Raw genomic sequence first — 144,179 nt, 5'->3', positions numbered from 1 at the left:
ATAATACACTCTGGTTAAGCTTTTTTGTGAAATTTGTCTGTCTGTCCTCCCATTAGCATTGAGGTAAATGTGACTGTTATACACTCTGGTTAAGATTTTTTTTGTGGAATTTCATGTTTTACTGACCATTTAAGTCATTCCTTTGGTACTGAAAGGGTCTTAAAAGTGAACCATAGTAACTGTGTAATGTAGACTATGGTTCTTTGAAAATTTGCTTAAACTTGAATGATTTTTGATATGAATGTATTCATAGTTGTTGGAACTTCACTTTAGGTATTTTGTTAATTTTGTTTTTTCCCCAAAATTAAATTTGGTTTTGTTTAATTTTGTTTAAGTTTAATTAAAGTTTAACTTTAACCCCTTGTAACTGATACAGAGTAATTTTTGCAAGGTGCATAATAGCACTAGACCAGCCTTCACAGCTACACAGTTGAATCAAGCTCTCTTTACTGTTGGTGATTCTATTTTTAGCTCAACTGTTTTGAAGAAAAGGCAGATATATGATTGTAAAGACCCACTCGATAGTTGTGCTGGGTAATACAACTGTATAACAGAATTCTCTTGTCTCTACACAATACTGAGAAAGGTGGAGCTTGATGCTCCTACTAACAGCTCTTGTTGTATTTTGATGTTGAATGAAATTCCTTGAATTTTTAAGGTGTTTCAAATTTAAAACATGGCAAAAAGAAGAGAAAAGGTTTTCCCAATCAACCCAGGGTCATAGGTCATGGTTGTCAGTGTGATTTAAAATCCAGCACAAACAAGACTGGAAATGCATCAATAAGACTTGTGTTGTTGGGAATTTATATATCTATACTATATTTCAGATTCTAACCTCAGTTTTACTGAGAGGGAAGAGTTTACAGCCAAACTAGATGGTACTGAAGACATTGATCCTGAAGATTTAACAGTATGTATTTGATTATTATTTTTTTTTATCTTTATTTAAACCATTATACAGTATATAAGTCTTAGAATTGGGTAAATTTTGTATGATAATCATAAGAACAATTGTAAAATATAATATAAGCCTATTTAAAACATTATACACATTTAAATATATGGTGTTTTTGATAGAACATCATATATAGATCTAAAATTTGAGCTTTTGGGGGGGAAATCCTCACAATTTAAGCGATATTTCATTTGAAAATTTTTTCCTCCAATTTTTTTTTCGCAATACCTCTACTGGAAATAACATCAGAAAGTGAAAAAAGGATCTGCAAAGGCTCTGACATAAGCGGTATAGGGCTACCAAAACCCATCATATCTAGATAACGTCATTTACCAGTAGTAGAAGACTTACCTACAATAACAGTTACAGAAACTTGCACAAGTAACAATGAGGGAAGAAAAATTCCAGAATAATTTTGGAATACTTAAAAACTTTGGATATTTTAGAGCTGACATCTTATTAGTTTTGTCGTATATTTTCTTTGGTCTTGATAAATTTACAGTGGCCTGTGTGTATTTCAATTACTGTCATCATTTGTGTTGTTTTAAATTAAATCTAATAGACTTACTTAGGAATTACGAATATTTTGGGTTTTCCCCAGACAATCTAGGGGTACCAGTTACAGCTGCGAAAATTAGGGTAAGATATTGACTGATCTTTTGTGACCAGTAGTGCATCGTGAAGTTATATATCAGTAAAAGTTTGTTTGTACAGGGTGATGAGCTTGGGAAAACCCACATTTGCCGAAATTCCAAAAAAATCATGTTCTATTTTTAGATCATGTTTTATTTATAGACCATGTTCTATTTTTAGATCATGTTTGATGAGGAAGTGAACAGTACAGATGATGATGGTAGTGAATCAAACACAGACAATGTTAAGGTTGGTAGAACAACTGAACCAACTGTGAAAGTTTTATCTGCCACTCGAGTAAATGTGAAAAGAAAGAAAAAAGCAAAACTAGATAGGAATACAAATCCTTTACAGTATCAATGTGGTATCTGTAAAGAGAAATACCTTGATAAAAGAGATTTAAATAAACATCTGACAGACAAGGAATGTGTTGGAGATAATGATGAAATAGGGAAAATTGTTTCTGAAGCAGGGGAAAATGAAGTTGATTTGAATGCTGACGATGAGTCAATGTTTGATAGCGCGCTACTCACAGATACTGACAAAATCAGTAGTGACCCAGATTTAATGAACCCTGATGATCAATTTGATGACCTGGAAAGCAGCAAGAATGATAGCTTATCTATTGAAGGGAACAATAAAATGGAAAATAAAGGCGAAAAGAATTTTTATAAGTGCAACAAGTGTGATTTGGCATACAAGATGGCACATAGTCTGAAGACCCATCAAATAACAAAGCATGGCATGAAGTTTGATGAGACATTCGAATGTAGTGTATGTCATATTTTGTACGGAAGTGAATATATTCTGTCGTTGCATAAATTAGATAAACATGGGCTGTCTGGAGATCCAGCCAATAGCATGCAGTGTGAAGAGTGTGAAATGATTTGCGATGACTTTGAGGTCTACAGGTTGCATAAGAAACGAGAGCACAATATTATGGTTTTTACGGAAGTGAATCGTAAATATGTATGTAAAACTTGCGGAAAAGCGTATACACGTCCTGACTCTTTGAAATATCACTGTGAGGTCATCCATTTAGGAACGAAGCTCAGAAAACAAAAGCCGCGGCCAACTGAGAGGAAGCATATTTGTGATTTCTGCGGAAAAGCGTTTTTGCGACGCACAAATTTAAGCGAGCATATAAGTGTTAAGCATACAAAAACGGCTAAAAGGCATACATGCGACCAATGTGGAGAGACTTTTCTTAGACCCTATGCATTAGAATACCATAAAAATAAAGTTCATTTAAATAATAAGCCTTACAAATGTGATAAATGCCACAAAACATACTTCACGCCGATTAATTTACGTCAGCATAAAGAAATCTGCTTGAAAGAAGAGGAGGAAAAAGAGGCGTGTCCTTATTGTGACAAGAGATTCATTCATAAAAGAAATCTAAGCATGCATGTGGAAGCTATCCATTCTCAGTCACCATTGACCTGCGAATGTGGTTACGTTATAAAATGGAGGTCATCAATTGCCAAGCATAGAAGAAAATGCCGTCTTCTGTTGGGTAAAAAGGGAGAGCAAAATGTATCCAAAGTGGGAAATAAAGTTCAGAATGTGCATATAAAGGTAGAAAAGGAGGAAGCAGGTGATTCAGATTCTATTAAAGATGTATCAGGGTTAGACATTGTTAATGCTGACAGCGCTGTTGATACAGGTTTTATGACGATTTCCACAGATTCAGGGGAGCAAGTGATAAGTAACGATGTAGCCCAGGCCTTGCGAGATCAGGGTTTACTCATAGATAGAACTGTTGCAGGCACATTGAAGATGGAAGAGGGAAAAACTGTTTTTGAAGAAGATCCATCAGTACAGAGTGTATACTATGTTATCATGAAAGAATGAATATAAAAGGTGATGAAAATAAAGGTCATCGTTTTCAAAATATTCAAATTGTATGTGTCTGTAATATTGTCATCATCAAAACATCTTATTCTTCCACACTTTTTCACTTCCTGTGGATATTTCACTTTTCCTTTTATGCTTTTATGACTGGTTGTTTTTATGCGCATGAAGCCATAAAGCTTTTTCAATTGTTTGCTTTTTGCCTGGTTCATTATAATTAAAATTCACATATGGGTAACATGTATAAAAAATTTGAATAAATTTAAGTTGCATTGCATATATATTAAATGGAAAAGTTTCAAGAAATTGCATTGATGATTGGTACAGTTAATAATCAAGTCTCAAGGTCAAAGTCATATGATTTAGAATAATAAGATGGTCATGTCTAGTCTATAACTTTGTATTCATGGATGAATTTTGAAATAATTATGCCTAGTGTAAGGCTTGTAGCTCTAAGGTCAAAGTCACACCTAACTTAGAAATTTACCAGCACATGAACCAGCTTTGGAGGCATTTGCATGTTTCCAGCAACAAGTTTTTGCTTTGCTTATAAAAACATTTTGCTATGAAAAAGAAGAAAAAGCATGGAATACTTTTTCACCTGTTTTGAAAATTGATTGCCAATGTCTTACTTTACTCTTTTAATTTTGTATTGATTTCCTTGGAAATACAAGATATGGTCTCGAATATACTTGGCTCGGCAACAATTTTATTTAATTTTGCATAAGATGTTATTGTAAAGTTGATATTGTAACTTTAGTGCTGTAACAGGTTAACTCCTATTGAATAATATAAGGAGTTGACCTGTTGCTATATTATTAAGGTAACAATATGGCAACATATCAGCTTTACAGCTATCTGGACAGTCTCTCTCATATAGAAGAATTCAAAGTTCTTGAGATGAGGTGCATTGAAGTGGTTTAAAATAAGCAACCCGAAACATTTCGCCATTGAGGCCTCCTAATTCACATATTTCACACATGTGCATAAATGTACAATATTGATAAATGATAATGTTTAATCTACTATTTGGAACATCTTTTCTTTATTTTACAGCCTGCAGAAAAATGTGTCAAAAAAAGAGGAACAGACAAAATACAAGATTACTCAAAAGCCAGAAGCAAATTTGTTAAAGCTGAGGTACCAGGTCTCGTAACTAATTCTTCAACAACAAAACTTCCTTCTGTAACTGAAAGGAAGTTGTGCTCAGCAACCAATATAAAGGGTAAAACTGTTGTACCGAGTAAAAATGATGGTCAACAGAAAAGAAACAAGCAGAAATCAGAAGATTCAATACATGTGATTAATAAAAATAAGTTACTCTCTGATGCTTTGTGTATGGGGAAAGGTCACGGATCTTTGGTAAGTTTACAGCCAAATAAACGGTATCGCATGAAAACGGCAAGCGAAATGGAAAAGAAACTTCAGAATTATACTTGTGATGAATGTGGAAAAGTGTATTCAGTGCGGTCGTGTTTGAAGAGACATATGAAGTCACATAAACCAGGGGTTGAACATTGCAGTCAGTGTCACATGTATTTTGACAATGCTGAGCAGTTAGAGGCTCACAAGATGAAGATACATTCCGCAAGTTATTCGTGCAAGCTGTGTAGATCTCAGTTTTCGCGTAAAGCCAGTCTACGTAAACATGTGATTAGTGCTCATCCAGAGCACAGTAATGCGAAATTTTCATGCCCTAAAAGTAATTGTAAAGCAGCCTTCGATGATGAGGAACTTTATCGTGATCATCTTAACGTTCATGAGGGGCTAACACCTCATAAGTGTTCTCAGTGCGATAAAGCTTTCCCAACGAGATCGTTACTAAAATTGCATGAGAATAAACATAATGGTGATAATGTGATAAAGTGCAAAGAATGTGGAAGGCAGTTCAAAAGTTACGGTTCTTTGCATAATCACAGAGTTTCTGTGCATGAAAAGAAAAGATTTAAATGTAATCAGTGTGACAAAGTATTTATATATAGGTCAGGATTCTGTAAACATCTGTTAACTCACAAAAAAGAGGATTTAGAAACAACTAGTTCTATATCGTGCTCCGTTATAAGTGAACAGACGGCAGATATCAAAGAAAAAATGAAAGGTCAGGAAGTTGTAGATTGTCCTAGAGCAAATGATAAAACTGTTGTTGGAATTAATGCAGAAAGTGCTGATCAAATTGTTATGAATATTTCTAATCAAGCGTGCCAAATGGAAATAGTTGGGAACCAGACTGTTGAAAGCATGAATCAAGTTGAGGCAGTGGTGAGCGCAGGACTGTCCAGCATGGGTGTGTCCCAGATGCAGACACCTGTGCTGGCTGGACAGGAAGTGGCAGTTTTACCACTTAGTACAGTTCAGTTGGATCCTAGCGCTAGAATTATGTGGATATGTAGAACTTAAGAATTAAAAATAATGTTGCACGTTACAAAAATCTGTTTTTATGCTCCCCGAAAAATTTCGGGGGAGCATATAGTCGGCGCCTTGTCCGTCCGTCCGTCCGCACTACCGAATAGGGTTAAGGGGCCATCTAACTGTAAACAGAACAAAAGAGAACAATAGAGTTCATTCCATAACAATAGAGTAAGGGGCCTTTGGCCCTCTCTTAAACAATAGAAAATAACAAAAGAAATGGCCCCTTATTCCATTTCGGCCAGACGTCCGTCCATCTGTCCGTCCGTTGTCTTGTCCGGAGCATAACTTGAAAACCCTTGGAGATAATTTGTTGAAACTTCATACAGTGGTAGAGGGCATCGAGGGGGAGTGCAGTGTCAAAGAACCATAACTCTATTTTGCCCGGTTTTTGAATTATCTCCCCTTATAGAAAAATCTTGTCCGGGCATAACTCTAAAACTATAAGAGATATCAACATGAAACTTTGTAGGTGAATAGATCTCAATGGGTAGATGTGCAGTGCACATACATGCCATATCCCCCGCTGGGGGACAAACACCCCCGATTTTCGACCATGTCTCCCGATCTCCCGCCGTGGGATTGAAATCCCCCGATTTTCAAAAATTCAACCAAAAAAAAAAATTAAAGCATCATTTTTACCAATAAACATAATTAAACAATAGACTTAAACAACTTTTACAACTATATATGTCTGAAGTAATATTTCCCCATTAAACAGCAGGGGTCTAACGGATAATTGTATTATTAGTTACTCCGACACACTTCAGATGTCAAGGAATAACAAATTCTCCTTTGATAAACCTGTCAATCAGTGTCAGTATTGCAGGTGCTTAACCAATGACAGCGTGCGATACTGAATGTGTGACGTATCAATTTTTGTTGGGCTATGTAACCCCGCCTTGAGTTTGTTGTCGGCATTGGGTCTTTGAAGTTGATAAGTGCAGATAAAAAAATAATGATCTGGCAATAGAATCTCAAAGAATCACAGATTAGCAATGTTTGAAACTATTATTTTTTATGTAAATGTGATCTATGTTGTTGCAAAAATAATATAAACTAGCTTTGTCTCACAGTAAGCAACAAACACTGAGGAGGGATTGAAAGAGGTAAAAATCCGTTTCAATCAGATAAATAATAAATAATACCCGTTTTAACACCCAAAGGGCCAAAATAATTAGGTCCAATTATTATCCAGTAGTCAGTACACTCCAAAAAACCTTTACACAACCCTGCATCAATTACACAGTTTACATGTACATACAGGTATCAAGTGACGTAGTGTCTAGACTCCCTACTGCCATATAAGGCAATCAATGTGTGTTAACAAATTGAGGTGTGAAGTACATAATGGATTAAGATTTGTGTCAGATTTTTTTTTTTTTTTTTACTGTTTATGAAGTGTCAACAGAAAATTTTTAAGACAGCATTTTTTTATTACACCTTTCTATGCCTACAAAAATTCTCTGAAACCTTTCATTTAAAAAGAAAAATATTTACCATTCATTTAAAGAGAAAAAACTTTGGCTGTTAAAGTATATTTATTTTAATGATTTTGAATGCATCAAATTCAAGTTATTTGTACTAAAATGATTCAATATATATCTGATATAAAAATGTATTTTATATGATATACATGCAATTAATTATACATGTATTTGTTTTACAGGGATTCTTATTTTATTTACATCAAATATTTAAAGTACCTTTGTTTATTTGCATTTGTTTACATATTATTCTTTTACAGTCATGTATGTTAAAACTTGAAAATATCAAATGATCTTGTAGAAATGTTCATTTTCATAATAAAATGGGGGAAATTTAATTAAATGTTTGCGTCGTTTTAAGATTACGACTGGTTTGCGCTTGCTTAAAAATCCCCCTACTTTTGGTCCAAATCCCCTGCTTTTTAAAGCCAAATCCCCCTATCTGGGTGGCTGGAAATATGGCATGTATGGCAGTGCATAAGAACAATAACTCTTTTCATCCTAATTTTGGAGTTATTGCCCTTTGTTAATTTTAATACTTTGAACTTTGTCCGGAACATAACTTGAAAACCCTTGGAGATAATTTGTTGAAACTTCATACAGTGGTACAGTGCATCGAGGGGGAGTGCAGTGTCAAAGAACCATAACTTTATTTTGCCCGGTTTTTGAATTATCTCCCCTTATAGAAAAATCTTGTCCGGGGCATAACTCTAAAACTATAAGAGATATCAACATGAAACATTGTAGGTAGATAGATCTCATTGAGTAGAGGTGCAGTGCAAAAGAACCATAACTCTGTTAAGCCTTATTTTTGAATAATCTCCCCTTATAGAAAAATCTTGTCCAGGACATAGCTGTAAAACTATAAGAGATATCAACATGAAACTTTGTAAGTAGATAAATCTTAATGGGTAGATGTGCAGTGCACAAGAATCATAACTCTACCTTGCCTTATTCTGGAGTTATTGCCCTTTGTTTATTTTTACTTTTTGAATTGTCCAGGACATAACTCGGAAATCATAAGAGATATCATCAAGAAACTTTGTAGGTTGATAGATCACATTGATTAGAAGTGCAGTGCAAAGAACTGTAACTCTGCCTTGCCTAATTTTGGAATTATTGCACTTTGAACTTTTTCCACGGACATAACTCTGAAACTACAAGAGGTGTACTTTCCTGTGTCCAAAACCTATTCGGGGAGCATCACCCGGCTCAAACCGGGCTCTTGTTCTTGACTAATTTATTGAAGATCTACATTATTGAAATTTCAGGATCTTTAGTGATAGTAACTTGGCCTTTTCACTGCCATGTTTGCATGAAAGTGACAGTACAGACTGACATGTCCATAAAAATGTGACCTATAAAGACTAGAATTTTAATTTTGATAACTTTTTAACTTTAACATAACAATAATTTTGTATGGAATAAGTTTTTTTGTGTCTAAATTTGAAGTTATTCATGATAATGAACTATATTTCAAGTTTAAGAATACTTATTTTCAAATTTAAGAATACTTATTTTCAAATTTAAGAATACTTATTTTCAAATTTAAGAATACTTAAAATAAAATACATGTATATAATGCAAGGTGTCATTTAGGCACTTGATTTACAGGAAAACTTGGAAGCTCATAAGGCAATATAATTAGCAGTTACATTAAACATTTACATATATGAAATGTGGCAATGAAAGAGCTTAATGCTAGAAGGTCACTTATTTTTGGGAAATACACATGGCAAACATTGTGCATTTAGTGAACAAAATCTTGTTAATTTGAATTATGACACATAAAAAGTGTGACATTGAATCCATCCTATGGATACACTGTGGAAGACATATTTTTCATTTTTAAGCATATTTGAAAGGGGACAAAATAAATTTGCCATACAACATTATGGTAACTTTAAGAGAATTGGAATACTTTTAGGTATTTACTTTACAATTTTAATTGAGGGATATTTTCATAGGTGATCATTTAGAGATTTGCATGAAATTATTGTCAAGTCAGAATGTATAAAGATATTCCATACATCTGTCTAGAATGATAAACTGGGCATATTATTATAAAAAAAAATATATGTTTGTATGTAAAGAGAGTTTAAAAAATTTACATTGATACATAATATTTATGTCAATGATCTAATTTATGTGAATTTAATTAGTTATTGTTAATAAATTGCTTTTTAGTGTACACTTTGATTTATTTTGCATTTTCGTTTCCAAATTTGCATGTAGTTTCACCCTTTACCTATCCAATTGGTAATTACTTGTCACTAGAATAAAGCCATGGTAGCCGGAGTCCGGCTGAAGGATTTAACTTTAAATTTTCATTTTGATATCCCAAAAATTAGATTAGGTGATGGAAAAATTCCAAAAAAAATGAAGCCAGACAAGTCCATTTCAGAAATTCAACAGGCAAAGGGTTGAGTTGAATGACTACATTGTTTACGTCATATAATTTCTACCTAATACGTGGAGTGGACTTTAAATCTCTGTTATAGAGGTACACCGCCGTTGCATGATAACAGACTCGTGGTGATGGGCTAGATACATACGTATGAACCCTTCATAAAGTTTTCTAGGGCTGTAACGGTTTACCGGTACACCGATATATTTTAGTTTACTGATAAATATTTGAAGAGATTTAATAAGAAAATTATTATAACAATAATGAATATACAATGTCCATACATGTACATGAATGTATACAGATTACCAAGTACAAGCAAGAAGACGCTTGTTAAATAAGGTTTACACAAATCACAATACAAATTAATCGTGTATAGCATGCATTAATTTAAGTTGTTGATTTGTCATTCATTCAATGACTCATTGTGACTGGTCAGACTTTTCCTTGCAAGATAACAATGTCGAGAATACATGATTTTTATGTCCTTTTCATTTATAGAACTTTAACAACAATATCTTGGATCAACTCATTTTCGACAATAATTTCCTTGCAAGATATCTAAAAAAGACTGTTAGTGCGGAAAATAAAGATTTAAGCGTCAGTATTGGTACTTTGATCTCACTTTTACCCAAGTAATTGATTTAATGACGTACATCTACACGAATATTTGTTCAATCTGGGCAGATCTCCATCCAGCATGTAGCAGTTCACTCAACTGTTTCCTTATAGCAGTATATTGGCTATCGTCTGCATGATTCACGTTTTCTTCGGGATCCGTTAGATGGTCGTACAACTCGACGCCCGCGAGTTTGTTCCATTTCGGTTTATAGTCGGGTGCGTATTTAAACTTCGGCCACTCAGTGTATCTGTAACGGTCAGTTCTTACAGTATATCCCATTGTGTCCATACCATCAACGTCTTTCTTCACTGTTCTTGGATACTGAGAAAATGAGGCCATTTTGATGGGTTTATCGGGTTGCGCAATTAAAGGCATTAAGGATGTGCCTTCTCGACACAGTGCTGTTTCCCGGGAGTTATTTGGGCATATCGGAAGCGGTTTCAGTCCGGCTGCTTCTACTAATGTAGGAAAGAGGTCCACGAATTCTGTTAGTTGATCAGTTTTGATACCTTTATCAGTAAGCCCCGGCACATGTAACATCATTGGCGCATGTACAGACAGTTCAAAATTGGTATGCTTCGTCCATTCCCCGTGTTCACCTAGCTGATAACCATGATCACCCCAGAAAGATACAATCGTGTTGTTTGCTAAGCCGAGATTCTCGAGTTCTGCCAACACGCTTCCAACCAACGAGTCTGTGAAGGAAATGGCGCTGTAATATGCGCGCCTTAATTCTACGACGACATCATCCGGAAGTGTTGTATTGATTGCCCCACTTTTATGTAATTTTTTAATATCCTCGTAGCCTCTGAGGGTCCAGTAGTTAAACCACGCAGCCTCCGGCATATTCACTGGTGCGTAAGGATTGTCTGGTAATTTTACTGTGGGGTAATATTTCAAGAAAGACTTCGGAAAAACAAACGGTAAATGGGGCTTATGGAACCCAGCAGCAATGAAGAAAGGTTGTTTTCCGGACTTTGCAGCCGGTGCTAGTCTTTTCAAAGTTTTTATCGCCTGGTCTGCTATTTGCTGGTCTCGAAGCGGTTGGTTTACTAACAATTCGTCGGGGACGGCGAACCAACTGTTATTTTTGCCTTCGAAGTTGTTTATACCATGAAAATATGGCTCCGACCAGGAAATAGGATCGTCGCCACCTGATGCTTTTCCTGGATGGAAGATTTTACCCATTCCAACTGCCCTGTAACCGTTCATTTTGAAGTATTCTGGCAATGTCGTAAAATTGCCGCCAACATCTCTAAAGTACGGCCCAATTTCCCAGACGCGGGTTGTATCCGGGCGCCTTCCTGTGAGCAATGACGTCCGACTTGGCGAGCAAAGCGCCTCTTGAACGTAAGCTCGCTCAAGCAGCAAACTACGTGAAGCTAGTCCGTCCAAATTTGGAGTGTGCATCTCGGGGGAAACCGGCGCTGGAAAGTTTTTCCCGGCGTACGCGCCTAGCTGCGGGCGCATGTCGTCTGCTGCTAAGAATAGCACGTTCTTTCGCGCGTAACATACTGTAAACAACAATAGAACCGTGCTTATGAAAATATACATTCTTTCCATTGTTTTCTACGATGAATACATCTCCAACAATATAATAAATAAATATGTGTGACCCGTGAATTAACACCACCCACTTGATCTTTGCACTCCTTTTATCTCGATTTTGTATTGTCCACTTCAATGAACAGACAGAAAAATATACATGTATGTGTAAGTAATAGTAGTGCACACTAATTATACCCCTTATGGTCAAATCTACATTACGATAGTCAACCGCATGTGTAGAGATATATAGTACATGTACATGTATTGGTGACTAACCTTTTCTATTTATTTACATAAGAAATAAAGTCAAACTGTAAATATTTTTCTTTTTTTAAATGCTTAAGATATCATTAAAATCGCTGTACAAAATGAATTATATATATATTTGTTACATAATATATTATTTATATATTGTACCAACACTTTTCGAGAATTTTAAGAAGTTTTAAGGTATATACTTTTAATTTTAAACATAAATAAGAAAGTTTAAAACACTTATATTTCATGGTTGGTTACATCTGAAATATTGCCAACACACCCGTATTACTAGTTTATAAGTAAGTATGCAAATAATGGACTTTTCTATGTCAAACACACGGATGTAGCGTTTTATTATCATAAAAACGAGAACTGTAATTAATGTCTTATTTATTTTGATCAGTATGAACTTTTTTCCGATTTATTAATAGATAATTTGTTTATTTACATTGATCACTTTGGACTGTTCAGGTCTACCCCATTATTAAATCATATACATTCCTTTTGTTCATAGTCGCCAGAGGAACTTTTGCAAGATATTCAATTAAACTCCACGTAATTGAAAAGATAACATCTTTAATTAAATCACCAACTTTGGAAAGTAAACTAAAGGTGAATGATAAGTGAATAAAACAGGAAATTATATATGATGAACACAGAATAATGAAGACAAAACTTTAAAGTTTATGATTAAATTCATACTTTATACATGTACGTTCAATCCTTCTTTGAGAGAAGTTTGCATTACAAAGAAATAAACATTCAATATTTAAATTCATTTTAATAAAAAAGAATGTTTAATTCTAAACATAATTTAAAAAACAGACAAATAAAAGTAATTTATCACATAAACCACGGCGCAGGAGTGTAATAAAGCCATTTAATAAAAACAATATTACACTAGACGATATTACACTAGTGTAATAACACTTTGACGTCACGTCATTTGCACTATAAACATAGCGTTATTTAAGCGCGCTAATGTTAGCGTTACACTATAAGCGCGTCAAAGAAAAATGACTCTTGTTAACAGTTTACCGTTCTTATTTTATATATGTGATAAATAGAATATTATATTCGTGTAGATTCAATACTAAATTTATTGAACTCGTTGAATAAAACAATATTATGCTTTTTTTTTCAAATCAAATCAAATCAAAATTTATTTATTGTCGGTATATATATAACATTTTACAAAACATAAGCTATGTATAGCTTTTGACTCGCCAGAGGCTCGCATAATATGATTTTATTCAACTCGTTCAATAAATTTAGTATTAAACCTACACTCATTCAATATCCTCTATTTACACATAAAATGAGTCTTTATAGTCACCTTGAACTTACTAAAAGACTTAATATTTCTTTTACTTTGTGGAAGCTCATTCAACAAAGTGTAACCTATGTTAACGAATGGTCTTGACCTTTGGAATTGGTCTTGACCTTCGGAAGTGGGCTTGACCTTCGGAATACAAAAATAGCGACTTTTGTCAGAGCAATACAGTATACACACTTTACTTGATCACTAAACCTTGCATGAATCTAATTCATCATTCAACAATAATTAGTAGATCAATAGTACATATTAAAAAAAAGTATGAAAACAACTCGACAGTAGACTATACTGCAGTATGACTTTAAAAACTTTAAAGCTGAAAATTTGATTGTTCATATGAATGAATGATCTTTAAAATTTATTTTAATGAAAATATTTTAACAATTATAAGCACTGTTTTCGTAACGATTAAAAGGTAGTAATGATTGGTTTTTAGTTAAAAGAAATTTAGAAAAAATAGAAATGAAGGATAAAATGTACGAATTAACATGTATATTATATATAATATATACGCCCTTGACGAGCAGACGAACTTTTTTACGTTGAAGCAGCCGAGAGGATTTAGACGAAAATCAATGCGCGTGATGAGGACAGCTTAAACTAAGTTTTATCCAGCTTATTTCCGGAATATTTAACTTTTGTTTCCTATAATAATATCATATGATACAAGCATGACGAATTATTCATGCATAGTGCAAAGGTGGAATTATTATATTCATTTCTTGACATAAATATTGGGCTATTCATAATTAAATGTTGTATTGCTATCTTCAGGATGTACATGTATGTTTTCGTTGTTAACACTATCTTATTGCTGATTACATTATGTTACGCGCGAAAGAACGTTCTATTCTTGGTAGCAGACGACATGCGCCCGCAGCTTGGGGCGTATGCGGGAAAAGACTACCCGGCACCAGTGTCCCCCAAGATGCATACACCAAATTTAGACTTACTAGCATCACGTAGTTTGCTGTTAGAGCGAGCATACGTCCAGGAGGCGCTTTGCTCGCCAAGTCGGACGTCATTGCTCACAGGAAGACGCCCGGATACAACCCATGTCTGGAAAATTGGACCGTACTTCAGAAAAGTTGGTGGCAATTTTACGACATTGCCAGAATATTTCAAGATGAATGGTTACCGAGCAGTTGGAATGGGTAAAATATTCCATCCCGGTCCGGCTTCGGGCGGAGACGATCCTATTTCCTGGTCGGAGCCATATTTCCACGGCATTGCTAACTTTGAAGGCAAAAATAAAAGTTGGAACGCAGTTCCAGACGACTTAATAGTGAACCAGCCGCTTCGAGACCAGCAGATTGCCGACCAGGCGATTAAAACATTGAAAAGACTAGCACCGGCTGCAATATCCGGCAAACAACCCTTTTTCATCGCCGCTGGTTTCCATAAGCCTCATTTACCGTTTGTGTTTCCAAAGTCTTTCTTAAAATACTATCCAACTGTTAAGTTACCAGACAACCCTTACGCGCCTGTTGATATGCCGGAAGCTGCGTGGTATAGTTACGGTGGTCTTAGAGGATACAAAGACATCCATGATTTGCATAAAAGTGGTGGAATCAACACGACACTTCCGGATGATGTCGTGTTAAACTTAAGGCGCGCCTACTATAGTGCACTGACCTATACAGACTCGTTGGTTGGAAGCGTGTTGGCAGAACTCGAGAATCTCGGTTTGGCAAACAACACGATTGTTTCGTTCTGGGGTGATCATGGTTACCAGTTGGGAGAACACGGGGAATGGTGCAAGCAAACCAATTTCGAACTGGCGACCCATGCGCCTATGATGATACATGTACCCGGGCTTACTGATAAAGGTATCAAAACTGATCAACTAACAGAATTTGTGGACCTTTTTCCTACATTAGTGGACGCAGCCGGTTTGAATCCGCTCCCGATATGTCCAAACAACTCCCGGGAAACAGCACTGTGCCGAGAGGGCTCAAGTCTAATGCCGCTAATTGCGCAGCCCGATAAACCCATCAAGGTTGCCTCTTTTTCTCAGTATCCAAGAACAGTGAAGAAAGGAAATGGTGAAATAAAAACCATGGGCTATAGTTTAAGAACGGACCGATTCAGGTACACCGAGTGGCCAAAGTTTGAATACTCACCAGAGTTTAAACCAAAATGGAACGAACTTGAGGGAATCGAATTGTATGACCATAAAATTGACCCCGAGGAAAACGTGAACCATGCGTATGATGAGGAGTATGCGGTGGTACGGAAATTGCTGAGTAAAATTCTTCGTACCGGTTGGAGGCATGTCTCTCTTGTGTAAATTGATAAATGATATCCGTGTGGACTGTTGCTAGTAATGACCTCGTTTTTAGGCAGCCAAAGTGTTTTTTTAAACATTTTTATGCAAGTTAGAAATATATTAACATGAACATGTATTTTACTTTTCACATTTTTTTTTTACATCGATTCTTAGAATGATAATTTGGCTACGTTGTTTCGTGTTTAAAAGTGCAAGTGATCGATGAAGGAGACGTCGGTATTTGCTAAAAAATAGATCTGTAATGTATATTTATCCAATTAATGGAGGGTTATTACAATGGTGGGACATTTTGATGAATATTTATTCGTATAAAATTTTGAAAGATCCGTATTCTTGATTTTTTTCTCAGCTACGGAAACGTTAAATGGCCTCCAATAAGTGAGATTATGATTTGCAAGACGACTTATTTTCATTCGATTTAATATGACGTTTTAACACAAATCCGTTTATTTTATTCACAATAAATAAAAAGACCGTTTTTTCTCGATATGCTTGAAGTTTTTGTCTAGGCAAAAAGGTATCCTTTCGACTTTTGAAACACATTTGTCTTTTTGACAAAGATATCGATTTGCCCAAGGAGAAAAAGTGACTAAGAATGACAAAAAATGGTCTAGTCTTTGTGAATAAATAGAATTGTTCCAAGTTAAAACATCTGATCAAATCGAACAAAAATCAGTCGCCTTACACCTCATGATCTACACCTCATGATCGCACTAAATGGAGGCCCTTAAACGTTTCCGTACTCGGTGCATTACATGTATCTATAATTCACATGTATTTGACATCATTAACTAATTTCAATTAAGATAACAAACCAGTAAAAAAATGTTTTTCTTCTCGCAATATTCATTGCTTAGCCTTTAACTACTAATATTTTGAAAAAATTATAATCAGAAGTTATATATAATATATATATATATATATATATATATATATATATATATATATATATATATATATATATATATATATATAATAATATATATATATTAATATATATATAATAAATATATATATATTGCTTTGCAATTATTAAAAATGCTGTTTGTTTAACAGATAAAGTGATCAATAGAATTTCAAGAGATTAAGCGAATTTTAGTTATAGAATATGATTTATCTATATACTACATGTCAGTAAGCTTACATTTAACAGAACGTTTGTGGACACAGATGTATATTTGAATTGGAAGTCTGATACGAAGCATTAAAGCTAGCGAATTTTAACCCGCAGATAAAAATTAGCATCACTAATCTTATACATGTTCAGTGTAGTCGAAAACGTACATTATAGGCAAAAATGACTTTAAACCAAAATAAAAAACGAATATTATTGGCATAATAAGCGGTAATTGATGGCGAAATTGCAGACCTATTCATGACGCAACGGACACTAAGGAATAGCAAAATTTAAATGGGTGGGGTCCTAACGCCAGTACGAATTATGGAGGGAGAGACGTGAACTTTATACGCAGCGCTTACGCGCGAGATTCCGGCTTGGAGCTGGCACTGGCAGGCGAATTTGAATTTTGAGGGCACAGGCTAATGTTATAGATAGAAACCAAATACCGGTATTTAGTGGACACAAAGCGTTATCTGATTATTTTATACAAATTAGTTTATACAAATTTATTTTGGTTCGATTGTGTTGGAAGCTATAAGCTTATTGAAAAACTCTCGAATCCGTTCCTTGAACAAACTGGTACTAAGCAATGCATGTAGTTTCTTGCTGCTAACCCTAGGGTTTGTACATACGCGGTCAGCTATTCTGAGATTACTAGTCCGACGCGTTAACCACTTGGCCACGCCGCCACTTATCTGATTATTCAATCCATATAAAAAAACTCGGCAAAAAAAAACCGGCCATATTACATGCACCATCTGTTCATGCACATTCACTGAATGACAAGTTTTGATGACAATGCACATTTACCTGTCAGTCTTTTATAACAATATTCACAATGCAGCTGTTTTCTAGTGGGTTTATTATCGCACGGACAAAGTGATGAGGTCACTTGGTGTCCTTCTAGCTAAAGACCTGCGTTATTGCGTACAAGCATTCACAAAATGTAAACATTTAATGTTTGTCAGCTAGAAACAATCACATAGTGGTCTTTTTAATTTATTGCACTTTATTTTACAACTGTTTAAAATTACATTCAATTATTATAAATAACCTATACATAACAAAACATTTTAAGACACTCAATACAAGTTATCATGGCCGTTATAACATGGACACAGACATGAAATTATAGCTGTTTTATAAAATCCTCACTCTCTTATTCTTCTCAGCAAAAAGCAAGATAGGCTGTAAGTAAAAAAGTCAATTCTTACTTAATAACTTTGTCAGTGGACAGGCATTTCCAACATTGGCCCTCACCATTTGTAAAAGATAGACACTTGTAAATATTATTTCCAATTACAATTTTCAAGCCAGCAAGAAAACATGTTCAAATCAATGTAAACAGTTTGCTTTCAACCTTGGACAAAAGATTGTTACATGTAAGCCAAAGCAGATTTCAATCATAGCTGATAGCTAGTTCCATGATTGCCAATAGCAAGGCAAATCTGTAACATTTCCACACATTTAGAAGGGTCCAGCCCTTTGTCATTTATGTCTTATCAGTTATAGCAGTTTGGTAGTCTAGCACTTTCCATCACCTTACAACACCAATTTGACTGGTTTAATGTATTTCTTTGAATAATCACAATCCTGGTAAATTAACCGCTATACCAGTCCAAGAAAAGGAGGGAAAATGTGAGAACTAGCAAGAAAAATAAAATCCACACCCGGAAACCAGCATTCTTCTTCATTGCCTGCAATGTATTTCATAAAAATCAGTTATGATAATAATGATTCCAAAAATATAAAAATTCTAAGCATGTTTGTTTAAAATCTGACAATTCAGATTTGGAAAAGGATTCATGGTGTCAGGGTCTTAAACTTTGAATGACCCTCATGAGGTAGATTTTCTTTCCAAATTTACTATTCTAAGGGCAAAAACTAAATAAAGGATAAAATTTTTATCTTTGTTTATTCTTATGCCTTTATTTTATCTTTTTCATTAAACTTAAAAATAAATCAGTGTCCAAAAAAATGAATATTCTGCCTAATCATTATTAGTAAATATGTTTGCCAGAGAGAAATAACAACTAATTTTTACCACACACAAATTATATCAATAAATTAATTACCTCTCTTATTTCTTCATTACCTCCCTTGATATTTTCTGTTGTAAAAACAGCTTGGTCAGCAATCTTAACAATATCTTCTTCCTGAAAAATAAAAAACACCATCAAACAGTTATAACAAAAATACAATATATTCTTATAATATAAAAGATTGTGGTCATTTCACATTTTTTTATATATAAACTCTCCTAATCAGAAACAAACCCAGGAAACTATTTATAAAGCAACTGAATTAAGCAAGCTAAAATCTTGATAATGTTTTATGGATGAAATCCATGTTAATATGACATTAAGTAATCATTTAGGCATTTAAAAAGGATTTTTGGAAGGAATGTCATAAAACGACTGTCAACAACCCAATGACACTGAGGTACCGTTAGGGCGGGTTATACTGCACATATGTGCTGCCTTGCACAACCCTATACATGTATGTGCAGCCTTGCTGGACTACTGCACATACTTGCAGCCCTTTTCAATTCAATAATGCACATATATGTGCAGCCTTGCTCGAGTATACTGCAAATATGTGCAGACTTGCCCGAGTATATTGCACATATGTGCTGCCTTGCACAACCATACATGTATGTGCAGCCTTGCCAATTCAATATTGCACATATGTGCAGCCTTGCCAATTCAATATTGCACATATGTGCAGCCTTGTCCAAATATATTGCACATATGTGCTGCATTCCCCAACAATACTGCACCATGGTTCATACCAAATTCTCAAATCAAAATTCAAGGACTTTTCAAGGTAAAATTGTCATTTTCAAGGCATTTTTTTCCCGATTGATCTTATTTAAAATTATACTTTTACAACCATATCTGTGATATACATTTTTATTGCAATTGATCTTATTTAAAATTATACTTTTACAACCATATCTGTGATATAAAACATGTAAATAAAACATGTGTATTTCAATTTAAGGTTCAAATGACTAGAATTGCAAAACAGTGACTATATTTAGAAAATCAGCACAGTCAGTAGAATATATGAACACCAAAACTGTAACATATAGGTGATTGAGTAAATTCACACAACTCTATCTAGTTTTTCCTTTCTTTTTTGGATTTCTCTTCCAATTTCCTCAACTTCCAGTTTCTTTTTCTTTGAAGCCCTTTCTTAGAATGTTTGATTCAGTCACAAATGTTATTTTTCCAGTTTTCTCAGCCTTTCCAACAGTTTTTCAGATTTTCTTCTAGAATGGTGATATCAGTTTGAAGTCTTGCCTTCTTTTTCTTGAGATCTTCAATAGCATCAAGGTCAGACTTCCTCTTCAATTGCCTCTCAGCTGCCATCTTCTCTTCTCTTTGTTTATCTAAATACAGCTTGTATTTAGATGATGCAGCAGGGACTGATGCCATTAGCTGCTGAGTTAATGGCACTTCCAGGACACCACCAACATGTGTTACATGGTCACAGATTATCCTCTGAGCTACAAGAGACTGTTGCTTTAAGTTCTCTACTGTCATCTCCTTGTTAATCGAGAACCCTCTCTCGACATCTGCTTGACCATGGCAGATCACCAAGACAATTTTCACCAAAGCCCTTAATTTAGGGTAGCTATCATTCACAAGAATGTCCATTAGGAATGCATCCAGTCTGTCCTTTTCTGAGAAATTTGACGACTTGATGTCTAGATTTTTTAGGTGCTTTGCACCCCTCGCATGCGATGTTAATGCACTCTCTCCCATTTGCGACAAATCGATGGTTTTCATACACATGGTACATTGTGCTTTTCGTGGGTCTTGTATAACTTGTTTTACCCAACTGTATTGTTGAAGCCATTTGAGCTGAAACGTACATTTCTTAGTGTATTTTCCCATTTTTTACTTCGCAATGGAAGCTGACATTTTGTACACAATTTGCGATGACGTCATACACAAGTGCTTGTTAAAATCCGTGCCAAAACCGTAACGCTGGCTAAACACTACTAAAACAGATCGAAATGGGCGCACTCGATCGGGCTGCCTTCGTTCACATGTCCGATTTGTAGTGGAAAATTTGCCTGACCTTTACAGCGACAGGTTTTATACCCTTTTGGATTTTCAAGGCATTTTACCGAAATTCAAGGGGGTTTACTGAAATTCAAGGACAATTTTAGTGTTTTTTCAAGGCAACCCTGAATTCAAGGACTTTTCAAGGTTGAAACCAAATGCAAGGACTTTTCAAGGCCCGTGCGAACCATGTGCACATATGTCCAGTCTTGCGCGAGTATACGGCACATATGTGCATCCTTAGGCAACTTTATACTGGTAAAGCAAATCTAACATTGTAAATGTTTACTTACCTGCTGTAGAACCTTTTCTGTAAAAATTTCTTGTAAACTAGCAATTTCAACAACTTTTCCTTGAATTTTACTGAAAAATAGAAAAGGTTCAATCAACATATATTTAAAATAGTTTCACTGTCTAAAGAAAAACATATAATTTAACACTTTTATAATTATGTATTTATATGACATTTCTCCGATAATCATTAATAAACCTTTATATAATTATACATGTTTATTATAGACACATTAAAACTGAAAATTTCTGCTGAATTTTTCCAAAGAATAATAAAATTTTACAAGGAATTTTCCCACTACCTTTATTTTGGTTAGACACTGTAAAATTCATAGCTATTGCAATCTATTTGGTGGATTAAAGGCAGCAAATGCCTCTCTTAAGATTATGAATTATTTCAAGCACAAACAGGCACCTGAGTAGAACCAGAGATCTTCTTTTGAGCTTATAATTTAGGTAACAAGAGCTGTCGGTAGGACAGCAACGCTTGACTATTCTTAGTGCTTGATAGTAAAAAAAAAAATGCTTGATACAGTTACCTCCTCCTGTTTACAGGTTGGGGTAATGATGGTGAACAAGTGTGCAATGTTTCAAAGCCATATGTCAATGAACTTTGAAAATATTTGAGGTATTACAAAAACTTTAACATAAATTCTAAGTCGAAAAAGGGGCATAATTCTGTCAAAATGCTTGATAGAGTTACCTCCTCCTGTCTACAAGTTGGGTTATGATGGTGAACAAGTGTGCAAAGTTTCAAAGCCATATGTCAATGGACTTGGAAAATATTTAAGGTATTACAAAAACTTTAACATAAATTCTAAGTCAAAAAAGGGGCATAATTCTGTCAAAATGCTAGATAGAGTTACCTCCTCCTGTCTACAGGTTGGGGTCATGATGGTGAATAAGTGTGCAAAGTTTCAAAGCCATATGTCAATGGACTTTGAAAATATTTGAACTATTACAAAAACTTTAACATAAGTGGTTACGCCGACGCAGACGCTCGGGTGACTGCAATAGCTCTACTTATTCTTATAGAATAGTCGAGCTAAAATGGTAACAAAGCTGTAGATGATACATGTTTATTTGTTTGATTTGGTTTCACATCACACCGACACAGTATAGGTCATATGGTGACATTCCAGCTTTACTGCAGGAGGAAGACCTCAGGTGCCCTTCCGTGCATTATTTCAGGCACGAACAGGCACCATAGTAGAACCACCGACATTCCATAAGTTAGTTGGATAGTTTCCTCACATGAAAGAATCCAAAGTCTCTGTTTGGATTTGAACCCACAGTTGTGTGGGGAAAGTGGTTTGAAGTCCCTCACCACTCTGCCACAAATGCCCCAGTCTGGTCACAATGGCCTTATAAAAGATCTCTTATCCTGAAGGTACAACTTCGCTGAAGAAGGGAGAGTTCCCTCCCTGGGCTAGCCAAGGCAAACTTTTTCTGTAAATCTCGAACATCTAGTGTAATGGTCATTTGTCCCTCACCACTGATTTAGAAATCATATGGGGTTAGTAGTCAGTCACTTGCTAAGAAGTTGGTATTTAATGGTTAGTTATCCAGGGAAGTTAGTTATCCAGGAAAGCTGGTAAACTGGACAGACCACTGAGATATGATCAAAGTATGTTAAAATCGGCATAAAAAACCAAGCAAACATGTCCAACTTACCTAATTTCTTCAGACAAGCTATTCATCTCTTCAAAAATACTCTTATTTTCTTCTTCAAACTGAAAAAAAAAAAACCAAATAAAAAAGCATTTTTTTCAACCAAAAAATAATCATTTATTAGTAAGTTAATTATAACATACTGCTTAATCTTCACTTCTTTCCATTCTTAATGACATTATCTGAAAGGCATTATAAAAGAAATCCTGTTTGCCTGCCAATGTTAAAAACATTTGATTACCAATACCTAACTATACCCAATCTGGCTAATGAGAGCAAAAATGAGACCAAAAGTGGGTTTAATTTCATATATGTAGCACCATCTCTCATATGCCTGTTTTTGAAAACTGGTTGTATTATAGGAACTCCCCTCGGCAGTTTTGCGCGTAAAATTCAGGTTCCTGCAGCCAAGGTCAAGGTCACACATACAGGTCAAAGTTCAGGTAAAATTATTAAGATAAGTATAATAACTTTTTAGTCATCATTTATTTAGGGATTGAAACACAAATGGTCATTATCATTACTACAGCTGTGACACTTAAGGCCAATATATGCAATGCCAAGGTCAATAGAAATGATAGAATATCTAGGTATTGTCCGGATATTGCCCAAGGCATATCTTCTATATGCATATCTATAATGCCCACAACTATGTCAAAAAGATTTGTGATGGGCGTATATTACGGCCATGTTGCCCTTGTTTGTATTATTTCATTTTAGGAAGCTTTCTAGCTAGCTTCAAACAATCACCCTTGAAAGTCATCATCAAACAATAAAAGTGCATTAATTTTTCAACTTAAAACCCAATTACGTAAAAACAACAAAAAATATAAAGAGTAAACTCATTTTAAATGCTACTAGAATCAAAGAATGCACTAATGTTTCATGTCACTAATTATAAAATGACAGATATTGAGTTACAGAGTTTAAACACTGTAAGAAATAAGTGTGCCCTTTTTACCAACTAAAATTGAGAAAAGAGAACATATTGTCAGAATATAGATTATGTCAACAAAACAATTTACCATCTGAGCTTCTTCAGGGGATATCTCCTCATCACTGTCATTAAAACTAGGTCGTTCTTCACTCGGCACTCTCCTTGCTGGTTCTGTTAAAATAGTTATATACAATATACATCTTGACCAATAATTATTCAACAAATAATACAACATTCAGATAAACAACTTGCCCTTTTAAGAGTACACATATCTTGCTTGCATATATTTAATTGTGATTTCTTCCTAAACAACTTACCTTTTTAAGAGTACATAGATCTTGCATGCATAACTTTTGACTAAGATTTCTTTCTTAGCTTCAAGAAGTCATTAAAAATTCTCTTAAACTGTCCATTTTGAATTTGAGACTGACATTTTTTGGTTTTATCACATACAATTACTACAAAGATTGTTTTCTAAGTTTAGAGACAGCCTAAAAAGCCCACAACAGTCTTACTGGTCTTCAGCCACCTCTTAATGACAACCCTGTAAGTTTATATATAAGGGGTATGATTCAGTCAATATCAACATAAAATTAGGGTACATGGACAATGACCTACAATTAGGACTTCAAAAAGTCATATTTTACAGTTAAGTTGCAAGTGAATAAGTGGTAATCTTCAGTTTAAACCAAATACTACACCAACTCTGATGACACTGTGACTTAGATGGTCTATTTTTCAAACAATCAAGTTAAAAAAACCCAAAAATCTCTTGAAGATTAAAAGAGCCTCTAACTTAATGGTATGTGAAGACTATGAAAATCTTACACCGGCTGCCGGTACAAACCAGAATATTTAGCTTGAGAATTACTGTTAACAGCGGTTTTGAGGCTCTGCAAAGTTTTCACCAAACATTTACCCGAGAGCTAGACATTTCTGTCTGTGAGGACAGCCAGTGTTTGATTCTTTGTCTTGCATATTAAGTATTAATAATATTTTGGAAAGAAATTAAGAAAATTCATATTTTCATACAGCACTTTTTTCTTACAGTAGCGTATGAACTTAGAACTTCATTCATAACTGCAAAATGACATCATTCTAAGATTGCAATTCATTCATAAAAAGAAGTGCAGGAATGATGTCATTTAAAGCATGCAAATTGTCTTACATGGGGGGTGAGAGTTTTTCTAGCACCAATGTTAACAGTAGATAATCCTGTCTGGTATGAAAGAAAGTTTTGAGAGGAGTTGAGTTCACAAAATTTCTACATAGTATTTAGTGAAAAAATCAACCAAGGGCCATAATTCTGTTAAATTTGGTCGCAGCAAAAATTTCTTCCTTTACTACCATCTACATATTAAGGTTGTTAATCCCTTGAAGTTTAAGCAAAATCTGCCATCCGGTTAAAGAGGAGTTGCGTTCACAAAATTTCTACCTAGTATATAGTGAAAAAATCAACAAAGGGCCATAATTCTGTTAAATTTGGTCGCAGCAAAAATTCCTTCCTTTACTACCATCTACACATTAAGGTTATTAATGCCTGTGAGTTTAAGCAAAATCTGCCATCCGGTTTAAGAGGAGTTGCGTTCACAAGATTTTGGGACGTACGGACGGACAGACGTACGTACGGACGGATGGACAAGTGCAACGCTATATGCTCCCACATTGTGGGGGCATAAAAAATTCAATATTGAAGTCAGTTCAAAAGCTAAGAGTAATTATGACTGTGTGAAACTATATGTACATTTGTATATACATGTAATATGTAAAATAAATGTTTCATAACATTAAAATACTTGGTCAAGGAAGAGGCGTTGCTGTCGCAATAAACTTACTTTTAGAATTTTTAGTCTCCGACTCCAAAGTTGATGTTGATTGGGCATTTGCTGACAAGTTGTCCGAATCGGACATCTGCCGGGACGATCTACGTGTAAGTCGTCTTTCAGGTTCTATACGAGAACTGAAAAACAAAGCAAGCTTATTATTGACAAATATTATATTTGCCAGAAAAATATAATTCTTCTAAAAATATCTTAAGGAGTTATCAAAGTAAAAATCAAGATGATAAAACTTAAATACTATGGGCAATAACTCTTGAACAGATATTTTATTTTCTAACAAAAAAATACTTTTAAAGCTACTCTCCCACACAAAATGGGTCTAAAAACATCATCATATTTGTTAACTGTTATTAAACATGCACAGAAGTAAAATTTGATATGTCACAAGATAACTGTGAGTAATTACTTTCTAACAAAGCAACAAATGTTTTTGTATTTTATATTTTGTCTGAGTGTATAAAAAAAAAATTCATGTTTATAGTTAATTTTAGCCAAAATCTATAATCAAACGTTCAAACAATGATAACTAAACAATGTGATCACTTCATAAGATACTTTCTTACATTTAGAGCTGTCATTGATTCAGTGCAAAGCATATCAACAATTCATCAATATCCGATGACAAATATCTATGACACACCGATATATTGATAATTACTTATAATTACTTGTCTGTCATTCACTTTCATACCTGTTTACATGATTTCAGAGTTAAAAACATGTTCTTTACAGTGTGTTGATTATGAATTACTTCAGCCCATTGCATGACTGTTTTCCAGACCATTCTATTTTTGAAATATTTCCACTATACAGCAACATTATAAGGTTAAATATGAACCCAGGTTCTGTATATATTTTGGGTGAGATTTTCATAATTTCTAGACATTTAAATAATTAGTCAAAATGATCGATTTTTTGAAATGTATATGGATAATTGATCGACAGAAAAATATCAATGATATATCAATACTGTTTCTATGGATGACATCTCTACTCACATTCTTTTTTTATCCACAACTCGTTTCACTCTGACTGCCCGCTGTTCACTATATATCTTACACACAACTGAAATGCAATGAAAAATTATTAATTTACTAATCATTCCATTCGTTTTTCTTGTTTTGTGCATGTTTGTGTTCTGGTTAGCATGGGAAGTTGGGGGAGGGATTTTTGAATTATAAAACTAGGTTCCTTGGGGAGTAAAATGAATTGTGACAACAGCAAAATCATAAATATTTATATCACCCAGTGATATTTGAACATCTAGCACTAGAAATACAGGCATAGAAATTAAGGGGAAAAAACATATTAAGTTTAAAAAAAAACGTACCATCATTTAAACAAATTTTTTTAATTATACTTCTTTCTTTTTGTCTCCCTCTTTTGATCAATTATTTTTTTCTCAATATATCTTTATAGTAAAAAGGTTTTATTCAAGAATCATATTACATGTCAACATTGAAAACTAGGCACCCTAAGCACCTGATAACCTATCTATTGATAACTAACTTACTTTCATACGTAAACATAATTCTGAAATCATATTGATAAAAACAATGAAATGAATTAAACCAAAGGGCAATAAAGACATAGTTAGCAAGAAATAGTTTATACCTTTAAGATAGTTGTTTATTAAAGTTAAAACTGTCTCCCTGTGTTCCTTCACTTGAGGATGTACCCTCTCACCTTCAGCTAAAATCATAAATCATAAAAATACAACAATTTTAGTTATAAATAATAAGTTTATATTAACATAACAAAAATAATTCTTCATTATATGTAGAGAATATTGAATGAGTAAAGGTTCAATACTGAATTTATTGAATGAGATGAACAAAATGATATTATGCAAGCAAGCATTTTATTTCATTTAGTAAGTAGAAATTTTTTATTCTTCTCTATACATTTGTATATTTTTTATTATTTTATATCATTTTATATTTTTTGTATACATTGTATTAATAACGAAAGGATTTAGAAAATGCCGGAAAAAAATATTTCTATGGCCAGTAGTATAAAAAGCAGAAAGGTAGGGAGGCTCTTCCTTTTATGACCTCACCATTTTTCTTCACAGTATTTAGACTGTCTTGACATTTTTTAATGATATTTTGAGCTTCAGTATCAATATGTTCCCTCTCCCTATCTGTCATACGAGATGCTTCTCCCGTCAAGTGACTGCAATTTATAAATATATACAAGATAAAGTCTTACATCATGTACAAAGATTTAAGGTATGAGCCCCTTAATGGGCACTATAATGAACTATAAAATTGACAACATCAGTTATATACCTTAAAGGACACCTGTATGCAAAATTTAAATAAAGTTTACTGTATGGTTTACAAGTAATTGAGATTTTCTTAACAAAAAATTGGCTATTAGAAGGGCTCTTTTTCAGAAATGAGAAACTCTAAATAATCTATTATATAATCATTATGAAAAAAAAAGTTTTCCTATTGAACATTGTTAAGAATAAGGCTCCCACGTTTACAATTTTTTTGTAAACGTTTACACGACTGCTAAGAACCGAGACGATACCGTTTAAACGGTGGTACCTCTATGTACTATACACACCATGTACTTGAGTCGCCAAATGATGTCTTTCTTTCTATTTTTAATACATGTACAAATAAAGAATGTGCAAGGCTCATCACGATTGAGTCAGCACACATTTTTTGCATTGTAACCCCATTTTTTACCAAAAATGTATTATGTCACGAGCAATTTTGCACGGTAATACTGTGTGGAGGGTTGTAAACACCCATTTTCCGTTTGTTTACTTTGGAATAAACCACTAGAATTGATAAAATCCATGATTACAGGCAATGATTAAGAAATTTTGTAAGACAATATGGTCATTTCGATTAAACGGTAAACAAAATCGTAAACGTTTATGAATGAAAATCGAAACGAATCCGTTTAAACGTGTAATCATGGGGGCCTTAGTTAAGAAACAAGTTTGAGATAATATAATGCCATGTAATACATTACAGGGAATGGTGGCCTATTGCATCTCAATTAAGTGATCCTGGGTTCAAGCTCTACAGGGGTCTCAATCATGTTCCCTGATATACAACCTGAACTTGTTAGTTCAAGTAAGCAGACCAAGAGAGTACTTCAAATAGTCTACAAGATTTCTTCATAAGTTTAAATGATCTAAATAATGTTTAAACTAATTCAATACCTGCCAGCATTCACATAATCTTTTCTATGCTCTAGCAGAAAATCTTTCAACTTTGTAATGGTAGAAACCTAAAATGAAAAAATAAATAAATAAAAAAATGAGTGTTAAGAACTGATACCATTTATCCTTTTTTTGAAAAAATACCTCATTGCTCAATGTAAAGTCTCATCCAATTGTTTGTTTGTTTCATTTTACGCCTTTTTCCAACAGTATTTCAGTCATATAGGCGGGTAGTTTCCTAACCATCTTTCCTGGAGAGTTACACCAGTACTAGACTACCTTCCCCGGCGCTAAACTACCAAAGCATCTCCCGGGGATCGAACCCAAGCCAGAGAGGTAACTGGATTAGAAGTCATCGACTCTAACCCCTCGACCACGGAGGCGAAAGACAGTCTGACTGACTAGTAACTTTAGTTGCCCAGGCTTGGAATGGAACCCACAATGCCGAGATTACACATTCGTGACATTCCCCTGATTTCTAGGACCATTATATGATAGCACTCAAATTTGAGAGGTTGACAGTATACAAGACTGTTCGTGCCATCTGGTCTAAAACAGGCAAAAGGTCTATTTACAATGGTTCTAATATCTTTAACGTCCATTCGTTTTCAATGCATAAATTTTACTACACTTTCGTTTAAGTATAAGTACTAATTCTATTAAAAATATCAGATTTTGATTTCAGTTCAACAGGCTGGTGAAAATGCCCAATCGGGCTTATGATATATAAATATAAAATATTTCTAGAAAGGTAATAAAGATATTTCTCTTAAACTTTGTTTGTTTATTGAGAATAATATGTCACATAAACTGATAGAAAAATATTTGGCTGTCACTTTTGTGAGAGTTATTTCCCCTTTTTCATGTTTTTATAACACAATTTTTAAAGTCCTTAAAAAATATGCTACATACGCAAAGTGTTAAACAAAATAACTTAAATTACTTCTTTATGCTCTAATTCAATGCGCCAACACCTGTCAGCATACATTTCATTCAGTTTTCAGAAAAAACTTCAAAGTATAATGTTCAATGTCTAAGAAAATAAAAGTTAACCAAAATAGTTTTATTTTGATTTGTATTATATAAAAATGTTTAATAAACAAAACAAGTTAGAAAGAAATATGTTAATTATTTTTCTAGAAATATGATTTTTTATTTCTGTTCAATGCAAATACTATCGCGAAAACTAGTGACAAACCACTTCTTTTGATGTTGTTTCAAATTGTCCACGATTTTTGGCTGTCGGAAATATTGGATGCTTTTCATCCTTCTTTGGTACTTTTCCTTGAGCTTTATGTCTTGTTTTAAGGCTCTTAATAGTCGCATTAAATAGATTTGTAATATCTGCCATGGTGTCAACTTTTTAAAAACGTCTACGTGACTCAGAAGACTGTTTCCGACGTTTTCGATTAGTACTTCTCTGAAACCGGGAACCAAAATGGTAACACGTCAAAAAATGTAAATAATGATTTTCTTTAATATTTTTATGCAGACGCCGGGAACAGTTCTTCAAAAATAGCACTGGAGGGTCATATGGCCAGGTAACTTCTTTAATTAACAATATTTATTTATTTTCACCAAGATTAATATACTATAAATGAGGAATCTGCAAGATGAGTAGTAACCGGCTACATTAGTTTTTGGATATGACATACCATTCACATGTATACCTACCTTATTTCTTAAAACACTCTAAAATTGTTCTAGACTCTTCTGCTCTTTTGCCTATATCCTTGCTAGGGGTTTTACCAAAAAGGAAGATAAATAGCAATGTGAAAATTTACATAGTCTATGTACATTTTCACATTGCTATTTATCTTCCTTTTTGGACATAGTGTCAATATTTGGCCTGCATGACTGACTGATTTTACAAAGTGAAATTAAATTCGAAAAACAGGGGGGATTTTTATCAAAAAGTGAGAAGTTTTTACATTTGTTGATCTTTTCCCTTCTTTGTCTATGTAAAATTTCCCCCATCCCTCTAAAAAAAATTGGGGTAAATTCTGAAAAATATGGGTGAATCCCCCCATCGTCCCTCCTAGAATAGACACTGGTCTCATAGTGATCACTGCTTTTCCTATGGAGCTGGGGTGTATTAATGATTTCAAACAGTCAGTCAATGCTTGAAAGGCATATGTGTTAACACAAGCGAGGCATGGTTAATGTTTTCTGCTGTCAGGGGAAGGGGCCTCAGCATTTTTCTTTGGGAAAATATGCATGATTTTGGCATACTTTTGGAAAAGGGATCTCAAATTTAACCAAACTGGGGAAAAAAGAGGCTAGTTTGGTTGGGGAGGCAGCCTATATTCGGCCTCTACAAAGAAAGGTTTTTGGGCCCTGGCTGTTAAACTAAACTTTGCTTGGAATACTGTGCAAGTCATACTATAGAGCTGTCCACTAATTTGAAAGATTTGTTAGCAGCCAGGCATATTGTAACTCTCTAGCTAGTCTGCCGAACTGTTGATTTGCAACAATAAATGTGTAAGTATAAAGGACTGAATAATTATTCACATCTAGTAGAGTTTAGATAAAAAACAACTCCAAACTGTTGGAGACATTTCAAATCCTAACAACAGAATAGCACCTGTAGATAAGCAATAAAACCGTGTCAACAACAGCACAGATCATTAGTAAAATCATCATTGATCAGTTTAATTCTTTTGGCAGGTACATGTAATGGTTAATCGTCAAACATACCAATTCAACCAAAATACCAAATCAATACTATGATTGACGCTATGACGTGAAATAAATTATAATCTACATTTACTCAGATGATAAGAAAATATCATGCTTGGAGACTGATCACAATTTCAAATGTATTATGGTTACTATGGTTACTATAGAGAGAGATGCTCCTCCGTGCATTATTGCAGGCTCAAGCAGGTATCAGTGTAGAAAAAACTAGGTAGAGGCACTGTCACATGTATTCATCTCAATATGACAATCATATGAGTGATTTATATTTAAGCTTTAAAGGGACTCCACTGAGGTTTTTTGACATGATGGAACTAGAAATATTTTTTCCAGATAAATGTGTACCAGTTGATGTATGTTTAGACCACTAATCTTTGTGCAAAATTTCTAATCATTCGCGTACTTCATTTGTCCAGAATAATTATTCATATTGTAAAAAAATGACCAAACGCTTTTCACTCAAATCGGGGCTAAGAAAAGCATAAAAATATGATCAAAGTATATTTAACTATCTGTTAATATTTTGTTTTTAGGCTTTTAAACCTCAGTGGAGTCCCTTTAAGATTGTTAAGCATCGCCAGATATGTTGTCAGTGGTTTTCAATTGTTATTTATTCTAAAAATAATGTGGGCATTAAGCAAATTTAAATGAAAATTGAAAAAAATATGACATTCTATCAAAAAGTGTAAACTTTGTCAAACACTGTGATAATGATTGTATGTGGAATCTATAAATATCAGTTTACGGTTTTTATCAATAATTTCAATTATGTCTAATTCTTTTTTTGGTTTAATTTCTATTACAGAATCTACCTTCGCCTGCCACAATGCAGCAATCTGAAGGATATGATGACTTTGAAGCAGTGGATGGTTCTCTCGTGCAGTGTGTTCTTCATTATAATTCTAGTCATTCTATTTATACATTCCTTCTACCTAGATGACAGTGATGTCTCGTCTTCTACTCAACATTTTCTACCCACCGGAAACTATAAAGCTGGCAAAACATTTTTTAATTACGGTCCAGATGTACATTATGGGATTGTTCTAGATTGTGGTAGCAGTGGTACAAGGGTTTATGTCTATGTCTGGCCGCCACATTCAGGAAATCCGAAAGATTTACTCAATATACAACAGCTCAAGGATAGTCATAATCAACCAGTGGTTAAAAAAATCTCACCAGGTAAATCAAGCATGAAATGATATGAAATAACGAATAACGAAAATACTATACTTTGTTCTGCTGGTATTTATTTGAACGTAGAACTTTGTCCTTTCACACTTTTATAATCTCTTTGAAATATTGAGCAATAAGTAAAGGCAGGCAGTCTATCTGAAGGGAAGCTATTGTTATCATTATTTTACATCATTTGAATTTGTTTTATTGGCCTATTGTTAGGTCTAGATATTAATTATCATCCCCAATTACGTTGCTTTATTCATAGGTTTGGATACCTTTGAAAATCACCCTGAAGATGCCAGCGAATATCTTCAACCCTTGTTAGAGTTTGCCAGTTCACATATACCAAAGAAACAACACAAAGAGACATTACTGTACATACTTGCTACGGCTGGAATGAGACTGTTACCTGAAGAGTAAGTATTAAATTATCCTCATGATTATATGACAGTCAATTGTAATCATGGCATCTCTATCCTAGATAATAGCTTGTACTTTGACTTATATTTATAGCAGCTCACAGTGAGCTTTTGTGATAGCAATTTGTCTGGTGTCCATCCATCCGTAAACGTTTACTTTTGAATGACATCTCCTTATAAACTGCAAAGCCAATTTTATCCAAACTTCACAGGAATGTTTCTTGGGTTGTTACCTTTGATAATTCTGTACATATATATTTTTTTCAGTTCACAGAAAGCTATTTTACAAGATTTACAAAAGGATATACCCAAACAGTTTGATTTTATAGTGGCTGAGAACAACTTTGAAGTAATAACGGGTAAACAGGAGGGAGTTTATGCTTGGATTGCTGCCAACTATGTCTTACAAAAGTTCAGCCATGGAGATGATGGTATTACCACTTTACTATCTTTTGCTTAATTTGTGGTCTTTTGCTCTTTTTGAACCAATATTTCATATATAATTAATATAATTTATGCAAAGTAACCATAATGTAAAGAAATAACTCCATTCCTGAAGAAGCTTTAAGAAACAATACGTTCTTTGACATGCAAGGTGTTAAACTGAACTTAAGCTTTAAAAATAGGACGCCTCCGGGACAGACGCCTTATTTCTGGGACAATCCCAGTCGTCCGGGACATTATGGAATGTATGGCTTTTTATAGTCTTGTTTGAATGATTTGTTAGTAATTTGAGTTGGGAGTAGTAGGATATAGAACTTAAGACTCCTGATAATTTAGGCAGGAAGTGTTACCACGGAAACAGTATTTCAGTATTTTAGTTTATATGTATTATTTATACAAGGTTTGTTTAATTTTCATAAGCTTTTATTGAAAAAAATTGAAGACTAAGTTATGTAAAAATCTACAAGTTGTATAAAACATACTACATATTTTTTTTTAATTTGAAATAGTAATCTTCAATCTATATACTATGTAGAAAATCTGTAAAATATTTTTTTTTTTCATAAAGGGATACATACATCACATTTTGTAGTGCATGTGTATACTTTTCAATTTATGAATCAAGGAGATGGTGGTGTTGGTATTTTTCTCTCAGGAGCACGACAGTAAGTGACATTGAATCAAGGATAAGACAACTCCAAATTTTATTCTCTTTATTCTCTTTTTCAGATCACCCATTGGTTGCTGTGGATATTCCTGGTGAAAATGGGCAGGTCAGACAACATGTTAGGCGGAGAACTGTTGGCATGATTGACATGGGAGGCGGATCTATGCAAATTGCCTATGAATTAACAGCAAATGTATGTCACACTTTCATTTAAGTTGAAACAATTTTTATTGACTTTTGTTTTTACATGTGGTATTCAGATTCCGTGTACATGTATCAAAAGCAGTACTGTCATGAATTATTCTTCAACCCATATTCTGCTAAATTTCTTAAGAGAACTTTTACAGATTCAATTTTATGAACTTTCTTCATTTGTATTCCTGGGCTTAAGTTCATTTACATTGTATAGTGAATTCATTAGCTTGTCTGATTTTGCAGTCAATATTAATTACCTTTGATCCTTGACTAGTACATGTGTTAAGTTATGTGAATTTGTTTTTGGGTGCATTGTATATTGTACATGTATGTGAATCAAAACATTTTCATATGTTTTTTTTTGTTGTTTTTTGTACATATCAAACATAGAGTATCAAAATGATTTAATTCTGTGTATGAAAAAGTAATAAGTATTTTGTCTATATTGCATTGTTTTATTATTTGATTTTCAAAATATATAACTATGTTAACTTTGTTTCATGCTGTTATTTAAAGTTACTTATGTATTATTTTAACAGTTTTTTAAGTACATTTGTACCATCTCTACATCATAGATTTTTTTATTATTTCAGATTGATTCTGTACCAAAGCATTTGATAGCTGAATTTAATTTAGGATGTTTGAATTCAGATGTTGACCACACATACAGAGTTTATGTAACAACTTTCTTAGGTATGGAAGGAATTTTATAATAATATTTCAGTATATTAGTCAATCTTATGGGCATTGGTGGTGAAATGGTGAAAGTTGTAAACTTCATACCACTTTCCTGTCACCGCTGTGGGTTCAAATCCTGACAGGGACTTTGGATTCTTTCATTTGAGGAAGCTATCAAGTTAGCTTTTGCAATGCTGGTGGTACTACTCGGGTGTCTTGCTGATGACTGAAATAATGCCCAGAGGGACATCTTGATGTCTTTCCCCCACAAGTAAAGCTGAAATGTCACCAAAACATTGTGATCGTTACAGTACCAGCTTAAAATCTAACCAAAACAAGAAAACAAATTTACATTTATGATAATTATTATACAATTTGTAGTTAACTTGAGATTGTAGGTATTTACTTTCTTTACTCATTTTTTGATGTGGCCTAGTGGTTAAGGTGTCAGATTAGTTATTTCAGGTTTGCTGACGGTGTGGGTTCAAACCTTTTAAAGGGGCAAGCCGTTGTTTCCTTGAGCGGGAAACTTTTTTCTTTTCATTGCTCAGAACTGGTTGATTCCAGGGACAGATTCAAGAGTGTTTCAATAAGCTTATAGCTTCCAACACAATCAAACTAAAATAAATTTGTATAAACTATACTAAACTTTATTCATTTCTAGGTTATGGTGCTAATGAAGCAAGAGATAGGTATGAAGAAATGCTAGTATCCAAAATAAAACAAAATGCAAACGTAAGATTGAAAAGAGCTGCTGTTTATAATGATGACGTAAGGAGATCACAAGTTACTATTAGACCCTCGCTTGGCAAACATGAAATTATAGCCCAACAGTAAGTTCAAAATTTTAATATTCTTGTTGATCTTTTGATCTACATTAGCAGAGGAAATCACTTGTTATTATGTTTAAAAGTTTGATGTAGTCTTAATTTGGTTTAAACAAATTTTTATTCGATATATTTACATTATAATGAACAATATTTACACAAGACATTTGGGATTGGGCAGAAAGCTATGAAAGCCTATGAGTGTCATGTCCCAAAAGTCTAAATTTGACTAGTCCAGATATAAATCTAATGTATATGCCAATATTTTCATAACAGTTTGTAATAGGAGAGTTGGCATTTGTACTAGAAATTTAACTTGAAGGTTTAGATGTAATAGGGCTTTCCAGCTATCATCGGTTTTTGTGTCGACATGTTTAGGAATTGCCAGCAAAGTCCTGTCCCCGCAGCCAGGAACTATTTTCTCTTCCAATGCTTCACATATGTTATCAGTGTCATAATTGTTAGTCAGTGACCTAGACCCATAAATACAGCATGGTTTTGGTTGAAATATTCCCTTTATGAAATTACCTTTGTTTTTTTAAGATAATTATAATCAAATCAATGTCATTATAAAAGCTCTGGTTACTCCAAGTAATTTCAATCAGACCAGCATTGAACTTTTTTAGTTTTAAGATTATATCTTCTTTGTACATGAAATTTTTCATTCACAGGTTATTTAACAAATCATTGGAACATGTTGTAAAATCATCAGAGAGACGGGATCAACTGCCAGTTAAAAGTCAGCCAGCCCAACAAGTGCTTCCACCAGCTCTAGATCCATACCAGAACATCCCAGATCCTTGCTTACAGCCAGGCTTAGTTCTGACGTCGAAAGACATTTCAATTGACGGCAAAAAAGTGACATTCTCAGGGACTGGCGATTATCACAGATGTCAAGAAGCTCTTATGCCACTCCTGAATCTCTCTCAGGCATGTAATATGGCACCATGTTCAATGAATGGCGTCCATCAACCAAAGATCTCGTTCAGTAATAGTGAGTTTTACGGGTTTGCAGAATTATGGTACACCATGGAAGATGTGTTTAGAATTGGAGGCCAGTATGAACATGATGTCTTTGATGCTCAGGCAACAGTAAGCATTATTCTTTTATATTGTGTGTATATATATAACAAATAGTAGATAATTATGTTCCTCAGCGTAGAACCACCGACATTACATAAGCTGGATAGCTCCTGTAGATTATCAGTTACTGAAATGTAGTAAAACTTCAAAAAGTTGAATGAGCAAAGATAAATTGTGAGTGTATTGCTCAAATCAACTGGGTTAACAAATGAGGTCATCCAATCAAAGGTGCATTGAAATTTTGTTTAAATGTAATATATTTCAAATAGATTTTTCATTGACTTTGTTCTTTTTTTTCTCTTATTTTTGAGTTTTAAAGAATTGCTAGATATATAACAGTGTCAACTTTTAAGTCACAAATCCCCTATGTGAGTGCGAGAACATAGGCTAACCCTGCACTGTGTATTAGGTATTTTGTCAGTATAAATTTAGGCTTGTAAAAAAAAAGAAAGTGATCAAAAGTATATCCTAATTATTCAGCATTTATTATTAGGATTTTTGCGAGAAGAGATGGTCTTTGTTGCAAGATAGATACTCCAAGGGGCTGTACAAGAAAGCTGCTGAACATAGATTTAGGTATGTAATAGTTGTCATTTTATTCATTATTATTGTAATAGTTTTCATTTTATTCATTGTTATTGTCCAAAACATTTAACACTAAATGCTTTTGATTTACAAAGCCTGAAGTATATATATAGGTTTACATGTTTATAACTAAATATGAAATTGATTTGTTGAATTACATGTGCCTTAAAGCTGAATTTTAGTTCCCTTTAGAGGAAGTAGTTAACTATGTCAAGTGTACTTTGAATTTGAAAACAGTTTTTGCTGGAAAACTTAAACCATTCAACAAGGTCTTATTTTTACTGCACATCAAGAGGTGATTATATGCCATTTGTTTGTCTGTTATTTGTCATGTTACGTTATTAGTTTTATGCTCAACTGTTTAAGTGGAGGAGGGGGGGGGGGCATAAAATCTGCCCCTGTCCGTCAGTTGTTCTGTCCATCCCTAGACTAACTAAACAGTGGACTATATGGACATCCTTGAAACATTCTTGGGAGATGAAAGGTAGATAAATACCAGAAATTAAATTAATGAAAGCATTCATTTGAGAATAAAAAATATAAAAATATATTGTAACTTTCATACCTTTCGTCTCTGATTGTATTTTCTTTAAATCTTTTACAAAATTTTATATAATTTCAGAATGCAGTGTTTTAAGTCAGCCTGGATGACAACGGTGTTACATAAAGGTCTCAAGTTTCCTAAAACCTACAGGAATCTAGTCTCTGTACAATATGTGAACAATAGAGATGTACAATGGACACTAGGAGCCCTCATTCACAGAACTAGATATTTACCACTAAGGTATGATGTTTGAATATTATTTGAGCCATGGTAATAGCTCCCATAAATAGATTTGGTAAAGATTGGGTAAAAGTCTGGGTCATCAAGGCTAAAAATAGATTTTCCTACTTTTTGGCTGGGTTGCACTGGTGCAAACCCGAGTTATAGTACGGTGAATGTCAGGCAGGCGGGGAAAATATTCTGTAACAGTGTTTCTCAACCATGGTAAACATTTGCCAGAAATAACAAATTTTGAATTTTGTCTTTTAGAATGCTTGATGAAATAGCCAATGAAAAATAATTTTATTTTGAACCAAAATATTTAATTTAATATGTAATTAAAATGAGATACTAGAATTGTTAATTTTTCAGTGGAAAACAGACAAATATTCATTTGTCACGTATTTTCAAGATACTGATTTTTAAGATAAAGAAAGTCACTAAACTCGCAAAAGGAAGCTGTGTCTTATTAAAAGGTGTTATAACAAATAAATTGAAATTTATGAATAAAATTACTTTAGGTATTGTTTATATTAGTGGAATTCAATATTTGTCAGTGTGTGTTAGTCAATGAATATTTATTTCAAGGGTGGGGGTTGTGTGGAGAGAATCATAAAGAAAACAGCATTATGGTGTGATGATGTAAGGTTTTAAAGAATATTCTTCAAATCTTATCAATTCCTTATTTACAGTACAGTGTTACCCATTTGGGACTTTGGAACTTTGTCTGCATGCAAGTTGGTCTGCATGTAATTTTTTTTATATTTCAGGATTATAGTGTTAATGTTTCATTTATTTTTACAATTAGAACTTTAACAGGTTTAAACATTTGCAATAGAAATGGCATGATTGATTGAAAAGAAATGGGGAAAATCACTGTAAAAATAGATTTACATCTTTTTATTTTATCATTTGAAAAAAAAATGTTTATATGTATGGTTATATCTGAATGTCCATATTTTAAACCTGTCCATCATGAAAATTAAATCCTGCAGAAAATCTATTTTCTATCATTGAAGGTCCTTAAAGTAAAAAAGATAGGGAAAAAAAACCCTTTTTTTTTTCTTTAATTTTCTTTTTCAAGATTTGTTATTGTTTGCTTTTAGAAAAGGTTTAAAAGTTTATTGTTGGCAGTTGCTCTTTTTTTCCATATCCTGGCTATGGTTTTCACTTGAACAAAAATTAATATTAATCAAAATGCAATTTATACTTATTGACAAATTACAGATTTGTTTCCAGATATTGTCAGTGTTTTTCAGATAGTTTACAGAATATGGTATAAGAGATTTAATTATGAGGTAGAAACACTTTGAAACAATCATTTACTATTTAGTATCATGTAGCTACATGTCTATTTATCACAAATTTTATACCATTTCAGGGAAATTGAGGGTTACGGGATGTCGGATTTCAAGCCTAGCTGGTTATCATCATCACATATCATATACAACGAATATCTGTTACTCGTTTGTTTTGCCGTGGTTGCCATGGCGATATGTATTTATGTCAGACGTTTGAAACTGTGTTCACCAAAGCTGCCAATATCAGACATGAGTCGTGTGCCGTCGATGTCGTATTTTATGACAGAGATGGATCAAGTTGAGCAAGGGGTGCGACTGATGAACAATTATAATTATCCTTAAAGCTGTATTTCCCATATTAACCCTTATCACCCTAAATATCTCAAATGGATTTGTGTTATCTTTCAATCTGGACAAAACCATTTATCATTTTCGGGTAAAATTTCAAAAACGTATTGACTGCATAGCAAACATTGTGTATATTTATGGGAAGGCATGGAAGTGCAAGTTTATTTTGGTGGCATGAGTAAAATCAACTGCTGCCAGCAGGCTAATGATAACTATAGTAATTCATATAGTAAATTGAAGGGTAATAACTAGATGCTCAAGTTTCTTCACATACTTGTACATGTTGAGGTAGTTTGATTAAACAGAGCAGAAAATAAGAATCATCTAGTCTTCTCACTATAGATTTAGCATCAAGGTTATAAAACATTTTTCTGAGGTTTGTCTGGAATCGCAGGATTTTGTGTCGGTTTCTGACCAATCAAAGACTTGACATCTGAGTTTGAGCTAAGAAAGTTTCTTTATAACCTCGTACATAAGGATACAATAGACTGGGAATTCTGAGACGTTCTTTCTCCTTAAGTCGACCGCTATTATAATGTATATCCAGGTTAGGGCAGGAACGACTTCATATAAAAATTTTGAAAAATCATGTTTAAGAAATGATTTATTAAATAATAAAGGATTTTATAAAGAATCTCAATCCTAGTGATTGGTAGATACGTCAGATATGACAAAACTTACACATTTTTATCATCATATTTTTATCCCATTACTAATGGAGTAAAGCTGAATAATGGCATTGGCAATTTTTACACTTTTTTACACATTGTAAGTAATATTTGAGGATGTATGTAGCCTTACAGCAGGTTTAATCACTATATTTTGAACACTCAACAACGTTTTTTCATGTTTTCATGCATTTTCATGAATGAATTAAGGATTTTTTTCTCTTGAAAGCACTCTTTCTATATAAAGCCAATTAAGATATCACTAAATTCAGGTTTTCTGACATTTTGAACTTGCTCCCATGTACTCGGACCAATTATTTAAATTTTCATGAAAGTGTGAATCTGATTTAGATTGCTGGCATCAATTCTGGACAATTTGTTCACTTACAGTATTTGGTATTTATTTAATTTTGAAGTAGTGAATTGTCAAGTGATTTTTTGATGTTTTAGAATATCTCAAAACACTCATATTTGGTCTGTTATAGTGACTGAAAAGCAGTGAAATGAGCATTATTTTCACAAGATTATTATTGTGAATTGTACAGCTTTTATTTTGTATATTATCATGTGAATGAACTATATCAGCCAATATACAATATACAGCATTCTGACACTTGCCTTATTACATGTTGTTTAAATGTTAAGTGTCTTATATTGATGCTATCAATTTCGGTCAGTGTCATATTTTGCTAATGTCATATTCAGCTAGTGTTACATTTTGTTGAGGCCCTTTTTTTGGCTAGTGTCATATTTGGTCAAGTTTACATTTTGTTAATGTCACATTTGGCCAAAGTAACATTTAGTTAATGTCATATTTATTTGTTGATGTTGTTCTACTTGTTTAAATTAAATTAAATTATCATGTGGTGAACAGAAATTTGCCAGTGTCACAGTTTTTTTTGTAATTAATTTATATTGTCACTTCCATTTGTGATAAAAGAAGGATAATTTTTATGCCCACCTATGCATTTACATGTATTACCAAAGGATGGCATAGTATGTCAATTCTGTAGCCAAAATCTTTACTTCTGCTGAACCAAAAGTTAATGTAAGGTGGCTTAAGATGTTTTAATGTTTTTTGTTGTTTCATTAGAGAAAATAATAAACATTTATATTATACAGTCAAACGTGTATTAAGCTACCGGGCAAGGGAAACACCCAAAACGGTCGCTTAATGAAACGGTCTCTTAAAACAGTCAGCATGATATAAAAGTCAAAATTTAAAAGAATGACATCTTTTTTATTCGGTGGGATTGTTTTTCAACTTCATTTTTATATCTCTGTTGAAAAAAGTACGCTCCGATAATCTAAATGGATGCAAATGTAAAAAAATAACTTTCTGATATTTATTGACAAAACAGTTTCAAGATCCATTACGTACATGTTTGACATTTTTTCCAGAATGTTTTAACTTCTCCATTGTTTTTCCTTGTCTCCAACACGAAAACCCTATTAGTGAAGATGTTTTCTGTTGTGCATTTTTTTTTCATTTGAAATAAACAAACTACATCTATTTGTTACGATTAATTTAATGGCTGATCAAATTCAAGGTCAATTCAATGCAGTCTAAATGTCAACAAGCGAAGCGTATACACCATCTCAGTATGGGCGGAGCCTTGCATTGTTTATCCAATATTATTGGATAATACACGTCACGCGTATACTTAACTTCATTTGCATACGCTAAAACGGTATGGGAAATAGAGTTTTTCACACGTTTGTTGTTGTGTTTTGATTGTTGACACTTGTGACATAACGAGGTGGAGTTCTCTATAAACACAATTACTTGACAGGTAAAAGTGGTCGTTTAATGAAAAGATTGATGTCAATTAGGTGACTAATTAGCGGTCGCTGGTCGCGTTGAGCAAAAGTCGCTTAATACATTAAAGATATAGAGAGAAAATGATCGGGGGGGATTTAAAGTGGTCGTTTAAGACAAAGGTCGCTTAATACACGTGGTCGCATGGGCAAGTTAGACTGTATAAGCTCAAGAAGGATCAAAAATTTATAAGGGGAGCAGTGGCCTAGTGGTTAAGGTGTCTGCTTCTCAACCCAGAGATCATGGGTTCAGACCCTACTTGGGTCATGACCATGTTTCTTTATATGACACCAGCACTGGTTGGTTTCAGGAAATGGACTTAAAATTGATTAATATAAGTTGCAAGAACTTGTTTCACAATCAAGCTTAAATAAATATGTTTAAACCAAAATTTTTATAGATATAGAAATATAAAATATGAAAACTGTTTTAAAGAAAAATCAGAATTACATAGAAAAATCAATGATTATTTAGATTATTAGCCCAATGTTTGTTAAAAGCCTTTAAACTTTTCAAATTTAGATCATTTTGCACAATAACAATTGTTTTACTCAAAAATAACTTGAGCAAAATTATGATTCGAAATTTTGTGCATATAGGCCTATACTTGATAGTATAAAAATATCAACGAAATAAATATTCCCAGTTCCTTCATGTCAGAAAGACACAATGGAGTCTCTTTAAGATTACACAAAGCTTTCTTAAGCCAGTAGAGATAGTACATGTATAACTAACAATAATGGAGTGAAGATTTACTGGTAGTTTGTTTCGACACTGCTAACAATGTGGAAATATTGCCAAAACTTTGTGTTGTAAAATGAGGGTTATTGCTTTTAAAGATATTTATTTGATATTTGACGTATTTTGTAGTAATGTTGTACATAGTGTTTGTCAAGATAGTTCTACTCTTAATAATGCAAGAATGGAATTTTTTTTAACTGTGATATTTAAAATCAATATTGCATTTTTATATGCCCAAAAGAATTTCGGGCATATTATGTTATACCCCCTGGCGTCCGTCCGTCCGATAGCAATTTGGTTTCCGGAGCATAACTTCAGTTCCATTTGGGCCACAATATTCAAACATCATAGGATGATTGTCCATTTTGGGTAGAAGATCCCTATTGATTTTGGGGTCACAAGGTCAAAGGTCATCATTACTTTAAAACTGAAAACAGTTTCAGAGCATAACTTAAGTTCAATTTTGCTCACAATATTCAAACTTCATATTCAAATATAATGCTTTATTTAATTCTCATGTCTTACAAATTTTTCATTCTGATAAAAAAACAATTTCGGGCATATAATGCTCCGCCTAGCGGTGTTCTTGTTTTAATGTTTTACCTGAACATGACATTTCATAATTCTGTTGAAAAAGAATAGGGAGAGCTTTTCTACTAGCCCTGGCATTGGCATGACACTTTGATTAAGTTTTTGATACTATTTATAGAACATTCTTACTATTTATAGAACAGAAACTATTTATATACATTACAAAATGACTATTTATAGTAACATTATTTTTATAATACTGTTACTATTTCTAGACTGTTATGAATATTTTTAGCAAAATGTGATAGTTCTGGTGCTTTTTAAGTAAAGGCTTAGAAAAATTTGTATGCTAGGCTTTGTGTGTGTGTTTTTATGCTCCTGTTTTTTTTATGCCCCCGCCATGTAATGGCCGGGGCATATAGTGTTACCCTGTTCCGTCATTCCGTCCTTCCGTCCTTCCGTCCTTCCGTCATTCTGTCATTCCGTCATCATCAGTTTCCGTTCATTATCTTAAGAACGGTTGGGCATATTCAACTCAAATTTGACATATGGATATGTCATGAGAAAATACAGGTCAAGTTCGAATTTGGTCATGGTTCGATGATTTTTGGCAGAGTTATGCCCCTTTTACTTTAAAAATAATATAAATTTTCAGTTTCCGTTCATTATCTTAAGAACGGTTGGACACATTCAATTCAAACTTGACATATGGATATGTCATGAGAAAATACAGGTCAAGACCGAATTTGGTTATGGTTCGATGATTTTTGGCAGAGTTATGCCCCTTTTACTTTGAAAAAAATATGAAATTTTCAGTTTCCGTTCATTATCTCCCCAATGGTACAACACAATCAACTCAAACTTGACATATTGATATGTCATGAAAAAATACAGGTCAAGTTCGAATTTGGTCATGGTTCGATGATTTTTGGCAGAGTTATGCCCCTTTTTCTTTGAAAATAATATGAAATTTTCAGTTTCCATTCATTATCTCCCTCAAGGTACAACACATTCAACTCAAACGTGACATATGGATGCGTCAAAGGAATGCGCAGGTCAAGTTCAAATTTGGTCATGGTTCAATGATTTTTGGCAGAGTTATGCTCCTTTCACTTTGAAAGTAATATGAAATTTTCAGTTTCCGTTTATTATCTTCCCAATGGTACAACACATTCAACTCAAATTTGACATATGGATATGTTTTTGGAATGCTCAGGTCAAGTTCAAATTTGGTCATGGTTCAATGATTTTTGGTAGAGTAATGCCCCTTTCACTTTGAAAATAATATGAAATTTACAGTTTCTGTTCATTATCTACCCAACAGTGTCACATATTCAACTTTAATTTGACATAAGCACGCCCGTTTAACTCACAACGAGTGTAAAATGTCCAACGGTTAAAATGTTGTGAGCAACTTCCGTTCCTCGTTGTGAGCACCCGTCTAGGACGTTTGACACGATAAACAAGGTAAGTTTTTCATAATTTTTGAAGATTACAGACATTTATGTAAAAATATCGGAATGCAGTTAGCTAGCGATGTGTTTTCCGAGTATGCATATGTAAAGATATTGCCTGTTGGTCGACAATTTGATGGAAATACCGTGCGACGCAGTCACTTGGGGTAGATGGAAAACTGGAGACAACTTCTCTCCGAACCAAATTTAACATTGAAAACGTCGATTCTGGTGAAGTTTTGTGCATTCTAACCTTAAACAGATGCTCACAAGTCTTCAGCGTAAATTATTACATGAAATTCTTCATAGAAACGAAGATATACCCTTTTTTGCTTTAATCCTCGTTGTGAGCACCATAACCTCGTTGTGAGCAAGACAAGCACAGTGCGTGTCTGGTTTTAATATGTAATTCAGATGGTGAAAATATAATTTTCAATCTACCAAAAGCAATTAAAACATTTTTGCACAATAGTTTTTCTTTGCAATAGTTCTTCTTTTTCTACTTGGCTATTCTAACATGAATGAAGCTCAGGATAAATACATGCATGTTTATATCACGCAGACTGCCCTCTATGCTAACTCTGGCAACACGAGGTATATGCAATTAAATACATAATTTACATCTCCTTAATAGTTTACCACCATTTGCACAAACAGCAAAACATCTGCAAAATCGTAGGGTTTTTTTTGTTTACCATTATCTATTAAGCTTAGCAGATACTTGTGTAGTGTTAAAAGTTACAACACACTAAATAAGTAATCTTCCGCGAAAAACGATAGTCGCATAATAACAGATTCAAATAGTTCTCAGCGTTTGTTTGCTCTGTAGGGCATTTTTCATGATTTTAGTTGCACTGTCTTTCCTAGAAAGCTCATGGCAGTCTGTGTTTGACATTTAAATAGCATTTTCATCATGAAATAGTGGCATTTTTAGAAATCTTCTTGACTTCTTAGGTGTTTCACCACTAGTACAATTTTGGGTTAGCTAATTTTACAACGTGTTTGGCTGAAAAGAATGTTTTGCAAGAGACATGATCAAAACTTTTCTTTTGATTTTTATGCATCACTGACAGTTTTTCTAGTAGTTCTAATCTTTTTCAGACCAGGGCAAGTACATACTTGATGCCTCGCTTCGGTCTCTCCTTGAACGACCCCATGTCCAATCACTGAAAAGAATAGTACTACAGTTGGAAGGCCTTGTCCAATAAGGTGTTGTGCCTAAATATGAATTAAATTGATTTACTAATAAGGACAATATGGCCAATCTTAAATGTTTTTGGACAATTTGACCTTGAAAGTAAAGGCCATTCAGGGGTCAAGGTAAAAAAATACAGGTCCGTAGGAAGGTCTTGTGCTAAGGGATGTTGTGTTCAAATATGAATCAAATCCGTGTACTAATAAGGAGATGAGGCCAATGTTAAAGTACGGACGGACTGACGGACGGACAATTTAAAACTAATATGCCTCCCTTCGGGGTATGCACAACGTCTTGCAAAGAAATGCTGCTGTGCAAAAACGTTTTAATTGCTTTGGTAGATTGAAAATTATATTTTCACCATCTGAATTACATATTATAACCAGACACGCACTGTGCTTGTCTTGCTCACAACGAGGTTATGGTGCTCACAACGAGGATTAAAGCAAAAACGGGTATATCTTCGTTTCTATGAAGAATTTCATGTAATAATTTACGCTGAAGACTTGTGAGCATCTGTTTAAGGTTAGAATGCACAAAACTTCAGCAGAATCGACGTTTTCAATGTTAAATTTGGTTCGGAGAGAAGTTGTCTCCAGTTTTCCATCTACCCCCGAGTGACTGCGTCGCACGGTATTTCCATCAAATTGTCGACCAACAGGCAATATCTTTACATGTGCATACTCGGAAAACACATCGCTAGCTAACTGCATTCCGATATTTTTACATAAATGTCTGTAGTCTTCAAAAATTATGAAAAACTTACCTTGTTTATCGTGTCAAACGTCATAGAGGGGTGCTCACAACGAGGAACGGAAGTTGCTCACAACATTTTAACCGATGGACATTTTACACTCGTTGTGAGTTAAACGGGCGTGATAAGGATAAGTCAAAGGAATGGGCAGGTCAAGTTGGAATTTGGTCATGGTTTGATGATTTTTTGGCAGAGTTTGTCTCTTTCACTTTGAAAATAATATAGATACATCTTAGGAATAAGCAGTTTAAGTTTGAATTTGGTGATGGTTCAATGATTTTAGACAAACTTATCTTTCCTGAATGTTGGAAAAATTTTGAACTTTCAGTTTCACCACTCATTCTTTTAGCAATTATTTTGGCTACAAATATGCAATATGCTATTTCTAAAAGGTTAAGACTGAATAATTTCAGTGCCTTGAACATTGTATGGAAATGGTTTGTGTTAACATTGAAAAGTTTTAAGGGCTTTGAACTTAAAATGAAAAAAATAATTAATGCACCATCTGAAATTTTGGCTGCATGCGGGGGCATCCGTGGCATGATGACACATTTCTAGTTTTTGTACTGTATTATTTGTTGGGTTTTTTTCATTACAAAGCTTTTCTAGTCAAATTCTTTGGTCTCGTAGTTTGCTTTGCACATTTTATTGAGTATGCTGAAGATACATATACAATGAATATACTTTCTTAGATAGTTCCAGATTTTTACAGTATTTAACTCCCTTGACTAAAAATAACGACTGTTTCACCTACATGAACTTTGTGTTAAGTGGCAGACGAGGCAAACTGTACCAAGTTCGCAGCCTCAAACTTTATATCATAGTGGTACAAGTATTTGATACTTTATTGGTCCATTTTCTTGGCTCATTCATTCCAGCACTTAGCTGGTGCTTGAGAAATGTTACTCTTACCATTATCTTGTATGAACAGACCAAAGCATACCAAGTCCTTGATTTTTATCTTTATGTTTTTGTTTTGTTTTTAAATCTGTGGTGGCCATTATTTTGATAAATTGATAAAATTTACAAAGGTTCCAATTTTTTTTAAACATTTTTTTTTGTTGATTTGGATAATGGTTACCTTACCATAAATAAAAATTTCTTTAGGTACCTATTTTTAGACACCGGTACTGGTATTCTATTTTTAGAATTTAGACAAAATAAAATATTCAAATCAAATGAATTATGCTAATTTTACATTGTATATAGAGCTGTTAGCTTTTTGTAGGGAAAAAGATCAATTTATTTTTTTATCAAAGCAACATGCCTCTAGATTCATGCTTTTTTCATAAAAAATTTGAAAATATATTTTAAAAAAAGTCAAATATTGTGAAGTGAACAAAGAAAGTTATTTTCACATTGCAAATGGCACTTACAAATCCACGTAAATTACCAAAAATAAGACAAAATATGCAAAAGTAGCCCTTACTGTGTTAATCATATAGTAGAAAAATGGTGATTAATACTGCAAAATCAGTCAATAATTGCACAGAACATGTAATTCATTATTTGAATCTTGAATTTTCTTTTTACTTTTCTGAAAATCTTAGAGAATGTTTCTTATGTTTGATTTTCTTGAAATATTTTGGCTCATCTAAAGGCATGCAGCTTTTAAACTTACAATAAATTTTGATGATTTAAAAAAGGCCACCAGTTATTCTGTTTTTAATTAATGGCACATTACATTGTGTAAGGTACAGATCTTTGTAAAATGCTTTTTGTTTGTTGCATACTTGATTCAAAACGAGTTTTTGTAATTGTGTATTTTAATGCCATATCATATACATTTACTTTGATACCTATAATTTTAACTGAGGGTTTATTGACGAAGTTCATGACCTTTTTGCTTACTTAAATTTTTATCTAGTTTGCATATATCATTAACAAAGGGACCAAAATTACATTTGACTTTTTTTTCAAAAATTAAAGCATTTGAAAGATGCAACATGTTAAAATATAATGGCATCAATTTTCTTTTTTTCATTGAAATTAAATTTCAATAGTAACCAATGAGATGAAGTAATAAAATTTCATCAATTCATGATAAAATAACAGTAAGTCAGCAAAATCAATTTTGAAAAAAAAAAAAAAAAATATTATTAATAGATTTAAATTTGTCAACCTTAGTGCAGTAGCATGTTAACTCCTAAATTTAATTCATTCTTTTGTATTAATCAAGTCAGTCAAAATTTATAACCATTCATCATCACAGCTCATTACTTTCAATACTAGTCTTTATTCAAATGTCCCTTAAATTTGATTCAGTATTGGCTTGTGTATTAAGGTATTCTTACTGTAATTCTTTCCTGCCAAAAAGTTTCTACCATCGGCCAATATCGTAATAAATCGGTCAATTCCAGACCATTATTTTTCACAATATTTGGTATTCAATAATTTTTAACCATTTATAACCGGAATTAAGTACATAACGATAAAGGATGTGCGATTGTAAATGATTTGATGCTCAATATTTTAGGGAAAAAAAAAACGTTCTGGAAATAACCGATTTGCTACGATATTGGACGATGTTAGAATTTTTTGGCAGGAAAGCACAGTAAGACTACCTTAAGCATGCAGGTTTCTTGCCACGAATGGTGAACAGATATCATTTATTTAACCTTTGACCTCTTCCTATATCATGCCACTAATTACTGTTAGCACAGCCTAGTGGCAGTGAGTGGTATTTTGAGTGAAATATCTGGATATATTTCACTGTGTATTTGGATATATTTCACTGAGAAGGGAGATATATCTTACTAAAAACATTTGTAAATGTATATTATATCTCATTGATAAAAGAGACAGATATGAGATATGAATTATATCTCTCTGAGAGGGGATACTATTTCTAATTACTGTTTTTTTATTGAGAAAGGAAATCAAATCAAACGTTTGGTGTATCATTGCAGCCCTACAAGTATCTAGCAGGTTTTAAAACAAATATTTAATTTTTGTTCTTTCTTAAGAAATAAAAAAAAAACATATATAATTTCTGAGGCATATTGTGCCTATCTTTTTATGTATTTTTAACTATGATCAGTGAGTGATATAATATTTATCTCATTGATAAAATCCTATATTCACTAGATTAAGATGAAATAATTCTGTTGTTTATCAAAGAGGAATGGGTTTATTGAAAATGGTCATTTTGTTTTAAGTGTTTATTATAAACATTTTTGTTACTTGTTTTGTAATGTGTTTTAAATCATTTGTACACTAATGTACATTGTTGAGGGTAATATATTATTATAAGTATAAACAATGGTTTGTTTTAAGTTAGTAATTTTTTTATATCAGGGAATCTGATGTATATAATTGTTAAACTCACAGTTTTAAAATATGTTAACACACATTTTAGAAAAATGAAATAAAATATGAACAAATAAAAATACGGATAGCTTTTGTTTTATTTATATTAGTTCTAGATGACAAATGTATATTATTCTATTAAGAATATGGAAGTAAGACTTCCATAATTTCAGTGGCAAGAGTGATTTATGGTCTCTAAAACTGAATTATTTGTCCCTCACTACTGTGGCATACTCCTTCTTAAAAGTAAAAAAATACAATATAGAATTAAAAGAAAACATTTGTACTGAAAGTCACAGGTGTCACAGTGTGAGAACATTGTGAAGCCTGACTGGGACTTGAACCTGGGATCTATGGAATACCATTTTTGTGGCATTACCTTTTTTGAGCGTTTTGGTCGCTCCCACATTATTTTCCTTAAATAGTTAACAGTTTTATACAATGACATTCTCCCCACTTTATTGAAATATTGGGTTACAGAGCAATGTGAATGAAACTTTGAGCTATATGCAGTTACAGGTTCATTTTGGGCGCCATATGTTACAGAGTGAGAAAAATGTGCAGTCTGACCAATATTTAACCCCCCCCCCCCCTTGATATTCTGTTTTGCGACTTCACCACTAGACCTATTTGGCGGCTTACATATTATTTTTCCAAAATAGTAAAATGGTTTTAAATTGTAACACAGGTAATGCTATGAAATTCAACAAGAGTGTCCAGGCTTTCAGGAGACTTATAGGGCAACTGCCCCATTCGAGCCAGAGTCTCTGCCGGAAACATAAACACTGTGTAGTGACCTTAAGTGTAAATTCCAACAATAAACCTATCTGGAACAGGTCATCCTATCTCTATAATGCCCAAATTTGTCTGCACTGAAACTTAAAATCCTTGAAGGGTTTGGAAGGTCTTTGTTTTGAAGGAAGAAGTATAGGGAATATAAAATAAATAATACATCTTTATATATTTTTGCATTCATATTTAATATACACAATTCAGATCTGTAGCAAACATGTATACAATGTATAACCAATGTTGCTACCAAATATGCATTGTCAACATGGGTTCATATAAATAGATATGCAGTCTGTAGCTTAGGTAAAGTTTGTCTTACACTTTTTGTAATGACAAATGATATAAGACAATACATTAACAGTCTGACCTGTTCTTACAGACCTTTATAAATTACAGTACAACCTGTCACTAAAGCCATCAATAAACATTTGTACAACTGCAGTGAAAAATTTACACATTTTGAGAGAACACTTGCCATTAAAGGCCACTTTTCATGTTTTATTTGCCTGGTCTCTTAGGACAAGTTTGCCAGTATAATGTATATAGCTTTCTTCCTCAAATTTTTGGATTTAACTCTTTGGTAACCAAGGAAATGAAGGCTTTTATCTCAAACTAGGTTATTAAGGTAACTAATCTTGCATACTTCTTAAGTAGGCCGATATGGTCATTAAGGCAACATTCAAGGGCACTATTTGATCATTTAAATACTTAAACAACATTATGTCTATCACACTTCTGATCAGATTACCAAGAGAACTAAATTCACATTTATCGATTACTGTCAACAACTCAACATTCCACTGTGCAAACTCATTGTTTAAACACTTCAACAGCATACACTTGCAGCTTTGCACTTATGATTGTTTTTTTATATAGGTCCGAAGTCCAAACGTTTTTGCTAAAATGGCTATATTGCCACCTTAGTGCAATAATGTTATAAGTCCTAAATTTAATAGCAGGCAATCAGTTATTGCACTAAGTTGACGATATGTGACACGATTCATGGCGTATTAAATCTCAGATTCATCACCGGAGGAAAGTTCATAATAGGTGTATTATTGTGTGACTGGAAAGAATCGTTCGGGAGCGAGTCAAAAGTGTCGTCCATTCTGACTTCCTGTCGGTTCGGACGTTCTTGTCGTAAATGTTGAATATGCTTTAATATGGCTTTACCCTCCTCACGTGTCTGAAAAAGAATTAAAAGATTTAAGACAATCAATTTAATCTGCTGAATTTGCTGTATGAATTAGTAAACTTCTTCAGGGGAATAATAATTATTTTTGTTTTTTACAAAGAAAACGCAGAAAATTCCAAAGATAGCCAATAGTGCAAAACCAGCCATGGCATATACTGTTGTCAAAGACTTTCAAAATATATTTCAAAATTGTACTACATTAGGTTTGGTTTTAATCAAAATTGTAGTAATGACATCAATGCCGACACCAAGGAAAGTGCGCGGCAGAGCCTCTCTTTTCTCTACAGAGTTGATTATGTAAACATTTTCTTACCTCCGTGTACTCGGAGCAGATCTGGGCAGCTTGGTATGCAGCGTCTAATTGTTCATGTTTAAGATAATAATTGGCCAGATACTTGTAGGCCTCACTCTGACCTTCATAACTGTTCGACTTGCCCAGCTGCAATAACATGTAAGTATTTACAATTTAATCAAAATTTCTTTTAGAAGTAAATAATAAGTGTTAGATTAAGACAAAATCCTCATAGAACACCCAAAATGGCAAAATTGAAAATGTTGCAGGCTCAGTTCGATGAAGTCTGTTCTTGAACTGTAGTGGTAATTGTAAAAGAACCACCAACGCCCCAAAGCATCAGCTTAAGCAGAATTCAACATATTTAAATGAAATTGTGCAATTTTGAATTTGGATATATCCACAGTTATGTAACACCATCATAGTATTATCACTCTTGATTTGAAAATGACAAAATGTTGTTTTCAAGTCTCAGTTATAATTGACAGAATTGACTTTTTTTATTAAATATTTATCAAGATGTTATAAAATTCATTGCACCAGTGCCAGAGTGATTTCTACATCTCTCAATATACTTTAAATACTCAAACTCAACATCTGAAAACAACTATCATATAGTAGGAGTATACTGTACCCCTTGAGCATTGGCTTCTTTGATAAATTCATTATAAGCTCCAGCAGCCTGTTCTTCCTCACCTAATCTGTCATGTAATCTGTAATATAAACTCAATATTAAATGTCATGTCATTAAAAAGCTATACAGTAAGCTCAATAGGTAGAGTATTGGACTGAATCAAGCAAAGGTCACTTTCATCATAATTGTTCATGAAATTCTTTCTACGGTCATTCACACTGTACCTCTGCTCTGGCATGTACAGAAGTTATCAGGTCCTTGCGAAAGTGAAGGCAATTAGTACTGGTAAACTATTTCACAGGCTGACCAGGAATGGTGCGCTGGCTGAACTGTGCTCTGGTAAATTCAATGTGACTTACTGATGCAATCTGGAGTGATAACTACAAACACTTGATTAGAGTGATATCATTAATTTGTAATAGTAATTTGTAATTTATAAATTAGAAATAAAGATAGGTATACAATAATGTAATGCTGACATCAGGAGCAATTGTTTAAAGCAGCCGTCTTCTAGATTCATGCTTATTCTATATAAAATTTCGAAATTGCTATAATTCTAAAAAAATCTTTTGCTATAATTCTTAAAATCTTTGTCAAGTGTACTCATAAATAGACTAAAGATAGACTAGCTTGGCTCTTATCACTGTAATATCAGAAATTTTTTCTAGAGGGATTAGATTTCACAAATTTGAGATCTTTAAGAGAATAAATCTTTGCTAATCATTAAATGTTTGCTAATCATCTAAGTATCATAACAATTTAACATAACTGGGAGTAAAAATGCGCAAAAAAAATCTAGCCTTGCCAATTTTTGTTTGAAATGTTGATTTTGCAAAATTTTGGCATCATGAAAATATCAACTAAAATAGCGAAAATAAACCAAAGTATTCACATATACTGCTTTTACTCTGTTATAAATACTGACCAAATATAGTAATATAAATAGAAAATTCGCTCTAAAATTTAATTTTGAAAGTGTCACTTATATTGTGAATTATTATGAATTTCTTAAAGTCCTATATTTACTTTTCTTAAATCTAATTTCTGGGAAAAAAAGTTCACTTTAGGTAAATGGACAGCTTTAAACTACATGTTAATTGTATACTTGGCAAGTTTTAGCAATGAAGCCCCTTCTATATCCCCAACTCTATGTGCCTTCCAGAAACATTTCTTGGCCTCCTGTAACCTGTCAATTTTCTCGTACGACTCTCCCATTGCCATTATCATTCGGGAATCATTCGGTCTGAAAAAAAAAAAAAAACGGATATCAAACAAAAGGAATATTTGGTCTCAGTTATATATATATAACTTAAAACTATGAATCATTCAGTCCTTACAAACAAGATTGTTAGCCCACATGACATCGGACAAAGTGCCTGGCAGAAATTCTTAAAATAACCCTAATTTACATTAGGGAGATTTGTTTTGTAAATATCATTTTTAATACTAAATTGATTTTCAACTAATGATGTGCATAAACCCTTACACTGGAAGCAATTTCCTTGACTGTTACAGATTTTGTATTAAGTCCTTATGACTTTCCAAAATATCTTTACAAACAGATTCAATTGGTAACAAAATTCTGACTTTAAGAAGCAAAATACTTGAACATGTGGTATAGTATACCACTTAAGAAGTTTAAACCTCCATTATGAAAACAGTTTGTTTTTTGCTTATTTGAATTACTCTATAGTTGACTTTCTGGACTATCAGGGTTATATTCAGGACACATGGTTGTGACATAAGTTGGGCTTTAATCCATGATCCCTAGGTTGAAAAGCAGGACACCTTTATACCACTCTTCCCATTTACCACTTAGATGTAATTGGGGCTGTGAACCTTTACACAATTTTGTACATGTATTCACTTTCAATTCACAGACAAAACTAAGAAAGCACTAATTTTGTATTATAGCATTTCAGCAGTCAAACTAGATATGAATACAATTACAAGCCAGATGATCCAATTTAAGGATCATATATCATATTGGTAATGCAAAATTGCAAATAAAACTGTTGTTAAAATTCTATTCATGTGCTATGTATATACTGTACCTCAGTTTTTGTGCGTTTCTATAGTAGTAAAGACAGTAATATGGCATCTTTAGAATTTCATATGTTTGACCTAGTCCATACCAGGCCCTGTAGTCACGTTTATTCACCTCTGAAATAAAAATTACAAAAATATAACAGTTTTCTAATCATATTTCTCATAATAATATTAAAAGCCACATCTTGGACATCTGTAGATAAATTATTTCAGTTTCTGACAACAAATCATTGTGGTGGCATGGCCAAGGGTTAATGCGCCAAAATGGTTAATTAGTAATCTAATTCAATGACCCCCGGGGCGGAACAAATTTTGACCCCAGGACTAATGATTGCTTCCACATGGGCTCAGACCCAGTCAGAGGCAAGTCATAGTTTCCTAGAGCAAGAAACTTTACACTCATTGCTCAGTACTGGTTGGTTCAGGCCATACTGATACCAAAAAAGAGTCATTAACATTGGCATTTTGAAAGATTTAATAAATATTTTACCTAACGCTTGTCTGTAAGCCTGTATAGCAGCATTGGTATTTTTCATTTCCATAAATTCATGACCCATCAATGTCCATGCTGAGAGGTACAGCGGGTTAAGTTTGATAGATCTCTGGAAATATAGCACGGCCTTCTCATGTTGCGACCGTAGAGAGTAGTAATTACCTAAAATAGAATTTATAAATACAAAACGGCTATTTCTTTTTGAAAGATTTACATGTACAATAATGACGGCAAATAAGAAATTGCCATCCACCAGTGCTTAAAAGTGAAACTTAACTTTCCTCACTCAACTTATATAAGACAATCACTCTAAGTACCTAATTTACTCAATTTACCTTACTCACAAAACTGCTAATTTCATTCACACAATTAACTTTCCGCACTAACTCAACTTAACAACCAGTGAACATACCTTATAGATTGACAAGATAACTAAATTTGTTCAAGAAAATCATGATAGGCGAAAATGTACTGAATGACTTTTAGAAGTTATAGTATCAATTTAGCTTAAGCTGTTTTTTAAAAAAAACTGGAAAAAGAGAATAATAACTCTTTGGTTTTCATAATAAAACTTGCATTTTACTGCTCTTATCTTAAAACATATGATGCCCTTATATTTTTTAGGTCACTGAATTATCTATACATGGCTTGTCTCATCTTAACAAACGCCACTCACTCACCCCTCGGCGCACATTCTCGTTCACTTGCTTATTTAATACAATTATCTCAAACGCATGAAGTATATACCTATAACACAGCATGTTTCTACACGGTATTTATCTATATCGCAGCATTTATGAGCTAGATACGCCAGGTCAAATAAACCTATAACGCAGCAAGTTTCTACACGGTATTTATCTATATCGCAGCATTTATGAGCTAGATTACCTATAACACAGCATGTTTCTACACGGTATTTATCTATATCACAACATTTATGAGCTAGATACGCCAGGTCAAATATACCTATAACACAGCAAGTTTCTACACGGTATTTATCTATATGGCAGCATTTATATGCCAGGTCAACACATAAGGTAAATACCTATGACGCAGCAAGTTTCTACACAGTATTTATCTATATCGCAGCATTTATGAGCTAGATTACCTATAACACAGCATGTTTCTACACGGTATTTATCTATATCGCAGCATTTATGAGCTAGATATGCCAGGTCAAATCTCATCTCCTTCACGTACAGTAGGTTACTAAATGTGTCCATATTCTCTAAACGATAAGGATCCAAGGACTGTAACTCTGTGAACGAATTCAAAGCTGCGTCTACCTCTGTAATGAAATAAAACAACAACAACAACTTATTTGAAAAAATCAATAATCAATACAACATTCTTAAGTAGCATAGAATTCATTTTGATATATAAGTGTATAAAACCATATATCTGTTGCTGGTAGTTAATAAAGTTATTGATTGACTTTTTAACAGCTTTGGTGATGGAAAGAAACTAATAGTAAGGAATTATATTCTAAGATTTTGTGGGTTACTTATATAAACAGTGATAATATTTGAAACTGGAAATTTGTCATGAATTTACATTACAGTTATCTTGGCTAATCCATCCTTATAAGATGTCTTTCATTTTTTTTATTTTTTGTTTTTGTTCTGTTTTGTTTTGAGAAATGAGATTTTTACAAAAAAGTTGTTTTACAAACTATAACCAGTGAGTCACAACAGCTTCTACATTTTTTACAAAAAATATAAAAATGACAAGGGCAACTAACAAACTTAATTTGACAAAACCAACACAGTGGGTGTGCAACCAGCATGGATCCAGAACAGCATGTGCCTCTGCGCAGTCTGATCAGTTTCCATGCTGTTCGCTATCAGTTTCTCTACTTGTAATAGGGTTTGTAAGCAGATAGCATGGATCCTGACCAGACTGCGAGGATGCGCAGGCTGGTCTGGATCCTTGCTGGTGGCAAACACACTTTGTTGGTTTTGTCATGGCAAAGCTCAATTATATTCTTTATAATAAAACCATTACATACCTCTCATATTATGGTATGCTGCAGCTATGTGTGCTACAATATATGTACTCGTATGGAAGCCATTTTCCTCCATATCTTGGTAAATCTTCAACGCCTCTTCATTCAACTGTAATTCCAGGTAAACCGAGGCAACAAAGAACTGTTTTATCCAATGGCTGGGCAAGCTCAGTGACACCAACTGTGGAGAAGAAATAGATAAGTTGACTGATGACATCACAATCTACTACCAGAATTTAGCGGATTTACCAATTGGCAAAAGAGCTGATATAAAATAAATAATCAAATAAGTTAACTCATGGACTGTGTTTTTTGTTTATGTATATATATATATTTAAATATATAGTCATATATATTCATACATTGTATAGAAACAGAAATTTCAAATTCTTATAACTTTTTTATTTGTGGATTGATTTTTGAGATTCTTATATTATTTGCAATTTTGTTAAGTTCATATCTTGGATATATAAGCAGATTTTCATTTTTTTGCTTATAATTTTCCAAAATATTAGAAAAAAAAAAAAAAATTTTGATTTGAAAATACATGTAAAACAAAACAACGTATACAACAAACCATTTCTCTATCTGTGATTAAGGGAACCAGTTCTTGCCATGTACCCCAGTGCATTGGTTCCGCTTGTAGTGACTCTACCAATATCTCTACAGCATCTTTTAACAAGTCCAGCTTCTTCAGGATAACACCATACCTACATAATTAATACACAAAATCTTATTTTTATTTCGTAAAGAGCAATTTCTGTAGGGTGACCCTATGTACAGAAATATAGAGAATACATAGTTAATGTCAGAATGGAGATGAATTATCTGGTGGGTGAGAGAGTATATCTTGGCGAGTTTTAGCGAGTCCAGATCTGATTCACTTTCGCAGCGAACCAGATAAACATTCTCCACCCCTACATTAACCATGTATTCCATTTATCCTTTTGTTTAGTAAAATCATGTTTTTTAGATTATTTAAACAGTTTCTTTTGATAAAACAGTGTCTACATGTATTTTTTCTTTGCTGCTTACAATGTGACATCATCATAGGCTAACCATGTGACATAATGACTGGAGATAGATAAGTTTATCCGGAAAGGCTTTATCCAGCTGATAATATAGACAGTAGCCAGATAAAAACTCTTTACATTAACAAATAGCACAAATTCTTCTCAAAGTAAGACCTCACAATAGGATTTTAATTTAACCTCTCAAGAGAAACACTTCTTAAAAACAACCAAAAAAACATGTACATGTAGTTCTATCCTACAAAATTTATGTTATTTATCTTCCTACAAATTTGTTTTCTCAATTCCTGCATAGGTATTTCCGACATAGGTATTTTTAGACCAGATTTTATTTTTAATTCCAGTATGGTTATTTACAAAATTTCAATTTCAAATCACTCAAATTTAAGAAACCAGACTACCATCATAGGAGTGCTAGTTGCCCTTATTTTCAAATTTGTAATGTAGACGTAGGGAATGTAACCATTGTTAGTAGAGCTGTCATCAATAAAGACAATATCAATGTATCGTTGATATTTTTCTGTTGATCAATAATCATTACACACATTTCAAAAAATCTAAAATTTTGACTAATTAATTAAATGTCAAGAAATTATGAAAATTCACCCAAAACATAATTATACAGAAGCACTTACCCATGTCTAACATTATGCTGTTGTTATATACTATGGTGGAAATATTTCCCAGCAATGATGACAAAAAATATGGTGTGGAAAAAAAATCATGCAATGAACTATTATAAACAAGACACTGAACAGAACATGTTTTTAACTGAAATCATTTAAACAGATATGAAAGTGAATGACAGTCAAGTAATTCTAGGTAATTATCGATATATCCTTGTATTGGTGATATATATCATCCAATATTGATATACTATTGATATACTTTGCACTGAATCAATGACAGCTAGTAATTGCTAGTATTCGAAGTGTCAAGGAAAAAATTAAACAGTTTAACTCACAGGTAAAGGGCATAACCATCGAGTTCACGGTTGGCATATTTCTTGCTGAGTTCAATCCTCAGTGTCTTTAAATGTTCATTTTCTAAATGATCAGGTGGTCCTGCAATAAAACAGATACAATTGAGCCGTGTCACGACAAAACCAACATAATGTGCATGCGACCAGCATGGATCCAGACCAGCCTGTGCATCCGCGCAGTCGGATCAGGATCCATGCTGTTCGCTGTCAGTTTCTTTACTTGTTATAGGGTCTGTAAGCGAACAGCATGGATCCTGATCAGACTGCCCGGATGCGCAGGCTGGTCCGGATCCATGCTGGTCGCAAACCCATTATGTTAGTTTTGTCATGACACGGCTCAATTGAATTTACATTTCTGCAACAAATAAACCAAATCACTGTAAAAATGAGTATTTATATTTTATCTTGAACCTTTCTTGCTATAACAAGAAGAAGACTCGTTTATACACTATGTTATTTTATTATATCGCAAAATTTACCTATAGAATCCGATGCCTTGTCAAGTTTTCTCTTTTCATCCGCCAGGTAACGTGAGTACATGTGCAGAAAGTAACATTTAGGGCTCTTACAATCTGTCAGGAAAAAAGCTGCCCGGTCATATTCTTTCAGATCAAAGTAGGACGTAGCTAGACTAAATTGGTCATACTCCGACAAAAATGTCTGAAAAATTAAAAAAAAGAACAGAAAAAAATTAAGCTAAAATAAATGTGAAAGTGTTTTATTATTAAAGGATTATACAATTTATATGCTTCCAGATTATGTTGAATCTCAAAACTAGTTTTAATTTGTAAAAATGTTGTTAAGTGTACAAAATAGTCATTTAACATGGTCTAAGGCACCTATTATTTACTAGAATTTAACATATGAAGTAAAAAATAATACAAAATAGAGTTCAATAGACCTTTGCAAGATGTAAGTAAATGGGAAGAAATATGGTTAAGGTAAAAAAAAAATGAACAAATTCATGAAGGAAATTATAGGTTAACTTTAATACCTCATCTTCTTCTTTCTGTAGAACTGATAGAAGTTGCTGTTTGTCAGCATATTTTATCAATGCGAGTGATAATTCAGCACACCTGAAAAAAAAAACAAAAAAAAAAACAACACAATCACAATTGTTTTTATAGGCTTCACAGCATTAATCAAGAAAAAATATTTTGTCACCAATTCAAAAGACCTCTTGATTTCATAGTTCCGTTTGTTTATTTATAAGTTTGTAATTAATAAAAAGTTTCAAGTGAATGACTGTGCAGTGTTTGTGGGGACACAGCAAACACAAAAAACATTGCTCCAAACAAGGATATTGTATTCTTTTTTTATGATGAGAAGCTATCCAGCTAGTTTTAACCCTTTAAGATGCTGCAACCATTACATTGCTAGCCAGTCAGTATACAGCCAGGCCAGTCTGCACATCCATTCTGACCAGGCTATGTTGCAAAATAAACTTTGTTCATATTGATATCCCAAAATTGATAATGGACAGTTCCAAAAAAATGGAAGATGAGTAAGGTTACCAAGATGTCTTGCTGTATGGCAGGATTTTTTTTCTGTTTCAGAGCTGCTTATCTCTACCATTTAAACAAATATTAATTATTTCTACAGAGCAGAAAATTAATTGGTACTCCTATGTCACTGTCAAGAACTGTTCACTAATTGGGCAGAAAATGTGTAAATGGCAAGGTAGTCCAACTAATTGTACTGTATATTGAGGTATAGTGCTACATGTATTTTGTGTATGGGCAATATTTCCCATAGAAGTGAGATTCTGGTCAAGAACAAAAATATTTCAGAATCTAGATTTGGCATACATGTCAAAATATTTGTAACAGCAGGGTAGCGCCAGTCTGAACAGTTGTGGAAGAGCTAATTATTAGGAACATCAAGGTTAAAGGAAGTCTAAACTATTTAGACATAATCACATAGACCTCCAATTTGTAGCTATTTTGGACCACATTTAGAATCTGTCAGCAACAAAATCCCACAGGTGTTAGGCGCGTGGCTATGACTTACACTATATCACCCTCCACAACCCAAAACCCTTAAACATCATCCAAACATCATAAGTATTAACAAAAATCAATTCTTATATTTTTATGACTCTACATACAAAATGAAAGTAGTGCAAAATACCTTTAAATTTTTTAGTCATAATTTGTTTTCATATAATTGATTTTTGTCAATACTTCTGATGTTTGGATGATGTTTTAGGGTATTGGGTTGTAGAGGGTGAATGGGGATAGTAAGTCATGGCCATGCGCCGAACACCTGTGTTAAATCTGAATCTTAACCCTTACCCAAAACACTAACGAAATCCTAACACCTATCAGCTAAGGCCTAACCCTAAAAGTAATCTAAGTATTTTTGTAGAGAAACATAAATATTAAAGAAATGTCACAGGGTGAGAGTAAGGTGTAACCTGGCCAGAACTCGAACCTGGGACCCTCAGAATACCGTTCGGCTCTACTGACTAAGCTATCCAGCCGCTTACACACTATCTTTCCATTTATTAGTGAACAGCTCTGAACCGTGACATACTCCCCCGCTAGATAGAAATTCGTCCTAAAATTTTTCTGGGTTACAAAGCAATGTGAATTAAACTCTGAGATATATATGCAGTCAAGGCCCCACGTTGGATGCCAAATGTCACAGAAAAATCTGCAGCCTGACAGGGACTCAAACCCAAGACCCTCGAAATACTGTACCCAGTCTTCGCCTTAACATTTTATCAGCACTAGCCCAGTCGGGCTAGCAGCTTACAAATTTCACTAGCCCGAACACATTTTAACTAGCCCGAACCAAAATGGTATTTTTTGCATGCATTTTGTACAGAAATAACACTTTCTATATGTTTTATATACCATTTAACATTATTAAAATATCAACTTTTCTTCCTTTCATTATTTAAATAAGAAGAGTTTAAACTATATATGAAAAGGAGATATTTTGATATTTCTGTGGCATTGTCCACAGACACTGAAAAAAAAAATGTTTAAAAACTGAAAATACTCTTCTCCTCGTTTACTGTAACCATGTCGGCTGATACATGCATTGACAACATATTTATATTCCTTTTCGTATTACTTTTATTTTTTTTGGTGTGTTCATTTTTGGCTTAGTGCCTTCAAAATACAAGGGAAAAGACATATTGTGAAGCATGAGATGACACCTAATAAATGTCTAACAATCAATAATATTTCATAAGCGTTTTAAGTTCAATAAAGCTGCTAATAATTTTTAGGGCCAAGGTGGTTTACCCATCAAAATCTAGAGTAAAATGAAAATTCTGGGTTTTAAATTTATAAAAAGAATTTGCATTATTTTGTTATCAAATTCCACTGCCTTCTAAAAGTTTCTTTCTTTACACAAATCAGACTGACTTATATAATAAAAATATTGATTCAACGTGAAATAATACAAAACTTGCTCTGTTAAGGCAGGTTTCCCTAGACTAGGGTTTGTTTAGGTTACACAGCAAATTAATGACAAGACTCATTTTTTTGTTGCTGACATGTTGTTGTTTGAATGTGTCACATTCTTTTACAATCAGCTACATGGTCAGCATGAGGCTTTATTCATACTCTATTTCTACAGACTACATTTTAGTGCTGTTCTTTGGTTTTGATTATATATAATTGAAATTAGAATTAATGAAAACTAAATATAATAGAATTAAAACTTTTACACACAAAGAAATAGTCTTTGAGGAAATTGTCCTTATCTGTAAACTTGGTACGAAAATATTGAGTACAAAACTGCAGATGGCAAGGGAGAAATATGTTTTCCAATATTAACTAAAGTGGCAAGTACAACATTTTTCTTTATTTTGTAGCAAAAACATTATAATATATGTCTAAACAAATTGAATATTAGGTTAAGTCCTACGATGATTACACCAAATTTAACTTTATCAATCATTTCATTTCAGAAACTCCCAAGAGTTACCTTCCCTTTTTACTCCTTGTCACTTCCTGCTACTTTCGTTTTCAACTTACAGCAGTGTTGACAATAGTACTTTTAGTTTTCCATCCTATTCAGCAGAAATATTTTGTATTTTCTTAAAGCCAAAACATTGCTATCTGGAGCTCTGCATATTTCTAACATTTTCTTAATTTGGATATGAAAAAAGCCCTCAACCAGACGGGCTACCAGCTTGGAATTTTCACTCGACCACCCGCAAATTTACTCGACTCGGTCGTCGGTCGAGTGGGTTAAGTCGAAGACTGTGTACCGCAGCCCTACCGACTGACCTATACTTAACAGCTGCTTAGACACTATCTCCCATAATAAGTGAATAGTTCTGAACCATGACAGAAAAAATAGTGGGTAAATTCAAAATGTTAAATAACTTAACTGCTTAAAAATAGATGTGGAGAGAATCTGAAATATAGTGCAGCTATATTTATTTTAGATAAATTAAATGCTGAATTAAAATGAAAATGCCATGTCTTTCAATGAAGACCATACATCACACATTGTTTTAACATTTTTAACAACATAGAAGATCAGCATCTGCAGTTAATCACAGTAACCGTTAACTTGACGAATTTGTGTAATCCGAATACTATTCAAGTTGACGTAAAAATTAAAATTAAATGAATGCAGCATAATTAAGCATAAAATTTACTATGTCAACTATATACCATTTAGCACTGTGCATCAATCTTCGAGATGAAAATTCTCTGTTCGCTTTAACAAGGTCAGCTTTAATTTTAGAAAGATTCCAGCTTGAAACATCCGCCATGATTGCAATTCTTACAGCTTGTGAAAATTAACGAAACACCGCTTTGAAAGCGTTCTCGGCAACCAAGACTTCCGGATATTTTACATGATTTTACAGCTGTGACTTTTTCACATTTTATATCAAAATGTTTAAAAAATCAAAACCTCTTGCCCTGAAAAGCAGTGCCTCTATGATCTGTAATAATCTGACAGTTTTAAATAATGCTGATCGCGGTTCATTGAATTATGCATCAGTACATAAATATTTGATAAACATGGTTTCCACCTCTACAGATGGCTCACAAGTCACACACAAACAAGTTATCTGTAAAGAACCGTCTGCTTCACAGCAAAGTAGTTCAATGATAATGCAGGTAAACATTTAGAAAATAGATGGAAGAATACTACAATTATTTGTGAATTTTTTGTAAAAACCCCGCCCATGGTGTCAGATGATCGGATCTTTTTTTTTAATACATGAGGACACATGCAATTTACTCAGATGCAACATTCATGTTGCAATGACTAACATTAATGAAAGTTGACAAGGGCCAGCAAGGTGAGGTCAGTGTCAGACTGTCCGGGTATCACCGTTTATACTTGGTTCAAATGCCCTGCTGTTCTAACATACTAGGCATAGGAGGGCGCATAATAGATGTCTTGATTTAATGAAGTATTTTGCTCAATGATGATGTAAAAAATAGCCATCTGTAATATTCCAGGGAAAAAACTAACCATTAAAAAACTTATAACTACTCTTTCTTCATAATTAAACTTATAATTGCTCTTTCCTCATAATTAAATTTATGATTGCTCTTTCCTCATAATTAAAGTTAATATGAAATTAGGTGCTACCTATGGCGCGGAAAGCTCTTATGATTTAAGCATAACATCTTTAGTGTACATGTTAAAAGATCTATGGTGAAATCAGCAGGTATTTTGTACTGTAAGCAGAAAAGAATAAATTGGTGGTGTTCATCGGAAGAGGGACCACTGCGCATGCGTTGGCGTTTGGAATCCCGTCCGCCATTTTCTGTTAATCTTTAATCACATATGATGATTTTACGTTATTTTAATGTGCTAATTTATCAAAAGGATTTAAAAGTAACATTTTACATTTATCATCGTTACTATAGTTCTTATGAATGAAATGAATGTTTATTTTCTGATTTTGTACATCATTTTTTCACCGGAAGTGTAATTAAGCATGCGTCTGCTAGCAATAGTCTGAATTATGTAGACGCTCATTAAAAGCGCTGTGATATCTATATTTAGCTCAAAAGGATTTCAAAATGGCGGCGCCCATTAACCCATTGCTTCATGAGCATTTTGTGAAAAATGGCTGTTTTCATTGAAAAGTCTCCCGTTACAAGTTCAAATTGCTATAATACTATAAAAACTGCTTCAACACTAATCAAACTTGGCACAAATGTTGACTGGACCATTGTCCTTGCAACAACATGCTGAGACTTAAATTTTCTGTTACCATGGCAACGAGGGGACATCTCAAAATTGCCAAAAATCACTATTTTGCGTTGATTTTTTTCATCAAAATTGATTTCAAAGTGCTGCAACTTATCAATGGATTGAGATAGAGTCAAATGCTTTTCAGCGTTGGTTACACGTTACCTTATGATCAATCTGGGGTCATTTACAGCCTCTCACAAGTCCAAAATTTTCTTGGCGATGAGGGGGACCCCCCTTCAAACCCCCTTCTGGCAACCCCCTGATGTATCTTTTGATTGGGGGGCCGCGCCGAAAAAGAGGTCAATTTTTTTAACAACATTTCTCAAACAAAAACAAGTGTTTGGGGCCTAAATAAGGCATTTTTTCATCATTTGAGACAACAAAAAAGGGGGGGGTGAAAAAGGCGTTAAAAGGCGTGTATATGAAGTAATGGGTTAACTAAGGATTTTTTCACAGCTCATTAGGTATAGGATATATATTTTTTTGAAATTTTCATTTACTTTTAATTTGATTTCATTTGAATTGATACGCGTCATACATGTTATCTAAGAGCGCTACAGCCCTCGCGGGGCCTTCGGCCCGCTCGGACTTTCCGCGTATAATTGCTCTTTCATCTTAATTAAACTTATTATTGCTCTTTCCTCATTATTAAACTTACAATTGCTCTTTCCTCATAATTAAACTTGCTCTTTCCTCATAATTCTGAGCCTCTAAGCATAAAAATAAGTAAATTCTTAATAAAATTGCTGTCTGATGAATGAACTTTTCCTTTCAATGAATGTACAAATATCTTGATATATGCAATAAATCAATCTGAAAAACTATTGTAAAACAACAAAAGGTATTTATCATTTACTAAATGACTCTCCAAACCTAAGATCAGTTGTATACATGTATATATATTAGCAGGCCTGAATGGCCTGCTGGCAAAGTGAGCTTTAAGGTAATGCGGGTAACTGCTAGAGAGTAATAGTTTTTAAAACTTTAAAAATACATACAAATTTAGTAGTTACATGTACTGACAGTACTGCATAGAAAGCTCTGGTATTGAACAGATCAATACATGTAAATATTGTGCAGACAGACAGATGATTAGAGCTATTATTTCACTATATTTTCAGACAAAGTGGGTTCACTTGGGTAATGGTAGGACTATACTTGTGTTAACATCGTTAAAGGGTATACAGGTGAGTCTATTATTATAACTCTGTGTCATTTTTCAGATACATTATCAGTACATTATCAGTAATTGCTAAAACTAAATCATTTATATGTTTTATTTGATTCCACATGTATTTCACTGAGAAGTTGTTTGGCTTAAAACTATGTTAATTTACACAGTGCGTTAGATAGAGAAAAAAACCAATGAATTAAGCAATGGATTATATTTATTATTTATGCACCCAATACTTGGATGGGGGACATATAGATTTGCACTTGTCCATCTGTCATTCTGTCCGTTGACTGACAAAACAAAGGAATGTCTGGACTAGTTCCTACAGTGTTTAAGGATTTTCATTTTGACTGCAAATTTAGCACAAAAGGACATTATAGTCACAAGTGCTCCTTAATCATGAAAGCATTTCTTAAGTGTATTTTGTGTAAGACATTTTGCTATTTTGGATACAAATATCACTTCTTGAAGTAAATAGGAATAATGTTTAATAGACTTATGATGTTTTTTTATATTTCCTAGATGTTTGAATATGATGGTTCATCAATGATATACTGGCATGCCACGTGTGATGCATCAACTGACTCAAATGGTTGGTACATTTTTATTGTGCTTGTAGTGTTAGTGTAAATCGCTTTCCCCCCTTTCGCTTCCCTATATAAAATTAAATTCATAGATGCAAATTTCAAGAAGGAATAATGTGCTTTTTGTTTTTCATCTCTCAGTTACAATTATATAAATATAAAGAGTTACTCTGGAATAAAAAAATATTTGGGAATTTCCCAGCTAATCCTGTATTACCAGGAAACTCATACAGTTACAACTTTGAAAATTTGGCGGACTTCTAGAAAATATCTGTTGTAATAAAGTGCTTTCCATCATGTTAGGGTTTAAATGTCATATTTTATTTATTAAGATAGAGTTGTTCTCAGTTAATTTATTGTTTCAGAAACTTCAAATTTTGGAAGAGGCATTGCTGCAGCTTCAGAAAGTCTAGTATGTGTGGGTAGGTATATTTTTTCAAGGTTTTATTTATGTATATTCTTAGGCTGTGCAATTATTATTATTTCTTGTGTAATTTAATTTGAGGTATTGTTTTGATTTTAAACAATGTATATCATAATTAACATGGCATAAATATAACCACAAGTATGGCAAAGTCTATAATAATGCAAGTGGCAGTATTTTAGTGGTGATAATATATATATAATTTTTTTCACTTCAATCCATGAAACTGATTCATTTTATTACTATAACTGTAATATTAATGCTCAAGGTATTGAGCAATACAACCTTCCCTGCCACTGAAATAATTAAATCATTATTTTGATATATTGGAAAAGAACAATCCTTGAATTTTTCAGTTAATCTACGGGTCAATGATCAAGTCCTTTTGTGATCATATGACTTGATAATCTGTAATAAAAGAAAAATCGAGACATAATCTTCATCTGTATATTTACAGGAACTCAGCAAGGTGCAGTCTTAGTTTTTGATGTCCCTGTAAAAGGCACCAATGTCTCTGTAACAGCTACATGTCAAGGTAAAATAAATCTAACAAAATATTAACAAAGCAGAGGTAATTAAAGTTTATATTCTCCATAAACAACATCATTGGTTAATTTGTTAGGTTTTATAATTTTTAATTATCTACCCCATAACGATATCCTGAGCAAGCTCACCCAATGTCAGTGATTTTACTTGGGTTCCCACTTGAAATAATCTGTGGCCTGATGTTATCCTTCACAAGTAACACTGGAAAGTTTCCATGTGGCCTTGAACTTAAAACTTCTACTAAAAATAATTTCTTGTATATTCCGTTCTGGCTGTTGCTTTTAGAAGAACGCACATAGCCACGCAAGCATTTTTGGATTCTTTCATGCGAAAAAGCTATCCAGCTAGCTTACGGAACGTCAGTGAACTTCTTACTATGGTGCCCGACTGTACCTGAAATAATGCACAGAGGGACACCTGAGGTCTTCTTCCACCAGTAATGCTGTAAAGTCACTATATAACCTATACTGTGTTGATGTGACATAAAACCAAAAAGAAAAAGAAAACAACCAGCATAAATGTTTGACCCATCTTTTTTCGTACATTAGGAAGCCTCTTCGTTATAATTTACATATAGAGATTACAAATGTTTAAAAATATTTGTACCATTAGGTCATACCAGTGCTATATGTGACTTGGCCTCGGAGGGCGATGTTCTAGTCAGTGCTGATGAGGATGGTAACATTATTATTTGGAAAACCTCTGGCAGCAGTGTTCAGCAGACTGTCAAAATACCAGGAAATGGGTAAACATTTAGTTATTATTACATATATCTACAGTAAAATCTTGTTATTAGAGGCTGAAATGATGCAATTAGTGTCTATTTTAAACATGGGATATATTCATGTTTTCTAAAATCACAACTTTCTGTCCGACGTAAACTACTTTATAAATCAGTTGACAAAAAAAGCTTTGTTCCTTTTCACATCTAATATCTTTTTTTTTAAATGCAAAGTTAGTGAACCAGATTATATATTGCTGCACATCATCATGTGGTCGCTGAAATTTATATAAAAAGGGATAGATGTGGTGTTTTTATCAACCCAGTATTTCTTTTTATACGCCCGTTTGAAAAACGGGACGTATTATGGGAACGCCCCTGGCGAGCGGGCGGGCGGGCGGCGTCCAATTTTGTCCGGAGCATATCTCCTACATGTATGGAGGGATTTTAATGAAACTTCATATAAATGTTCACCACTATGAGGAGCAGTGTCGCGCACATGAACCAGGTCTCTAGGTCAAAGGTCAAGGTCACACTTAGAGCTCATTGAAAAATGCTTGTCCGGAGCAAAAACTTCCACATGTATAGAGGGATTTCAATATTACTTGGCACAAATGTTCACCATTGTGAGGCGGAGTGTCGCGTGCAAGATTCAGGTCCTTGCGGCCAAGGTCAAGGTCACACTTAGAGGTCAAAGTTCAGATAAAAATATGAAGATGTGTATATGGACCATTTAGTCATCATTTATTGAGGGATTGTAACACAAATGGTCATTATCAAGACTATGGCTGTGATACATATAATTTAGGTCAATATATACAAGGTCAAGGTCACTAAAGATGATGAAATATCCAGATTTTGTTAATAGAATTTAATCAAAGGGAGACAACAAAGTTATTACTTTGTTCATAAATGACTTACACAATTACTCCCTTGATCTATTTTCTAAAAATAGAATTTAATCAAAGGGCATGAAATAATCCTCTTTCTTGGACTTGAGTATGTTGTAAAGAATGTAACATTTATTTACACATGTTTCATTCATTGGTCAAGATACTTAACTGTGATAACTATGGTGTTCTGTAGACTTGGTATTTGTTCATAAAGATCATACAGTAATTACCTTATCAAATGTAAATACTTTCTCATAGAAATTTAATTATATTTTAATTTTCAAGTAAATATCAGTTCAGCTCATTCAAACATTAAGAATTGTAATGAAATGTATTTCCCTAGAATAAAATCTTAAATCAGAATTTTTTAGTTATTAAATTACATGTACTTTTTATACGCCCGTTTTAAAAAAAGATAAAAATATGAAGATGTGTATAGGGACGATTTAATCATCATTTATTGAGGGATTGTAACACAAATGGTCATTATAATGACTACGGCTGTGACACATGTACTTTAGGTCAATATATGCAAGGTCAAGGTCACTAAAGATGGTGAAATATCCAGATTTTGTCTGGAGCATATCTCCTACATGTATGGAAAAATTTTTATAATACTTTATGGAAATGCTCACCACCATGATATGTATTGCTCCACGCATGATCCAGGTCTCCAGGTCAAAGGTCAAGGTCACACTTAGAGCTCATTGAAAAACGCTTGTCCGGAGCAAAACTTCTACATTCATAGGGGGTTTTCAATATAACTTGGCACAAATGTTCACCATTGTGAGGCTGAGTGTCGCATGCAAAATTCAGATCCCTGCGACCAAAGTCAAGGTTACACATAGAGGTCAAAGTTCAGATAAAAAATTGAAGATGGTTATAGGGACCATTTAGTCATCATTTATTGATGGATTGTAGCACAAATGGTAACTATCATGACTACAGGTATTACACATTTAATTTAGGTTAATATGCAAGGTCAAGGTCACTGGAGATGATTAAATATCCAGATGTTGTCCGGAGCATATTTTCTACATGCATGGAGGAATTTTAATGTTACTTTTATAGAAATTGTTCACCACCATGAGACGTAGTGCCTGCACATAAACCAAAGTCTCTAGTTAGAGCTCATAGAAAAACACTTGTCTGGAGCAAAACTTTCTACATGCATAGAGGGATTTCAATATAATTTGGCACAAATGTTCATCATTGTGAGGCTGAGTGCCGTGCATAAAATTCAGGTCCCTGCGGACCAAGGTCAAGGTCACACATTCTGTGCATATCTTCCCTATTGATTTGTTTTAAGGTTCATTTAACAACACAGTGCTAAGAATAAAAACTTGCTTGCTAGATAACACTTATCCATAATGCCCCCATCTCAATCTAAAGCTTTTTTCGTAAACGGGCGTATTTTTGTGACTATGGCACCCTTGTTTCTATCATGTCTCATGTACCACTAAATCCAGGCTGATTTTCATACCCAGAAAGGTGAGATGTGGGACCCCCCCCCCCCCCCCCCCCAAAAAAAAAAAAAATAAAAAGAAAGATTTTTCTCTGAAACCACATCCTGCATATTACATACACCTCTAAATTCATAGAGACTTCCTGTGAAAATTCTGCCATGCTTTTAGATGCTCAAATAGAACTTGAAGTGAATTTCATAGAGACCACAATTGAAATCTTTCATGCTCAAGCCTTTTAGATGCTGATATAAAAAATAAAGTGAATTCAAAGAGATAAGGTTACTCAGTTAATTACAACAACTATTCATAATTATTGGCAGGTTTATCTATAGAAACGAAAGGTAAGTCAATTAAAAGGATTGTAAGTTAAGATATATATACATGTATATACATATGTAGCAGTTTCATATGTTATGTTGTGAGCATTTTAATTTAAAACATATATATATTATAAGATATATATACAATATTGTGTTGTAATTGTCTCATATTAACATGTATATATGCACACCATAAAACTATATATTTTACCAACATTTAGACATTTAACCTCCTGAAGTTGTAAAATGGATTCCTCCAGCTTTGAGTTGGGAATATTCCATTTTATGTTAAGGGATTTCAAAAATGGAAAAATACATTTAGACATTTGTAAAATGGATTCCTCCAGCTTTTAGTTTGGAATATTCCATTTTATGTTAAGGGATTTCAAAAATGGAAAAATACATTTAGACATTTGTAAAATGGATTCCTCCAGCTTTTAGTTTGGAATATTCCATTCTAATTTTAAGGGATTTCAGCAACAAAATACAAAAATTTGGCTACTGACAGTATAAAATAAAGGCTGGTCAGAGTGCGCATATGTGCATGAGACTGGCCTTATACTGGTGGTAAATGCAAGTCACTTGGTTCCAAAAGGCCAAGGGTTATTCATGTTTACTATGTTTAAAACTTTAGCTCACTGAGACAGTTTGATAGTTTGTTGGTTAATATTGGTAAAATATCGGTGCTGCATACTAAGTTTCTAGTTGCCAAGGTCTTTTTGCTCACTCAGGTAATTGCAATCATTTGCGATATTACTGTAAAATAGAATCCACCACAACAAAATTCTTTCCAAGTTGTCATCATTTTGTATTCTTCTTTCTATATATCTCTTTCAATGACAAATATAATTTGCCTTAAGGAATGCAGAAATGCAGTTTTATTGATCCTATATTTATTATGTTACAGAGACCCATGTACTAGTCTCGGTATTTTTGGAAGGGTATAATAGTGGCTGCATTTGGAAATGGTCAGTTGTGTCTATACACAACTGCTGGTAAACTAGCATCTACAGTGAACGCCCATGCTAGGTGGATTAATGCTATAGATATTGCTAAAGAATCTGGAATGGTATGACATATCATGTATCATATTATAATTATTATTTAACATTGCTTATAGTAGTGAAAAAATTGTGATTTAAGGCTTTGGTAAAGTTGTTCATCACATTTGGCTAATACAGAATTTATTTTAGTTTGATTGTGTATGAAGCTATAAGCTTATAGACACTTTTTCGAATCCGTTCCTGGAACTAGCCAGTACTGAGCAATGAATGTAAAGTTTCTTGCTCAAGGAAACAACAACTTGCCCCTGACAGGATTTGAACCCATGGGTTAGTGATCATTTGATTACTAGTGTCCGATATGTTAACCACTCGGCCATGCCGCCACTGATTTGATATGTTAAATAACTGTACCATGTCTTGCAAGCCAAGTGTAAACAATTCAATGTGTACCATGCGTTGAGATTTCAAGCACCTTCTATGTCCAGTCCCTATTCCTTTCTTGGAAGTCTATATATTTGAATTTGAACATTTCTTACACTAAACAGGAGGTAGACCTGTTTATATACAATGTGTCGATGCATGTTTTTTTTGGGTCATTTGTCAGCTGACAAAACTGATATAAAATCATAAATCTTTAAAGATTAATCAGGCCATTTAAGACATTCAGTAGTAGTATATATTAAGTGTTAGCAAACAAATAAAAGGTAAACAGTGTTGTTGTGGTCAGATCATGACTGCAGATGCAAATTCAGACAACAGTGAAAATTTACCTATTGAAGAATTGTATTCCTGTCATATAAATTAAATATAACAGTAACTACATGTATATGAAGATATATTAGTAACTGCATAATATAATATTCCCTTACAGGTTGTGTCAGTAAGCGAGGACTCCTATGCTAGAGTATGGCAGTTGATCCCTGGAAATCCACCCATTGTAAGTGTAATTTAATTCTTTTCTTTATGGGTAAGCTGTAAATTTTACCTAACAGCACACAACTTTCCCTGTCTTGCTTTTCAAACTGCTTATCCTTCAGAGGTTGGTTACCCTCACCACTGTGAGTTTGAATCTCAACAGCGATTTAAGATTCTTTCATGTGAGGAAGCTATCCAGCTAGCTTACGGAATGTCAGTGGTTCTACTCAGCTGCCGGTTTAAGATTGATTTCCATCACCACTGAAGGCACATGCTTGAAAATTGACTTTTATCTTTTGAGTTATTCTTAAATGTGTATGTAACTGATCAAGACCAATAACATTTAGATTTACTACATTGTTAAGCTTGAATATTAGAAAATTAGAAGATCAATTGTACTCACCCAGGCATTGGCATCCAAAAATTGTCGCCATCACACTTTGGCTTTTCTATGCAAGTTAGTATTTCCAAAACTACTGAAGGAATGGGTTGAAACTTTGCATACTTTTTTGAGGTCTTCTACTTTGATGACAAAACCAAACCACTCTATTTACCCAGCAGTGTAGAAACAGACAAAGCCTTTGAAAAGTAAAAACTTGGCTCATTTTTACCCTGCTGTTACAAACCTTTGCAGTATATATTTCTTAAAATCATGATAAACATGTATATGTCTTTAGTTTGCTATTACAGCAGTCTTCCCATCTTATCAAAAATGTGTGCTTTAAACCATTTAAACATTTGTATTGTTTTTCTTCACTGTTTCAGATTGAGTTTAAGTTTGCGGAGGCGGTGACGGACCAGCAGCTTGTAGGCGCCCAGTTTGTTCATCCCGCTGGCCGAGGATTTGTTGTATCTGGATACGATAGCTCCGACCTCAATTTCTTTGTGCAATAGCACAGTATAATAATAGAATAGGGAATTAGAATTTGTTAATTTTAATGAAAAGAAATCAAATCATGTGATGTAAAGTTATGTAAAAGAATCTCCGACATATTTTGGTTGTGAAAAAAAGAAATTAGGTTGTGAGTTAATAAAAGTAAATTAGTAAATTAAAGTAGGTATTATAATACTGATTTTAGGGCTAGTTCTAGAATTATAAGAATGATCATTAATAGTTTATTTTAATAGAATTTATGTAATGTAATGAGGTTTCATGCTGATTGGCATTGTTCTGAGCCAATTTTTTTCTGCTTAACAGTTTATGAGTAAAGTATTTGTATCATATTAATGACGGAACAGAAATTGCCATTTTTGTTTCGAAGATAAATTGAGCAATTATAATTGCTTTGGCATCATCATTGTTGTGCAAAATTTTTGAAGCAGACCATTACTCAAACAATTTTAAAAGTATCAATATGAAACTTGAAATGCTTGCTTATCATGACAAGGCACAGAAGTTTGACCAGGGGACATCATTCTTAAAGCCAAATTTTTGGAGTTATGCCCCTTTTTAACTTAGAACTTTGAACAGACGACCTCTAACACCACATGCAATGCTCTTGTTAACAATTAGATCTTACTTATAGGAAAGTCTTATTATTTTCCAATGCCTTTTACAGAAAGTGTATCTTTTGTCATTAAATACTAAGAAAAATAGATGAATAAAATATGTGGTTAACTTTTCATGTTTATATATAGGGGGGGTCAGTTACTGTACTGTAGTGTTTTAAGCTAATTTATGTGTTAATCTATATTTGTATTTAATATCTTTGTGAGCTTATTTATTAAACCTTTTTCTCAATTCCTGTGCATTGTTACATTTCCAGAAATGTTGCGGTTGAGCAAGGCCTCTTTTTAGCTATGTGAGAGTATCCATAGGTGTTATGGATGTTTTCGTTTTAAAAATAACACCTGGCATAATATTAACATATCAGATTTTTGCGTTAGGCAAAGAAAACCTCATATTTTTCTTGTTTGTAAATCTATTTATATTTTTTGATAACTTAGCTTTATTAATTTTGAAATCCAAATTTAGAATGTGTAGCTTTTTATAGAAGCTTGATCAAAATGGCTCATAGTTATAGTGGATTTGTTGTTTGAGAAGAGACTATAGTTATTTATATTTCATCACATATACTTACATGCTTTTTTTTATATGTACATGACTGTAAACAGTGCTTGTAAGATAAACCACATATATCGGTTTTACAGGGTATGATTGCTTAAGTTTAACAAATTAACTAATACAAGTGTTCATTTTATTGTATGAATTATCTGTGAAAAAATGTATGTTGTTGAAATGTCCCTTCTTGAAAATGAGAATTTTTCTAGTTACTTTTAAACACCACTCAAACTGCAGATTGAAAGTGTTAGTGCAAGAAAGTGTTTCAAAAATATATTGTTTACCACCAGTCACGTGAACTACATATGTACTTGTTTAAGAAAACATGCATGTGTGAAAAAAGAAAATGTATGAAAAATATGAACCAATGAGAAAAAGGTACTGATTTGTATTTATTTCTATATCATTGACCTTTTTAAAGTGATGATATAATAGGTATATGTATGTTTTACATTTTGGATAATTTATAAATAAACATGTTTTAGGTTTTCTGTTCCTGTCATAAAACTAAATTATTTTTTAAGATAATTACATTTGCACATGTATTTTACTAAAATAATTCAACTTGCCAATCTTTAGGTAAGCTGCACTTTACCAAAAGGTCTTGTCTTGTAAAGGTATCATTAAGAAAGGAGAATTGTTATTGATATGAGTGTGTTGAGAGACTCCCCTTTTGAAGTACTTGAATATTTCCATTATTACCAATGTGTCTATCCATTTTGTAGTAAATGTGTATAATTATATTGAATTAGGTATCAAAATTGAATAACATTTTTTTCCCCAAGACAATTCAGCCCATATGTTCAATGAGTCAAATGGTAAACTGTTTGTTATATTTAGTAACCCAGACCCCCGTCTTATAACAGGGTCAGACTAATAGTTGAGTAAATACACTTTTTTTTCTTCATAGAAACAAAATTTGTTTTCCAGTCATGGATTTCATGTGGATATTATTACTTTTTTATGTGAAATTGTATGTTGCAGCTTTTTTATGTGGTGGTGGTTGTAGAGTTGTGGCCCTTGACTTTTTCCAATTTTGCAAGAGAGAAATGGTTTTTTTGGTTTTGAGGACAAAAATAAGATTTAAATTACTGTAATTTATCGTAAAATTTTCATGCTACATTTTTAGATAGGTAAAATATAATATATTTATTATATATCTTAGCCATAATTTTGTGTGCTATTGTTTTGATTTATATATATAAAACTGTTGCTTGACAAAACCATTGCCTTGAAATTTACTTCTGTTTGCCTTAGTATAAGTAAACGAAATATTTTCTAACAATATACAGTCAAACGTGTGAACAAAGACGACCCAATGGATACACTAATAATGGTATGTAAAGACAGGTTAGACAGATGGTCTTTATCTGGAGTTACTTTATTCCATTTAATCAATGAAGGGTTGTCAAAATGTGGCCTTTTTATATGCAGGGTTATCCATACTCAGAGGTGGTCATTAACACAGGTTTGACTGTAGACACAAAAACCCTACAAATTTCATGTAATTTCTCTCAAGTGATTATCATAAGTTGAAATGTAATAAGTAATTGTCTGTGAAAATACAAAAATATATATCATAAAGTTCTACAATATGTATTACATATTTATGAGGAAAAAAACTGACAAATTTTGCTATTCTAAAAGGTTTTTTATTTCAATAATAAAATCAAAAAACCAACAAAACAGAAAGTTTTCTAAAATTAATGATATACAGTAAGAAAAATAGATAATATATCACAAGTAAATTGCTTTCATTCATCAGTTATCAGTAAAAAAACACATATATACAATTGATGAACTGTAGTATTTTATTTATTATGTTAAACTAAAGACATGTATAAGTTTACAAATTGTCTGTCAAAAATATGATATCTATCTTCCATTTAGTCAAACCTCTAATGGGGACCAAGACTTTGTTTTGCAGGTGCTTATTGTGTAATTTTGCATTGTTGTTTTTATCTGTTGCACTTAAATGACCTGTGATGAGTCACATAATGGACCATTTTTTTTCTCACATATTTTCATGTATTCACCTTGTATATTTTTTTTAAATTAATTTTTGTAATTAAAAATGCACATTGTTCTTGAAATTGAATTGAATGATAAAATATTTAGTCAGTGTATACTTTAGGGAAGTTAATAATTAAGCAAGGAGAAATGTTTTTAACTGAATAAAAGTTGAAAATGGACATTTTGGTAGCTACCACTATATTTGATTTTTTAATTAATACATGTATCTGGGAAGACCTATTTCAGTCTACTCAGGTAATATTAAACTTATTAAAATGTTTGAGATATATAAGTAAAAGATTTTAAAAGTGTTAAATATTTTTTCTTACAATTATTGTCCTTTGTCATTTAAGTAATTGATTTTGTTCCATTTTTTTGTTTAAAATAAAGCTTTGGGTGTTACAGTAAATGCCTTAAAAATTTAGTGTTGTGTAGCCATACTTCTTTTAGTGTTGTGTAACCAGATATGCTCAGTAACTTATCAGTGTGCCATCTAGGGTATTTCATAAATGTTGTATGTAGCAAATGTTGATTAAAGTTAAAAATAAAAAATACAGTCAAACATGTGAATAAAAGCCATCAATAGAAAGAAGCCTCTGAACACAAGTGGTCTATATTTAGAGGTAAATTGATTCTATTTAACCCATTAACTGCTGGTACTGAAAATGATTAGCCTTTGTTACCAGTGTTGAGCCAGGCCAGCCTGCACTACTACAAAGTCTGACCCCTCTATACTGTTGGTTGACCAACTTAAATTTTTTCATCTAGATATTCCTGAAATCATTAATGGATAGTTCTATAAATGGAAGCTGGACAAGTCTGTTTTAGAATATTAGCAGGTTAAGGGTTAATGAATGAAAGTCAGAGGTGGTCTTTAAAACAGGTTGATAAATGAAAGTTTCTTAAGGAGTGGCCTTTATTTACAGAGTGGTCTTTGTTTAGAGGTAATCTTTAAAACAGGTTTGACTTTAGCATGTAACTTGGGCATTTATAATATATGGTGTATATCTAGCAGTAAGGGTAAATTGGTTATGTCTGAAGTTCTGAACTGAAATGACAGAGTATAATAAAGGTTAAGAATTATTACTTTTATTTATGTTTACACATTTTAGTTACTTTAACCTTTTTTGTTACTAATTGTGTATAATGGTTGTGTATAGCTTTAAGTTCTACCAGTTTTTGTCTATTTTTTTTTATCAACTTTCATTGTTGTATTGATTTATACTAGTGTATAGAAATAGAAACAAGTTATGCAAATTTGACAAAAGTTACTATGTAGACAGGCATATTTGTTTCAAAACGAAAAGCTTTATGCACAAAAAAATGGAGAATAATTCTATCATGAATTTTGAATATCTTAAGAATTTTAGTAAATGGATCAACTTCTTAAAATTAATGTGCTTATACAAGTATAGGAGAAAGTTTATGTTGTTTTGCTTTTGTTTGTTTTGTTCTCCCTCCCTTTTTACCAATCTATCATTCACTAACACATCCAACCTCTTTCTTTCCTTATGTGCAATTGTTATATTTTGTGATGAAGAAAATAAAAAAAATAAATGGCTATGAAAAAAAAAATACTATGTTCTTATTTTTTAACACATATTTTGCTAAATTTCTAGAGCTTTATGTGGTTATCTTAGTAATTGAATGAATAATAATAATTATAAAGACTTTATTTAAAGAGGCAACATAGTTAGGCATGCCCAGTCTTCCCTATGAGCCTCTATCAAATATACAATGTACATAGTATGAACATTTACAACAAAATGTATGATAAACACAACAGAAATAACATTGTTACAAATAGTTAAGAAACATATAAAATCTAGAAAAAAAAACGGCATTCTAAAAGCATATAGACAATGAAAGTAAAATACACATTTCTCATTTTATAATAAAATAATAATAGTAATGAAATTATATTAGCTGTGCGACTGTAGATTCTTTCATGTGTGAAAGCTATACATGTAGTTTACACAATATCATTGGTTCTACCACAGATTTATATAAATCCATGGTTCTACACACTTTTCCTCAGCCAGTACAGTCAGAAAATCGCCATATAAGCTTTACATGCAGTATTAGTAGAACCAAGCCCTGTAAAAGATCACCCTGAATAATAGAGGAATGACTGATCAAACTATTTAATTATTCCTCAGTAATAGAAATATGACAGATGAAATTATATTTGATTATCCTCAGTTATAGATAAATGATACATTGTAGATGAACTTAGGTCTGATCATCCTCAGAAATAGAACAGAACAGAACATTTATTTTATTAGATTTGTACCATAAGTACATCATCGTAACATATTTACAAAATTAATACATTTACATGTAATATAATACAGTCACATAGACAAATGAGAGCTTATATGGAAGGTACATGTGGTCTAGTATGAAACAAGTACAGTATGATCAACTTAACATACACTGTTTTATTTTCAAATTGAAAATAAGAATTCAGTACCATTTTATTTAAGAAATGTATTTCTAGGATATTATTTTAAATAGCTTTATTTCTTGAATAGATTCTGTAATAAAAGCCGCATGTTTGCACTAACATTACATGTAGTCGCTGTGCATATGATTTGGTGTTGTTCGACCTGGTCAGAAGTATAGAATATTGTTCTATCAAATGAAAGACTTGATCTTCTAAACAAATGCACCGTAGTCACGTGACTTTGTTTACCTGCAAACATGACTACAAATGGTAAAAATGTTTTTAACAATTAAGGCCCGACTTTGCTAAGGAAAAATTAAATTTTATGAGGTAAATTTAAACTTTTATTATTTGTTTGAAATAGATATTTTTTTACAATAACGTATTTACTTACTTGAGTGTCATGGTAAGTTTTAATTCGCCCAAATTATTTTCGACCCATTTAAATTTCAGCTTATTAATCTACATTAAGGTAATTATTTCAGGTGATATATAATTTCATTTGGGTTTGATTTGATAAGTTTTCATGGAATTTAACTTAAAAGCTGTTTTGGTTTCAATAATCAATAAGAAGAAGAGGGTAAACTCATTTCTGGTATAAGTGCTTTAGAATGTTGTATCATTCAAATTTATACAAATAATTTAGAAAATAAACAAGTTGTCACCATAGTAGATTTACTCGATTATTTCATTTTCCCACTTTATATAATATATATTGAGAGTTTAAAAAGACAATTATAGAACCCCCAATAAGGCTCCCACGTTTACAATTTTTTTGGAAACGTTTTGTGAGTGTTCACAGAAACGATACCGTTTAAATGGTTGTACCTCTACATACTGTACTACACCATGTATTCGAGTCGCTAAATGATGACTAACTTTCCATTTTCAATACATATTATGATGTACAAATAAATAGTTTTCAGTTGAGTTGGCACACATTTTCTGCATTGTATCCCCCTTTCGCTCTTTTAAAATATCAAAGGAAAATCAACTTAACCAAGAATATATTATGACATGAGCGATAATTGCAGGGCGATGCTGTGCGGAGGGCTGTAAACACCGATTTTCTGTTTTTTAATTTGAAATAAATCAATTAGAATTGATAGAATTCATGTCAGACTACAGGCAATGATTAAGATATTTTGTAAGACAATAATTATGGTCATTTCGATTAAACAGTAAAAAATATCATAAACGTTTACGAATGAAAATCAAAACGAAAAAAAAATCTGTTTAAATGTGTAACCATGTGGCTATGAACTGATGAATACAGGTGTTTGGTACTGCTTTTATTTAAATTTCCTTATCTAATCCCAAAAAATCAAAAATGATATATTATATCAGTGTTGCATCTAGGCCGCGCGATTGCGCGATTTGCGCATTTTTTATGCAGATCGCGCATTTAAATGAAGTCAGTGCGCGCCAAGTCGCGCATCTGACAATATTTTCAATTTAATTCAGTTTATCTTCATCGTATCTTAAACGCGTCAGCCATGTTTGTTTTCACTCATGGTTATGACTAAAATACGTACTAAATCGCATGTAGCAGCCGACTAAGTCATCTCGCGTGTGTTTTTTAGTATTCGTCAATATTTTATTTTTTCTACTTCCGTTTTAGAGCGGACGATAGCTGTCAAAAATGCCTGAATGTTAAATAAATGAATTCTATTCGGTATGTCATATTGTAAGGTAAATGTATGTCCCCCACATTTTTTTTCAAATCCCCCACATTTTTCAATTGAGTGGGGGACAATCCCCCATAATTTTGAAATTCTAGATGCAACACTGTTATATATTTACTAAATGTATCCTGTATAAATCATTTTTGGGAGGTAAAAAAGGCAAATGAAATAAAAGCACAAGTCATATCAAATATTAAAACAATTTTCAAATGAAAAATATTACAGTTTACATTGTTTGGGAGAGGTAGGAGGGTTGTAGAGTTGGTAAGTGGTTTATCCAGGGAGATATCAAATTTTCAAAATTGCCTCAATTGTCCTCAGTACAGTACCATGTGTCCAGACAGATACATTATATGTAACTTAGATTTAATCCAGATAATGACCAGACCTGGGGATGATTACATTGATCAGTAATTGATTTAATTACAATTACTTTCAGATTTTATTGTAATTGATTACAATTGATTACTCAGACTTGCCTCTGTAATCAATTAAATTACAATTACTTTAAGAAAGTAATTGATTGATAATTGATTACATTCAATGTATAACTATAGACAAAAGTTTCTTAACACTATTTAATATATAGATTATATACACAAAGGATTTCCAGCTCATCAACAGTCATCAATTTAACACACTTTTAGTTACTGTCACATCACTTTATCATATTTTAGCATTGCACTTTAGCATCATAAGTTCATGAAACCGTCTGTCAGTCAGACTGCATCTATCAGGACGGAAAATTTACCCACAACACTAAACAAACGCTCTACAGGGGGCCGATGATGCAGGAATGGTCCTCAGTCTTGGTGTAGGTTTCATAATAAACTCTCTGCAACTGAAATTTTGAAAAGTGTCAATTGTACAGTATACTGTATACAGGTGTTAAAACAGGTGTGAAAACAATAAATTGTTGTATGGGAATTCAATGACAATAGGCTTTACAAAGAAATTATCAATTTTTTACAACACTTCAATGGTACAACAGTATCCATTATAATATAGACACATTGTCTATCACCTTACAAAATAACTGTTGCATATAATTAAAATATGGTAATATGCATCTGACATAAACTGACTATACAAAGTAACGAAGTTATCTACATTGTTTGAAACTTTTTAAAACATGGTTAAACCAAAATATGTGAAACAAAATTTAACATACCTTTATAATGAAATTTGAATGTGACTTAGTGTTTCCATTTATCTTCCTAGGGCACAATTTGCACTGTGCTGTCACATTTCCAGCTGTCTCTTTAGGAAATTTAAAGACATCATAAATCCAATGACTTGACATTTTGGTTAGAATACCAGCCAAACAATGTCTATCTTTCAGTTAGAATTTGGTGAATGTACGGATTAAAACTTATTTCTTCATTGTGAGTGATGTCTTAAAACATCTCATGTGATATTTTACTACCTTTATGAACAATCATTGTTTATTATGACAATTTCTATTATTTACTTCAAATATGGATATCAGTAGAGAACATTCTATCTATTCAATAAAAATGCTGCTATTGAGTATCAAAATCAATCAATTTACACTATACAGTTTGTGATTAAAGATCATTATAAAGGAGTATAAGTTAAACTGTAACATGTGAAATAAATCATTTAAATTTCAATAGTTTCAGATTGTAAAATCTGAAAGTAATGAACATCAATCAAATTGTAATTATAATTACAGACTGAATTTAAGCTGTAATTGATTAATTACAATTAATGTAATCAATTTTGAGCAAGGTAATCAATTACATGATGATTACAGTGTAATCATGTAATCAATTAAAAAATCGATGATTACAATTGATGATTACCCCAGGTCTGATAATGACTTAATTATGGTTTAATCTTTGACTTCAAATCACTTACCCGAATTTACCCTCCTCAGTTCTTGATCAAATCCCATGAGATACTTTTATGAGAAAGCTATCCAACTGGCACCAGGTTAGTGGTTCTACTCGTGTTCTCTTTCTAGGAATATTTCCTCTGCAAGTAATATCGCTTTAGCTTATCAGGCTGTTTAACATTTTATTTTTAATATTTAACTTAAAGAAATTGCTAGTCATGTCATTAGCAATGCCTAATACATACAGATAGTTTTTTTTAACATTAGAGTGGTTAGGTTCAATTGGTGTCATAAAAACATTTGACAGTCTAATAATTAAAAAAAAACTCAAGGGGGATGGGGAGTGGGGGTAATCAGGTATAAGTAAATAAAAATGTGCATGATTTTACTGTTTTAACTCTTGAATGTTTAAACTAGGTTTGATATATAGGCCCATCGTAATTTTCGTTGATATGGCATTTAAGTCGAATATAAATTATATACAGTTTGAAGGGTCTTCATACACCATTTGATATGGGATCATTAGACAACTGCCCATAGTGTTTCAGGTAGCAATATGTGGTTCTTAAAAAAAGAGGAATTAAATACAAGAGAAAATAGCTGTACCTGTTTAGTTTATGTGTGATATTTCTTGGCGAAATAAAACAACTGTGTGTAAACATATACAAAACGGCACAATGCTGTATCAGAATTTCTATATTTGTGCAATCATGTTAATTTCCTGTCTGTATATTGTTCAAAAGATGACACCTTCCTGATTCATAATAACTAGATTTTTAACAGTTTTCCCTATGCTTTTTTTGCATTCAAATTAAGAGGAAACTTTTGATCGCAATGTTTTAAAAATGTAACAAGTTGTGGTAATTAGTTAACTAAATTTAATACTTACATGTTTTGCTAAAATAAACATTTTTAATATACACAAAAATGTAATTGATAGCATTTTGAAATTGTAGCGGAAACCATATCACCTTAACAGTGTTTGACTTCTAACGTAACAAAACAAACAAGCATCGCTGATATTTAGGAATCATTTATTGTAACAGTAGTTATTTGTTCAAGCTGTTCAAACACTTTCCCCCATGAAATTAATTGAATAATTGATTGCTTAATGTTTGATACTAGATTTAATTTATAATCAATTACATTAAAGATCTTTGGACAATTTACTGTATATTGATTAATTCTTTCCACCATCACTGAGACAAGCTATTTATGTGTTACAAGTCAAAATGTTTTATCTCAGACTCTTTGGTAGATATTTATTATTATGTTGATGATTTTTTTCTTTCAATCCCCCGAAATAATAATTTTATACCTCTCTTGAAATTCTTTGTCCCCCTTAAATATCCAAATTTCCCTTTTTTAAAACAATAAAATACCCCATTGAAATTATTCTTATCCTGCTGAAATTACCCTTTAAACCCTTCTTACCTTTTTGAAAAAAATAAATTACTCTCTTGAAATTTTTATTTTATTCCCCTCTTGAAATTTGTATTCTGTTGATATCAATTGCCCCTCTTTTAATTCTTTGTTACCCCCACTTGAAATCCTAATATTCCATTTGAATTTCTCATTTCCCTTTTGAAATCTTTATTTACCCACTTGGAATCCATTTGTGTCCCTCTTGGATCCCTTATTACCTCTTTAATTCCCTATTTACCTCTTGAATTTGTTATTCCCCTCTTGAAATCCTTATTCCCCGGCCCACTTTTGAAATTATCTTACCCCTCCTTAAATTCTTTTTGTCAATGTCTAAATCTTTCTTCCATCCTAAAAGTCATAGTCCCCTCTTGAATTTTTTACACCACTCATAGATTTCCTAATTGCTCTCTTGAAATTCTTAAAGAAGAGAAAAAAAATTTTAGTCGGAATAATTGAGCATGTTTATATTCTGAGTGTTATCATCACACCTAGAAATCACTCACACTGGTGTCAGTGACATCATTTGTTTATGTTTACTGTAGAATGGAAACATAAACGATTGATTACCTGTGTTACTACACATGTATTCATTAACACAAGCATCCTGAGTATTTTGTCAGGGATTTTTCTCTCTGCCAAAAACACATTTGTTTTACGTTAGCTTGCACAGTCAGATTAGCATCCAAGTGGATTAGTCAAAGTAACTAGCTTAGAGATATTGGGAGAAATATACAGTACTTATTATTTGATCACTCCCAAGGGAAGTACATGTGGAGGAATTATTATTCAGACAAAAATTCATGGAATTTTCCTGGTTATTTAATTTTTCTTCTTTGTATTATACAGTATGTATTTTTCAACTTTTTTGTATAGTTTGTAAAATTTTGTTACATTTTTTTTCTGTTTTTATTCATTTATTTATTTTTTTATCTTTTGTGATCGCTTTTCGTCCGGCGTCCGTCCGTCGTCCGTCCGTAAACTTTTACTTTAAATGACATCTCGTCATAAACCACTAAGCCAATTTCATCCAAACATCCAGGGGGTCATTGATTTTCCCTATATGCATATAGTAAAAACTTAAAAAATCTTCTTTTAAAGAACCAAAAGAGTTAGAGCTAAGATATTTAGCTTGAAACATGTTCTAATGGGTGTCTACCAAGTTTGTTCAAATAAAAGCCCTGGGGTCAAAATTGGCCCCGCCCCGGGGGGTCATTGATTTTCCCTATATGCATATAGTAAAAACTTAAAAAATCTTCTTTTAAAGAACCAAAAGAGTTAGAGCTAAGATATTTAGCATGAAACATGTTCTAATAAGTGTCTACCAAGTTTGTTCAAATAAAAGCCCTGGGGTCAAAATTGGCCCCGCCCCGGGGGGTCATTGATTTTCCCTATATGCATATAGTAAAAACTTAAAAAATCTTCTTTTAAAGAACCCAAAGAGCTAGAGCTAAGATATTTAGCATGAAACATGTTCTAATGGGTGTCTACCAAGTTTGTTCAAATAAAAGCCCTGGGGTCAAAATTGGCCCCGCCCCGGGGGGTCATTGATTTTCCCTATATGCATATAGTAAAAACTTAAAAAATCTTCTTTTAAAGAACCAAAAGAGTTAGAGCTAAGATATTTAGCATAAAACATGTTCTAATAAGTGTCTACCAAGTTTGTTCAAATAAAAGCCCTGGGGTCAAAATTGGCCCCGCCCCGGGGGGTCATTGATTTTCCCTATATGCATATTGTAAAAACTTAAAAAATCTTCTTTTAAAGAACTCAAAGAGCTATGGCTAAGATATTTAGCATCAAACATGTTCTAATAGGTGTCTACCAAGTTTGTTCAAATAAAAGCCCTGGGGTCAAAATTGGCACCGCCCCGGGGGTCATTGATTTTCCTTAAAAACTTAAAAAATCTTCTTTGAAAAAACCCAAATAGCTAGAGTTAAGATATTAAGCGTGAAACATCTTTTAGTGAGTGTCTACAAAGTTTGTTCAAATAAAAGACCTGGGGTCAAAATTGGCCCCGGGGGTCATTGATTTTCTTTATATGTGTATAGCAAAAACTTAAAATCTTCTTTGAAAAAACCCAAAATAGCTAGAGTTTAGATATTAAGCAAGAAACATCTTCTAGTAAGGTTCTACAATGTTTGTTCAAATAAAAGCCCTGGGGTCAAAACTGGCCCGGCCCCAGGGGTGTCATTGTTTTTAACTATATGTGTATAGTAAAAACTTAAAAAAAATCTTCTTTTAAAAAGCCCAATGAGCTAGAGCTTAGATGTTTAGCATGAAACATCTTCTTATGGGTGTCTACCAAGTTTGTGCAAATAAAAGCCCTTTGGTTAAATTGGCCCTGCAACGTTGGGGGGGGGGTAGGGGTTGGGGGTGGGGGCCTATATACAGGTGAGCGACCTCAGGGCCACCATGGCCCTCTTGTTTTTATAAACAGGACAAAAATTAGGAGGTTGTTTATTTTATTTTAAGGTGGAAATGTTGAAGACTTTGGAACAAAATGGATGAAATAATTTATTTTCTGGCAGAAATTTGGAATTCTAATTAAGATAACAGTTTAGCTGGAATTATTTATTTCGTGGTGCACAGACTTTGAAAGCCTTTGGATATATAGATTTTGCAAGTAAGGATGTAACTTGTTATCTGGTAAAGTTAAAAGCAATTAAGCTCAGATTAAGTGATGTTAATAAGTTAATATCTATTATTAGCAAAAATGGGAGCATTATAATTTATATTTGTTCATAGTTTGGTTAAGGTAAAAAGCTATCAAGCTCAAATTAAAACATTTACTTTTCTGTTTCTTAATGAAGTAAGCTTGTGATTAGAATTCACATTGTTTTAAGAAGAGATGTAGATAACTAGCTATGTCTCTGTTATAAGTTTTTATTCATTAAAGTATAATTTTTGTTCATTGTTTAGAAGAGTACTTAAGAATCTAATTTTTTTGTCAATTAGCAATATCAATTGTCATAATATTCTATCAATTATCATAATATTCTAGGAATTATGTATTGACTATATGGTTATATATCCTCTATAAATAAAATAACAAATTATCTTTAGTGAATCTGAGAACAGTAACTAAGGAAGCATTGTGATGTAACTACATCATCTTGTACTGTATGTCAAGTATAATTATGATATTAATTAGTAATGCTGCCATGTGAACTGTTTGATCTCTTGGGGAAATAATAAATCAACATTTTTCAATGTTCATGAGGGAGAACTTACTTTAAAAAGAGGGAGATTTTTTTTTAATTGATAATAGACATAGAAGGAAATTTTGAAATGAAAAAAGAGGGAGATTTTTTTTTTAAACACCCCTTATTCTAAAAAAAATATTTAAAAAAATGATAGGAGAAAGAGGGAGTCTCCTGCTTAAATAGGGAGAGTTCAGATGTATGAATCAATCTTGTGAACTTTACCCGCTGAATTTGTGAAATGGATTTGCCCTGCTTTATATTTTTGGAACAGTCCATTTTAAGTTTTAGGGATGTTAATTAAAAAAAAAAATGAATTGCGTTACCAACAGTATAGAGCCTGGTCAGACTGCTCAGAGGTGAAGACTGGCCTGGCTCTATACTGGTGGAAAAGGTTGATCACTTTTAGTTCCAGTCATTTAATTAAGGGTTAAAGTACAAATACTGTGTACAGAAGTGTTCACATTCACGGAAAGGGAAAGTCTCCCAATAATGTTCCATGTCACAGTGCAATATTACACTTCTGTATTATTGGTAACCTTTGTCTGTAAGTTTCTATGTAAGACTGTCTCTGGAGAAAAGATATTTACATTAATGCACAGGTAGTCTATATAATACCGGTAGTAGACAGAGTGATGTAGTTGGAATTATTGGTTTTATTTATCAGAGTTTTTCCCAGTGATTACACAGAGTTTTAATGTAAAGAAATTTTTACTTTTAACTCAAACTGGAAGCCTAGAATACATGTATGTGGAAAAAAAATTGGGAGCATAAGAATCGTATTAAGTTTTACTTTTACTTGGAGTAATTTTAGTTAAGTGCTGAAAATATGGAATGTAAGTTTTATATTTATATTTCATGTAACTGTTATTCTTTTACATCCATTTAAAAACAAAAATGCACAGTACCATTCTATTAAAAAAATTTAAAAATGTTTGTCCATACATGTTTGATGTCTTGGGGTCAACAAATAATCTACTGGTGGCATGGCCGAGTGGTAAATGCTTCGAACTAGTAATCTAATGATCGCTAGTAGCAGGAGTTCAAACCTTGACAGGGCAAGTCGTTGTTTCCTTGGGCAAGAAACTACACCCATTGCTCAGTACTGGTTGGTTCCAGGAACACATTCGAATGTGTGTCTATAAGCTTATAGCTTCCTGCACAATCGAACTTAAATAAATTTTGTAAACCAAATAATCTAATGTCAGTGGAAAGTTTGGAAACATACATTGTTTTATTTGGCCTGGGAGAAACTGACAATTCTATATTGATAAGGATTTCATATACATCATATCTATGTGTATCAGAAAGGTGTATGGAATGCTGGAGGGGCGATGAGTTTTGTTATGCCCCCACAATGTGGGAGCATATAGCGTTGCACTTGTCCGTCCGTCCGTCAATCCGTCAGTCAGTCTGTCCGTCCGTCCGTCCGTACGTACGTCCCGAAACCTTGTGAACGCAACTCCTCTTAAACCGGATGGCAGATTTTGCTTAAACTTACAGGGATGAACAACCTTAATGTGTAGATGGTAGTAAAGGAAGGAATTTTTGCTGCGACCAAATTTAACAGAATTATGGCCCTTTGTTGATTTTTTCACTAGATACTATGTAGAAATTTTGTGAACGCAACTCCTCTTAAACCGGTTGGCAGATTTTGCTTAAACTTACAGGGATGAACAACCTTAATGTGTAGATGGTAGTAAAGGAAGGAATTTTTGCTGCAACCAAATTTAACAGAATTATGGCCCTTTGTTGATTTTTTCACTATATACTATGTAGAAATTTTGTGAACGCAACTCCTCTTAAACCGGATGGCAGATTTTGCTTAAACTTACAGGGATGAACAACCTTAAGTTGTAGATGGTAGTAAAGGAAGGAATTTTTGCTGTGACCAAATTTTACAGAATTATGGCCCTTTGATGATTTTTTCATTATATACTATGTAGAAATTTTGTGAATGCAACTCTTCTTAAACCGGATGGCAGATTTTGCTTAAACTTATATGGATGAACAACCTTTATGTGTAGATGGCAGTAAAGGAAGGAATTTTTGCTGCAACCAAATTTAACAGAATTATGGCCCTTTGTTGATTTTTTCATTATATACTTTGTAGAAATTTTGTGAACGTAACTCCTCTTAAACCAGATGGCAGATTTTGCTTAAACTTCCAGGGATTTACAACCTTAATGTGTAGATGTTAGTAAAGGAAAGAATTTTTGCTGCGACCAAATTTAACAGAATTATGGCCCTTTGTTGATTTTTTGTCCAAAAAATATTTGACCTAGAGTCATAAGATTGACAGAACAGTGGCGTGTGGGGGCATCCGTGTCCTATGGACACATTTCTAGTTTATTACTGTAACTATCATCTCTGAGGTCTGAAGACAAAGGCTGAACCACTTGTCTGTGGTTGAAAGACATATCATTATAATTTTTCTCTTTGGATTTTTTTCTATGTCATAGATTGAACTTGTTGTTATAAACACTATTATACTATTAAAGGTTATCTTGCTCACCTGTAGTGTTAAAAGTTCCTTTATTTCCAGCTTGCAATTTTAGATATCATGAATAAATATTTATAAAGTTTTTGTACCTGCTTTAAAGGTTCTTCAACAATATATATTGAAGGTATTCATTCTGAAAAATCACATGAATTGGTGTCTATATCTTTGCAAAGACCCACTACTCTGGCATGGATTGTTACATAATTATTCCCCTTTACATACTTAGAAAATAGTAAAATATTTGTCACAATTTTGCATATAACATGTATAAGGTCTGCCTAAAACAATGATAGTACTGAAAGTATTCATTTTGAAACTTAGCTACTTTGAAAATCATAGATTTAGGTCAATCTAGCATGGATTCTTTCACTGACATTAAGTAAGTAAGTATTACAGTTTACAGTCAGAAAAAAAATCTATCTTCTTAAAAAATCAGTTTAGCCAAGATTGCCAATGCCATATAAATAAGGCCAACTTCAATTTAAAATAGATCATCGCATTATTGTGAAGTTAGTTGTGCCAGAGTGACGTAAAACTAAACAAAGCTGTGTGGTTTATCTAAAGACAGAACATGTTGATTTGATGAAAATTGTGATATTTTCATGCATAATTTTTACTATCTTAAACAGTCATCTTATATAATATTTGAACAATGCATTTGACAAAAGTCTGTCGTTAATTAATTTATCTTGTCATTATACGCAGGTATATAATTGGATGTTTGACAACTGTAATGTAGATTGAAATCTTTTCAATAATTGTTTTGAAATTTGACTACAAGAAATGTAAGAAAAGGGGAGATAACTCTTCAATAGATTATCATCGCCTCATGTATGTTATTAAGATATTTTATCAGGCAAAAAACAAGGAGATCTGTTTCTTGTCTCCCTGCTTTATGGTCTTTTAAACTGCCAATCCAAAACTGCCTTTATGCTTTTCTCAAAATATTTCCTTTCAAATTGCAATATTATACAATCTACAAATTGATGTGATTTATAGATACTTATTTAAACAAATTTTATGTGTAAATATGAGATCACAGATGTATAGCACTTAATCAAATGTAATCAATTAGCGTTCAATTTGTCAAAATAATTTAATTGCCATTTTATTAACTCATTGTAAAAAAGTATGTTATCAACACAACAAATGGCAAAAGAAGCACAAGATGGTTTGGGTAATTGGCCAATGACTATCTTTATAGCCAGTTAAAAGCCACTAAAAGCTTTTGAAAGATTCAAAGGGGGGTGTCCATAGCTGAGTGTTTAAGGTTGTTGTCTTCAAACCACTTGCCTCTCACTGCTGTGGGTTTGAATCCCAACAAGGACTTTGGATTCCTTCATGAACGGAAGCTATTTAGCCAGCTTACGGAACGTCGGAGGTTGTACTCAGGTGCTCCTTCTTGCCCGAAATAATGCACATATTAGCATGTGAGGTATCCTCCAGTACAGCTATTGTGTCGGTGTGACATAAAACCCAACCAAAAAATGAATAAAGGTTTTGAGGCTTAATGGGCCTTTAATATAATTTCATGCTAAGATGAGAGGTATTTTGTTTATAGCCTTCTTTGTTTTTAATTGACATGTTTATAAATGATATAAAGTTACCTTCTATAAATTTATTTAACAGCATTTTAAGTTTACACACTCAAAGATTGATTGTTTATTGTTTAAACACAAACACTTGTTGAGTTTTCACCTTGAAAAATTTCACAATCACATATTTGTTTACCTACATACTTAATTTACAAGCCCTAATAGTTTCTTTTGCTTTGTATAAAGGCTTAAAATTTTGGATAAGCAAATATCGAGCATGAAATTTCATTTTTGAAATTGGTAATTCATATTTTAAGGTATGATCTCTTTAACCTTAATAAAATATTGCCCAATATTTAACTTCTTACAATATTTAATTTCTTATGGGGCTAATGCTTAACCACGCTGGGATGGGTTATTTAAACTTTCAAGGCCAATGTAGGTTTTTAAAATATTCTGTGAGAGCAAGTTCTTTGGTCTCATTTGTAATGCTTTGAATATTTCATGTACTTTTGTTTAATTGGGTCAAGTTAATCCTGTAAAAGAAAAATATTTAAATTAAACCTTTCAAGGTCTGTTTTTACTGAGGTGTGTATTTTTGCAGCTTTTGTTTAATGGATTAATATTTGAATATGAAAAAAATGAGCAAAATTGTGCTTTAATTTTAGTACAAATTTTCAATTGAAATTTTATTGATAACGTTTTTATGTAGTGATGGATGGAGATCTTATAAATAGAAATGAGGCATTAAGATTTGTTTTGTATGGATACAAAATGTTTGATGTATAAAACTATTTGGATTTGTAAAGGTGGTAGAATGGTTGGAATGTATAATATATATGTAGAATTTTTTTAATGTATATTTTGTACTGACTGGTTATTGACTTTGTTAGGACCCTTACTCAATTATGAGTTTAAACAGATTTATTAAAGGGACTCCACTGAGCTTTTTTTTGACAAGGCGGGATTGTAAATAATTTTTCGTTAATTATGTTCCATTTGTGACCAGTAACTAGTGTGCAAAATTTCAAATCAAAATACGCTTGCTCCGTTTTTCAAGAATTATTATTCTAATTGTGAAAATAACCCAAAATTGAAATGAGTTGCAACACTTTTCACTCAAATAAAGTTAAGAATGGATTTTGAATATTTGATTATTTGCAAGCTTTTTTCTATGACTTGTAAATAACTCTTTATCATTCAAAGTTTTTGCTTCATGTATTTTAAAGTAACTACATTATATTTAAGTAACTCATTATACTTTAATAAGGTAAGGCAGTTATGCGTAAGTAATACTATTTTACAATTGACTAGTTCTGTCGGCAGAATTCTAAATCAATACAATTTCTACGGGCAATTTAAAGGTTTTTTTATGGACAATGAGAATAGCGATGTTAAATCAATTGTTTTCATCAAGAATTGGCGTTCTTTATCTCAATTAAAGGTACGGTTACTGTACAGTGTATATTAATTAATATGGTCAATAAATACCGATAGTTATTTAACCCTTTATTAACTGACTCTATTTGAGTAAGGGACATATTTTGTGTTGAATTAAAAATTTGCATTGTCAATTTTGGATTTGAAGTATTTTATTATAATAAAATGCGCATTATGCCTCAGAAACGATAATAAATTTTTCATTCTTTAGAAAGTTCAAACATATGATTTATAGTGTTTAAATAATGGTTTTTACAGCATTGTAAGATGCTTATCAACTGACAAAAAGTAGTGTTGAATGTGAAATTGCTTGTCATAAAAGTAGCAAAATGTAAACAAAGTAGTAATTTGACTTTTTGGCATTAGGATCATGACATTATTATCAGTCATTAAAATGGGCCAGAAGAAAAATCCCCACTGCAATCTGATCTTAGCTCTAAATTGAGGGATAAGGCAACTCACTTTTAGGGCTTAAAATTCAAAAAAAAAAAGGAAAGAAAGAAAAGAAAGAAATAAAATATTCTTGCATAAGACAAGGAGGTTTTTTTAATGGTATGATCAAAGTACAAGTACAAAGATCTGCTAAATGATAATGTTACATTTAATGGAACAAATTATGTCACATTTAATGGAAACATTATGTTGTGGTGGTTACCTGGTAATAATATTGCTCTACCAATCAATAACTTCTGACTTTGACATGTCAGGGTATGGTGAGGAAAAACATTTGAGCCGCGTCATGACAAAACCAACATAGTGCGTTTGCGACCAGCATGGATCCATGCTGTTCGCTATCAGAGTTTCTCTACTTGCTATAGGGTTTTTAAGGTGAACAGCATGGATCCTGATCAGACTGCAGGGATGCGCAAGCTGGTCTGGATCCATGCTGGTCGCAAACGCACTATATTGGTTTTGTCGTGACGCGGCTCATTTCTGCCATCTATATTTTATATGGTGATAATCAGCTGGTGTTGCATGCACTTAGTAATTACCAGTACTTCAAAGTTAGTCTATTTATCTACTGCAATAAAGTCAACTTTTTCATCCATAGCTTTAGCTTAATTCTTTATGGCATGTGGGTTAAAGTTTATAAGTACAAATTTAATGAGTTCTTTTTGGTTGATTAGCTTTTAAAATCAATTATTTTTATTTCAAATACAATATACAGTTAGATGAAAGTCGGTCTCTGAAAAATAAATTTTTAAAAGAAAGAGAAAAAGTTATTATTTATTTATTTCATTTTGTCAGCAAAATGATAAATTTCATATTTATATATTAAAATCATAATGTCATTTTGTTTTTGTTCATTTATTTAGAAAAGACTATTGCATGGTATGAATTTGATGGTAACTCCAATATACATTTGTAGTGATGACTTTTTATATCACTTGGTAATATTTGTGTTATGTGCTTGTCTGTCTATCCATCCATCCATTAGCCACATCTTTGTCCACTCAATAACTTGAGTCTCCTATCTTCATACAATGTAGGAAGGATAATCATGGCCAGCTGATGATCTAATTTTAATAGGTCAGAGGTCAAGGTCATAGTGAAACTTATTGGAAAAATCCATGTCTGCACAATAACTTAAGAAAAATATTTCTAGATTTATGAATATTCAAACTTTATCTTGGCATTGCTCATGGCCAGTAGACGATCCTAATTGATTATCAAGTCATTAGGTCATAGGTCAAGGTCACATTGGCACTTGAAATAGTTTATAACCCTTTCTAATAATCAATTATCTGAGAAAGAATTAGTGAAAGTTTGTGAAACTTGTTAGTAACATTGTCCATAGACTGTTGGTGACCTCTATATATTGTTAGATCAAAGGTCAAGGTCATTGTAACACTAAGTGTAAAATCTTTGTCAAGAGCTAGACATAGGTTTGTAAAATGTTGGTCCGAGTAGCGACAGGGACTTTAGATTCTTTCTTGTGAGGAAAGTATTCAGCTGGCTTACAGAACATTGGTAGTTCTACTCAGGTGCCCGTTTGTATGTGAGGTCTTCCTTCACCAGTAAAGCTTAAAAGTCACCATATGACCTATACTGTGTTGGTGCGACATAAAACCAAAACAAGCAAAAAATCTTATGACAGCATAAATAAGTAGTAGATTCTATAATGCTTTAACATGCAGAGCTCTTGTTACATGTACTTTTATGTACTTTTAATTTTCTTACTATTTTCAGACAGGGCTAAGAACAGATGGTAGAACATAAGTATGCAATGACGTTATTGAAGGTATTTGATTTGAAAAGCATTTGGTGAGCTATAAAGAAATGGACTTATCCAACCTTCCTCCACTCCAAGGGCAAATTGCGAAGGCTCGGAGTTCTGTGGAATTCCATGACATAGGTGCAGGAATATCTGGGTATCTTTATGACAGAGACAATCACCAGGATGAAGATCCGTGCCAGGTTAAATCATTCAATGAGAATGATGGGGAAGAAGCTGTTAAATGCCTGCGGAGATGCTTTCAGGTAAACAAAGTTTATATGTTTGTAGCGGCTTTTTGGCCAGCAGATAATTTTTACCATTCCAGTTGCTGCCTGAAACGGCTATATACTGTTGGCTGACTATAACTTCGAATTTTAATCTTGATGCGCCAAAAATTGATTGTAAATAGTTCCATAAATATAAGCTGGACTTCTTAGAAATTCCGCAAATTACATGCCAAGATATACTTTACTTTGAGATAAAGCCTCGAGAATTAATCAAATTTTCTTCATGAACACTTCAGTGATGTTTGAATGAATGTTCAATATTATCTACAAAGGTAGATGCAATTGTTGTTAAGTAGACAATCAGAATTTATTGCTGCAAACTTCTTATCAGAAATTTTTGATCTAAAATTTTTATATTCGCACCATCCAAAGTCGTAAACATAAATGCAAACTCCACAGCAGCTTGTACTGTTCCAGACTTAATAAACACCTGTTTTATGTCAAAAATGTATAAGATCCAAGGAAAATTTAGGACCACCCTTGTTTCTATTAGATCTACATCAGTTGCTAAATTCTAAAAAAATCAGTTATTATCTAAATATAGGCCAAAACAAGAAATGTAAGATTATGGTGATCACACAGACTTTTTTTTTTTTCATAATGAACAAGAGTACCTTCTATATTATAAAGAAAAATTATTCAAAATAGAAAAATCAAAGGGACTTGTAAAATTACCTGAAAAGGTCAATGTAGTAATTATATGTCAAGGTCATGTGAATTTGAATTCATTGACAGTTTATTTTTGAAGCAGTTAGAGAATATAGTCAGATAAATAAGCAGACAGGCCTTTATGTTAATGACCTGATATTGCTAGCTATCTATGCATCATTTAGATTTGCCCTTGTCCGTAGAATGACAAAAGAGTGGAAAATGGGAGGGGGGGGGGGGGGGGCATCTGTGCCTGATAGGTGTTGTACAATTTATTTATGGTTTTTAACAGAAACATGTTTTTTGGCCATTTATTAGATTAGATTAAATATTTCCAAAAATTGTTTGTCTTGTTTGTTTGGCTGGAAAAGACTTGTTTGAACAATTTCATGGCCTTGTTTTAAGATTAGATTGAAAATTTCCAGCATACATATTTTGTATCTCAACACTTTGATAACACTGTTGTTCTATATAATGTTATGAAACAGTATGATTGATGCAATTTGATTTCTGGTTACCAAGGAAACAGAATGTAGCATTGTCGCTCATAGACAGACAATTACTGGGTGGGTTTATTTACCAATAAATAGGTTTTTCCCAGAATATTGTTCTTATTTTTTTTCTTACTTTTTTTCGTCTGGAATAATCTTGATTGTTATGGAATGAAATAAATATTTGAGAACATTAATTTGATGGATTGCATCCTCATTATATATTGTAAATTGAATTATTTTATTTGGCAATTGTGTTTTCATTTTTGACTGAATTAGGAAATGGGTTATCACTGTGCTTGATTTCTGTTTTAGAAAATAAACGTTATTTTGAATATTGGAATCAATTCACTAAAAAAAAATGGTGGTCTAAAAAAATTGATCTGAACATTGGAAAAATTAGTGGATTTACTTTTAATGAAATATATGTTTAAATTACAATGTATAATAATTTGTTCCTATAGAAATGTCTTAAAATCTGAAATTTTAACTGTCAACCTATTCTATTACATGAGAATGTATCTTAATTTGTCTAGACTGTGATATAATGTAGAAACAGTTGAGATTCCTTAAAGTGTCCACTTAGATTGATAAAACATGCATAGAGATTCTTTTCACTGTTCCAAATCTCTATTCTATAAGTAAAACCTTTCTTCTTTAAGATATACTGTGCTCATTCTTGAGTAAAACACTTAATCACAGAAATTTATTGAAATATATTAAATTCTTACTGAATATGTCTAATTAAGTAAAAGAATGAATAACTATGTATGGGAAGCTGTGTTCCCTATTAGGGGAAAGTAAAGTTGGTCCTTTCTTAACATGCACTGGTTTAGCAATAAATTTAAGGAATTAATGCAGACTTAAAAAGCACTAAATTATAATTAGGACTTAAAAAGCACTTAATTAAAATTATACAATGTATTTTGAATCTTTACACCATTGGGAGTACATGTATAACGGATACACTGTTTTAAAAGATAGTTGGTCCTGATGAAATAAAATAAATGTACCGAACTAGATTCAACAAATTTAAAAATGGAATCATTTCGTTGGACAAAATATAGTTTAAACCCCAATGGTATAAAATAGAGGCTCTAATGATGTTTTATAAATATATATTTGATGAATATGGTACAAAATATTAATTCAAAATATGATATAAAATTTTAAATGACATCCATAGGGAAATTATTTATGTTTTTGATTCTAAAGAAAAATTTAAAAAAGTTAGTTGTTCAGTGGATGTGTGTGGTTTTGACGTAAGGAAAAATCAAATATTTTTGAGAGCTGGGAGGTGATAGGGAAAATTTTTTAGAAAAAAAAATTTTATTTAATTTGGAGCCTAATTTTGAGGATTCGCCCTCCCCATATCAAATTTGATTCTTTAAGTGCGGTCTCATTATCCCACTGAGCCGGGACCCCCCCGGTAAGTTACTGGGATGATCCGGGACGATCTGGGGTGAAAGTATTGTTGCAGTCACATTAACCACTAGTTACTACGATAATTCTCAACTTACCACCAAGGAAGTGTTCCCGATCATCCAGGCAGAGCCCAGGTGAAGATACTGTTCATGCCGGTGGTTTCCGGATGAAGACGGAAGAGCCACTGTAGATCCAGGCAGAGCTTCGGTAGAATTCCGGCGGATTGAAAACAGGCGAAAATGATTACATTGATACATAATTTTTTGTTATGCTCCCCGAAGGATGAGCATATAGTCGCTGCTATGTCAGTCCGTCCTTTCGTCTGTCCATCCGCTTTTCTTGTCCGGGACATAACTTTGTAAAAACAAGAGGTATCAACATGAAACTTTGTAGGTAGATAGATCTCATTGAGTAGGTGTGCAGTGCACAAGAACCGTAACTTTGCCTTGCATAATTTTTTAATTATTGCCCTTTGCTTATTTTTACACTTTGAACTTTGTCCGGGACATAACTCTAACATGAAACTCTGTAGGTAGATATATATCATTGAGTAGAAGTGCATTGTTAAAGAACCTAAACATAGCCTTGTCTAATTTTGAAGTTATTGCCCTTTGTTCATTTTTACACTTTGAATTTTACCCGGGACATAACTCTGAAACTATAAGAGATATCATCACGAAACTTTATAGATAGATAGATCTCATGGAATATAAAGTGCAGTGCAAAAAAACATAACTCTGCCTTGCCTAATTTTGGATTTTTTGCCCTTTTTCATTTTTTAGCTCGACTATTCGATAAGAATAAGTAGAGCTATTGCAGTCACCCGAGCGTCGGCGTCGGCGTCGGCGTAACCACTTATGTTAAAGTTTTTGTAATAGTTCAAATATTTTCAAAGTCCATTGACATATGGCTTTGAAACTTTGCACACTTGTTCACCATCATGACCCCAACCTGTAGACAGGAGGAGGTAACTCTATCAATCATTTTGACAGAATTATGCCCCTTTTTCGACTTAGAATTTACGTTAAAGTTTTTGTAATAGTTCAAATATTTTCAAAGTCCATTGACATATGGCTTTGAAACTTTGCACACTTGTTCACCATCATGACCCCAACCTGTAGACAGGAGGAGGTAACTCTATCAAGCATTTTGACAGAATTATGCCCCTTTTTCGACTTAGAATTTACGTTAAAGTTTTTGTAATAGTTCAAATATTTTCAAAGTCCATTGACATATGGCTTTGAAACTTTGCACACTTGTTCACCATCATGACCCCAACCTGTAGACAGGAGGAGGTAACTCTATCAAGTATTTTGACAGAATTATGCCCCTTTTTCGACTTAGAATTTATGTTAAAGTTTTTGTAATAGTTCAAATATTTTCAAAGTCCATTGACATATGGCTTTGAAACTTTGCACACTTGTTCACCATCTAGACCCCAACCTGTAGACAGGAGGAGGTAACTCTATCAAGTATTTTGACAGAATTATGCCCCTTTTTCGACTTAGAATTTACGTTAAAGTTTTGTAATAGTTCAATATTTTCAAAGTCCATAGACATATGGCTTTGAAACTTTGCACACTTGTTCAACATCATGACCCCAACCTGTAGACAGCAGGAGGTAACTCTATTAAGCATTTTGACAGAATTATGCCCCTTTTTCGACTTAGAATTTACGTTAAAGTTTTTGTAATAGTTCAAATATTTTCAAAGTCCATTGACATATGGCTTTGAAACTTTGCACGCTTGTTCAACATCATGACCCCAACCTGTAAACAGGAGGAGGTAACTCTATCAAGCATTTTGACAGAATTATGCCCCTTTTTCGACTTAGAATTTACGTTAAAGTTTTTGTAATAGTTCAAATATTTTCAAAGTCCATTGACATATGGCTTTGAAACTTTGCACACTTGTTCACCATCATGACCCCAACCTGTAAACAGGAGGAGGTAACTGTATCAGGCATTTTTTTTACTATCAAGCACTAAGAATAGTCGAGCATGCTGTCCTACCGACAGCTCTTGTTATACTTTCCTGTGTCCAAAACCTTCTCAGGGAGCATCACCCCGTTCACAGTGTTCTTGTGAAAAAAATTAATTTCAATTCAATTTAACATGCATGGTTCATAGCAGAGGCTATCTGTAGGGACAGATTTCTGTCTTTTAGCTGATTAAGTCAGATGCTGTTAAGTTATGGTTCTGGTAAGGAAGAGCACGAGGCATTTTAGGGCAAAATATTAGCATTTTTAGGGGAAAATATACCTATTTTGGGCTAGGGGAAACAGCCTTTATTCGCCTGTAAAATACAGTGAAAAAAATCACTGGTATCTACAATGTATCATCCTGTGGTCATATTATATAAATGACAATACCAAAGCATTTTAGAGACTTAAAGTTTTATAACCCATCAAACAATTATTTTCAGGGGTGTCTTAGTTTAAATTCATGTGCAGACCATATTCTAGGTGGGTATAGGGGCAAACTCTTATCCCTCTTTTTTCTTGGATTGCTTGTTCTTCCCTGGCTCAATACAGGTGGCAAAGGCTGATTACTTTCAGTTCTTACAGGTTAAAGTTCAAATAAATAACTTATATTTTCTTTAATACATTTTGTGTACTTTATTTTGTATACTTCATAGTTTTCAAATACGCAAATTATTTTTGGAGAGCATAATTCCTTTGGTCTGTCTGTTAAGAAGTCTCACTTTGTTTATTTGTCACAAACATTGACCTTTAATTTAACAAAGTCCTTCCATCAAGAGCATCTAAACATCAAAGGTACATGCACTTTGATGAGCTCTCCTGGCCAGATCCTTATGTATAAGCACAATATATGCACAAAACACCAAATTAACCTTGGTCATAACATTTTAGTGCTTCATGTCAAAAGCCTCCAAATTTAACTGCATTTACTATCTGTTATTCCACAAATACTGGATGTTGGTTGTTCCTACTTGTTACTTTTTGTGCTTTCAGATTTCCTAAAGCAAATGAAGATAACCTTTTGCTCTTTTTTATATTCTTTGGTTTATTATTCTGTTCTTAAAAACAGGCTACGCCACTATAAAATATATAATAACATGAAGTACACCAGCTCTCAATTGGGAACAGTTGCAGGGTGCCCGTTTGACCCTTGAAATGACTCTTTGACCCTTCAAACTCCAAAAGGCCTGATTTGACCCTCAGGCCCCATGTTCACTAAGAAAAGATCAGGATAAGGATCAAGTGATCCTGGTTTTATTTTCTTTGTTTTATATAACTAATATTGATGATGGTAATTTGCAAGAATTAAATGGTATATTTTCAAAATGAAAACAATTGCTGTTTTGCAAAGAAACAAACCTATTTTGGGATAAAATTGATGAATAACAAAACAAATACAAAAATAATCAGATCAAAATAAGAATCAATTTAAGGATCAAGATAAATATTTGGATCACCTGTAAAATGCCCATATCTTGCAAAAATAACAATAAATTTATTCTAAAATTTAATAAACATGCTATTTCAAGTCCAGTTTTATCATGTTAATATTAAATATTATTCTATTAGGATTAACAATGGAGAATATTTGAGTTTTTAGATTTGATCCTGATCTTGATCCTGATCCTTAAATCTTTGTGAACACGGGGCCAGGATTTTAACAGGAGGGACAAGTCTTGTTAAAATCACGGGGATTTGACCTTGAAGTCGGTAAAACTTAGTCAAAATGACCCTCAGGATTTCATGGCTATTGTTTATTCAAGTTTAATCATAATTACTAAACTGACATTTAGGAAATGGTAACTTACTAATATCTTGTATTGACTATCTGATAGAATTTAAATAATGGCATCTTTCAACATCATTTGCTGTTCCCTGACCAATTGGGAAGCCACACTCTACATAAAATATATTTATAAATTTGGAGCGATTTAGAAAATTAAGATAAGATTCTCGAGTAATCAGATTTCACTTACATTTATTAGCCAATCAAAATTGGTCAGGAATCCCAATGATCCTTAAATGAGTACAAAGTGAACATACAAAATTTGATTTAATCAATTTGTTGAAAATTAACAGTAATGGTAACAAATTAAAATGAATAGCAACAATTATGGTAAATTGACAGGATTTATTTACAGGTACTCAAGTCAACTACATAAATTAACGAAGAAATAGTACCATCTTCTTTTACAAAACTAAACCATTAAAGTTAATTTCTTCAACATTTGTTGATACAGATTGCAAATACATATTATGCAGTAAAGCTTTAAATATGCTTCAATTATTTAAAGTACGAAAATATGGATATTATTATGTATTAACCTTTAACATAGCAGCTTCGAAAAACATATGAGGAAAATTTAAGGAATAAAGATATTTGTAAAAATGAGTTCAATAGATGATGATAAATGAGAAATTACTGATTATATCATGTGAAGATAATGAATACTACCAAAATGATGAGAATCAGACACATTAATACAAAAGTGAAGTTATTATCTTACTTTGAAATATCAACAAACAGTCATGGAAACCAGACTAATGAGACTATGAAATATCAACAATCAGACATGAAAACCAGGCTATGAAATATTAACAATCAGACATGATAACCAGACTATGAAATATCAACAATCAGCCATGAAAACCAGGCTATGAAATATTAACAATCAGACATGATAACCAGACTATGAAATATCAACAATCAGCCATGAAAACCAGGCTATGAAATATTAACAATCAGACATGATAACCAGACTATGAAATATCAACAATCAGCCATGAAAACCAGACTATGAAATATCAACAATCAGACATGAAAACCAGACTATGAAATATCAACAATCAGACATGAAAACCAGACTATGAAATATCAACAATCAGACATGAAAACCAGACTATGAAATATCAACAATCAGACATGAAAACCAGACTATATGAAATATCAACAATCAGACATGAAAACCAGACTATATGAAATATCAACAATCAGACATGAAAACCAGACTATGAAATATCAACAATCAGACATGAAAACCAGACTATGAAATATCAACAATCAGACATGAAAACCAGACTATGAAATATCAACAATCAGACATGAAAACCAGACTATGAAATATCAACAATCAGACATGAAAACCAGACTATATCAAATATCAACAATCAGACATGAAAACCAGACTATATCAACAATCAAACATGAAAACCAGACTATGAAATATCACAATCAAACATGAAAACCAGACTATATCAAATATCAACAATCAGACATGAAAACCAGACTATGAAATATCAACAATCAGACATGAAAACCAGACTATGAAATATCAACAATCAGACATGAAAACCAGACTATATGACAGTTTGCTTTATCTCTTTCATATATGGAATTATGGATGACATACACATATGTATCAAAAAGTGTTTCTTATGACAAGAAATTTGCTATTTGAAAAAATATAACATGATGTTGAGCGGGAATGTTGGTGTCACAATCTAGCTTGTAGCTACCACCCATTTGTCTCACTGTCTTGCTTTAGTCATTTCCACATATTTTGCATACCTTTTATCTCCTTGTATTTATCAGTACAGATAGGAGTATGGTGATATGAATCTTTGCAGCATTGTTTCTTCCCCTTATATTGAGTGACATCAAATAACACTGTAAAGCGTCTCCAGCTCTACCTTCTTGTTCCATACATTTTCCGAGAAGATTTAGAGCTGTTTCCCGATGTCCAAGGTGTTGTTCCTCTTTTATGGTTCTGATAAGTTTGAAGAGCGCAGCTTGTTTCAGGTCATGTCTTCCAAGATGGCTGTAAACTTTGTATTGTAGAAAGTAGAGGTAAGGGAGGGAATCCACCACAGCACAATCCATCCATTCGTTGTCTTCTTCTGTACGAAATATTCTGTCCTCTTGTGTAGATCTAAACATTTCATATCTGAGTTCAGTGGGTACACAGTGAATTTCACATTGCCGATGTCTAACACATGATGCTGTTGTATACTGTAAGATTTCTTCATTATGATTGTCACATAATTCAAAGAATCCTTGTCTTACTGATTCTTTCTCAAATTGATAACAACTACAGACAGGCTCAACAATTTGTAGATCATATCTTCTTTCAATCTCACTGAGTACTGAGTCAGCTTTTTGTATTTCTTGAACACAGTATAAGATTGAAGCTAGTTTCAGTTTACTTGATGCAACATCTGTATTCAGACCAAGTGAGATGAGTTTGAGGGCATCTGCTGATACAGTGTTGTAATGATAGATGTTTAGTGAAGCCAGGACAGATCCAAGTGTTGTACAATACCATGGTAACAGAAGATGACTGGCTGTCTTATCTAATCCTTCATATTGATAGTTGATTGTCTTCGATACATAGTTCTTTAATATTTCTACAGCTTCATTAGGACTAATGTCCTTAAGATTATTATTAAATGCTTTCTGCTTCCTATATATATATACAGCTAGGTTCCTGAAATAATGTCACTTGTCTTGATTGTACATAAGTTATTAAACTTAAGATGAAGCCTTGAACCAAGAGCATCACATTTAATCCCAAGTAGTACCACTCCTTCACTGTTGATGATATTGCTTAATATTTCCAGGATATATGGTTTGACTGCAGGTGAAATTTTCCCCCTCATTAAATTGTTCCCAGGTATGATAAAATGTGGACAATTTTCATTAATGATATTGTTGTACAGGAGATATAAACACAGTGATAGACAAGAAAGTAAGTTATTTTCTCTCCAGATGTTAGAATGTGTATTGGAAATACAGTTGAAGAGTACAGTTTTACACATAAAACTTGTAATAACATCTTTAAACAGTGGATTTGTAAATGTTTTTAAAATAATTTTCATCAAGACATAACAGCGAATCTGTGTAATATTCAGGTTGAACATTAAACACCTTTCTGCTAAAGATGTTGATATTCTCCATTCAAGTTGCTCATGTTCACTGCCACTACATCCAACAGCAACAACAAAGCATCCAGTTCTGCTGCAGTATTGTTTCATTTCAGCAGATGGCCATTGACCTTCACCTTGTTGATTCAACCATTGTCTAGCTTGTTGTGGCCATTTTGTACAACGTATTGCAAACACAGAATCTTTATCACAGTAGCCTGGTTGTCCTTGTATAACACCTGCGGGCCCATGTATTTCACGGTTTATATTAAATGCAGATACTATAAAATGCTTTAAAAGTAATTTTCCTGTTCTGTCTTTGAAAAAGAATTGATCAGATTCACCATCAAGAGGAAGAGGAGCATCTTTTCTCAGCAATTGAAGTAAACAATATCCAGGAGATACAGAATTATCTTGAATCATCAATAGATTATATAAACCAGGTATCCAGTCACTCCAGTCTTGTATCACAGGGAATGCTTTACTGCAAATTAGTTGATCTAGGTCTGATTGCATTCCTGTTGTAGTTGTACCTTCTGATTGACTCCCAAAAACGTATACTGAAGCATTTCTATTATCAAGTAGTTGGTTAGTTATATTTGCTATTGATTCTGTCAGAAGCAATGTTCTTCTCCTCTTCATCACTATTCTCTCATCAACACCTATATCAGCCAGAACCTCTGATAGCTTCATTGACACAGTCTGGTTGTAATCTGGTACTTGATACATTCTGAAAATATCATATTGATGTCATTAATGTTTTAAAATATTATTAAGTTTCTGAAATATGTAATTTCTTTACTTTTTTGCTGATTTTCCATTTAAGATCACCACAATCAGATTTTTTTATTGTTAAATGGATAAATTTTCCTTTATAGAATTTTTTATACAAATATTTATCTATTAAGTTTAGTTGTTTTATAAGCAGTGTATAATAATATGTTTAACATGTTTTTTAACATGATTTTTGTTTATCAAGTGATTGTAGAACAGAGTTATCTTCTTATAATTAAAAGAGAAAGAGGAAGTAAAATCATTTCAGAAAACCAAAGATCCTAGATACTAACATTTGAAAAAATTCTCAAAATTTTGTTTCGCTTTAAAATAGTGACCTCATGATCTTTAATCTTCTGCAGATATAAACAAAAAAGTAAAACTTTGTAAACTTTTAATGAATACAGACTTAATACTCCTGACTTAAATTAAAATTGATTTCAAAACGAAGTCAAAATGTTTTATTTTTATTTTTAATTACATTGATTTTAACACCTCCCTTTGATGATGAAAACTGATTGACACAAGATATTTGTACAAGATAAAATAAAGGTCAAATTCACACTTAAAGGTCAAATGTTAAAAAATCTTCATTTCATAGTAACAAGTCTACATTTTGTGTCTGTTCCATAACTTTAACCGCTGTTAATATTTTTTGAGTGCTGATTATTATCCTTCAGTTGGTATTGTTTCTTATAGATGCAGTTGAAATATGGTCGCAAATTCAAAATTGAACATGGCATATAATCTTTAATCAAATACAAAACTTTTACCTCTTTTTGAAATAAATTTTAATGAAACTTGTCAGTAGTATACAATAATCATTAAATTATTACCTGTTTGTTTATATCTGCAGAAGATTAAAGATCATGAAGTCACTAGATTTTCAATATTTAAAAAGCAAAACAAAACACTTCAGGAATTTCCCAGTTGCTAACAACAATTAGAGTATTGTTATTTTTAACTTCCTCTTATGAAGATAACTCTGTTCCCGGGTGTAGATTTTCCAAGGTTTTTGGCTCAAAATCCTTGGAAAAAAACCTCGGAGTATTGGAACAAGAAAATGCAAAACTTTGCTATTAAAAAAACCTTGGAAAAATAGGGAGAGGGTGAAAAACCTTGTAAAAAATTTCCGAGTTTTTTTTTAAAAAAACCTCATAAAAAGTATGACCTCGGAGTATTGGAACGATTTCCAAGGATTTCAGAATAAAAACCTCGTAAAATAATTTCCGAGGATTTTGTTTAGAAAACCTTGGAAAATGAGTGACCTCGGAGTATTGGAACGATTTCCAAGGATTTTTAAAGTGTTTCCGTGGTTTGTTTTCCAAGGTTTTTAAATGAAAACCTCGGAAAGTTTCTCACAACTGGGAATACTGTTATATTTTTGAGGATTCTTACTTAAGGGCATCAGAGAATTTTCCAAGGTTTATTTGAGCAAAAACCTTGGAAATTTCTAGAATATCCATGGAAAATCAGAAAATATAACATCCAATGAAATATTCTGAAAAGAGCAATTATATTGTCCTTTTAAGGAATTAAGAAACTTCTTTGTAATAATACAGAGCAAAAAATGATCACATGACTCACTGAAACATTTAATGTCAGCGTGAAGTAAATAGTAATGCACTACAAATGAAAAGTTAAGTTAGAAGTCTTTAATGGTAAATATTACACTCAATGTTCAGTTATAATATTTTGGTATCCGGTTAAATTTTAATGTATTCAAATATCTATCTTTTGAATTCCTGTTCACTCTTCATGATTTTTAAATGTCCCTTAGTTTTTCCCTCACAATCACAGGGGTCACATGTGGAAAAATGCTCCAGGATACAATTCCTGAAATAAATAAAGTAAACATTTAATAAAGTACAGCCATTGAAAGAAGTTAGAAAAACAATTATATAAAATCACCACTGGGCGCTTCCCTCTCCATTGGGCGCTTCCCTCTCCATGTGGTCAGGATCAAAGACTTCAAACTACTTGCCTTACAACATTGTATTTTTGACTCCTGAAGCCAGGATGGGCTTCTTCCCTCTGAGGGAGCTACATGTATCCAGCCCAGGATTAAGGAACACCTGTGGTTATACTCAGGACAGTTCAGTATGTGTAGGCAATCAGAATTACATCATCTAATTTCTTTTTTATTAATCAATAAAAAAAAATGATACATTCCTTAAACGTTTCCATAGACAAAAATATCAGTTCACTGTTGATATATATTGTTTTAAAAAATCAGCACTTTTGTGAAAAGAAATACATCTTTTGAGTGATCCAAAACTACTTGAATTACAAGTTGTTCAAGACCATAGATTAAAATGAAGGCTTTAATATTTTCAAATGACCTTTTCTGTAGTTACCTTTAAATATTGGTCTACTGTTTTGAAATAGTGAATTTAATTTTTTTCATGTTGATTTCTTATTTTTCTTCATCAGTATTTAGTGTCAAGATTTCAAGAAAACTTTGGTAAGCAGTGTGACAATTCTGCGATGTTAAGAAAAGAAACGATGTCTGTTACTATTATTTTAGATTATGTCATACTGGATGTTACAACCTAAAGCACTCTAAAAATATTGCAAAAAAATAACGCTTTTCATAAGGTGATTCAGATTGCCTACAGTAATTGTATCATTCTGCTCAATTTAGTGACATCTGCACCAATAAAGCTGTAGAGTCATCATGTAACATTAACAGCATTTCCAACAAAGTATCAATAAAAAAATCAGTTCCAGAAACCTTAAAATTAATTCATTCAAATTTCAAATTGAAAATTTCAAAACCTAGTTTTAAAACAAAAACATACTGTATCCTTAATCGATGCCTGGATGCCAATGATATACTATGATAAAACACAGCAAAGCTGGATTGCCATCTTCTTGTAGTTTGGAACAGTCTTGCAAACTTGCTTACAAGCTGACTCTGTAATTAAAAATTTGTAGATTCAAATAATAGATGAAAGATGAAAGTTTATAAATAATGTCATCATAGTTTCATGCACTCATCTTGTTCAATACATTTATAGACAAAAATAACATTAATACTCTTAAAATATCCTCTAAACAATTGTATTTAAACTAGCTTACATTTAGGTTAAAAATATAGATCTAAAATAGTTTGTATTTAATACTTATTTGAAAAAAAAAAACAACAACAGATTTTATGCATAAATGTATCTAAAATTATTTACCTGAACCTTTTTACTATCATGTTTCTTTTGTTTATCTTCCTGTCCCAGGTCATTGATCTTTAGGTTCAATTACAACAACCAAACATTTCCTGAATCTTGTCACACTTAGATAAATGTTTTCTTTGAAAATTCCAAAATATGCTCCCTAACATTTAAAACAAGATATATATGTCCAAAATTGCTTAAAATAAATCCAGGTTTGCACTACTTCCAACTATATATATAACCACTTGACCCATTAATGTCTGAGATTCAAATTTTTCAACAGTATAACTGAAGGGGCAATCATAATGTGAAACAGGGGTGATCCCAAAATATCAAAGCCATCATCATTTTATTTTTACATTAATTTTATTGAAGGTACAAATATATCAAATGATAAATAAAAGTAAAACTTGAAAATTATAAGAGAATCACAGTTGCAGTGTCATTTTAGACTGTTTTGGATTGTATAAAAACCCAGACTCTCCCTGAATAATCACATGGAACAATCTGGTCTATCCCAGAATGCTCAATGAGAAGATTGATCATGCATAGATTATAAGAGGGAACCACCTGGGGTGCCATTACTTTTATCTGATCAGTGTGTTATATTCTGTGTGTGAAAACTTAGTGGATGCAGTATTTATTTATCTTAATTATAAGAAAGTATCAAGCATACATATTTTACACATTAATTGTACATAATTATATATTAAAATGACAATTAATAACTATTTATGTTTATTGTACACATAATTAATGGCAGAGTAAATTGTAATCTGAATGTATGTCACAGACTTGCTTAGTAGAATATACTATTTTATATGGCATAAGAACATATATTAAAGATTAATAGCATTCTTATTTCAGTGTTGCTTACAGGCTGTCAAGAAACCCTTAGTTAAGTCTATATATAGAAAGAAACTGCAGGAAAAATACTGATGCATTTAGAAACTAATAGACATAAACACTGATTGTTTCTTTTTGTATAATTATAAGTTTTGCTCTTTTATCTATTCTTAAAAATGGAGAAGATATCTAGTAACAATAATTATAAATAATATAAAAAAAAATATGAAAATAAAAAAAAATAAAATTTTCAAGTCTTTCTGATCATCAGTTATTTGAATAATCTTTATCTTATTATGATTAGTTACAATACCTTTATAGCCATTAATAAAAGGTATTTTATGGCAACAAGGAATTTACATTGTATTTGACTTTTCCATGTTTTCACACTTAAATTTTTTTAATTGATTCCTCCCACAAAAATGGCTTCAGAAGATTAAAGTACAAATTTATTGAAAAGGAAGTTGGCCATTGACAATGTCCATACTAAAAATTGATTCCCTGGACCAAATCTCTCCTTTCCATGCTGTTGGACAATTGTTTGCTCTGACCATGGATTAAGAAATATCCATTGGCAATCTACAGTTGGGTTGGCATCTTAGTTTGCTTTAACTGTTGATTATTGCTTTTGATGCCCATTATAAGTTAAATCATGATTATGTCTTAACATTTTCCGAGATGAAATTTAGTTAAGTACAAATATCCGAGGTCATTTCCAAGCTAAATATTGGCAAAGTGTTTCCAACAAATTTTACGTAAATTTTCTAAGTTCTTTTCCGAGCAAAAAAATGACAAAGTTCTTATTTCCAAGCTTTTTCCGAGCTGATTTTTGGCAGAGTGTTTAATTCCGAGATAGTTTCCAAGGTTTTCTTTATTTCCAAGGATTTTTATACAAAAACCTTGGATAAAGTTTCCAAGGTTTTAAAAAAAACCTCGGAATTAAGAAAAAACCTTGTAAAACTGGTTTATTTCCAAGGTTTTTGAAGCAGTTTCCATGGTTTTTTTCATAAACCTCGGAAAATCTACACCCGGGAATTGTGCAGTTAGTCTATATCTGACATTTTTAGCTCGACTTTTCTATGAAAAGGGGAGCTATCCTACTCGCCCCGGCGTCGGCGTCGGCGTTGGCGTCACACCTTGGTTAAGTTTTTCGTACCACCCCACTTTATTTCAGAAGTATTACAAGTATGGCTTTGAAACTTACCATACTTGTTCACCATCATAACCTCCATCTACAGACAAGAGTACATAACTCTGTCAAGGTTTTTGACAGAATTATGGCCTTTTTTTGACTTAGAAAGTGTATTGAGCTTGGTTAAGTTTTTTGTACCACCTCACTTTATTTCAAAACCATTGGAGGTATTGCTTTGAAACTGACCATACTTGTTTACCATCACGACCTTCATCAACAGACAAGAGGACATAACTCTGTCAAGGTTTTTGACAGAATTATGCCCCTTTTTGACTTAGAAAATACATTGAATATGGGTAAAATCCACTTATTGCCTTAACCCTTTGAGATATTGCTTTGAAACTTTTAATGCTATTTCACATCATTACCCCCATCTGTACGCAAGAGAAGGTAACTCTGTCAAGGATTTGTTTTAAAAATTAAGGCCTTTTATCGACTTAGAATCTAAAAAAGCTTGATAAAATTTATCTATTACTTGTATTATAAGGTAACTATAATACTTTCACATACAAAGTCAAATCTATATATTATGCTGATTGTACAAAAATATACTGCTTCCTTGGCATAGATTTCTTGAAAAATTATGTTATTATGTCATTTACCAAGGTGTTCTGAGTGACGTAAAAATACCTTATTCTCTCAAAGTGGGTTTAATACTATTAAATTTATTTAAGGCTCAACTCAGTTTTTTTTTCTTTCTTACCAGCCCTCTTTTGACTTAAACATTTCAAACTTTGCTGCAGTGTTCAAGGGTATCACACAATTCAGTAAAATAATTCTTCACTAAATATCTTAATGCTCATGGCCATTGTTCACTTTAAAAATACAGAGATTCTTGTATTGCCTTTTACTGCAAAAACTTTTTTTATTGGCAAGCAATAAAAAAGTCGAGCGCGCTGTCTTACGGACAGCTTTTGTTTATCTCCCTTTGATAAGTTTGTTTATTTTTACACTTTGAACTTTGTCCGGGACATAACTCTAAAAGTATAAGAGGTATCAACATGAAACTTTGTAGGTAGATAGATCTCATTGAGGTCAGACACTCACATTGATATTTCCATAGACTTACATTATAAGAAATGGTCCCTAATCCTACCTTAAAATTGAGTTTTCATGCTAAAGAGCTAATTTTTCTAGCAGAATGAAATGCCTGACACATGAAAATGTTCTTGTTATATAGGGGTAGCCGACCAAATTTTTTGCAAAATGACTTCAGAGAGGATTACCCCCCATTTCATTGAAATTTTCTGCTGATCACAGGACTGACATACACTTTTTATGAATGCAAATATCCAAGTCAAAATTATCACAGAGACTCATGAAATATTTCATTTTCTTCAGAAAACAGTGTAGTGTTACTTTTTAAATTAGTTTTATTACTTAAAAATACCCCACTTCCATCCAATCACCTCATGTATAAATTGACTCATACGGTTTTCCCTGCACTTTTTTTCAGCCAATCGCTGGCCATGTTACAATGCGATACCCTGACCTAAAGGGAATATTAAATGTTTAGTATTCTAATATCTAATAATAAATGAAGTTACATATACAATTACCAATTATATGGATGCATTTTCACCACTCTTAAGTCATTTAAAACTTTGAAATTCCCTTTTTTCTAACAAGCGCCGTTATGCCGCAATCCGGATATTCTGAAAATGAATGTTAGCATGTGATTTTCATACATAATTCATTATTCTGAAGCCAATTTTGTATCAACTTCCATAAAATCACTCAGATAGCAACACTACACTGTTCTCATTACAGAAGTGCTTCAAAATACTAATTTTCTAACAAAAGGATGTAGCAGGGAGCAATTTTATCACCCCACCCATAACAAAATAAGTGATTTTTCACCCAAATTTCAACATTTTATTACCAATAGACTTCCTGAATGAAGATTTAGCTTAGCAAACATACTTAATAACTACTGTATAGTGACCTGACTATGGATTACACGTTATTTGTACACACATAGCAACATTTTGGGTGTAACTAGGTATTTTAAAATTGCCCCTGCTGTATTTTTCTACTCCAAATATTTGCTTATATAGTCTTAAATACAAGCCTAAATGTCAATAAAATGCCAAAATTCTTTATATATATTTTGTCTCTCTCTTACATGGATATAAAAAATGCAATATATGGAAAAACCAAGTTCCTCTGGACTTAACAGCACAGTAATAGCCTAAAATTTGACTTCTCCACCCAATTTATTGGCCATTTTTGCATTCATTTGGAGCCAAATATGACAATTGAAACCTTCTTTCAGGTGTTTTACCATGTAAATCACCTCTTCAGACCAAAATGTACTTGGAATGGATAGTATTGTGTATTTTCTTCTCATTTAGGTAGCCAGACACTAGAATTTATGCACTTATCTAAGTTTCTCAATAAATAAAGGGAGGTAATTCACTAAAGTTGTGCATAATCACACCCTTTGTGTACATTTATCTACCAGAATAAGTGCTTTTTCTGTTTATAGACACATCAGAGACACTAAAGCTGTGTTATAATTGTGCCTAATATGATTGTGAAAAAGTAGATCAACTTTTACTTATCAATAAAACTTTTTCTACAAAATAATTCTACCCTTGGCCATTATGATGCTCATTTCAATTATGCATTAAACAGATATAAAGTCTAAAAACTATGGCATTATACATTGTGAGTGTGTAAATATGTATTACCAAATAGAAAACAATAAATTTTTATCACTATTTTGCATCTTAACCACATAATAAGAGGCTATTCAGAGGCTACCTAACTGAATTATGCTACATTTTTCAATGGATTTCAATTTCTAAGTATGTGTTGATATTCATGCCCTGAAACCAAGTAAATTTTAAGACAGAAGCCTTAAAATGCTATTTATTTGAAGCTTTTATGCTATCTATGCCTGTAAATGAAACACAAAACATTCTTATATGGGAAACAGACATAGAAGCAATTTATTTGTGACATTCTATGTAAATATTTGAGCAAAATGGAAAAAAATTAGTGCCGAGCGAAGAAATGTCCGCCCCTAAATAAAGTCGAAAGTTAACCGAAACAGCACCCTAGACTATTTCTAGTATTAATATATTAGTTTTGAACCTGGCAATATGCATTTGTAGTGATATACCTGCAACACCCATCAAAAGTGGCCAATGTGCTTACATCAGGTCCTGTCAAGTTATACATAAGTCTTCAAACCTGGCATGTGTATAGCCAATGTACAGCATTTCTTTGAAATCTGAAAAATATTTTTAATGACCAAGGTCTACATTATTCATCATCAACATATTACCAATTAATTATCACTCAAATTCACTGTTTAAAGAAAATACAAACCATTATTAACTTTTAAGGAACACTAATACTCTTGTTCATATGTAAACAATGCTTGTAGATTGACCCCCTTGACACATTATCTGCTGTAAACACCAACAGTTGCATTGAAATAATGAAATTTCATACCTAGACAGGCTGTATACATCCATTCTTCCAAAATATCAGCTTTTCATGGTGTATCAATGAAGACAAAGTACTACAAATGAATTATGACAGTTCCAATTTCCCTCTCTTTAGGTCAGACACTCACATTGATATTTCCATAGACTTACATTATAAGAAATGGTCCCTAATCCTACCTTAAAATTGAGTTTTCATGCTAAAGAGCTAATTTTTCTAGCAGAATGAAATGCCTGACACATGAAAATGTTCTTGTTATATAGGGGTAGCCAACCAAATTTTTTGCAAAATGACTTCAGAGAGGATTACCCCCCATTTCATTGAAATTTTCTGCTGATCACAGGACTGACATACACTTTTTATGAATGCAAATATCCAAGTCAAAATTATCACAGAGACTCATGAAATATTTCATTTTCTTCAGAAAACAGTGTAGTGTTACTTTTTAAATTAGTTTTTTTTACTTAAAAATACCCCACTTCCATCCAATCACCTCATGTATAAATTGACTCATACGGTTTTCCCTGCACTTTTTTTCAGCCAATCGCTGGCCATGTTACAATGCGATACCCTGACCTTGAGTAGGTGTGCAGTGCACAAGAACTGTAACTCTGCCTTGCCTAAATTTTGAATAATTGCCCTTTGTTTATTTTCACACTCAAACTTTGTCAGGGATATAACTCTAAAAGTATGAGAGATATCAACATGAAACTTTGTAGGTAGATAGATCTCATTGAGTAGAAGTGCATTGTAAAAGAACCATAACTCTGTCTTGCCTTATTTTGGAGTCATTGCCCTTTGTTCATTTTGACACTTTGAACTTTGACCGGGACATTACTCTTAAATCATAAGAGATATCAACATGAAACTTTGTAGGTAGATAGGTCTCATTGGGTAGAAGTGCATTGCTGAAGAACCATAACTCTGCTTGCCTTATTTTGAAGTTATTGCCCTTTGTTTATTTTTACTTTTTGACTTTTTTCCGGGATCTAACTCTAAAACTATTAGAGATATCAGCATACAACTTTGTAGGTAGATAGACCTCATTGGATAGAAGTGTAGTGCAAAAAGCCATAACTTTGCCTTGCCTAATTTTGGAGTTTTTGCCCTTTGTTTATTTTTTAATAGTTTCCTGTGTCCAAAACCTTCTTGGGGAGCATCACCCGGTTCAACCGGTTCTTGTTTAATATAATATCTATTGTTCCAGAACAGTAATTTATGATGATTTTCTGAAAAATCCTTACGCAAGACTGGATAGAAGGGAAATGGGAATGGTTTTAATACAAAGAAGTGCAATCATTGAAAATTGTCGAGATTCTTTTTAAATGAACCAGGCTTTACCGGGTTCAACTGTAGCTCCATTGTCATCCTCCGGGGCTCTGCCGGCATTCACCGGGGCTCTGCCAGCATTCACCGGCGCTCTACCATAGCTCTACCAGCTATATCATACCCCGGATCATTCTCGGTTTGTGCGGGCAGAGCTACGGTGCTTCCCCTGTGTTACCCCGGTCATTCCCAGCAGAGCTAAGGATGAAGCCGGCAAAGCTATACTTCCCAGATCATCCAGGACAACCCCGGTGATATTGAATTTTATTCCATCCGGAGTTGGAAGTGGGATGTGCCCGAATCATCCCGGACGTTGCTGGCAGAGTTACGGATGTACCCCGATTGTTCCTGGTCGTACCACGGTCGTTCCTTGATCACCCCGGACGTCTACCGGGGCTCTGCCAGGATGTAAGTGAGACTGTAGGGCAATAGTAAAATATCTACCAGTGATGTAATTTTAGCTTTGGCCCAGTGGTTAAAGAATTATTTATAGGTTGTTAAATTAATTGTCTTCTTGTTGTGTTATTGCAAGTGAAAAATTGACCACACATGACTAGCATTATAGACATATAAAAGCTGTCAAAGATAAATCATTAATCATTCATTATTGTTCAATCTTTTAATCAGATATTAATTAAAATAATGTAAAAAATGATAACCAAAATATGTGTTAAAAATTGCATAAAATCTTACCAACCAAACAAACATTAACATAAACTGATGGAATGACACACCATTTCAGCTAAATAGTGATTGCAATGTAAGAAAAGGGACCAGTGGTCATGTGGTAAAATAAATACAAGTATTGTTGTAGTTATGTTCAATACATGTAGTCTAATTTTTTTGTAGATTGAATGATTTGAAAAAGTTTAATGCAGAGGTAATGATAAAAATCACTAAAAAAATATACTTGGTTTATCTTAAAGGTATTGGAACCAGGATATCACATAGCAAGAAGGGGACCGGATCATGGAGGTTCCAGCTTCACTCATTGTCGGCACTCGACGCAGATTGGACGTCGATATGTTAACCTACGTCAGACATTAGAGGAACGAGCTCGCGTGGAACTCATGAGAGACTGTTTGTATCGGTTAAAATTATCAATCACTTTTGTGCGTGATTTACAGCAATTAGTTATGGAGGAGCATAAAATTTTATATAAAATTACGCATGATTGTGTCGATGAATTTCCCGTTAGTAAAATTTTCTGCCTTAATGCTTTATGTGAAGATTTACGAACTTTAATAGGTCATTGGAAATGTATAAAACAAAAACTGCACACAAATCGGTGGCTACAACCGGTTCTCGGTTCATTACATTTTCAGCTCGACCGTATAAAATTATCATTGATACATTTACAAAACAAAGCTATATGGTGGCTCGAAAAGTTTGTTCAGATAGGTTTACAAGTTTTTGCTCATGGAAATGTGGACGCCTTAACACATGAAATGATCTGGAATATTACGCGTGGTCTCGAAGATCTGAACCGAATTATAAATGGTTTACAACATGACAATCATTCATCTACCTCTAAAATAGGCCTAAAATCTTTTTGTACTCAACATATAAGTGCTTTAAGTCCTGATTCTACAAACTCTGTAGCCAATATCGGAGAACATGTTAAAGCTATTCCGTTTTCGAGGGTGCTAAGTATAATTGCCAATGAGAGGTCAAGATATGCAGCTCTTGAAACACACCGGTTTTTTACGACAAATCACGAATTTGTGAAACTTCTTTATTCAGGAAAATTACCGAACTTTGTTTGGACGGAGGAATCTAGTCATGTTAATGAACGAGCTGATAAAGACACATCAGATTATCATACTGCCACTGGTAGCATGACCTCTCTTAGTGCAGCTATACTAAAGGTTGGCAGTATACGCGCACCTGATTTGTCAGACTCGGAATCTCCCTTAGTGGAACTAGCTAGACGAGAACACTCCTTTGCTGAAAACTTTCTACTAATTGTGTGCAATTCGACGAACCTTTTACGGAGAAATGACCATCAGAAATCGAGGCGAGCTGTCAAGTACAGTCAGAGTATGATAAATTCGGGTAAACCTCCACGTGGCGATACACCCGTGCTTTCTAGAAGTGATTCTTTGAGGAAGTCGGTCTCCTGGGGTGATTCTGCAGACAGCTCAATAAAGTCGCAGCTTACATCAAGGTGAGAAAATTTGTCACGTTTCGTGGTTATTGCTTGTAATTCTAATTTGTTAATCCAGCCAACATACATGCATGCCTGCAACACTTTGTGATGAGGCATAAAGCTTTGCTCTTGTCTGTCTGTCCTGCTTTCAGACTGTCCTGCTGTCCGTTTGTGTAGCCGGATGTTAGTAGCATATAACTGCCAGAGTCAGTGACAGGTAGTGCACGGTGGAGCAGTAACGGTAAAGTTTGTACCTGCTGAATATCTGTATAGTTCCGGATAACATCATACTATTCTTTGAGATTTTATCAAATTATTTGTCTGACTTTGAATAAAACAGTTTTAGTTTGCTACTTTTAAGGAACATATATATAGTTCGGATTACAAAAATTTACCTTGCCACTGAAAGCAAGCTATAGTTCTGAGTGCTAAATTTGAGCAGTCTACTGTTAAGAACCTTGAGCCTAGTCAGACTTTACATGTAGATTTTCATGTAATAATATCACATTCATAGTAGCACAGTTGTGGTTTTAAGTTCATGCCATTATTGAACAGTGCCGTTTATCTTGATGCTATTTGTGTCCATGCAGTCAAGTTTCTTGTAAATTGTAACCGGAGTATCTAATGACACAGGCATGACATGGCTATATTATTTACTGTCAGAATGACTGATGTGTGCTGCTATTTTAATCCAGGGACATGACAAGGGGAAATATTTTTGTTCAAAAGGGTTCATGATGATAGTAACTTCGTGCATAAATACGAAGGTGTTGGTAGAATTATGCTGGTAGAAAAAAACTATATATTGTCACCTTAGTGAAGTAATGGGTTAAAATTCTTCATATAATTTAACATATAATTTTATAGGAATTAACCCGTTACTACTCTAAGATGATGATATGTTTTTGGTTTTTTTATGCCCCCGGGCAACCGTCCGTCCTTCCGTCTGAGGTTAACCTAGAACGGCAAGTTGGATTTTTCTTAAGTTCTACCTGTACCAATGGCTTCTAAGTTTACACACGAATCAATACAAAGTACATGATCTTGGCAAGTTACATAACTCTGGCTTTCATATTTACCAAGTTATGGCCCTTTTCAGCACTTAGAAAATGAATAATGGTTAACCTAAAACGGCAAGTTGGAAATATCTTAAGTTCTATCTATACTAATGGCTTTATAATTTCCACACTTACTTATCAATACAAAGTACATGATATTGCCAAGTTATATAACTGTGTCATCCATATTTCCCAGTTATTTCCCTTTTTTCACTTTGAAAATAGGGCCTTGTCTGGTTAACCCATTTGGCAAGTTGGATTTATCTTAAATTTCTCCTAATTGCTTAATTTCTTTAATGATATCTTTCATATTTAGTAGGTGGATACCTTTGATGGTCCCCTAATTTTTTGTGGAGAAAGCGGTCTCTAGGGTCAAGGTCAAGGTCACTGGTTTAAAAAATAAATATAAACATTTTTGCTCATACAGCCTTTATATTTTAGTTGATGTTTTAGTTTAATACAAACATGGGAGGTCCTCCTTCTTTGGGTGTAGTATGGGGTCATTTGGGTCAAGGTCAATGTTACCAATGTCAAGGTCACCAATGTTAAAATTGATTTTTACATTTTTACAGGTGTATTGACCTTATTCTATAGACAAATGTTATTTATAATTGATAGAAACATAAACTTTGATGGAGTTAGTGGTCAGTTGGGTCAAGGTCACCAGTGCTAAAAATAGATTTTTACACATTTGCTCATACAGCCTTTATTAAATGACTAAGGTATTTTATATTTGGTAGGAAGATAACTTGCATGGTCATCGTTTTGATTGGGGTAGGGATCAGTGGGTCAAGGTCACTTGTGCTAAAAATAGATTTTACACTTTTGCTCATACAGCTTTTATTTATTGACATATGTATTTCATATTTGGTAGGAAGATAACTTGCATGGTATTCTTCCTTTGGATGGAGTAAGGGGTCAGTTGGGTCAAGGTTACCAGTGCTAAAAACAGATTTTTACACTTTTGCCCATACAGCCTTTATTTATTGACAGATGTATTTCATATTTGGTAGGAAGATAACTTACATGGTTTTCTTCTTTTGGATAGATTTAGGGGTCAGTTTGGTTAAGGTAACCAGTGATAAAAATAGATTTTTACACTTTTGCCCATACAGCCTTTATTTAATGACAGATGTATTTCATATTTGGTAGGAAGATAACTTGCATGAAGTTGAATATTTTTCATCTTCACAAGTCAGAGCAATGACTTGGCAACTTATATTTTTCACAATTACAAAATGCTATGTCTTTGTCAAGCTATATTACTTGTGTTTACAATTTTTTGCAATTTTTCTGTCCTTAACTGAGTGAATGGGTAAACATTTTTTGAAATATTGCTACTGACAAGAATCTGAGCCAGGGGCATTTGTGTTTAACAAACACGTTCTTGTTTATAACTTGTTTTGAGTTAATATACACACCCAAGGGCGTAAAGCCAAGGTTTAATATAAAAAAAAAAACATTAAAGGAGTACATTGTTGGGAAAGACATTTTTAAAAAATCTCACAGTGTATGTAATTTTCATCATACATAATTATGTTTTATCAGAATTACTTTTCATCTTTTCAGTCTTTTAAAATGCTCAATGTGAAAGTCTTTCAGCTCAAGTTGTGAAATTATTATTTGGGAAATTGGGAATAACAAAACCTAGAACTATTGTCAAATTATGAATATTTATAGTATTTGGGAATTTTAGACCCTATTTTCGAAAAAATATCAGTATAGACATTTTCTGCCATAGTAAAGGGGTCTCTTTAAGGGACATGTTTAAATAAAGGAAACACATGTACACAACACTGTTAAGTGTTTATTTTTTATTAGGTACATGGATTCATATTGGAACCATTTTGGAACCAGTTTATACATGATGTTTTATGAACCATGTTGGGTACGACAGAAGTCGCTGTATTTCTCCGAGATTGGTAGTGTTTTAATGCTCAATACCACAGTGATAGCCCTTGTCAAACATATGATTCAACATGTCTGCCTCAAAGGTATGTATAGGTTTTTATCAAAACATTTAACAGATGTAACAGGATGGTAGGTGTTTATTCACCAAAGCTCACACTAAAATAGTCAGGGTATATTTTTTATTGATCAATTTTTTTCTCTCATTTCTTTAGATAGCACATGGCTTTATATATTGAAATTATGACACCATGCATTGCTTTGTATTAGGTAAAATTTATAGTGTATTTCAAATAGTTCACAATAAAATAGTCAAGGAAATTTTTTTTTCATTAAATGGTTTTTGAATGATTTTTTTCTCATTTCTTTAGATAGCACATAGCTTTTAATATGCGAATTGTGATTAGCCATCATGCTTTGCATTAAGAAAAATTTATAGTGTATCGATTTCTAATAGTTTTGTTTCTTAAAAATGAATATTTTTTTATTGTTAGTATAGATTATTAGTTTTCCTTTGTGTAAACAATGCTGTTTAAAGATATACTATGCTTATCTTCTGGTAAAATACTTTTATATCAGAAATTTAATGAAATCTAGAAAATTCTTACTGAATATCTCTTTACTGAATGAGAGAAAGTACAAAATGTTTTCTTTTGAAAGCTGCTTTCCCAATTACTGGTCAAGATTATTTTGTTTTTTATTAAAAAAAAAACTGCCAGTTCTTTTAATGACACTAAGTATTCATACTGTGTTAAATGTAGTTCATATTATCTTTTCTGTGTGTACTCTAAAGGTGTTTATTTTTAAATTACTTTTAAAGAGAGACTGTATACCAGTTATCAGTATTTTTAAATATCAAATTTTAGCATAGTATATCTTTAAAAATAAAAGAAATTTCTAGTAAAAATAAAATTTTATTTTTACAATTTGTCACACAAATAAATAGAGATTTATTATAACACTTAATTAACCTTATAGACTTCTATTCTAATGCTATGCAGAACATTTCCCATAGAAGTATGTTAATGATTAACCGACCTTTACAATGTCCTGAAATAAAACATAGGTGTTGTAATTTACTCCCAAGCTCTTACAATTTACTCCAAATTAAACTAACTCATTAGTGTCTGTATGCATGATTGGCAAAAGATCATGGCATAAAATTGAGCAAACAGTGATGTCTAATTGGCATCATAAAATAAAAAAATAGCTGTTACAATTTACTCCCAAGTAAATTTACTCATTAATTTTTGTATGCATGATGGGTAAAAGATCATAAAATTACATATACTGAACAGTGATGTCTAAATGGCATTATCATAATTGAATGAGGAATCTTATCCATTTTACTCCCATGTTATCAGCTTCAGAATATCTATGGCAAGATATTGTTTCTAGAATCAAAGTGATATATGTCTATTACCTCTATATTCTTTATGATTAAGATATTGCCTAGTCAGTCAGATGAGAAAAATGTATATTTTTGTTAAAAATAATGGTGGATTCATTTTCTGATATCTAAACTCAAATCATCTTTTACATATCATTGATAAATAATCGGTGAAAAAAATAATATCTATTTTTCTGTTAAGTTTTAAACTTTAAGAGCAAGTTATTTCAGTGTTGTAAGGAATCTTTGAGACGTATTCTAAATCACTATTGTAGTAATAGTTAGATGTATATATTTCGGTACTTATAGTGACCTTTTAGCTAGTATTATTATGTAGTATTACACGGCACGGAACTGAGGTATGACCTTACTGGCAATCATGTTTATATGGTCACAGACTTTCTAGGAATTTCTTCAGCAACATTTTATAAATACATATAATAGATATAATTTTTTAAAGAAACTACATACTTTTTTCCATATTCATTTTGTACATTTACTTTACATTTATTTAGATGTTATAGGTACTTGTACATATGCATTATTATCAATTATTGCTATGTGCAATATGTTTGAATAATCAACCTGGTTTAACCAAGGTTTTATTACAATTTTCTTGAAACAGTCAACTTGTAAGTTTATATACTTATGTCAATTCCTCAAAACTTGACTTGTGTATTGTGAAGTAAAATAAATTTATACATTAATTTTATAAAAGGTGAGACATTTATATCAACAATTTTTATAAAAAAATTATATTCTTTGTTCAAGCAGAAGTAGCCAATCATTTGTTGGAATAACACTTCTTACTTTAAAAAGAGCCAGAAATTGAAGAATATATTTAAACAGTAGACTTTCCAAATGATATATGAAAAGACTTGTGCCTTTCAATACTGGATAACTTTGTTTTATATATTTTCACAACTTATCAGTTCCATGTAGTTTTCCCATGTAGATTGATCACATTATTGTATTACTATTTCTGTTCTTGCATGATCAGTATCACCACCTTTAGACAAGGATTCAACTAGCCAATCAGGTAGCCTTTTACATTTTCATCACTGTGTGTTGTTATTGTTATCCAATCAAAGTGCATGTTACATTTCCCACTTGTTATTACTGTTATCCTATCAGAGTGCTTGTTAGATTTCACTTAGTAATTCCTATTTTTTTTAATAAACAATTGTTTTTACATATATTTGAAATATTTCAGTTGATACAAAAATGTATGCTTGAAAACTGACGGTAAACATTGATTTCTTAATATATTTTACTTCAAATAAACTGACTTGTAATTTTCCCCAAAATTACATCCTTTAAGAGGCGAAGACTTACGATTTCAAGGCTAAATCGAGATGCCTGTCTTAAAGGCAATCGGGCTTATAGGTGGGTAAATACGATAAGGGGTTTTGTTTTGCAGAATATGTACAAAAATCACAGTGCTGAAGTTTTAGCAGTTTTAGCATCTGACTAACAATGCTGGGCAGGGCCTGTGTCAGGGATTTGAAAATCCTAAAGGCAGTCTCGACTATTCTTGAGAAGTCAGAAACTATGGTTATAGTCGACTAGTGCAGTTCTTTTGTATGAAAGACGTTACAGAAACAGCTTTCTAAAGTAATTCCAATCCTGTAATTAGTTGTCTTGGAAATTGTTAAATGATTGCAACTGAAATGTTTCAATAATTGTTGTATTTTATGGATGTTTTGAATTTAAATGTTACTTTATCGTTCTGCATGTTCTGTTTATAAATGTATATGAATTTCATTTCAGTTGTTTTGAAAGCATGTGTTGAGATTATTTAGAAAATATATGAAAACAGTACATTATGAATTTCTGAATTTCTGCAAGCATATCTAAGGGAAACCACCTTGATTTATGTTATAAATTTTATTACCTAATAAACTTGGAAATATCCATTGGCAACTTTGTTTATGTGATGTCAGTATCAAAATATTAAAACTCACTCAGAGCTGATCAGCCAGCAGCTTAAACTGCAGGAATGTTGTAAAATCAGTTGTTTTTGTGAGGCCAAAATTTCACATAATTAATCAACATTTTGGACCAATAATTTATTGACAAGGTTATATATGACAACTTTTTTACTTCCAGTTCTGTTAAATAATGATATGGTATTAAGATACTTAAATAATAATTTTCTTCTTTTTTTGCGGGAAATCTACAATTAACAAAAATTTAAGTTCCTTGCAAAATTTTCTCCTTTTATTGTATAGAGACTGCCAAGGCTTTATAACTGGAGGCATGGGCTACTTGCCACCACTGCTTCATAGCCTTTTGGAAAGTTTACCTTAATTTTTATATCTACAACAACTGTGTATTAAAATAGATACTTTTAACTTGAAATTGGCACTTGATAAATTTTAATGATCTGATAAAGTAAAGTAGAATCTATAATGTATCTTAGAATATGGCAAAGTTTCCTGGAAGAAAACAATTTAGAAAACATGTGCTTCAAAGAGCATAATTGTTAATTGATGTAGCATATTGAGAAAGTGCATTTTGGAATTCAATACTTAAAGAGATAGGTAAATTATTCTGCAGATATAATTGTACAGGCATTAATCTTTTAAATCATCACAAACATTTTCTGATTTTGTAAATTGAAGGTCAAGGTTTTTGAAACTTGTCAGTAAATATCTAAGCTCTGTGTTAATAGTGACTTCTTTAATAGATTTCTTTACATTAAAACAAATTTAATATTGATGATAATTGCAACCCTTATTTGTAGTTAATTGCTAGCATATCTTTAATTGACCCAATTGTAAATATGGGTCCATAACCTGAAATTCTGCCTTATTATTATTAGTTATAAAGACTTATGACAGGGTAAAAACAGTGTATAAACAGGCATATGTAAGCTTATATTAGCCTAGCTGCTACATGTAGGCATAAGGGTTATATAGCGTACTGGCCTTTATATTTGGCCATATAACCTGCCGAAAGTCTGTGCACAAATTTATAATACTGCACAATTTCACTCTTTAAATGAAATTATAAAGAATTTAAAGTGAATTGATCTATCATGGAAGGTGTGTAAAACAATAAATGATAATATGTTGATAATGTTAAGTATTAGACATAACAACAAAGCACAAACTAAATATATATGACTGTTGTTAGCAAGTATGAGATACAACTGATCTGAATTATTACATATATTTATAATTAGCAGATGATATGAATTGTTCTGTAACAAAATATTATTATTCATCATATAAATGTTCATACTAAATCACTTAATCAACATTTATCTTTCACTTAATAGTTATCATGAGAATATCCACAATGATATATTAAATTTCTATTATTTTTATCAACAACATACATGTACTGCATTGCAGACCCAATCCACTTTAATAAATTTGTTGCTGCCATTATAAGATAAGTAATATAATTGTCATGATTGTACTGTGAAAATATAGGTTACAGACATGCAATAATTATATAGTAATGTTCATTTACCCTTAACCTGCTGGACTTAAAATGATATTAGACTTTGCCACTAGTAAATGGCCAGCTAGGTCAGTCTGCACATCCAGGTAGGCTGACCAGGCTCTATACTGTTGGCTGACCAATTTCAAATTTTCACTTTGATATTCCCAAACATTGTTTATGGAAAGATAGCTAGAGCCAGGCCAGCCTGCACATCCGTCTAGTCTGACCAGGCTCTATTATTGGTGACTTATTTCAAATTTTTATTTTGTAATCCCAAAATATTGTTAATGGAAAGGGCCAAAACTAAAAAGCTAGATGAGCCAATTCATGAAATCCAGCAAGTTAACGGTTAAATTAGATAACTTATGATACCACATAATATATTTTCATATTAATGACCATTGTAACATTTTAACCGTATTGTTGTTTGTCTTGCATGAACTCTGTGTGTGCATGTGTGAATAAACACCATTATGTTGTTTTAGGACCCCCAAATATGTTGCGTCACCCCCATTGAACCCAAAGTATCCCGACATAGGTGTTCCAATAATCCTACCTGATCCTTTCCCAGGTTTGTACAAACTGTGTGAATGCTAGGTGTTATTGGCATTTAGTGATTGCTAATTTCTTTGCATGCTTTTTGCATTTATAAGGACTTGCCTAAATGCTACAAGTAGGACTTGCCTTCGCTACAAGTAGGACTTGCCTAAATGCTACAAGTATAGAATCAGGCCATCCTGCACATCTCTACAGTCTGGCTAGATTCTATACTGTGTATAGCTCACTTTGGACATTTTTGATATTGAAAGTTCATAAAAGATATAAGTGGACAGGTCAGATCAAATGCATGGCAAAATCCATTATATAGTACAAGTTTTAAAAGTCCAAATTTGCTGTGAATTGATGTGATATAAACTGCTTACTGGTAACCTTTGTAGTTTAAAAGTGATCATGATAAATGTTCAACTTGTGATTCCAGGAAACCAAGAAATAATTGACAAAATGTTGAAATGCTTCTCTAAAGATTTTCTTTTCAATTAAACTGAAGAAACCTTGTTATCCTTGCTACTTATAAGCTCAAGCTTGCTGCATAGTTATCTGATGAAATGCTAATTCTTATTTATGGATCTTAATAAGTTCTGATCAAACTTACCTCTATTTTTACACCATGAAACACATAATGAATTATGCCCTAACACTTACTTCTTGTTGTTACAGTAACCAATTAAGTCTTGGTTACCTAGGCCAAACATTGTACTGAGTCTTGGTACCAAGCTCTAGGTAAAACAATATTGTAGTGTATAATTTTTTTCCTGATTCTATAAGTAACTGATTCCAATCTTTGCTGTAAAGTTTAAATGCCTTTTACATGTTAACCATATTTCTTTTAACCATGGTAACATATTGCTAGCTCTATATATAGCATATATTTACAAGGAAAACAAGGTCATAGAAGAGTTATCATTTTGAATGCTGAGCCAGGGCATGAAATGGACGGCTTACTTTTTGTAGTTATTTGATTTATTGCTAAGACTTCTTGCCAAAAGTAAATTAGCTTTAAAGTAAACTGGCTGATTGATTGGCCTTGTGAAATGGTGAAACTTTATTTTTGGCATGTAATTACTTTTATAAAAGCTGAACTTGGATTTTTAGCTCAACTTTTTGAAGAATAGGAAGAGCTGCTGTAGGTGTCTTGAGCATCACACTTTGGTTAAGTTTTTGTGTGCAGGTTGGTATCTCCAATCTGAAAGGAATGGGTTGAAACTTCAGGTATTATTTAAAGCATGAATAGGAGGTCACTGACCAAGGCCCACAACATGGATTTTGACAGAATTATGCTCCCTTTTGAACTTAAAAAATTCTACATTGTCCAGACTCTGTTTTACCATCAAGCAATGACAATGCTCAGGCATGTTGTCCTAATGACAGGTCTTGTAATTAAAAGTACATGCATTTGGTGTGCTTTGAAAGTGAATTGCTTTGGTCTTTTGGGACAAGCTTTGCTGTGTATATAGTCTTTACATTGTACTGTAAACTGTAATACTATAGGTCAAGCTTTGTACTGTGTATTTCCTGTGTTTATTGCTAAACTTTTCATGTGAATTGTAGTGCTTGAGTGATGGTTATGATATATCACAGGAGCTTGACATTCTATCAATAATTGAAAAATATTCAAATAAACAAGAAATATATTGAAACACTCACAGCTTTATAATATTTATAGTATAGAGGGGTATATTTGCCATTATTTCTTAATTATTTGCTTATATTTTTCTATTATTGATAGAATGTCAAGTTCCTGTGGATATATATACTACTAGTAGTACATGTATAGTAGTGCTATATTTAAAGATATTTTACCAGCATATCCTGCTTGAAGCCAAATAAGGATGATTAAATAAGCCTTTATTACTGGAGTTTAGAGCCAGGCCTGTATGCATGTTTATGGGGTCTGACCAGGCTCTATACTGTTGGGTGACTAACTTTCGAAATTTCATCTTCTATATCCTTTGATTATAAACAGTTTCAAAAATGGAAGGCGGAATATAATAATAAATTACAAGTACAAGAAATTCAACAGCTTTAGGGTTATCAGTTGTATGTATCTTTGGTTTGTTACATAATCAATTAGACATTTGCAAAATTGATATTCATTCTTGTGTTGAATGTTGTTTGTGCTTCTATTTGGGGTTGTTTGCATTGCTAGAGTGCATTATATAGAGGATATTTGTTTGTTTGTGTGTAAGATGAAATTTTATTTCATCGAGTGGGCTTTAAAAACAGTATTCTCACGAGTGGCGAAGCCACGAGTGAGAATACTGTTTTTAAAGTTCACGAGATGAAATAAAATTACATCTTACACAACAAACAGACAAATTTTCTTTTTATTTTATGCTTAAAAACAAGTTAAAACGAAATTTCCATAATTTTAACGTTAATATTAAAACTGTTTCCCCCATTGAGAGCCCCATTTATTCGGAATTTCTCATTAAAAAAAAGAAGTCTTGAGCTGAAAAATAAGTCCGCCAATCAACATTAAATGACGGTGATATTTATTAATTTTATTAAAAAAATATGAATGATCGCTTGTTTTGAAAATAAAAACAAACAATTCTTGTAGGAGAAAAAGCCCAACCATCCATCCATATTTCTGTTACTTAGTGCGAATTTATATTAGACCTGGCTTTGTAAATTGTAAGCGGCAGCCATTTTTAAAAGTTGTGTATTTCATGGGAGGAAAATAATTGTGTAAGATTCAGAGGGATATAATTTGGATTTGTTAGTCATACACATTTTTAAAAGAAAGAAAACTTATTTGAGGATTGTAACAGACAAAAAATAAGTGTTGACAGATGTGAAAACATTCAGAAAAGGAGCTAGGAAAATGGAAAATTTGGAAACCTGCTCAAGAACGCTGGGTTGATTTAACTTATTCTTCGAGTTATGGCTGTCAATGCTTTCAATTTTTCATAAAGCATACGGCAGTTATTGCTCGTAGGATACTTTAATATGCCCAAATGTCATCAAGAGCAGTTTTGCATGGGGAAGGAATGTATTTTTGAGACTGTCAAAATGAAACAAAAAAACGAAATTTGGTGATTGGAATTTCATGAATTTGAATGAATAGAAGTAAGTTTTCTTCTTTTTATTACTTTTCATCTTTTGACATTTAAGTTATTTATCAATTTCAGTTTTGCTTTTTCTTTAAACAGCCTGACATTGTCAGAATTGTCAGCAAAAATAAAATTGAGGTACCACATGGGGAAAATCTTAAAAAAGTAGTTTCGTCATTGAAAAGAGTGAAATTATTATGCCCCCATTTTGAAAAAAAGGGGGTATATTGCTTTGCACTTGTCGGTCCGTCGGTCCGTAGACCAAATGGTTTCCGAGTGATAACTACCCTTAGGCCTAGGAACTTCAAACTTGGTATGGTGATTGGTCATGACCAGTAGATGACCCCTATTGATTTTGGGGTCAAGGGGTCAAAGGTCAAGGTCACATTGACCTTGAAAGCAAAAACGGTTTCCGATCAATAACTAAAGAACCTTAAGGCCTAGGAACTTCAAACTTGGTATGGTGATTGGTCATGACCAGTAGATGACCCCTATTGATTTTGGGGTCAAGGGGTCAAAGGTCAAGGTCACATTGACCTTGAAAGCAAAAATGGTTTCCGATCAATAACTAAAGAACCTTAAGGCCTAGGAACTTCAAACTTGGTATGGTGATTGGTCATGACCAGTAGATGACCCCTATTGATTTTGGAGTCAAGGGGTCAAAGGTCAAGGTCACATTGACCTTGTAGGTAAAAACGGTTTCCGATCAATACCTAAAGAACCTTAAGGCTTAGGAACATCAAACTTGGTATGGTGATTGGTCATGATCAGTAGATGACCCCTATTGATTTTGGGGTCAAGGGGTCAAAGGTCAAGGTCACATTGACCTTGTAGGTAAAAATGGTTTCAGATCAATAACTAAAAAACCTTAAGGCCTAGGAACTTCAAACTTGGTATGGTGATTAGTCATGACCAGTTGATGACCCCAATTGATTTTGGGGTCAAGGGGTCAAAGGTCAAGGTCACATTGACCTTAAAAGCAAAAACGGTTTCCGATCAATAACTAAAGAACCTTAAGGCCTAGGAACTTCAAACTTGGTATGGTGATTGGTCATAATCAGTAGATGACCCCTATTGATTTTGGGGTCAAGGGGTCAAAGGTCAAGGTCACATTGACCTTGTAAGCAAAAACGGTTTCTGATCAATAACTAAAGAACCTTAAGGCCTAGGAACTTCAAACTTGGTATGGTGATTGGTCATGATCAGTAGATGACCCCTATTGATTTTGGGGTCAAGGGGTCAAAGGTCAAGGTCACATTGACCTTGTAGGTAAAAACGGTTTCCGATCAATACCTAAAGAACCTTAAGGCTTAGGAACATCAAACTTGGTATGGTGATTGGTCATGATCAGTAGATGACCCCTATTGATTTTGGGGTCAAGGGGTCAAAGGTCAAGGTCACATTGACCTTGTAGGTAAAAATGGTTTCCGATCAATAACTAAAGAACCTTAAGGCCTAGGAACTTCAAACTTGGTATGGTGATTGGTCATGATTAGTAGATGACCCATATAGATTTTGGGGTCAAGGGGTCAAAGGTCAAGGTCACATTGACCTTTTAATTAAAAACGGTTTCTGATCAATAACAAAAGAACCCTTAGGCCTAGGAACTTCAAACTTGGTATGGTGATTGGTTATGACCAATCAGATGACCCCTATTGATTTTGGCGTTAAGGGGTCAAAGGTCAAGGTCACATTGACCTTGTAGGTAAAAACGGTTTCCGATCAATAATGAAAGAACCCTTAGGCCTAGGGACTTCAAACTTGAGATGGTGATTGGTCATGATCAGTAGATGACCCCTATTGATTTTGGTGTCTAGGGGTCAAAGATCAAGGTCACATTGACCTCTTAGGTAAAAACGGTTTCTGATCAATAACTAAAGAACCCTTAGGCCTAGGAACTTCAAACTTGGTATGGTGATTGGTCATGACCAGCAGATGACCCCTATTGATTTTGGGGTTAAGGGGTTAAAGGACAAGGTCACATTGACCTTGTAGGTAAAAATGCTTTCCGATCAATAACTTAAGAACCCTTATGCCTCGGAACTTCAAACTTGGTATGGTGATTGGTCATGACCAGCAGATGACCTATTGATTTTGGGGTCAAGGGGTCAAAGGTCAAGGTCACATTGACCTTGTAGGTAAAAACGGTTTCCGATCAATTAACTAAAAACGCTTAGGCCTAGGAACTTCAAACTTTGTGTGATGATTGGTCATGACCAGCAGATGACCCCTATTGAGTTTTTAGGTGAAGGGGTCAAAGGTCAAGGTCACATTGACCTTTTAAGTAAAAACGGTTTCTGATCAATAACTCAAGAACGCTTAGGCCTAGGAACTTCAAACTTGGTATGGTGATTTGTCATGACCAGCAGATTACTCCTATTGATTTTGGGATCAAGGGGTCAAAGGTCAAGGTCACAATGACCTTGTAAGTAAAAACGGTTTCTGATCAATAACTAAAGAACGCTTCGGCCTAGAAACTTCAAACTTGGCATGGTGATTGGTCATGACCAGCAGATGACCCCTATTGATTTTGGGGTCAAAGGTCAAGGTCACATTGACCTTGTATGTTAAAACAGTTTCCGATCAATAATAAGAGAACCCTTAGGCCTAAGAACTTCAAACTTGGCATGGTGATTGATCATGACCAGCAGATGACCCCTATTGATTTTTGGGTCAAGGGGTCAAAGGTCAAGGTCACATTGACCTTGTAGGTAAAAACGGTTTCTGATCAATTTACTAAAAACGCCTAGGCCTAGGAACTTCAAACTTTGTATGATGATTGGTCGTGACCAGCAGATGACCCCTATTGAGTTTTGGGTCAAGGGGTCAAAGGTCAAGGTCATGACCAGTAGATACTTTATAACCCTTATTAATTGTTTGATCACTGGGTCAGAAGTCATGCATAATAACCTTATCACATGACTAATTGGCTGCTGATAGGGGGCATACATGTTTTACAAACATATCTTGTATTTTGATAATTTTCACTGTGAAATTACCAAATATAATTTTCACGGATAAATCAGTAATCCACTGAAAAGCATAAAATAAATGAATGGGTTTGTGTATGTAATCACAAATTATGGTGTGCATGGTTTTTTTGCATGGTGACAGGTGTTGTTTGTATAAAAGATATGCATGTGCAACTTTAAGAACACAGAACTTACTTATAATATACAAATACATATATTTATTATTATAATAAAAGATAAAAAAAATTGGACATATTATTATAATTATGTATAATAATCTGATTATTTGAGTTGAAGGAATTTAATAAAAAAAATATGGAAAAATAAGAAAAACAAATTTAATTCTGATTTAGATAAGATTTCAAAAAAAAAAAGATCACAGAGTGGCCTCTAGTGGTTAATGTGTCAGCAGCTCAGTCCATATATAATTTAGTTTGAGCCCTTCTTAGATCACAACCATATGTGCTACTCAATCAGTACCAATTCAAAAAATTTCCCCAAATTAATAAATGTTTTGTCCAGATTGAAAGATGGACAAGTCCATTTAAGATGTTTAGAGTGGGCAGGATAAAATTTAGATTTGGCATGGTAAATTCTAGTATATAGTTAATGATGTCTCTGTTTCTTGTACAAATTAAATTGTCACAGCTCCCAGCGAGAGTACTAAGGATTTAGGCTCAAGTTAAACTTACATTTCTCTCTTATATGGTCTCATAATGATGCCGTCAGGGAAATAAACTGTATCATAAACAGGGCTGCATTGATATAAATGTAGTTATCTATTATTTATAATAATTGTACGATTAGATAGACCATGATCAGACAGCTAGGATATACCTACCATATATATCTGAATGGTCTTGGTTTGCACTGGTCACATGAGTAAATTACGGCGCCACCTGCTGGCTACGGGTAAATCGGGTTCTGCATGTTATCATTTTTATTCCAATATCTTTTTCTATGCTTCTTTCTTATTAAATTACATGAAAGTGTTCGAGAAAAATTTTGTGATAATACACTGAGGCCTTTAGGGCCTTGAAGTTTGTGAGGTGGGGATAAAAATAAGAAAATTATCAATTGAAGCAAACAATTTAACTCGACAAACTTTGAGTTTTTGTTGAGAATTTTCTTTTACTGCAATAATATAAAATGAGACTGCTCATTATTTACTCTCTATATATGAATTCAGGCTTTTTTAATATATTGAAGATAATTTTCAACATAAATGTTTCAAAATCTTTTATGACAGTTTAAAGAATTTGAACTTATAAGAATAACTCAACATCCCCAAAAATGGAGTGTTAATTGTTATAGAAGTGTTAAGGGGATTATATAACCAAAATATTTGTTCTAACAAGGGCCATAAGTCATTCATTAACAAGACGGACTGGCTATTTTAAAGTCTTGGTTTATGCGTAACTCGTCTTTTATGCGTAACTGGTCTTATGGGCAGTTAAATATGTTACTTGTACAAATATACAAATCTTTAACCAATGTAAATGAAGAGATAATTTTTATATTTTACAGATTTGTTCCCACCTGGTAGTGTCATACCAATGTTAAATGCAGCTAGAAAATGTCTCCATACTTCAGCATTTGGAGCCTGGGATACAAGTAAGTTTGTTAAATTCTTCAAGAAATGAGATAGGAGTTTTAATGTTGGTAGATCTATGCAAGCATTCTTTACATTGTTGGCTGGCTAATAATATTAGATTTTGAAATCTCTGAAATTATATATAATCAAGAAATGAAATGGACATGTGGAATCATAGTTCTATTAGTGCAATAGTAAAGCTTAAATGGCGCCATTATTTTGCTTAATTTTTGGAGGTATGTTTTTCAGATTTAAAAAAAATTTATTCTTTGTACCATACTTAACTAGTATCTATGGAAAGGCTTTTTTGGTGTTTTATCCGTGGCAAAAGAGAAATTTCTTTGTGAATATTGATCTCAGCTTGAGTCTTGTTTGTTTGTTTGTTTCATTTTACGCCTTTTCCCAACAGTATTTCAGTCATATAGGTGCTTTGAGTCTTAAATGGTTATATGTGTTCACTGCTGATTCAGAAATCATGCAAGCTTGGTAGTCTGTAACTTGTGGATATAGTGGGTATCACTAGTTAGTTATCAAGGAGAGCATATGAGGCAAACAATTGCCGAGATATGACCAGAAAAATCTGGAAACAAAGTGATCCCTCGGAAGCATTAATTACAACAAAATTACATCATAATTTCAGACTAAGAGATTAATACACGGCAGGAGAGGGCCGGAAGGTGATAATCGGCCCGCAAAATGAATAATGGACCCGAGGGCTTTAGCCCGAGGGCCATTATCCATTCAGGGCCGATTATCACCTTCCGGCCCTACTCTGACGTGTAATAATGTCTTTAATACACTTGGTAGATCTTATAGTAGCATTAAAAAAAACAAGAAAAAAAAAAAACCAAGAAGTTCTTTCGTTGAAATTCTTGTCTACTCTTCTTCTGTTCTGTACAGAGATGTTTACTGTTTGTGTTCAAAGAAGCAAGTTTTATTTTCATTTTTTTCGGAATGAATTTGTCGTATTATTTCTAGTAACAAAAATGTGTTTGCACTAAATACGCTTAAGCTAGCGATTCGTGCTGACAACCTTACGTTTACAGTTAATTGTTTGATGACGTAAAATATGACGTCATTGTTTCAGTTTGTGCACTTGCACATGTTCTGCGGGCTGATAACTAGTTCTCGGCCCCGGGCCGCAAACTCATAATGGGTCACGTGACACACATAATCAGTTGAAATCATAGGCAATTTTGTTACTATATATAGTAACAAGTGTATATATGTTTGATTTAGTCTGTACATTTGGGATTATGAAAAAGTGCAACATCCCTCACGCCCCCTAACATAGGCTATGTTATAGATTGGTGTAGAAACCTGTAAAACAATTCAAATAAACGAAAACTGTACTTTGCATTGTGGCTTAGCCTTAGTGGCCAGATTGTCTTTTGAAAAGTTTTAATGTATTTAGATTTTATAAAAATATGAATGATTTTTTTCAGTGATGTGTGAAGCACTAGCCTCTAATAGACGTGACAAATGTTACCCCTGCCCTCTAGTGGACGGAGATTACAGTACGAGAACCGGAATGCTATTACGAGATACGTACCAACCGGTGCTCAACCTGCTCAGAGAAAACCTCGGTGAAAACACTGATCCGGCCCCAGGGGGTGAGTGTTTGAGACTCTTGTGGAATCTTTAAATTTAAGTTTTCAATAGCACAGTTGCCCTTTTTGTGCCCTGAATAATGCAGAGGGGTGCCTCGACTCTTCCTCCACCAGTATAGCTGGAAAGTTGCCATAAGACTATCATATTGTTTGCATTACATAAAAGAACACTAAAACCAAGCAAAACAATGAAATTTGGCAAAGGATTGATGGTCTATTACATACTGGTGTCATGCTGTCATTACAAGCAGAATGTTGTATCATTTGTTTTACCAATGTATGTATGTCACAATGTTTACATGAAATATGATGTGTTTTTTTCACTGAAGCAATTTGAAGAGGGTAAAGAATTAATTCCAATACAATATAAAGTTATATTGCAATAGTTCATAAGGTCATGATGGCAATATTTAATATTTTATCTTTAAGTTAATTAGATTAATTTGATTTGCCCTTGCCTTGACCCGACAGTCTGCTTTATTCCGATCTAAAGAAAAATGACCTTAACCCGGAAGATGATGTTTTTAAAGTGTTGTTTGTATGTAAAAATTGACAATTTTTCTTGTACTTTCAGGTTTACCGGCATCTGTAAATGAGATGGTTGCCGTGGCATCAAGACTGGTGGCGACATCTAGTGTATCGTTGCTATGGTGTCGTAATAAAACACATCAGTATCTGGCATCAATGGCCGTTGGTAACTTCCTGCTCATTTCGCAAACTGACTTAAAGGTAAATTGTTTGACTTCACTAAAAATGAAAAATTAATCATTCTTGTGCTTCAGATTTAGAAAAAAAACTTAGGTAGAACTTTACATGAAATTATATGAATTAAGGTAATATAAAAATTTGACTGACTGAGTGGGTCAGGTCACTGACTAATTTAGCTCACCAGTAGTATTACAAACATTTGTTTTCAATCCTTGAAAAAGGAGGTATTTAGAAATTATATTGTCTAGTAAGTTACAGAAATAGCCTTTCCTCTGTGCTAATTTGTTTATCTGATGAGTGTTAAACATCTATTAAGATTTATTTTAAGATTGAAATGAAGCTTTACAATAAAAAATTAACTGTTGTCAGACTAAAAATTTTATCAGCAAGAAGACCATTAAGTTCTCCCTTAAAATTTTGCGATATAATATATATTTTTTAGTAAATCTTATAAAAAATTTTTTTCTTCAGATTTTGATTGACGAGTCCCGATCTGCTCTGTACCAAACGCAGATGGTATCCAAGTCACTGTCATCAAAAGTAGGTCAAGATTCGGTCATAGGATTAGGTCAGATTGCAAACCAGCTCAGTACCATAATGGACAGTCTACAGGTGATTATAATATACTCTTTCCTTGAGCAGTTACTTCTTTAGTATTTTAAAGCACTGATAGTTGAAAGTAAGCTTAAGTCGATTGTTACAGTCTGCCCAGTAAGCTTAATAAAGAGAGAGCTACCAATTTGTAATCCGGGGGAAACTGGATCGATACTCCGGAGAGGCATAATTTCTTTGCGACAATTGATCTCTGATATTCGGAGGAGTCTTGGACTAATGATATTTGGTCTCTCTTGTCTCTTATCCTTGATTAAGAAATCATGTGGTGTTAGTAGTAGTTCACTTGTTGAGGTATTAATAATTACTGGTTAGTTAGCAAGGAAAGCTGGTTAGCTGGACGAGCCGCAGAGATATTGACTAAAAAATGTTTTAACATTGGCTTAAAAACAAGGTAAAATTATCAAACTGAGAAAATAAGTATCATCAATCCATTTAAGGTATTTCGCATGGTAACGTTTAATATAACAAACATTTACTTCAGTATAATCAGAAAGATAAGAAAAATTGCTAAATAGACTACAGAAAGATATTTTTCAATGTCATAGGATAATTTGTTATGCCCCCAAAAGATCCCTGTTCGTCTATCTGTGCCTTCCAAATTAACACAACAGTGTTTCTGTATGTTTTTAGGGACTGTCTAGCCTTAGTATGAAACAATTCTCAAGAAATTGTACGAGTTCTGCGATGGAATATTTCAAAGGCAATATGCCAGTTGGAAAAGTGTGGAGGAAAAAACCAGAAGCAGGTAATGCCAAGAATTGTATCAGTTGTATTTACATAAAATTTCTTGAAATAATATCAAGAAAATATCTAAAACGTAATTGAAAATTGAAGTAGCAGATTATCACTTAATCATGTTTTGATTTTGAGTGCCAAGGATTGCAATCTTATGTAATATTCAAAATTTGAACTCTTTTTACGAAAAACAAAACAAACTATTGTTGGGTTAGATATATTAGAAAAACCCTTTCTGGTTTCTAGTAAAGAGTAAGTTGGCAGATAAACTTTTTTATTAGTAAACCAGGGACTTTGCTAAAAAATTTAGAAAGTGATTATGGCAATCCTTTGATGTCATATTTTGAAAACTTCACCACATGTTGTAGTGTATTAAATAGTTACTGCCTTGTTGCTGAATATATCTGTACATGCTGAGCATGGTTTACACCTACCCTGCTAAATTATTTTTAAATGGACTTGCCTATCTTAGCGTCTGTCTTGATTAAACCATTCATCATTTTTAGGGAATATTTCAAAATAAGTACTTCCTGAATAGCAATCAGTGCAGACCATAATCAGACAGCATAAGGAAAATGTGTTGATGCAAGCAGGCTAAGAGTTAAATGACTTAGCTCAAAAGCCAAAATTATTCTTAATATCATATGTAAATAATAAAATTTATAATCAGTAATGTATAATCAAGTGTTGAACATATTGAACATTTATATAAATTTAAGACAGTAACCTACTCGACCAATTCAGAATATAAAAAATTATTGTTGTACATGGCAATTCATCAATATAGAATAATTTTATCATTTCAGAAGTACCTAGAGATCACAATATATACATAGAACATGCCTTAGAGACCATATTAGAGCCTATTTTAGAGGGTGTTAGCAAGTTAAAGCAGACGGTACAACTCAGTGTTATCTCCATAGCAACTGAGGCACTGTGTCAGGCATGGATGTCATTTATACTTCAGGAAAAAATCAAATTTAGGTCTGTATTTTTGAAATTTTTATAAAAATTAATCCAATTTTGTTATTTTCATGTATTGGTATGAAAAATGCCTGTCCTTGTTTGAAGGTCTTAGAAATGTTGCTGTTTTTGTTTTTTTGTTTTTTTTTTGTCAGAGGGAACAAGTGATGATAAGAGTTTGCTGATAATATGTATGTCAGACAACTAAACTCTGTACTATTTTAATATTGAAATTGGCTAAGAAAGGGCAATTTTTGTATGGAAATTGGTTAAGAATGGACAATTTTTATATTGATATTGGCTAAAATGGACAATTTAAGTATCCAAATTGGCAAATGATGGACAATTTTAATATTGAATATGGCTAAGAATGGAAAATTTTAGCACTAAAATTGGCTATGAATTTTAGTATTTAAAATTTCCTAAGAATGATCAATTTGAAATTTATATCAATACATGGCAAGTATTGTAACAGCAAGATGATAGTTATACTGGTTGTAAACTAGGAATGATGGATAGACACAGCTCATAAATAGAAATTTGATATAAAAAAAATCTTGTCATTTTGTAAGCAGTTTGAAAAATCATAGATGCTGAAAATATTTCATAATTTTTTTTATGCTCTCATTGCTACAGTTACACAGGGGCATGCCAACTAGGTTGTGATGTAAAGTACATGAAGTCATGGTTACATCAGAGTATTGTCATGGAAACGGTACAACAAAGCATTCTAGATCTGCCAGTACTAAAAACACTCAGTGGTGTTGTGCTTATCCTAATGAAGCAGCCATTCAAACGATCTTCCAGCAAGTTCAGGGGATCTGCGTCTGAAAACAGTAAGATTTATTTTTTAATTGGATTATGTAAATAAATAAAGGGGAGTTGTGTGGCTTTTGTATTAGCCCTGGTGTCAGTGACCGAGTAACACTAGGTGAAAAGTTTCATTACTTGCTGAAAGTACTGACTCAAGACTAAACATATGGTCAGGAATGATAGGTTGCTGTCCAAAATGAAGAGCTGTTGCTAAAACATTTTGTGATTGTAATCAATAAAGGTATTGACTTGAAATTTCACACATTTCTTCAGGATCAATCCCTTTGTGGATAAGAAAGAGCAGTTTTTCTAAGAATGTTCTAAATCTAAATTGATAATGCTTTCTTACAAAAATTTAAATATCTCCATCATTTACGCTTGATTTGCATGGAAGTATTTATTATTTGCTGATTGGAGAAAAACTTTTTGTGGCATTTTACTGTCAAAATACATATATAAATATAAATAAATGGAAGTTTAAAATGCGGATGGATTTTATTTAGTAATCTACAATATTATATTTATTTTTATTACATTTTCATCTTCAGGTGAAGACAATTCAATGGATTATATTCAAGGTGAGAGATCAGTCTATGAAAGTGAGGACAAAATTAGCCATGTGTCCAATCCAAACGAATGGCTGGCACTCAGAGTTCAGGGAACCGGCCGAAGCTGGAGAGGGATTTCATCATGTTTAAATCCAGATCCTCAATAATGATATGTCAATTGGTACAACAAAGGGAACCAATGGAAACTGGAATTGGGTTTCATCTCAGTAATGATTGGTTAATTTCTAGAACAAATGGAAACCATGGAAGCAGGAATTGAGTTTCAACTTGCCATAGCACCATCTGCAAAGAAGATTTTTTTTTTTGTACAAGGATTTGATATTTTAAGGAAAGACATACATCTTTGTCGTAATTAATATCCTTTGTAATTTGCGGAAGATTTTTTTTGTAAGTTATATTGAATCAGTGGCAGCTAGATATGAATTTCATCATGTCTAAATTGAGATATTCCTGAATGTTTTTCTTTTTTCTTTTGGTACATTGGGAATTAACAATTTCAAGGAGAATCTTTGTAACCAGGCCTGTGTTGAACTTCTCTTGGTAGAGTATAGAAATTTAACAGATTTAAGGCATCAAGAACCTTGCCAGTTTTTGCAAGCACTGTTTAGATAAATATACATGTAAATGAAATGTTCATACATAATTGTGTTTAGATCCATAACAATGGGAGGAATTAGATTTTAGGGAACCAGGTGTACCTGCCTTAGCCTCAGTTTGAATACTTGATATTGATTGGCTAGCTTTGATATTACTAGGAATCAATCAAAGAGGAAGTGAGGTCAGTATATTTGATGCAGCAGAAGAAGGGAGGAACACATTATATTGCTCAGAAAAACTGTATGTCACAAAGCTGAGATTTATCACATTATGCCAGTACCTTGTAAATTTTATATTTAAATTTCTTATTTATTTCTAAAAAATGTCCATACTTTGGCAATCTTTATAGAATTTGAAATCTACACAATGTAGTTAAATTGAAGGAAAGTAGAGCTTTTGCTTTTTAGTTTTTGCTTGTGGCTTTTCATAGATCTTTGTCTTCATTTTTTGTTTACAAATTATTTTTTTGTCATTACATGTACTTTATGTATGAAAGTTATTTTTTATACAGTTGATATCACATGTACATTATGAATAGAATTCTTAATATTAACATTTTACTGTTGTAAGCCTATTGCTCACTGCTGTTATTGCTAGATGGATAGATAGGAATATTTTCCTATTTTAACCTATTTTTAGATCATATAATCAACTTAATTTTCAGAGTCAGAAATTACATTTGACTTATTAAACACATATTTTTTGCTGTATCAAAATCAGACGTAACTAATGTGGAAAAAAATTTATTGCAGAAGATGTGCCATAACTATCACATGACATATATGTGCTGCATTTAATAAGTGCTATAACTCACTTCATAAAAATCATATCTTAACTAAAACTGTAGATTCTGCGGAAATGGGCAGAGACTTGAATGTCAATTTCGAAAATGTATCAATAACTGTCAATGTATAGTCTTTTATGTAGAACTGACTTTCAAATTAATAGACTATCTCCAGAATTAAGACTATTTGGGGTTTTTCTCAGCTTATTCTTTAGTTACAAACAAACTTTTACAGTTACAGCTTGGAAAATAAGCGAAAAAGGTTCACAATTCTCTTGTAACGGGTAGTGCACCATGAAGCTATAGCGGTAAAAGTTTGTTTGTACAAACAGATCAGCTGGGAGAAAACACACATTTCTCAGAGTTAGAATAATGTCTATCTGAATGAATATTATATAACAATGAAATATTTTTTTCATCTGATTATGTTCATTTATTATCATTTCATAAACACCAACTAGATACTAAGGTTATAAAACTTGCTTGAAACATTTCCCTTTCCTAGACTTGTTTGGTTATGTAAGTCCCAGGTCATTTAACCATGCTGTTCGAATGAATGTCATTCAGCAAATTTAAAGGCATATAACTGCTATGATACTTAAGTGAAATCATTCAATGATTTATCTCCCCTTTAGCACATACAGTAGTGACATGTTAAAAGAGAAACTTAACATAATTGTTTCAGTTAAATAAAATGAATATAATGTTGGAACAAGTTTGACATATTGTTGATCTTCAAGATTGAATATTGCATTCTTACTTTCGCCTACAGAGATATTCTGATTTCCGGTTGAGAATACCATTGTTTGACAAGCTGCTGCCAAATTATTTATATATCTTGTATGTAAAATATATTTGGTATTTTTATTTCATGTTTTATTTTTACTTTTTTATAATTCATAGCTTTTTTCGCTATAAATATGTCATGATTATCTTTGTTTGTTTTGGGTTTTACGTCACATCGACACAGTATAGGTCATATCGCGACGTTCAAGCTTTACTGGTGGAGGAAGACCTCAGGTGAGGCAATATTTCAGGCACGAACGAGCACCTGAGTAGAACCACCGACGTTCCGTAAGCTAGCTGGATAGCTTCCTCAAATGAAAGAATCCAAAGTCCCTGTCGGGGATTCGAACCCACAGCAGTGAGGGGCAAGTGGTTTGAAGTCACGACCTTAACCACTCGGCCACGGACGCCCCTTCATGATGATCTAATGCCAAATAAATGTTTATTATGCTCTGTTATTTATTCACCAGGACAGGTACATTTTGAAAGAAATAATTATACGATAATTTCACATAATTTGCCAGATGTCTTCATTAAATATAGAATGTCATTATTCTGTTATGTCAGTTTGGCACCACATGATTTTCACAGAAATCTTAAAACATTTTTACCTAAAAAATCTGAAATAAGAAATGGTAGTTGTAAGTTACCAAAATGTTTGATATATTTACCTTGTTTTTCCGTGACTA

The 144,179-nt window shown here is 32.9% G+C and overlaps 9 protein-coding genes and 2 long non-coding RNA genes across 16 annotated transcripts in view; 5 read left to right on the top strand and 6 right to left on the bottom strand.

Moving 5' to 3' along the window:
• The window catches only part of LOC132738429 (zinc finger protein 761-like), a 21,978-nt gene extending 13,126 nt beyond the window's left edge, over positions 1 to 8,852 (top strand). Inside the window, exons 5-7 of one of the 2 annotated variants that reach the window (XM_060725924.1) lie at positions 828 to 910; positions 1,769 to 3,451; positions 4,499 to 4,632. In XM_060725924.1, the coding sequence (XP_060581907.1) occupies positions 828 to 910; positions 1,769 to 3,442 (1,757 nt within the window). In that variant the 3' untranslated portion in view covers positions 3,443 to 3,451; positions 4,499 to 4,632. Of the gene's footprint in view, positions 1 to 827; positions 911 to 1,768; positions 3,452 to 4,498 lie in introns of both variants that reach the window. The other variant, XM_060725926.1, reaches the window with a different exon arrangement.
• Positions 8,853 to 10,400: 1,548 nt separating this feature from the next.
• LOC132738430 (iduronate 2-sulfatase-like) lies at positions 10,401 to 11,834 on the bottom strand. Its single transcript, XM_060725927.1, has one exon. The coding sequence runs from the start codon at positions 11,832 to 11,834 to the stop codon at positions 10,401 to 10,403; it is 1,434 nt and encodes a 477-aa protein (XP_060581910.1).
• A 2,540-nt stretch (positions 11,835 to 14,374) lies between these two features.
• Positions 14,375 to 15,796, top strand: LOC132738419 (iduronate 2-sulfatase-like). The gene has a single exon (XM_060725913.1). The coding sequence runs from the start codon at positions 14,375 to 14,377 to the stop codon at positions 15,794 to 15,796; it is 1,422 nt and encodes a 473-aa protein (XP_060581896.1).
• A 2,102-nt stretch (positions 15,797 to 17,898) lies between these two features.
• LOC132738428 (syntaxin-18-like) lies at positions 17,899 to 30,321 on the bottom strand. The gene is made up of 11 exons (XM_060725923.1): positions 30,112 to 30,321; positions 28,914 to 28,981; positions 27,789 to 27,904; positions 27,344 to 27,421; positions 26,728 to 26,794; positions 25,724 to 25,848; positions 23,977 to 24,059; positions 22,955 to 23,013; positions 21,283 to 21,352; positions 18,992 to 19,072; positions 17,899 to 18,613 (listed from the first exon to the last, which is right to left on the bottom strand). The coding sequence occupies exons 1-11, from the start codon at positions 30,262 to 30,264 to the stop codon at positions 18,518 to 18,520; spliced, it is 996 nt and encodes a 331-aa protein (XP_060581906.1). The 5' UTR covers positions 30,265 to 30,321; the 3' UTR covers positions 17,899 to 18,517.
• LOC132738426 (ectonucleoside triphosphate diphosphohydrolase 7-like) lies at positions 30,315 to 41,880 on the top strand. Of its 2 annotated transcripts, XM_060725921.1 has the most exons (12): positions 30,332 to 30,454; positions 31,581 to 31,799; positions 32,416 to 32,789; positions 33,052 to 33,202; positions 33,473 to 33,636; positions 34,379 to 34,509; positions 35,105 to 35,204; positions 35,854 to 36,022; positions 36,688 to 37,108; positions 37,593 to 37,675; positions 38,307 to 38,468; positions 39,829 to 41,880. In XM_060725921.1, exons 2-12 carry the CDS (start codon positions 31,738 to 31,740, stop codon positions 40,088 to 40,090), a joined length of 2,079 nt encoding a protein of 692 aa, XP_060581904.1. In that variant the 5' UTR covers positions 30,332 to 30,454; positions 31,581 to 31,737; the 3' UTR covers positions 40,091 to 41,880. The 2 variants fall into 2 exon arrangements, with proteins under 2 accessions (XP_060581905.1, XP_060581904.1); XM_060725922.1 differs by lacking the exon at positions 31,581 to 31,799 and having other exon boundaries at positions 30,315 to 30,454.
• A 9,618-nt stretch (positions 41,881 to 51,498) lies between these two features.
• On the bottom strand, positions 51,499 to 64,817 carry LOC132738424 (cell division cycle protein 23 homolog). Its single transcript, XM_060725919.1, has 13 exons — positions 64,681 to 64,817; positions 61,035 to 61,116; positions 60,520 to 60,700; positions 60,023 to 60,122; positions 58,605 to 58,737; positions 58,031 to 58,208; positions 57,131 to 57,310; positions 56,020 to 56,184; positions 55,535 to 55,643; positions 54,586 to 54,723; positions 53,481 to 53,559; positions 52,868 to 52,993; positions 51,499 to 52,545 (listed from the first exon to the last, which is right to left on the bottom strand). The coding sequence occupies exons 1-13, from the start codon at positions 64,779 to 64,781 to the stop codon at positions 52,360 to 52,362; spliced, it is 1,758 nt and encodes a 585-aa protein (XP_060581902.1). The 5' UTR covers positions 64,782 to 64,817; the 3' UTR covers positions 51,499 to 52,359.
• Positions 64,818 to 64,825: 8 nt separating this feature from the next.
• On the top strand, positions 64,826 to 78,719 carry LOC132738425 (WD repeat-containing protein 54-like). The gene is given in 10 exon segments (XM_060725920.1): positions 64,826 to 65,133; positions 67,348 to 67,413; positions 67,923 to 67,992; positions 68,350 to 68,406; positions 68,866 to 68,943; positions 69,567 to 69,699; positions 73,262 to 73,274; positions 73,277 to 73,423; positions 74,230 to 74,295; positions 75,039 to 78,719. Coding segments are annotated over 10 exon segments (987 nt in total). The 5' UTR covers positions 64,826 to 64,905; the 3' UTR covers positions 75,168 to 78,719.
• Positions 78,720 to 81,026: 2,307 nt separating this feature from the next.
• LOC132738420 (uncharacterized) lies at positions 81,027 to 142,865 on the top strand. 3 transcript variants are annotated; one of them, XM_060725914.1, is made up of 13 exons: positions 81,027 to 81,124; positions 96,629 to 96,919; positions 118,099 to 119,339; positions 122,201 to 122,373; positions 124,678 to 124,716; positions 135,244 to 135,330; positions 136,756 to 136,923; positions 137,495 to 137,649; positions 138,100 to 138,240; positions 138,874 to 138,988; positions 139,785 to 139,962; positions 140,578 to 140,777; positions 141,303 to 142,865. In XM_060725914.1, the coding sequence occupies exons 2-13, from the start codon at positions 96,719 to 96,721 to the stop codon at positions 141,467 to 141,469; spliced, it is 2,865 nt and encodes a 954-aa protein (XP_060581897.1). In that variant the 5' UTR covers positions 81,027 to 81,124; positions 96,629 to 96,718; the 3' UTR covers positions 141,470 to 142,865. The 3 variants fall into 3 exon arrangements, with proteins under 3 accessions (XP_060581897.1, XP_060581899.1, XP_060581898.1); XM_060725915.1 differs by lacking the exon at positions 81,027 to 81,124 and adding an exon at positions 86,439 to 86,607; XM_060725916.1 differs by lacking the exon at positions 124,678 to 124,716.
• On the bottom strand, positions 105,562 to 108,157 carry LOC132738421 (uncharacterized). Of its 2 annotated transcripts, XM_060725918.1 has the most exons (3): positions 108,019 to 108,154; positions 107,476 to 107,538; positions 105,562 to 107,138 (listed from the first exon to the last, which is right to left on the bottom strand). In XM_060725918.1, exon 3 carries the CDS (start codon positions 107,135 to 107,137, stop codon positions 105,965 to 105,967), a length of 1,173 nt encoding a protein of 390 aa, XP_060581901.1. In that variant the 5' UTR covers position 107,138; positions 107,476 to 107,538; positions 108,019 to 108,154; the 3' UTR covers positions 105,562 to 105,964. The 2 variants fall into 2 exon arrangements, with proteins under 2 accessions (XP_060581901.1, XP_060581900.1); XM_060725917.1 differs by lacking the exon at positions 107,476 to 107,538 and having other exon boundaries at positions 108,019 to 108,157.
• Positions 112,478 to 113,151, bottom strand: LOC132738423 (uncharacterized). Its single transcript, XR_009626876.1, has 2 exons — positions 113,011 to 113,151; positions 112,478 to 112,834 (listed from the first exon to the last, which is right to left on the bottom strand). It is a non-coding gene; the product is annotated as an uncharacterized LOC132738423 (long non-coding RNA).
• On the bottom strand, positions 113,418 to 116,421 carry LOC132738422 (uncharacterized). Its single transcript, XR_009626875.1, has 3 exons — positions 115,853 to 116,421; positions 115,518 to 115,628; positions 113,418 to 114,045 (listed from the first exon to the last, which is right to left on the bottom strand). It is a non-coding gene; the product is annotated as an uncharacterized LOC132738422 (long non-coding RNA).
• Positions 142,866 to 144,179: the final 1,314 nt, after the last annotated feature.

The sequence above is a fragment of the Ruditapes philippinarum genome, unplaced genomic scaffold (assembly GCF_026571515.1).
Source record: "Ruditapes philippinarum isolate M1 unplaced genomic scaffold, ASM2657151v2 ctg574_1_1_1_1, whole genome shotgun sequence".
Lineage (NCBI taxonomy): Eukaryota > Metazoa > Mollusca > Bivalvia > Venerida > Veneridae > Ruditapes > Ruditapes philippinarum.
Note: the sequence above shows the minus strand (reverse complement) of the source record. Positions and strands in the feature narration are given on the sequence as shown.

Coding starts and splice junctions, on each gene's coding strand:
- LOC132738421 (XM_060725917.1), bottom strand. CDS start 107,137: ATGTATCAAGTACCAGATTACAACCAGACTGTGTCAATGAAGCTATCA.
- LOC132738426 (XM_060725921.1), top strand. CDS start 31,738: ATGGTTACTATGGTTACTATAGAGAGAGATGCTCCTCCGTGCATTATT. Junction 34,510..35,104: donor CCTATGAATTAACAGCAAAT/GTATGTCACACT, acceptor TTATTATTTCAG/ATTGATTCTGTACCAAAGCA. Junction 36,023..36,687: donor CATGAAATTATAGCCCAACA/GTAAGTTCAAAA, acceptor TTTCATTCACAG/GTTATTTAACAAATCATTGG.
- LOC132738419 (XM_060725913.1), top strand. CDS start 14,375: ATGCGCCCGCAGCTTGGGGCGTATGCGGGAAAAGACTACCCGGCACCA.
- LOC132738428 (XM_060725923.1), bottom strand. CDS start 30,264: ATGGCAGATATTACAAATCTATTTAATGCGACTATTAAGAGCCTTAAA. Junction 28,982..30,111: donor AAACAACATCAAAAGAAGTG/GTTTGTCACTAG, acceptor TTTTCATTTTAG/GTTTCTACCATTACAAAGTT. Junction 27,422..27,788: donor AAATACTGTGAAGAAAAATG/GTGAGGTCATAA, acceptor TTATGATTTTAG/CTGAAGGTGAGAGGGTACAT.
- LOC132738430 (XM_060725927.1), bottom strand. CDS start 11,834: ATGCGCCCGCAGCTAGGCGCGTACGCCGGGAAAAACTTTCCAGCGCCG.
- LOC132738420 (XM_060725914.1), top strand. CDS start 96,719: ATGGACTTATCCAACCTTCCTCCACTCCAAGGGCAAATTGCGAAGGCT. Junction 119,340..122,200: donor AAGTCGCAGCTTACATCAAG/GTGAGAAAATTT, acceptor ATTTTTTATTAG/GTACATGGATTCATATTGGA. Junction 122,374..124,677: donor TCAACATGTCTGCCTCAAAG/GTATGTATAGGT, acceptor TTGCATGATCAG/TATCACCACCTTTAGACAAG.
- LOC132738424 (XM_060725919.1), bottom strand. CDS start 64,781: ATGGCGGATGTTTCAAGCTGGAATCTTTCTAAAATTAAAGCTGACCTT. Junction 61,117..64,680: donor TTGATGCACAGTGCTAAATG/GTATATAGTTGA, acceptor TTTTTTTTTCAG/GTGTGCTGAATTATCACTCG. Junction 58,209..58,604: donor TAATCACAGATAGAGAAATG/GTTTGTTGTATA, acceptor TCTTCTCCACAG/TTGGTGTCACTGAGCTTGCC.